The following is a 143,066-nucleotide window of genomic DNA, read 5'->3' on the forward strand; positions in this document are numbered from 1 at the left end:
CGTTCCATTGATGGCCCTGAAGGCCAGTGTCATCGTCTTAAATTGGATGCGTGCTGCAACAGGGAGCCAGTGGAGGTCACGGAGGAGGGGGGTCACATGGGAGAATTTGGGTAGATTGAAGATAAGACGTGCTGCAGCGTTCTGGATACGCTGCAATGGTTTAATAGCAGAGGCCGGGAGTCCGGCCAGGAGAGAGTTGCAGTAGTCAACGCGGGAGATGACCAGTGCTTGGACCAAGAGTTGCGTTGCATCCTTTGTGAGGAGGGTCCGAATCCTGCGGATGACCAAAAGAAAAAATAAACTCCTACTAGGCGCTTTAAAACTCACTAATGAATTAATATCTCTTTTGTTTAATCCGCACATTAAACTAAGTGTAAAACCGACAGCTCACAATTTCAGGGTATGTTATCTGGTGGATTATTTCTTGGTTGGGACCAGTCATGCATTTTTTAAGAAAACTCTGAGATTAGCATGACAAATTAATGAAAAAAAACTAAACTGTGGCGAACCCAGACTTGGATAAGAGATGAGAATGGACGGATGAACGGAGAGTCTGCTGTACTATAATGCATTCAGCACTCTCACTTTAGAGCAGTATTTATCAGCGGCATCTGTGATGTGATGAGGTTGATGCAACCTTGCGGGGTGAACCCATGTAGTTATATTTTTCATTTCCACAGTTTTGCACTCCACTATTTTTTCAAGATTTACTCTCAAACTAATTTGTGATAAAACTTTCATGAGATCCACAGTTCCTGTCAATTAAAAGTGCCAAAGTGCAAGGTGACGCTGGTCCATTTGGCATGGTTATTTGTCAAATTAGTGACTAACAGGAAACCTTCCCCCTCTGCAGTTTGATCCATCTGCCACCGGTCTGACGCTGTTACCACTAATTACTAACGCCTACACAGGCACCAGGCCAGAATATTGATTCCTCATCCTCACATCGCAAACATGCTGAGTGACAGTGAGAAACCAGTGGTGATAGACCGGCGCTTTATGGGGCATCAAGTTGGAGGAGGGTAATTTACTGGGACTGTGTACACAGCCTACATGCACATACTGCTGCGTTCACAATCGAAAACACCGCTGTTCCACGAGGACAGGTGACAGGAAGACATGTGCACACTTAGACAAAAAAAACACAACGTCCACAGACATGATTAAATCTCAGGTATTAAAAAGCAAAGATTAAATGTGTTTGGTAGATCAATAAGGATGGACAGACAAAGAAGATTAATAGAGAAAATAGAGCACTTAGGCAAGCAATTACTATGTCAGGGAAGCCTCACAGGGACAAAAATCCGTTAAAAGAAATGTAAGGCTTCAAGGACAATTAATTAGGATTATCATCATTGATTTTGTCTAGATCTGTCTGAGTGTAATGTTAATATCTCTATTGACTTCCCAGTTTTGAGCAGCTTTTGATAGACACCACTCACATGTTAGCATCTCATAAAACTATCAGTTAAAGATATCAGGTCTGGAACGTTCCCTCATTCCTCAAGGAGGGTGATGGGCATCGATTGGCTGCGGATAGAAAGCATAAATTCAGCACAAGCTTTGCTGAAATGTGTCTCAACTTTTATTTTTGTTATTATTATTAGTCCAATACAGTAGCGCATCAAAAACAACTGGGACTAAGAGCCCCTGAGTCAATATGGCTGCCGGCCAGGACAAGCTAATTTCTTTGGCTTTGTTTCAGACATTTTGCATAACATGTCTGACTGGCAAAACACAGCAGGGGGAAAAAAACAGATAGCAACAGAAATGGAAGTAGAGCTTACTATGAGTAATAATCCCCACGGATCACCAAACGGGAACTGATACATGCTGTATATTGCTGGATGCACAGCGCTGTGTATTATTCTGTGGTGCACTTACAGCAACCACTATGACCTAACGATGACAGCTATCGCTAACGAGCACAAAGTAAAGGGTTTTTCCATTTTGATTATGGTTATTGTTGTTTACTGTGGTTTTATACGCTGGACACACAGGATTTGCAGGCTCAATCTTCTGCAGCCTGGTTTGTTTCTGGCTCTATTGAAGCAGAAACGACGGACTCTTAGTGGATTTCTCTGGGCTTTTGTCCTCATGATGGCCTATTCAATTTCATTACACTTACTGACACACTTGTATCGATTATCTGACCGATATTAACTGCATTATATCAGGAAATCAGGCATGAATGCTATCTAAGACCGTTTCTCTGCTCTCCACTCTAGCTGTATATTACAATCTAGCTATTATATCATAGATCATTTCTACAGATTAGAGGATTGCATCCTTCTTCCTGTGAACATGAAACACAAGCTCTAAATGATCATGCCTTACAAAAGTCTAGAGCCTGGGATCACCACTGCATGTATCTTGGAACAGCTTTAAATGTAACACGTTCTCTACTCGTATCAGCATGCTGTCACTCTCTAAGTATTAACAGTACCCCCCCCTAGAAAAAGCTCTTTCCTTTTATAAAGGCATGCCACCACTTAAAAGAAAAATGATGGAGTATCTGTCAACCTTGTGCCCCTTTGCCTGTCATGATGATGCATGCAGTTGCAAGTGCAACATTGGTGCAAAAGGAGTGGAGCTGAAATGCTCGGCTGCTCAATCAATTAGTTGATCAGCAGAAAATCATTCAGCAACTATTTAAACTCAATACAATCAATGTACGTTATTTTCAAGTAACAATGCCATACATTTGATTGTCCCAGCTTCTCAAAATGTTAGGATTTGCTGCTTTCTGTCATTTAAATTATAATTAGATAAATATATTGAGGTTCTGGACTGTTGAGGACATAACCTCGCTTTCTGGAGTGTATGTTTATATACAGCTAGTTTGCAACAGCGTAATACATGAAGGAAACGTACAATACACTGACAACATATTTATATTGTTGTGCATATCTAATATGCAACACAATATCCACTCCTAGTGACTGCTGCATTATTTAACTATTTTAAGGAACTGACAACAGGTTATGGTCAGGTAAAGGTCTGGGTCTGGTTTAGTAGAAATAAAGGTTCACACTGGCTGTTTATTAATATTTAACCAAAAATATTTCCCAAACAACTAACTACACACAGGAAAAACCGGAGTCTGGTATCAAATTCTGGTGCTTTATACACCTGCCATACAACCTTATATAAATGTAGCGCCTCATTCACTCAAAAAAACAATTTATTAACTATAAAAAAAACAATTCTGGGTATGTATGCAGGGGTCTTTTTACACTATTTTCTGATCACTCTTTCATAGGCCAAAGAGTTAAAGATGCGTCTATAATGAGAGAGATTGTAACTGCAGCCCTAAATGAGAGGCACATTTCATCTCTCACAGGAACCCCTAGTGCTTTATTTGGCCTCTGTCGTATAAGGTCCTGGCGCGGCATGTGCAAGAGTCTAACTGAATCCGACACAAATCACCAGATAACGTGAGTCTCGCAAACTAACTGCACCTCCCAGGCATTCAAAACACCAATAAATTACTCAGTTGGCTAAATCCTGGTAGAGACTCTACCTGTTACAGTACTTGGCCAAGCACATGCATGCTGGGTATTGATTGTCAGCCAGACTCAGTAGATTTATAACCTGTGCCAGAGAGAGAAGATCCTACACGTGAGAAAATGATTGGGATAATGAGGCGGACTTAACAGTGGAGGTTGAATGTAACAGTTAAGAGCCAATTGTCTGACATAGTTTCCCGTTCCATTTCCTAAAGTGACTGTTATGCGTCTAGTTAAGATGTTTGTGTGCATTTTGAATTGCTGGTAGATAGGTCGTTTGGGTCAGGTTACTACTCTTTAGTTGATGTACACCTGCTGTTTTATTTGTGTGTTAATGCAGTTCTCAATTAGCTATTGAAAAGCTGAGGCTCTGTAAACTCACGTAATTAGTCTCCCCAGATGTAAGTACTGTTAAGACAATTTGATGTTTTTTAGAGCCATGAATTATTATGTCAAACTACTCTTTAAATGGTTTGGGCTGGCCGGCCCTTTGGCATTCTGTGTCCACTCGATACTGGAAAGCTTATGCTGCCTTCACGTGGTATTGGAATTATGGTAAATACGAGTACATCATTTTAATCTGTAATCTATGTACACTTCATTTGATATAGACCAATGCTATTTATCATTATATTGATAACACATGGACTAACGATCTGGTGCAAAGTTATTACATTAGCTGACATTACCTTGTCCACAGTTGCATTCCTACTGTAACAACATGTCATTTTTATCATAATGGAATCAAAATTTTGCAGGTAGCCTGACAGAGAACCGAATGTCCGCCATTTTTTCCAATTTGTCCCGACAAAGAAGCACTTGAACGTGACATTCTCGAAAATTCCACATCAGGAGTGAGAAGTAGGATCTTATCACTAGCACGTGAAGGCAGCATAAAACACTCTACAAATAGTCATTACACACCTTGGTAAATAAATAGGTAAACCCTTACATATATAATTTCCTGCATGAGCAGTGACATTATAAACCAATTTTAACATTTTAATTAACGTTAATGTGCTATTTCACAGCTTACACGGTGTATCAGGTGGTAATCATACTGGCCACGTACCTGTTCTCCTCCACTGGCTGTTATGACGTCACTGCTGGTACCCTCGTTCATAGCCTACTTCTGTCAGTTTGGGTGTCTGTGTCCAATGTTACCACGTCGTCCATGTTTGATCCTGAAAAGTTGTTCTCGACGAAGAATCACCGTCTCCGAATAACGCAAACGGAAAAAAAGCTCCCTTACAAGCTAGCCGTTAGCTAGCAGTTAGCTAGCAGTTAGCCATTCTTTCCTGGAGAGCCACTCCACGTCAAAAGTAGTTATTTTTACCCGCGGTTCACCGAGGAGTTTATTCACAAGTTATAATAAAAGGCAGACTTTAAAATGTGTGGCGCAGAAGATAATGCACGTCGTTCACGGTGGCCGGTTACTATTTTACAAAAAGAAACTAACCTCTATTAGCGACAACGAGCAAATGACGTAGTTGTGGCAAACAGCCTATCAAATTCTGGCAATTAGCTCTGAGCATGCGCAGTTTTTACCCACACGGTTTTAAAACTATTATACCGTATCCAGCCTCTGATCTTTGTTTTTCTGCTGCCAGCAGGTGGAGCCACAAGCACACATTGTTAATTCATATTTTTCATACATATTATTCTTTATCAATGAGGCATCTGTAATTGGTGTGCATGAATAGGGGATGAATGATTGAAAACACATTCATATTTCACGATATAAATATCCTTACGATGTGTTATAAAAGCTTTATTAATGCTGGAAATTCTTCACCCCAGTCTCGTCTCTAACTCAAGGACTGGGTGCTTCTGGAGGTTTCAACTGCCCTTCGCTGTGGATTTCTCAGTTGGCATCAAAAACTATCTCTTGATATATTGTCGATCCCTCATTATCTGTATATCCATCACTTACAGATGCTTCAACAGGGGAGAAATGCACTTAAACATGTCGATAAATACTCTAAAGACTAAAATATGGTGCATTACATTGTGTTATTAACTCACTTATTCACTGTTTGTACATAAAGGAGGTTATCAAAATAATGAAATGCTTTCTATGAAAAATAAATAATAGTAGGATGTAATATAATCTCTTTCATTTGAAGAAGTCATTTATTGTTATCAACATACAAGTCTCAAGTAATGTCTCCTTGCATACCTTTGAAATAAAACGATTGAGAGCTGTTAAGATACTCGATTTGTTGTAACTAATCTAAATAACATGTTGATTAACTTATTTATACTTCCACTGTATAAGACCATATCAAATTAGCCAACACAATGCATGAGATACTAATGAGGAAAACACTGATATTTTCAAGTAAATATGCTAAATTGACTTTTATGAACTTGTATATGCTCCTCTGACCTCTTTGGCATTTACAATAATGTCCTACAAGGTAGATTTCAGCCATCTGGTACTCAAGTTGAAGCAAATGTTAAGATGTACTGTATGTGCAACTATTACCTGGCCCTGTTCTCAATACATAATTTCACCCCCTTCCCCTTATATGATAATACAAAAATAAAAAAGAGCCCCATATTTCACATCTGATGCTCAAAGTGCTGTGGAATTAGATGTTTGCCATTTGAAAGGCAGACAAACAACATCTCTATTAAAGCATCACATATATCATCACACACCACAGCAGTGGCAGATGTATAGAAGCATAATTATACAACGAAATTGCAGTTATTTATGTTTCAAAGGCACCAGTTCAAAAACTCCTCATCCCCCAACCTCCTGCTGTTATTGCTGCTGCTGCTGCTGTTGTTGTTCCTGCTGTTTGCGTTGCCGCTGCTCCATTCGCCGTCGCTGTTAGCATTCGCTCTCAGCTTGCTCCTCCACCTTTTCATACTTCATGTGCGACCGAACGCGGCTGTTAATTTACAGATCGGGGAGGAGAAAAGAACACAATTGGAAAAAAGGACCTCATCTCTTGGGTAGGATCATGTTTTTTCTTTCCTCATTGTGAGGTGAGAAAAGGTGTTGATGATCCATGAAGAGACCTCAGAGCATGCTCAATCTCTATTAAAGCACAATCCGCGATGCAAACTTATAATAATTACAACAAATACTAAGTTCAGCCTGCAAGGTAAAATCATGAGCATCTTGAAGATGCCATCTGATTGTTGATGCATTACTGGCCTCTAGTGGTGAGCTGTAGTATGAGTGTAATGAACTGAGTAAACAGCACTGCCGCTGAAATAGAGGCTCTCGGGCAATATGGTGATGCTCAAGTAAATCATATGACACTTGACAGTGTTTATAAAGTCACTTCAACACTGACTTAACTCAGTGGTAAAGACTCTTGCCTCTAATGGGAGTAATCACCTCGGCAGAATTCAACTCATTTCCATCAGATAATTACACATTAGAGTCAAATGACACTGAGGGAGGAGGGATGAATCCAGTCGAAGGAACCATCAGTCTCACAACAGCTTCTGCTGCGATACGGCGAGGTCTGATTGTGTAACAATTAAACCCAAACAAATGTCTGGATGTGGGTCTAAAAACATGTATAATGATTTCTACTGTAAGATCATATCGACTGCCGTTTCCGAATGAAAGACATGCATGCAAATAACACGCTGGTGTACAAAAGTGGTTCCCGCCTCGATCAATATTCGTGATCACAGAAGATTAATCAAATGTAACCTGGAGGTCACTTGAATGGATTTACTTAAGTGGAGAAAAAAAGAAAAAAAAGCCAATGAAACACACCCAGTTTGTAAATACGTTAAAGGACAATTGGTAGCGATACAGCATAGTAACTTTATTCATGACATACAACATTAGACTAGACTTTTTCCTCTTTGTACTCATTTGAAAAATGTGTTTGTATATTCTCATTTCTCCGGGACCGGAGCGTCGTCCCTCACCGCTGGGAATATCTCAATTTCCTTGATGATCCGATCAGCAATAACCTTGTTGTTTGCTGAAATCATCCTTCGAGACATCAGATCGAACGGTCCCCCTAAATGACAAAACAAAGCCTTTATTGAGAGGCGTTCAACAAAACCAAAGCTGCTTTCAGAATTTGTTCTTTCATTTATTTTAGTTTGTAAGACTCTAGTTTAATGCCAGGTAATCACTCGATGCTCTGTGATCAGATTATAAAGCATACACACCATTGACATCCAGCACTATTCCTCCAGCTTCTTTGACTATGACCACTCCAGCAGCGATGTCCCAGCAGTGGATCCCGATCTCAAAGAAGGCCTCCGTCGCCCCGGACGCCACCAGACACATGTTAGTGGCGGCTGTGCCTGAACCACGGAGCCTGTCGGGACACACGGGTTGGAGATGAATGAACACACGGAGGATGCGCTACAAAGGCAGCAGACGGTTACTACAGATGCAGCGAGTCGGAGGGAAAAGGGTTTAAAATGTCAAGGCTGGAATAGTCCTGGATGGATAATCCTGAAGCAAAGCTTGCAAAAATGCAGCCCTGACCCATATTCATATTTAATCATTATAATGAATTAATTTGCAATTTGATACTTGGAAATTGTGATTTTAAGGTAACTTAACCAAACCAAACTGCATGAATTCTGTAGTTACGGCTACTCTGCTAAGCTAGCGAGATAGTGTTTTTCTCTCTAGCTACAGTAAGCCACTTCTTCATGAACCAAGCTCTGATTGGCTAGTTTGACGTTGCTTTCATTGGATTGGATGACGTGAAATTGGTTTCATTCATTATTCAAACTAAATGACCAAGAATTAGTTGTTTTTTCTTAAGAATATGAACGTAATTTGGATTATTTACATTTAAATCCTCATCATAGGACGTTTGGTTAGTTGTCTGTCTGTCATTATATAGTATATTTTTTTTTACTTAAATCAATATAATAAATAAAGAGTCCGGTTTTAATTCAATAAAAAAAAGCAATCTTGATGAGTCAGCGTATGCATGTGAAGAGCACTCACCCATGCACTGGGATGCACAGGATCTTCTTCATGGTGGAGAAGATCTTGGTCACTTTATCTACACTCCGGTCTGTTCCATGCTCAGAGATGATGATGGACTTTTTGATGTCTGCAAAGTCAGCACGGCAAACGGGTTATTATCATGTGTAATTACAGGTGTATAATCACTGTAAAGGAGGCACACACACACACACACACACACACACACACACACACACACACACACACACACCGGCCCTCCAAATTGAATGTGTGCAATCTCTCTTTAAAGATTCTTTATTATGTCCTCAGAAATATGTGTAACCTTGAGGCCGTTGATGTGAAAGTGATGATTGTGTGTGGGTTCCCGGATGTTGCATTTGCAAAGGATGACATGTTGAAAAAAGCTTGATTTGTGTTACTTCCTACATTCTCCCATTTTCAAACATGCAAACATAGAACGACCAAGCTATTGACCAATGAGTAGAGAGCGTTACCTTGTACATCGGACACCTGAATTGGCTCGTTGTCGCAGAACGCTCCCTTTCCCTTTCTTGCTTTGTACATCTTGTCTTCCAGGCAGCTGTACACCACGCCAAACTCCAGCTGCAAAGGCACTCATATGTCAGCTTTCACAAGTATGGACGGAGTACTTTTATTGACTGTTGTATTGTTGACATACCTCCTTTTTGACAGCGAAGGCAATAGACACAGCCACGAACGGGAACCTGTGAAGAAGTAGTTGCATGTGTGTCAGATTGTGTGTGATGACATAGTCTACAAAAGGTACTTTTAGGTACACTAAGTACTCTATCTATGTGTGTGTGTGAATGTCAGTCATTACTGTAAAGTGCTTTGGACAAAAGCCCTATATAAATGAGGCCATTTACCATTTACCATTTAGTGCAGCCATGTTTAATAGCACTTTGTAATGATGTATGTATACAATGCTAAGCCATTTTAATAATAATTGTTGATAGATTCATATTTTAATTCTTTTTTGGTATTTCTACGTCACAATTTCACAATATAAGATTAAACAGGAAGATTTATAATTGGTTGTATTCATGTTAAGGTGTATTTTTGGACATATTTACATTTTTGGATGAAACAAGTTTGGGATCAAATCATTTCGGGGAAACAGATGGCGGCTGGCGGTACCACAGCTTTGAACATAGTTATGAATACCATATTCCGTTTCTGCTGATACATCTCCTTTAATCCTGCCAGCTGTGCCTTGAACAAACAACATTGACATCTTACCCATGAACAAAGTTGGTGGTGCCGTCCACTGGGTCAATGATCCATGTAGGTTTATCAGTCAAGATACACGACTCCCCCTTTGAGACGGACTCTTCTCCGATGAAACTGCAGCACAAAAGAACCAACATCGATATCGATACATGAGACAAACAGTACGTATGCAGAGGTGTGTGTGTGTGTGTGTCTCACCAGTGTGTGCCTTCTCCAAATTCTTCTTTTAGAGACCCGATGATGATTTTCTCCACCCTCTCGTCAGTCTGAGTGACGAGGTCTACAGTGGAGCTCTTTGTGTTGACCTTCACTTCTTCCTCCCCGGCTTTCCTAATTACCTAAACAAATGGCAGGTCACTGTGTTAGCACATGCTTAGGGATCATGGCACGTTTCATCGCTTGATCATCACAATATCTTCCCAAATATTCGAGACACCAGAGAAGAAAGATGGCGTACCGCTCCAGCTGCTCTTGCCACTTGAACAGCAAAGTCGTATGCGTTCTGCCACGGGTCTTCCATTATGTTTGTGCAGGGGTGCTTAAAGATGAGAGCCTGTAAAAAGGAAGAAAGCTTGTAAAAAAAAAAAGTGCAGCGTGAACTTCAATGAATACAAAAGAATTAGAAACTGATTTTGAAAGTTGGCAGCGTGTTGTAAAAGGTGTCGCCCCGTCTCTGAGGCCTTGCAACACAATGCTTGTAATCCTACATGCTTAGCACATTCCTCTTACAACACTTCAAGAGTTAGTTGCCAGCTGCCTGTCCTGCGTTACATTAAATGACCACCAGGGGCTGCAGGTTTAAGACTTTATAATGTTGGCAAAGACAGGTTTAGTGGGGTGGGGCACATAAAGTCAAGGTTCTCCAGCGAACAAATCCAAATGAAATGCATGTGAATGCATCTTATGTTTAAAAGAAATGTGTCATATCATGCTTTATTTGTAGTCTCAGCGGTGGAAGACATATTCTCAGATCCTTCGCTTGAGTAAAATTACCAACACCACACTGTGAAAATACTACACTATCATGCATTTAAAACCTCAGTTTTACTTTGCAAGTATTATCAGCAGTAAAATGATCTGCTATTATAAATGATGTTTCTTGGTCTGTTGTGGTGGAGAAGTATAAAGTTGCATAGGAGGGAACATACTGTACTGTACTTAAGTACACATTTGTGGTACTTTGTACTTGTCAGTACTTGAGTATTTCCCTTCTATGCAACTTTATATTTCCACTCCAGTACACATCTCAAGAGGCAAATAGTGTGCTTTTTTACTCCACTACATTTTTCTGACAGCTTCAGTTACTTTTCAGGTTCAAATTCCCATCAATGGGCAGTTTAATAGAAATTTAAAAGATGCACTAAATTTGTTACTTTAGACTCAGTTCATCATATGCATCACATCACAAATTGCATGTCAGAGTAGTTGTTACTTTATGAAAAAAATCGCCCTCAATTGCACAATAGTGACAAAAAGTACACACACACGAATCATCCACCGTTAGAACATGAAAGTTAACCTTACCTTGAGAGGTCAGGTGGGCAGACTGTCAAAGGTAAGCTTCAAGATACCAGTGCACCGTCTTCTGCAAAAACTTAACGTTAAGTTCCCTCTTTGGAGAGATTAAGCAACTTTAAAAAAAACAAAAAACAAAAAAAAAAAGCTGACATGATGGGAGTGGGAAAAGTACTAGCACCGCCCTTGTGTTTCAAAACACTGAAAGCAGACCTGAGATAACATGATGTGTCTAGTGTGCATGGAGGGCATCAGTGGAAAGTTTTTAAGTGTCGTCATATATCTGGAAGGTACACCCTGTCACATTTTTGCATACAGTATAGCTGGCCTGCTGGGTAATTAAGAGCTCAACGGTGCAGTTTAGAAAATCCCATCCTAACTTGGAAGTCAGTTCATAAACCCAAATCAGAGTCGCTAAAATCACTTTTTTTTAAAAGAAATATGTTAAAATGTATTTGTATTGCAGCATGCCAAAGAAGAGCGCTTTACATAAAAACAATGAGGGTACATTCCAGACCCTGACTTAGTTTCAACATGGGATTTGGCATGACAAACAAAAGAACCAGTTTTTATATTTCCTGGCTGTTTCATGAGCTTTCCTACTGGAGAGGGCGGGGTGGCACTAAGGCAGGAATATTCAGGGGGATGCCAAACAACGCCACCTGGGGACTTTCAACCCCAAGAAATCTTTGACAGCTCATGGATCGTGTTCCTTACTAACAGTAAGCAATGTTAAATTACAAAAAAAATAACAAAAATGTATTAATTTATTACAAATATTGCTAAAAAGGCCTTCATATAAAATGTTAAAGGAAAACACCACCGCATTTCCATACTGAACTATGTTCTGCTCTGATCTTAGACGAGGTGATACATACCTCCCTCTCCTCTGTGCGTGCACTCAATGGCTCTTGCGCGCACTCCGCGCAGCGCTAATTTGCTAGCATGTAGCTTGTCCTTAGGATCCAAAGGGGGGTGAAGTTAGAAGCGACCAAGCACTTCCACGTTGTCCCTATTTAAATACGGTTACGTGAGTAGTTACACGACCCAAGTTTGGTTACACAAAATGAAACATGCCAATTTTTCTAAGCGGATAACAAGGATAACTATATAGTATGGCGGAATAACAACTGGAAGCACTTCGACGTCGGCGCAGTAATATCATCACTCCGCTCCCCCTCTTACTTCCGTCAATAGAACCTACGTGACCTGCACGCCGTCGCCTGCACTACCTGTAGTAGTTTGTGCACAGTTGAGGAAGCATCAGGTTGTAGTAAGATAGTTTGTGAACAATCAAACATCGTGGTTATAACGTGGATCGTACAGGGTTGTGAAAACAAGCAGAAGGTATATAGTCCCGTCATGTTTTGAGTGATGATATTACTGCGCCGACGTCGAAGTGCTTCCAGTTGTTATTCCGCCATACTATATAGTTATCCTTGTTATCCGCTTAGAAAAATTGGCATGTTTCATTTTGTGTAACCAAACTTGGGTCGTGTAACTACTCACGTAACCGTATTTAAATAGGGACAACGTGGAAGTGCTTGGTCGCTTCTAAATTCACCCCCCTTTGGATCCTAAGGACAAGCTACATGCTAGCAAATTAGCGCTGCGCGGAGTGCGCGCAAGAGCCATTGAGTGCACGTACAGAGGAGAGGGAGGTATGTATCACCTCGTCTAACATCAGAGCAGAACATAGTTCAGTATGGAAATGCGGTGGTGTTTTCCTTTAAGATCCATGAATTGTTAATAAACTTCAACCCAACCACAACCAAAAGGAAAACTAACTAACATATGTGGAGCAAAAGACTCCACAGAGGAAATGTCCAGGGGTGCCACCACTACTCACCTTCAGTGCAGCACAGCCCAAACAATATGGCACTCTGCTTATAAAAGGTAACAAAATGGTCAAAAAACATAAGCAAATGACGACAAATACAACAAGTATAACAACAAAATAAAGTAAAGGAACGTAACGTAGCCCAGTTGGTCTTAGACACAAAACTAAAGAAAACACTTTTAGTAAACTAAATGTGGAAAGTGCGATGTGGACAAAACAGCAGTGTAATGGTGCAGGGGAACCTGGAAAAGGGGAAACTAAAAACAAGACTCACTGCACATGAACACACCTTTTAAAACAGCCTAGTCACCCCTCTTGCATCTAAACACATGCTCCAGTAAGAGCAAACAGCCATCTCAGCCTCTGGGACACCAACACGCCAGCCACAGCAGAGAGCAGGAAGCAGAACAATAAGGTGCCTTATATCTGGGTGCTGATTGAGTTGTGGGACGAGTTGGGCCATTCACCAGCACTACTGAGGGGGATCTATCCCACCACACCTTCATGGCCCTTCATTGTGCTCCACTAGTGGAAAATCCTTTGAAAGGTCCCCTGGTGGAGGCGGCGGACGTGTGCATGCATGCCCGTTTCTGCACAGATCTAGACGTGTCTGTATCTACATGTAAACGCCACATAAAAGCGTGCGGCTATCACATCTCACCGTGAGGTTACGTAAATGTTAATTCATTCTCCTCCGTCAGAGAATCGGGTGCGTCTGCAGGGTCGTGGTTACAAGTTGCAGCACCGAGGAGGTGTAGAATACGTCTACTTCTCATAAAACACCCAAAAAGTTGCGTTGCAGGAAGTGATGCCTTGCTGCAAGACGGATGGTTCAATTACTGGTAAATGCTGCATGGCTCAAGAGAATTACATGATGCCCCTCTTTACTTGTTTACAACCTGAGATGTGACAATACTCATTTCAGACAGACACTTGACCACAGTGATGTCATACGTACATTGATCTAGATTTGTGTATCAATTCAGTGATCAGCAATCTAATTATTATAATTATTTCTAATTCCCCCTGGAACGTCCAACATGTCCTTGCAAGCACACACCCTTCTTACAGAGCAAAGAATTTTTTTTTTTTTTGTGAGGATATAAATCTAAGTGGTCGAACCTTTCTGAGAATCCTAAACAGAAAAATATAAAGAAACAATAGCAAATGTTTTAAAATAGTTTCACTGCAAGAAATTCACTGATTCTAGACCAGAACCTAAATACGTTTTCTATCAATTAACTACACAACAAACGTTTGACATCACAGTAGTTTCTACATTTAACATCAATTAATTAAATACTTCTAAAAATAAGTGCACGGCCTTATTACTTAAAATACTGTAAAAACAGGAAGAAATGGCCAAATATTGGTTTCTGTCTTGGTGTTCTTAAAAGATTATCATGCAAATGTAAATGTGTGTAATATTAAGATGTAACAGAACAGGTAAAATATTGTTTTTGGTGCGCAGATAAAGAAAGTCACATTAAATTTAGTGTTTAAACTAGGAAGTGCAATGTACGGTGCTCAAGCCATATTAGTTTAAATTAAAAGCAATTGGTCGGCAGGTCGTAGTTTGGCCCCTCCAGATGTACCCGATTGTGTTAAAGGGGCAGATATCATCTCATATCGAACGCAGGCTGAATTTATGTAAAATCATATCAGCAAATATGGTATCTTTGTCCCAAGGATCGATAAAATCTATAATATTTTGGTTTGCACTCCTATATGACGACCTGTAAGTGATTAAGACATACAGAATACACACTCAGTTTGCATCGTCTGAAACGCCTACTTAAGTTATTAAAAAACGTGAGGAAACAGGTTGGGTTTTTTTCCCCGGGACTCGTTCAGACACGATTCATCACCGCCACACCTTGCACAACTGCTATCTGGTGAAAACACATGAACTGTTTGCTGTTGCACCATTAAAGACAGAATGAGTGCTCAAGCATATGTTGAATTATCATAGTTGGAGACAAGTTAGCGATCTGATATTGATTATCCTTTGATTTTTGTTCAGCAATGGTGGAAAACTAGAAATCCAGATTCCAGAGCTGGAGTAAACAACTGCCGAACTTGTGTGTGTTTGGCGGGGAGCAGCAGGAGGGCAGTTGTCACCCTTTTGTCCCTGTAGTGCACTAAATATAAGGTGCTCTCTAAAATGTTGGGAGACAGGCCGAGGGAAGTAATAGGACCAGCAAAACAAATACATCAGTCCTGCTGTCTCCCTGGCAGGTCCGTTATGAATAATTTATCCGGGATGACGGATGCTCTGGAAGTTTGGTGCCCTGGAATCACAGCTGTAGCTGAGGCCTGCCATGATGCTGAAGTTGCTGAAGTTCAATGGTGCACCTTGAAAGATGAGCAGGGGGGGTTCCTGTCTAGAGTCCGTTACAGGTTCCTTTTACATTTCTAATTCAAATAATGGACAAACTGATATTTTGACCAAATGAAAAGTCGGGGTATCACCAGAGTTATTCCAATTCCCCCACTCTAGGGAACATGAATGTCTGTGCAACATTGTATTTGAATCAATCAATAGCTGTTGAGACATTTCACTCAAAAGCAGAAATGTCATCAGGGATGATATTTGAGGCGAGTGTGTGTTTCTGCATGCTTTGCTCGTTGCCATGAATGGTGAATCTTGGGATAGGTTGGGCGGTGAAGGACCGGTCAGTTGGATCCTTGCATCCATAAAAACAGGCAGCAATTCTCGGCTATTTGAGGGAGTCTTTAAAATGGGACGGCCTTGTTGCAGCCGCTGTGACGTGTGTGGTCTTCAATCGAGCCTCCTACGGATGCAGCTTATCCATCTAGAAAGATGGCAGATGGAGCCAAATTCAGAGGACAATAAGATGTATCGGGGTAAAGAAACAAAAGTGTAAAACAGTTCTCCAGACTTGGCTCTTATATCTCCAGGGGAAAATCTTTTGGACGCTACAGGAAAGCAGGCTTTTCAAAGAACAATGGTTGGTACTTCCTAACTGCAACAAGGACAAAAACAGCATAAGAGCTTGTTTTTATGACTCCGTTAAAGAAGTTGAGAAAGATTAAAAATCCAAAGACGCGGAACCAACATGAGCAGGTGTTGGTGTAAAGGTGGAGTTGACGGAGGAGGACTTAACTTTAGGCTGGCTGAGTGTGGAAGCCATTCCCAACACTGGCGATTAGGTCTGCACCCCCCTGCTGCCGCCTAACATGGCCCATTGATTGCTGAGGAGGGGGGCCGCAGCAGTAGAGGGCCTGGGTTTGCTCAAGTAAAGGGTTTTAAGACCATTTGTTAGTCATCAGCGAACACAAGCTGGAAAAAAGAGACAACAGTCCGTGGAGGGCAAAAAAACGCAGAGCTATTTCATAGAGCACATCCGCCCGGTCGGGGAGGGGGGGGGGGCTGCTCTGCATGTGCAGTATCTGCAGCCCAGACTGAAAGGGCAGCAGAGAGTTTTACATGGTGTAATGGCTGTAAATGCTTTTATCTCTCTACTAAATCATAACGGTAGCAGTGAGTGTGTTTTTTTTTCTTCCCCTGGGTTTTATAGAAGTCAGAGGCCTGTTTTCTATTCATTTGCTTTGCCATTTGCCAAAAGAGGCACTTTCTTTCCTTCATATTTTATAGTTTTTATAAAGAGAAAGGACAGTTTATCAGTTTTTCTAGGTCAGAGCACATAAGGACGTCTATTTATGTGCTGAACACACGGCTGATACAGGCCACTGTCAGGCGTTTAGGAGCCTTGCTGCCGAGTAAATGCAGAGGAATTGTCCAACCTCCCATCCAGCTCTCGATAATATCGGATTACAAAAGAAATGGGCTGGAGCAGCGGCTTTTTGTAAATTGGAGCATGGGAGCAGTCTTGACAGATTTGATTGTGTATTGTCCCCCGATCTTTTCTTTGATGGTTTATTTACATATTTCAGAGGAAACGACACCGAACGCCCATATTTAGTTGAAGAAATTCAGCATCTCTCTGCACAAGCGTTCATATTTTCGGTTGCCAATGGTAGTCTTCTGTTTAGGAGAACATGTGAATGCATGCTGACACCTGTCTCTGCAGGGCTTTGATGGCATGCATTCTTCCATCTGTGTTGTCTCAGAAAGAGGCTGATCAGGCACAGGAGATATTTTAAGTGCTCTTCCCTCGCTGCCTTTATTACATCCATTCAGTACATTTCAGTCTGGACTTGAAGAGGAAGTTACACAGTACGGTAGTTATGTGTTAACAGTGTCTGGTTTACATTATTCTTGCATTAACTACAGAGGGAACAAGCGATGGCACTTTATTTATACAGCGTGTGGTTCCATTGTTATTATTATTATTTATTTATCTTTAGGTTTTTACAGTCTTCACATTTTTTTTATTTTTTATGTTTTAGCATTAAAATGCTCGTCACTTTTCCCCACGTGGCCTGACATAGGTTTCTGCATTTTTACATATATATACACATATATCCCCATCCAGTCAGTGTTCATTACCTACAGTACGTTAGATGATTGGAGTTGGTTTTTTACATTATGACAAAAGTCCCACAATAACACAACCAACTGACTGAGCCTGGTGAAAACAAATTGTGGACACTTAAACTGATATTGATTTGTTTTTGATGGCGTAGCCGCTTTACCTCGTCAGACAGCCCTTTTCGATGGAACTGAACCCGTTGCATCGCTCTCTTCAAGCTTAGCTTACTTAACAGGTTTTGCTAATAAAATGGAAAAAAATGTAAAGACTGCAGGTGGACCCGCCTTTTAAATAAATACAATCACCTTATATAACATCTGACATGGAAAAGTAATATTATCGGGAAAAATGTCAACACGTTACACGTACTTTATCGATGACATCGCTTTGGATAAAAGTGTCTGCTAAATGCCCTAAATGTAAATGTAAATGACATGCCTTTGTTCTGACTGTAACCACAAAAAAATGTAAATAATACCTAATAAAAAATACTAATACGAGGACACCTTCACTGCCCGCCGACTCATTACCGTCCAAATAAGTTACAACAGAATACAAAGTCACAATCAGTGAATAAAAGCACGAACGCAACGACTTATAAAGAAGGCTGAAAGTCATAAGCGCCGACTAACTAACTTCAGAGGATATTTCTTCAGAGGTAAGTTTATCGTTTTGGTTCTTAAGGCGAAGACGGAATCATGACTTTTTAAATACCAAACAGTCGGGCGATTAAATAACTGTTAAGCTGGTGGACGTGGTGGTGGGAATTTACTAGCCATCTGTGTCGTCCCTGCCGACATGGAACTCCGTTATCTCCTTGGCGATGCGCTCGGCTATTGCTCTGCTGCTGGCGATGATCAGCCTCCGAGACATCAGATCAAACGGTCCACCTGGATGAAAGAGAGGAGAAAAAGTGAGTATTGCTGTAATAAAGTTGAACTTCACATTTTGTTGGTACAAGACAAGTACAAATTAACGTTTGAAGTGTTTCTTGTGTTAACCTGTACCCAGGCTGATTAATTTTCAGATGCTCGTGTTTAGAGGCACCATAAGCACCTCACAAGGTTATAAATCAGATGGCGAAGACGTGGGAGACACATTTCTGAGATCGTGATCCCACTCATTTTAAAATGAGCAGGGAAATATTTTAGGCAGGAGAGCTGATCAGTGAGTCAGTTATCGTCTTAAGAGGAAAGGCGACGCCTTTCTTTACTTTGTAAATATATAGATATATGTAAGTGTGTTGGCAAGACATCAAGAATGTGCTGCCATTGTCAACTGAGCATGTCTGACTTGTCCAGCAGCTTCCACGTCACCTTGAACCTCACATGTCAGGTCAGTGGCAGCGTTGCCCAAATTTCACACCAAATTTCTCAAAGCCTGTCTCTTCCTGTTGCAAGTACAAAGCCAGCAGCTTCCCTGCTCCCCATCTATCACTGTGTCAGGCATGTGTGAGCAGAAAGACCGATAAAAACCAATAACAACTAGAATAACTTGCAATAAATAATTCATAAAAAAGGAATAACTTCTGTTGTGTTCGCGCTGAAAGAGAGCAGCAGTTATTTCTCACGGCTTCCTTCTCTAAGCTGCTTTTCCACGAGTCAATCACCTTACTGCTCGCTTTCCTTCAGTACATCCAGTGACTCAGCAGCCTCTTAAAAAAAAGTTTCGCAAAAAGAGCTCAAGTCTCCTCGGTGACTCACCTGAAATGTCCATGATAACTCCTCCAGCTTCAGTAACAACTGCTGCCCCTCCAGCCATGTCCCAGCAGTGGATGCCCATGTGGTAGTAAGCATCAGCCGATCCACACGCTACCAGACACATGTTGACAGCTGCACTGCCCGGGGAGCGGATACTGTGGATGGAAATGGGATGCCTGCTCTGCATTTGATGGCATGTGACACACGGTTAACCTTCCAGATGGTTTCGTCAAAGTTTAGCGTGTGATTTTTAAAAGTTTTAATCCTTAAGATTCTCATGGAATCAAACGCCGGTGGTGATGCTATTAACGGCTGGCATTGTTTTTTATAGCATTTGGTATTTACGTTCTATCATTACCTCTCTCAGTTTGATAGGTTTTCCAATTTCTTTTAGTATTTAAGTTAAAGAGATGGGAGAAAAAAATGCTGATAGCTGCAGATGATGTGGTTTCCACCTTAACCATCAGGCTGCTCTTTATAGTACTTTGACATTCCCTCACTTGATCAAGCTGCTGTCACAAGCACACAGGAAACAATGCGTGCATGTAATCTATTTCTGCTTGTATCTCATTGACGGTGACACAACTCCAACCCCATCCTACAGCGTTTGCTGCTGTTGTGTGGAAAACTACTTCCACCGTGTGCAACATAAAATCAGATTGGAAGTTGCAATTACTGTTTTCTTATGAAAAAAATAAATAAAAAAACACACAGCTTTGTTTGGCCGTGCTATAAACTATGACACACCAGTTACTCTTCCGCTATATTTGCTCAAGTGTTTGCCGAAACTGACACGTGAAGGATTACAACATGTGCACAAGTGTATATTTACCCATGCACGGGGATGCTGAGGATGGTCTTGATGTTGGCCAACATTACTTTGAAATGCTCAGGATCCTTCTTGATGCCCATTTCTGTCAGTACCAGAGATTGGGTAATATCTTGGATGGAAACACCAAACAAAAAAAACAAAAAAAGACATATCAGTCAACAAATGACAGCCTGTTCGCTCCTCTGAAAACACAGATGGTAATGTATGGTTAGTGGCTCACTGTGTAGAGCTGTTGGGCCAAGCAGAAAATCTGGCTGTGACATTGCCTCCACCTGGTGGATTTGTTGAAGATTACATCATCAATATTTACCTTCTTGTCCAGACACTTTGATCGGGTCTCCATTGCAGAATGCCCCTTTCCCTTTGCGTGCTGTGTACATTTTGTCCTCGATGCAGCTGTAGACAATCCCAAACTCTATCTGGGAAAACAGCAGTGATGAATGTGGTTTGGTGAGGAGGGCTATGAATAGAACAACAGCCGTATAAAACAAGAAAACTACTGCACTACTCGTCAGAAATTCACTGGGTTAATGGGGCAATCGCTATCTCATTGTTTCTTTTAATTAAGATGTCAAAAAGCATGTAACAAAAAATAAAATATACCTCTTTCTTCACTGTGAAGCCAATTGATACGGACACAAATGGGAATCTGCACAAAAGAAATTCACAATATAAAAAAAAAACAAAAAAAACATTCCTTTAATGAACTTCCTTTAGCTTTAAAGCTCGGAGGATTCAAATCCTATTATCAGTTCAGTTTCATCTATGTCGTCTAATTATCCCTGACAGAGAGGACGATCCAAGAAAGAACCTAATTAAAAGATAAAAATAGATAAGAAGGGGACAAAGATAAAACAAATCCACTGCCGTATCAGGTTTCACAATGGTTTCTTTAAGGGATAATGTACAGTGAAAGTGCAGATAGGGGGAGCCGGACCCTGTGAAATCAATAATAACAACAATAAGTATTGATTTAAAAAGGACTTTTTGTTGCTTCAGTTATAAAAAATGTATATTAAGTGTCCAAAGATCAGAACAGCGCCCATAACAACGGTTTGTTACTCATATATAATGCTGTAATTGTCCAATCGGAGCATTGAACAAAGCTGTGTAATTAATGGTATTAAAGCGCGGGCAGTACCTGTGAACAAAGTTGGTGGTGCCATCAATAGGGTCGATGATCCAAGTGGGATCGTCAGTTAGAACGCTGGGAGCTCCTGCTGCTACCGACTCCTCACCTATGAAGCTTTCAAATCAGATGGAAAAAAAACAACACGTTTTATGAGTCATACGGGTGTTACCTCACCTTTAAATACCAACGATGCTATTACACTTACTATTATCTACCTGCTTCTTTCACTTTTCTACTAGAGTAATATGTGATATGAGGTATGGTTTTCCTTGTAATCTCAGCTCCCACTGAGGTCATGTTCAATGTGCGTTTTCTTTGATTTCAGGATATTTTAACATCTTGGAGGAAGCTAACATTTTGCAATTATTCTTAGTGGATTTAGCAGGCCAATTTCCAGTATTTTAAGACACTAAGTATATTTACTTTTTACTATTTTTAGTCCAATGAATATGAATAAATCAACAAATAAATAAAGGATGGATTATTTCCCATCAGAATGTTTTTCAGGCAGTATGGAAAATGCTTTGCAACCACATTAAGATTGTTATATTTAAAGTTAACTGAATAAATAATTGGACCCTAATCAATTGTTTTTTTCTGGCTCATTACACCACTACTTCCAAATATTAGAAATATTATCCACATTACAAACAAAATAAGCAAAGTAAAGAAGTATTTTAATGCAACATTTAATACCAATAGACATCCCAATCCCTGCAGTCCTTTCATACAGCTCATATCCCACCATTGTCTCTTCTGTGAAATACCTGTGAGTGGGGTACTTCTCCTTGATGGAGGATATAATGAGCTGTTCCACTTTCTGGTCCGTCTCGGTCACCAGGTCAACCGGTGAGCTCTTCTGCATGACGGCGATTTCCTTCTGGAGCGCCTCGCGAATCATCTGGCAGAAACCCAACAATGACAAACTCAGCAAGGGGGATTTTTGTTGGATGACTGACTACATCGGCTACTTTGATAAAGCTTAAAGGGCTGCTGCCAATGATAGGCCAGAGATGATTAGGTGTGAGCACCAAAGCCTTTGTGTTTATTACTCATTACTGTAACGTTACGAAAAGGTATTACTGTTAAAACCACAGATGGAGGTGAAGCAGGTGAATATAATACAGCTTGGTTTAAGAAATGCTTTCTCTTTGCAGCAAGAACAAGTTGTTTAGGATTCTTGATCCCGTCCATCCATAATAAACTCAATAAACTCGCTTATTATTTGGTCCTAATTGAAAATACACAAGTAGTTTAATTTATATCATCTCATCTATACAAGACATTTTGGTAAATCTCCCGTTTTCCTCTTGAATAGCTTTCTCCTGTTTCTAACAGCTGTCTGGGCAGGTTATTATTAAAATATTAAAATTGACCATCGTCTTCGTTCCGAGCATGCAGACCTCAATTCATGTTTCATGAGGAAAGCAACTGGTTTTAATAGTCAAACAGTCCCCTTTCTGCATTCCAGGCACTTTGTTATTGTGCTTTATGTGAATGTTGTACATCATTTTCTGTGTTATCAACATCAGATGTCTCTGACTGATTGTGGATCACATTGTCTTTATTATTGTATCATGCACCTTTGAGTCACAGCTGCTGAGATACAGACAAAAGTGGGTGGGGAAACTTAAATAGTGATTTTGGGACCAAAACCAGTGGTATTTACTCACCTTGCCAGCCTTTTTGGTGACCTCCACACAGTGATCCATACACTCTTGCCAAGGATCACTCATGTTGATTCGGGATGAGGACTGGACACAGTTATATACCCAGATAGTTAACGAACGTAACGTTCCTGTTGAGAAAAGGCGACACCCAAGATCAGCTCACGTTTAACGTTAAGCTAATTTACCGGTTAAAAAAATAATGAAAACACCAGTAAATCAGTTAGAACGATGTCAAGTTAGCGTTTATGCTAGTTAGCTTTTACACGAACAAACTGACGCCGAGCATAATAACAGCAACGTCTACATATACATATATGAACGGTTTAGCCAGGCAGCTATATACCGTCTGAATTTACGTTTTAATAATGATAAAACATGTAGGAAGCGTTTCAATGTGCTAAAGCAAACTCAACTCACCCCCAGAAGTAATGCTTTTGAGCTGACTTTAGCTAGTTTAAAAGAGGGTGGGACTAAAGGGAAATCTCCCTCTCATTGGTCAATAAATGCCACTGGGTCTCAAGTCACCGTCCTCATTGGCTAGAAGGCTCCTACGTAGCAGGAACTGTCATGACAACGTTCCCTGTCAGAAAGTGGCAAGAAGAGAGAGCAACAATGGCACATTTCCGCAAGTGTGAGTTTTTATATCTCGTACATTTTATATCTTGCCGTGCAATAACATCTGATTATCGATACTCTATTTCGCATTCTACACATTTACACTCTTTCTACTTCCTGCTGGAACTGCTACGAACTATTTTCCCTCGGTAAAAATACATTATTTAGTTTTTATATAATAATAATAATAATAATAATAATAATAATAATAATAATAATAATAATAATAATAATAATAATAAATATGTGGGAGTATATTTCACAGCCCGTCCGTCACATTCAGGAGTTCTAGCTCCACCTTTCATAAAGTGGACTAAACCCTTTGTTTTAATACAATACATGTTCAATTAACAGTGTGTTATTCTTAGAAACACACACATAAAGTGAACATTGCCTTTTGTGGCAACAACACACACACACACACACACACACACACACACACACACACACACATGCACACACACACACACACACACACACACACAAAACAAAAATAAAACAGTGAAACAAGACTAATACAGCAGTGTCTCAGTACATATCTGACTGTAACAAACACAAAACAACAGGATGTACCAATCATATTGTATAATCTGATAACTGCAGGAGGTGTGTGTGTGTGTGTGTGTGTGTGTGTGTGTGTGTGTGTGTGTGCGTGTGTGTGCGTGTGTGTGTGTGTATGTGTGTGTGTGTGCATGCCTGCGAGCGTAGATGACGAAATAATGAAAATAGGGTGTTGTGTGTGAAATTCTGCTTTTTGCATTAGACTGGAAAGATCTCACTCTGGATCCAGACACTGCCCACCCTGAGCTCGGCCTCTCTAAGGACTGCACTGAAGCCACATACCTCCACCACCCTCTGTCAGTCCCCGACCACCCGGAGAGATTTGACCACTGGGAGGAGGTGCTGTGCAGCCAGGGCCTGGAAGGACGTTGCTACTGGGAGTTGGGGTGGAGAGGGCAGCAGGTTTGCATAGCAGCGGCGTACAAAAGTGTTGGTAGGAAAGGTGGGAGTAACCACAGTCGGTTCGGAATGAATTCGCTCTCCTGGAGTCTGGACTGTTCCAACTACGGTTTTTCTTTCTGGCACAACAATGAACGTACTGACATAAAAGCACCCCCGTCTTCCAGGGTAGGAGTGTTCCTGGACCACGAAGCAGGGACGCTGTCCTTTTACAAAACCTCCGACTCAGTAGTTCTCATCCACAGAGTCCACACCACATTCACAGAGCCTCTTTATCCAGGCTTTGAGCTGTATTACTATGGAGACAATGTTAAACTTTGTCATCGGAAAAATTCATAGATTATGAATGCCTTCAATCAACTTCATCAGAACAGAATTTGTTTTCACTTTTCAATTTTAATGTTTCATCACATTGGAAAAAACAGTTCCACATTTAGATTGACTGTATTTTATGGTTGGAAACATAAAATCCAGTTGCCGGTTGTTATAACAACATCAAATGTTGTAGTGACTTTTCAAGGTGTACAGCAGTCAGGAATACTGACTGTGGAAGGATTTATCGTTATAGAGCTCAAATAAATGATAGATCTCAACTTTTGAACAAAACAAATACAACAACTATTTACCATACTTGTTTTTTTATTCATTGTCTACTTGAAAGCACACATTATGCTAATTTCCAGGTTCAACCTTGCGTTTAGGGTTTTTACCAGAACATTGTTACGTGTGAATGTTAAAAAAAAAATTCCCCACGCTGTCTGTCTAAATGATACCTGTATTCACTCCATCTGAAACGCGCCGCTGTAGTGCGTTTCAACAGAATTGCGTTGCCTGGCAACAGCTTGAGTTCACTTCCTGGCAGCTGATGTCACTCGCATACACTGCAGCAAGAAATAACCTGTGACACATTATCATAAAGTTTACGGTAAAAACTGTGAAACAGTCTAAATATATTGCAAAGTTGTGACGTGATGACTATACAGAAATCCCGACGGCTCATTTAAAGGCACAGTTTCTGAATACGATACTTTCACAGTATTTATACACCTCTTAGACCCGCTGCAAAATATTTACAAAGGCATGAAAAACACACTATTTAAAATATGGGCCATATAGCTTAACACTGCTCGTTTCATTACTTACATTTTTTTCTAGGGTGTTTAAAATGAATCCTGAAAATAGGTATTTATGGTTTTCATTTTAGCATGGGGGAAATCACATGCATTGCTTTGACCTTATAGATATAATAAACATAAAAACCATATGCAGCAACGTTGTGGGAGATCAAACGCAGAAATATAGTGGCTGCCTTGTGTAGAGACCTTTATTGCTGCAGGGAGGGTGTTTTCTTTTTAATCCAAAAATCCATGTCAAAATGTGTTCCATGAAGTAGCAGTGTATGTTGTGGTGTGCTTGTTGTTCCTTCACCCTCAGGCATATCCAAGCATACATACACATATATATCATTTAGTAAAGATAGCCTACATGGTTCATAGAATAGCTCAGATCAGGGAATAAACACGATTAAAAATGTTTTTTTAATGGGAATAAGTTAGTCTAGCTTTGATGTGTATCAACTTGAATAAGATGTTAGCATTCTAATATTAATTATGTGTCTGGCCATATTGACATACAGGCTGAATTGCAGCTGGAGAGCTAGCGGTTTCTTGACCTGCAGCTGTATTCAAACATACACTTCCTTTGTTCTACATTCTACTCCATATAAAGTAGCACTGCACAAATAAACATTATTTAATTTGACTTACTTATGTTTATTTGAAATAAGGTGTAACTGTGCATTCAACCATAATGACAATATAGGAGTGTATTATCAATTACACAGAGACCACACATAATTGGCAGAGCTTCCATGCTTCAGAGTGGTGAATTTAATTCTGAAATCATTTGAGCGAATGTCCTTCAAACTGAGAGCATCAAACGGGAGCCTACCCATAATCCACCACACCCAGCAGTTTATTCCACTTCATGTTGTCAACTTGTCACATTTCAATGGGCACAAAATGCTTATTATTGTTTGAAGCATATGTTTTGTTGATAATGTTGTTACTGTAACCATAATTAATGCAATAATAGTTGCATATTTTTATATATATTCTATTCTACACATCATAAAATAAAATAAAAATAATGAAACACCACAAGAGGGCGCCCCCTGATATTCTGCACTGATTTTATCTGTATTTATTAGAGCTCTGCACAGCCTGTAGGTTTCTGGGTCTGATTTTGAGACTAATGGTTAGATTGGCAGGCAGGGTGATAGTTACAGGAGGAATGCGGTAATATTACAACATGCCTCCGTCAGTCAATCTGCAACTACGACTCTGCACAGAGCTGGAGAAGGTCTGAGCTAATCTTTGGAACCATCAAATCAACCCCCCCTTCTTATGTGCCATCCCTCTATCCTGTTTCACTCAGAAATACGTCACCATACAGAAGATAGATACTCTGCTATATATATATATTTTGATGAATACTGAACATTATGCCCTCTGAATTCGGTTAATAGTAATTATGAGAGTCTAATAATGAGGACATGTGTTTCCTCCTCCAGCCCATCACCCTACGATTCAGAGAACAGCCAACACTGTGTTGGGAGTTATTGGTACCATAATGTAAGTCATGTGGATCCAACTCTTTGCGACAGCAGGCTGAAAAAACAACAACCCAAACAACATTCGTCCTGAAAGCACGTCTCTGTGGGCTGTGTCTGTCGAACCTATAAGACGAGGCCTCTCTGGCTTGTCAGCCATTAGCCCCGAGAGGAGGGTCCGCATCAGATCTCAGCACAGCGGGACTCAAGTCCGACCCAAGTGAAGTATTTAACATTACAACCCACGAAGCCATTTGTTGCAATTTGACCTTCCGGATGGAAACCGGTGAGCATTTGACTTTTTCCCTCGTTGGATTCTAAAACTGGGAACGTGTACCTACATGTTTATTGACTTGCTATTTCATGATTGCATGTGCTAACCACTATCATTTTACAACAACAAAAAAAGGCTTCTTTGGAATGACATGGGAGGAAGTTTATTGTTTTCTAAATGTCAATCATCATCGCGTGTTAACTTGTCCTGGAGAGGATTTGATATACAGTATATGTATATATAAACGTGGGAAGAAGTGTTGTACGTGCCACGAGAAATCTGGATCTCAATCACGTGGCCGCAAACACACACCTTGTGGGTTCCTGCTGGCATGGAGTCAAAGCAGAAACCGATGTTTTTCTACAGAAAGGCTCCTGAAGGCGTGTGCAAACACAAGGCTGAATCAGTCCACACGATCCGTGTCCTTTGTAATGTTCAGCGTGAAAATATGTAAGTCACTTTCCCACGTTTCTTTTATCTCTTTCGTCCTTTTGATGCGCCCCTCCTAAATGTGAAAGATAATGAACCCTTTCTCCCATTTTTATTGTGTCCATTTTCAAAAGGGTTTCTTACGCTCCTGTTCTGCCCCGGTCAGCCGAGGCCACAGCTGGGGACGACCCCCAACATTAAACACATTGTGGTCGGGAGGTGCTACAATTACATCACGCTAGTCGACCCCAGCTTGAAGTAACATACTGCACGAGGACGCACACTCATGTTATAACGTTTCCAATGACCTTTGTCTTTATCATCTTTCCGACTTGAGCCTCACAACTCGAAAGACTTGATTTCCTCCTGAAGCAGAAGAATCTGCACATATGACTAATCCAGCATCAAAGCTGGCGTGAAAAGCAACAACACTTGTTTTGATGTTATGCTGAAGGACGTCTATAAAAAGAAACGCACAAGTCTGAGGTGGTTACTATGGAACGAGGGCATGATGCTACGCTTTATGTATAAATATATATATATATGGACAAAAGTACAGTGATGTTTGACCTCGTTTCATGTGTAGTTACAGTCAGTTTATCATCACTTTAGTCGGATGATTGAGAGTCTTTATTTGGGAATCATGTATATTTACATTACAATTACTTTCCCCAACCCTGGAATACATGCTTAAAAAATATTTGGGCTGCAAAGAATAAATATTTTTATAATTGCTTAACAGACAGCTATGCAGATTAATGACTTTGTCTGTAACATGTCATCGTGTCTTGTTTTGTCTGACCAACAGTCCACAACCAAAAGTTAATCTCACTTTACAAAAGTTAAGTTTTAAACCAGCAAATACAAACATTTGAGGAGATGAAACTTGAGAATTTTGACACTTTCACTCTTAATGTTTTAATCAAAAGAAGAATATGAATCCAAGGTGATATCTGCAAATGTCTTCTTTTGTCTGACCAACACTCAAAAACTTGAATATATTCTGTTTCCTGTAACATAAAGCATTTAAAACCAGAGTCTGAGTGGCTGCAACCACAAAAAAATCAGCCCTTTTTTCCCGTTCGGTTTAGCATAACTATTAACCGATCATCAAAAAAGTTGCGGATTCACTTTCTGTCAGATTACCAATCAATTGATTGACAAATCTTTATGTGTAGGTTCGACTGTGAGGACATCTGGAGGCAGTTTGAGGAGGCGGTCGTCCGTCAGTCCTCATGCAATGTGACGTCGAAGGATTATCATCAGATGTTTCACGCGATGCCACAAACGTGGCCTTGTGACAGGGTGAGGAAGAGCTCCGAGATGAGACTCATGTTCATCGTTCTTCACCGATGCTGGTAAGATGTGTGTGAGTTAAGTTCCCTTCCGCCTCTGTTTAGTTTCTCTTCTGGAGTAAAACCAGGACGCTGATGCAGAGCTATGCAGCTGTCGGACGTCACTTCTGGACCTTGGAGGACACGCTGGTGGGCTACATGTTCAACGACCTCATCTGGTGCGGACAAAAGGAAGACTCCGGTACAGCTTTTCTACACAGAGACAACAGAAACACAACAAAAGAGGAATTGTGGTTCCAAAAACATTCACAAGGAGAACAAAGAAGATTAAATAGCAGTAGCGAAACATTCATTTCCTGGTTTTCTGTCCAATGAATACACAAACCTTCCGATTTATCCAGCATCGGGGTTGTGCATTTTAGGCTCTTTTGAGATTTTACTGACAAATCATACTAAGTGATCATAAATATGTTTATATTTTCTTGCATTTAATGTTTGAGTTAACATAAAAAAAGGTATCAGCACCGCCCTTTCAGTATTTAACAACTGGGTCTTTCCCCTGCTGCCTGCTCGACAAAACTGCAAATATTTCCCCCAGGACTTGGAGGAGACCAAAAAAGAGCAAAAAGAGAGTGAATATTGGATTTGCAATCGTCAGTTTGACAGAAATGCGAATCCAGACAAAAAATAATGCTGCACCATGTCTTTAAAAGTTGACATATATCAATGCTGCATTTTCAGCTTCTTTCATTTCCCCTAATTGGCCAAAAACATGTCATTTTTTGGGATTACAATATTAGTGCTGAGTGAGTAACTGCAAGTCAACAGCTAAACTTGTTTTTCTCATTTTTCATTCATGTCTTATATTAAATATTTGAGTTAATATACAATTGGACACATAGGTTTCGATTTTGGTTCTTGTCCGGAGTGGTCGGCGTGTCGGAATCATCCCGTGTATTCCTTGTGGAGGCAAGCCTCACAAGATGTGAGTTCACTTGTTGTTTAGCATTCATTTGCAAAGCACTGCTCACAAAACCAGCAGTGGAATGATTGCTCTCGTGCCATTTTCTTCACGTGTGTGTTAGTTTGCAGAAATGGCATGTGGCAACATCACCGTATTGCTGAATGGGTCTGTCGTCAACGCCTTCAACAGGAAAAGGTGACATTAACAACTGTTTTAATGGTGTTTGTTAAATATATTTAGTATAATTATTTCTTTCTTCTTTTTTTTTACTCGCAGCATGTTTGGGAGTGTTGAGCTGGATGGTCTGAACCCGTGCAGGGTGCATTATGTCAACATAAAGGTGGTGACCAATCCAGACGGACCTTTTATGTGAGGGGAAAAACATATTGATGATATTTTCTATTATATTACAAACGTTTAATTTATTAATTAATACTTACGACCACAAACTTTATGGCTTATTAAAAAGTTTAAAGCCTTTCAAATATCTGTGAATAGATTACCAACATTTATGACTTTTCTGTCTTGGAATAACTATGATTCCTGGTATGACAACAAAAAAGAAGTTAATATTTGTATTTATATTCTTTGTTTTTCTGCTTTTCCTCCTCTACAGAGAATCATGTAGTCAAGGATCCATTGCAGAACTGATCCAGATCCTCCAGTCCAGAGGTTTCCACTGGACTTGCACAGACAACGATGAGTAAGTGACGCTCCACAAATTCAAAGTCAAAATACGTTGTTTGCCCTCTAGAATGATAGCTAGACAGCAGATGAAGTGTGATACAGATTCAGATGTTGTTTCCAGTTTATGAGCTTCCTGATGAAAGGACCCTGAAATGAAAATCACATTTGTCCACAGGACTCTGATGTTCCTTCAGTGTGTCCAGAACCCCAAACAGTCCTCCAGCCAAACATGTGGGAACAACCCGTCGCACAGAAAGAGCCTCACGTTTAACTGAATCACCCACACATTCATATTTGATATTTGAAGATGGATGAAAACGAACCGGCTGCTCAATTGATGTGTGGTGGGGGTTTTTTTACACCCTGTTAGCAGATTGGGTCAGACAAGCTCTTTGAGGGCAAATTAATTGGTGTTCTGCAGCCAAGAGATCCTGCTGGTTTGTGCTAGATGACGTTTTGGGAGTGAAATGCACCGTGATACAAGTTACAAGTTTTATCCTCATCATTTTGAAGTTGATGCATTCTCCTAAATCAGTGCTTTTGATCAAATCACAGCAAATCTGAAGGATGAACGGAGGTTAATTGGGGCCACGCCAATGCTGCAGTGCTTTCAACTTGCATTCTCTCTGCTGGCCAGCAGGGGGCGACTCCTCTGGTTTCCCCCTGAATTATCCTAGTTCTCTTGATTTATAATATAAACATTGGTCTCAATCCCTAGTGTCAAGTCTTCTTCAATCCATCCAAATGCCCGGTATGCCAGATGGCCAGACCGCCCCTGCTACCAATGCAAATAGCTACTAAGATGACTTAAGATGCAAAGTTTACCTCGAACTATGGAATAACTTTGTTAACAGCTTCACACCAGAAGCCAGATGGAGCCAGATCCAGTACGGTTGCTCTGCCATTCGTGTTCGTCAGATCCACCCGTCGCTCCTCCGCAGACCAAATAAGTTCACTTCCGTTTACCGGTTGCTAAAGTTCCAAGATATATTATATGGTTTAATTATAATTATCAAAGCATTAATGTTAACATCACTTTCATTTTGTGGCTGGTGAATGTGGGAATCATTGTAATTACATACTGCCAGCTTGAGATTTTTCCCCTTGGTTTCAAACTTATATCAAAAAGTCTTCTCTTGACTCAGAATGGTACTTAAGTAGATACTAATCTATTTATTACGTTCCACCATTGATCACCATGCATGTCATTTATTTATTTATTATATATGATAAGGCTGTATCAATGTTTCATGCAGTCGTTGATCATCCTGCAAAAGCAGAGAAGAAAACTGGAGTGGTTAACCTTTCGTTATGCTTTTAAAAATGTCCGTGACATTCCTCAACATGTTTACTCAAGCTCTAGCTATTCCACGACCTTTGGGTTCTTTCAGCAGTTGATTAGCATGCTTACTTCAACTGTCTGTTATTAACCTCCTTGCACGCTGGATTAAAAAAAGGTGAAAGAGGAAGAGACGCCAAGGTGAAAACCCCGGAGTCTGGAGAGAGGCAGGTACAATGGTACAAACGTGTTCATTCTTGCACCACTAATCTTTTGTGGTTTTCTAAATGATGCAGAGCCAGAATTTACCGTAGGCAGATTCCATATTTTTTGTTACATATCATATGTAAATGTGGGTCCAAAATATAAACAATGTTGTATATATTATATTCCTTTGTGAAAATAAACCGTATTTAGACCTTTCATTTTTCTTTCTTTTTTTTTTTTTTTTACAGAAAATGCAATTGAACAGATATATTTTTTGAAAATACACTGCATTTTTTTTTTTATTAAAATGTATCATCATTACTACAGTATTGTTAATAGATTTCAGTATTTATAAAATCCTGGATATGGTCCGGCTCACAGTCCAAATAATTGAAACTCATTAGAATACAATAGTTAAACATTATTTATTTTTGTTTGAGATTTCTAACTTCAGAAAAGTAACAGTACCACACTCTACAAATACTCCGTAACAAGGCATACAAGTAGAAGTATGTCCAGTCGTAACACATCATAATGTATTTATTGGCAATATTTTGTACTATTAACGGTAGATATTTTGACTTTGAAGGCATTGCCCAACCGAAAAAATCCTGCCCCCTTTACAGTCCTGGCCACAGATGACTTTTTTTTTTTTTTGGTCAGAGCATTTAATTTAATAATTTCTATCGGTATGTTATAAGAATTTCAATTAATATAACCAAAAGTGTTTCTGAATAGAATGACCTACTCAACCATTAATCTGAAAAATAACTAACTAAAGGCACAGTAGAGTAGAAGTATACCAGTCAACTAAAAAACATAGTGAAATACAGTACAGAGGAAATATTACTCCGTTATTTCCAACCACCACATAACTGTCCCTTTGTGGCCCTCGGGCCTCACTTTGGGCCGCTCCGCCTCTACATATCCTCCCGATTGGTGGCGAGCACTGCATTGGCCACGAGCCAGCGCACGTGCGCGCACACACCGGCGAGTGCGCTGCTCCATAAATAGACGTCCGAGAGCGAGCGACGTTATCGTCAACAAACAGCACAACGTTGACACCCGTAAACTTGACACTTGGACATTTGAAGGGTTTCCATGGAGCAGAGTCCGCCCGAGAAGAGACGCGGAAGACGGCGTGTCCTGCTGAGTGGCGTCGCTGTCCTGCTGCTGCTTCTGGTCGTCGCCGTCGTGTTGGGACTGGCGCTCCGGCGGAAGCCCGACGAATTTAAGACAATGTTTATTGCAAGGTGTGAGCTGTTCAAAGGGTAAGCTTTTTTAATTATATTTACAGAATACCATACATAAAAGTTATAAATTAGACTGAATAATTAAATTTGGAATGGACCTGCATTTATACAATACAATTACATTTATGCATTTAGTAAACACATACACTTAGATGATTATGAGCAAAACTTATGCTGGTCATTTTGAAATTAATTGCATTATACTGACAGGTGTTTTTTTTTTTTTTTTTGTCCAACCCATACGCTAAATCTACAAATAATAAGAAATACACATACCTGTTTTGACATTTGACAGCAGTAAAAACACCCCAAATGTCATTGTTTTAGCCTGAAATGTGATGACTTTTCCTAAAGTGACACCTAATATAAAAAAATGAAAATATTTAAAATGTTATACCTTTGTTTAGGTGCTACACATGTTTGTACCTTGAGGCTGTTCGGGTCAGATTTGACCCGTATTGAAATGTATTTTATATCCACCTGTGGGTCAATCTTTATGGTAATCTTGAAACTGAAACTGAATATGCTGTTTTAAGAACTGCCTGTGTTGGTTCCCACAGAGACAGACACCTGCTGGCCTTTGAATGGTCATGGGGGAATGTGGACACAGTGAAAGAGTAAAACAGCATATAGGATCATGGTGCACATAAGGACCAGAAGTCATACAGAGGTCAGAGGGTGTCCTGACACAGACACCAGATCTGCACCTTCAAGCACAAACACCTGCAATATAACATTATGGGAGCAAGACTGACTGCCACCTGTTCTGATTACAAGGGCAGAGAGGCCTTTTCTTCCGGGTTTGCTGTCATCCATACACCACCGTTTTCTCATATATCCCAAAGAATAACAAGAATGTCACCTGGCCCTGATCAACAAGTCACATAAGAAGCCAACACAGTAAAATCAGGACATGATGATATACGAGATGTTTTTCCTTGAAAAACAAGTATTGAATAACCTAAAAAAAATACACTTCCTGCTCTCTGAAACATTAATTAGGATGAATCATCCATGTATTAATACATTCTAAATAGATCTGTCGTACACAATTTGGTGTAGACACTTATTATTACTATAAGGAGATTCTTGGCCTGAGTCAAAATTGACCCGCAAAATATACTGTGAAGGCATGAAATATGAACAGTATGCTTCATGAAGAGAGGATTTATTGTCGTAGGAGACTACTAGGTAAACTCAGTGAATGTAAACAGACAACCTCTTTTTTTTTTCGAACAAATTCAAATTCAGAAATCGGAATTTCATTAGGTGAGAGTGTGGGCGTTACTTGTAAGCTTGGGCAATCTTGGCAAGTACCAATGACTCACATAATAAAAGACGGAAGGGTGTCATATACAAATAATACGTGACCAAAGAAAGAAAGTAAAAAGAAAGAATGCTTAAGGTGGAGTTCAGAGTTTTGATCTGTTTGGTCAAGTGAATTACTTGACTGTTGGCTTTAAAAATGCATTTAGACACATTCAACATGATACAGATTCTTTATAATGATAATCACTTTATTTATGCAGCACTTTTCAAAAACAAGTGACAAAGCGCTTCACCGAACACGTCGACCCAGCAGCTGTAGAGTGAAATAAAACAAATAATTACCATGCAAACGAGGGAGGAACTGCTGATTAACTTCCACAATATCTGTCTGCATATTGACTGATAACATGGACTGTTTCTCAACCACTTTATTCTTACTGACTTTATGTGTTTATGGTTCCTTAATGAGATTTAATCTAATAAATAAACTGTAAAATCATGCACAGCATTTTCCATCAGAATGAGGCTAAGCAGCGCCGTCACTGTCATTTGTTTTTCAGATACAACTGTCCAAAGATATGGGGTGTGTTTGAAGGAGCCTATGTAGGACGGGACCCGTGTGAGGTTCCCATGGAAGCCTACGACCCTTTAATCGCAGCCGTTCCTTTCGAGGCTTCATGCAACAGAGTAAAATGCCGTGCATCTCCAGACTGTCTGTCCGTTGTGCACATTAAACGCTCTGTTATAATGCAAGCAATGCATTTGATAACTGTGTTGGCTGGTTGGGGTGTTAGATGATGTTCTGGAGCAAAACGAAGGATGTGGTCCATGACTTCACTGAGAAGGGGAATTGTTATCTCACTGTGGAGGACACTCTGTTGGGAAATGTGCTGGACGGTCTGACCTGGTGTGGAAAGGAGGGCAAGAGTGGTAAGAGCTGCAGAATTTTAAAAAAGAATATATATACAGGTAAAAGCCAGTAAATTAGAATATTTTGAAAAACTTGATTTATTTCAGTAATTGCATTCAAAAGGTGTAACTTGTACATTATATTTATTCATTGCACACAGACTGATGCATTCAAATGTTTATTTCATTTAATTTTGATGATTTGAAGTGGCAACAAATGAAAATCCAAAATTCCGTGTGTCACAAAATTAGAATATTACTTAAGGCTAATACAAAAAAGGGATTTTTAGAAATGTTGGCCAACTGAAAAGTATGAAAATGAAAAATATGAGCATGTACAATACTCAATACTTGGTTGGAGCTCCTTTTGCCTCAATTACTGCGTTAATGCGGCGTGGCATGGAGTCGATGAGTTTCTGGCACTGCTCAGGTGTTATGAGAGCCCAGGTTGCTCTGATAGTGGCCTTCAACTCTTCTGCGTTTTTGGGTCTGGCATTCTGCATCTTCCTTTTCACAATACCCCACAGATTTTCTATGGGGCTAAGGTCAGGGGAGTTGGCTGGCCAATTTAGAACAGAAATACCATGGTCCGTAAACCAGGCACGGGTAGATTTTGCGCTGTGTGCAGGCGCCAAGTCCTGTTGGAACTTGAAATCTCCATCTCCATAGAGCAGGTCAGCAGCAGGAAGCATGAAGTGCTCTAAAACTTGCTGGTATACGGCTGCGTTGACCCTGGATCTCAGGAAACAGAGTGGACCGACACCAGCAGATGACATGGCACCCCAAACCATCACTGATGGTGGAAACTTTACACTAGACTTCAGGCAACGTGGATCCTGTGCCTCTCCTGTCCTCCAGACTCTGGGACCTCGATTTCCAAAGGAAATGCAAAATTTGCTTTCGTCAGAAAACATGACTTTGGACCACTCAGCAGCAGTCCAGCTCTTTTTTTCCTTAGCCCAGGTGAGACGCTTTTCGCGCTGTTTCTTGGTCAACAGTGGCTTGACACGAGGTATGCGGCAGTTGAAACCCATGTCTTTCAAGCGTCTCTTGGTGGTGGATCTTGAAGCACTGACTCCAGCAGCTGTCCACTCCTTGTGAATCTCCCCCACATTTTTGAATGGGTTTTTTTTCACAATCTTGACCAGGGCGCGGTGATCCCTATTGCTTGTACACTTTTTCTGACCACAGTTTTCCCTTCCCTTTGCCTCTCCATTAATGTGTTTGGACACAGAGCTCTGAGAACAGCCAGCCTCTTCAGCAATAACCTTTTGTGTCTTTCCCTCCTTGTGCAATGTGTCGATGGTCGCCTTTTGGACAGCTGTCAAATCTGAAGTCTTCCCCATGTTTGTGTAGGCTTCAGAACTGGACTGAGAGACCATTTAAAGCCCTTTGCAGGTGTTTTGAGTTAATCAGCTGATTAGTTTGTGGCACCAGGTATCTTCAAAATTTAACCCTAACACAATATTCTAATTTTGTGACACACGGAATTTTGGATTTTCATTTGTTGCCACTTCAAATCATCAAAATTAAATGAAATAAACATTTGAATGCATCAGTCTGTGTGCAATGAATAAATATAATGTACAAGTTACACCTTTTGAATGCAATTACTGAAATAAATCAAGTTTTTCAAAATATTCTAATTTACTGGCTTTTACCTGTATGTATATATATATATATATATATATATATATATAGCATAATATTTTGATGAATTGAACACAATATTTACACACATGAGCACATAGAAAGTGAACTCCACATGTCTACACAGATGCACATAAAATATGTCATAATCAACCTGTAAATATGTGAAATATTTCCCATTGGCTCCTACAACATGAGCAGCTACCGAAGATGTGGTTTTCTTTCGAGATTGAAATACTTTTTTTCCTGATGCCATGAAAAGGAAATTTCTTTAAGCCACATGGAGACATGGTTGGGCTCTCCACATTTCCATAAAAAAAGAAAAGCTAAATTAACAGCAATTATGGCCAGGATAACAGCAACAGTGGTGTTAGATACCACATAAATAGTAAATGCTTATCTTCTGTCTCATTGGGTTTGTGTTTCCGTTTCTGTTTTGTTTAATTGAAATACAAATAGTATTGACTGTTTGTTTGTTGTTCTAGAAACGTTCACGACCGGCTGCCCTGGATGGAATGACTGCGAGAACAACCCCGTTCAGTCGTTTTGGAAAAGAGTCTCAACGGCTGTAAGATAACGAGTATTCACAAGTTTTGCCAAATGAACCCGACCATCGGTCGGTCAGGCAGTGGTTAAAATAATACACATGTGGAGCACGAGGTGAAATCTCTCCTGTGCATAAGTGATCGTGAAGGAGAGGAGACAAAAAGATAGTAATCAATGAGGCTTTGTGTCGGTCTCCATGGAGCCACATTGCCTAGCTCCCTCCTGAGGGAGCGGTGGCCACCCACACAGTCAGAGCAGCCCTGGTCACCAGAAACAAACACACAGATTCAATCCAACATGGAACTCAGAAACACAAATCAAACCACAAACGGCATGTAAAACAAAACAAAAAGCACAAAATCGAGGCACGACAGAATAAAAACACGAAAAGTTCAAATTCAAATAGCTGCTTTTGGGATATTTAAGAAAGTACAGCAGCTCCGAAGTTGATGTGATGTGAGGCAAATCCAGCCTTACGTCACCTTAGAAAATATAAAGTGCAGCAATTGTTAAATCTCCGATTTTTTCTTTTTCTCCTCAGACATTTGCGGCTACAACCAATATTTTATGGTCCTAACGACGTGAAAGGGTTCGCTTGTTGTACACCTTGTGTGAAAATCATCACCTGAATTTGCGGCCCCCCCTTAGCTTTACAGAGCTTTGTTTTGACTTTCAGATACAACTTAACGCTCTCATAGGGTTGTTTTCAGCTGCAGCAGTTTTCATAGAAAAAGCTCTCAAACCCCAAAGAGCCAAATATTTCCTCCAGGAGTTGGTAGAGACCAAAAACGGAGGTAAAAGAGAGCAGATATGGGCCTTAAGGTGGACCCAAACACAACTCCAATGGGATGATAATGTTGCTCCATCACTGCTAGATGTGTAAATAAGTGTTCATGTCAACTAAAAAAGGTGATGATATGTCAGTGTGGGGTTCACAACTTGTTTCTGCTGCCCCCAGGTGGCCAAAAAAACAAACAAAGAGTTGATTGTGGTTTCATGGCTTTTACAATTAAAGACACAGTCAGCATAAGCTGCATGCTTGCGTGAGTTCATTGTGAAACTGATATATTTTAAAGGGTAGTTTGAGGTTGAAAAATGTTGTTTCTGGGAGTTTGTTTGAACTTCAACCACTGGAGGTCAGCAAAAACAAGGTTTTCAGCATTAACTGGGACAATACTGTAGTAGCCTACAACAACATTAGAAAGAAAGATTTGCTTTAGAAACACATATAGTCAAGACCATATTTTAAAAAAATATTATGGTGTCAACTACCAACGAGCCTAGTGGGTGTGTCTAAAGGGCATTTGTTTGTAGTTTGCAGATGTTGCCTGTGGCAACGTCACGGCCATGCTCAACGGATCCATTGTCACGCCATTCAGTCCTACGAGGTGAGTTGCTCTTCACCCCTTATGTTGACAGTTTTAGGAGTTTTAGCTTCATATCTCTCTTTCAGAAAACAGTCAAATGTATTTGCATTCACTTGGAGTTCTCTAATATTGATGTTGTGGATTATTCACAATATGATATCAGTGCCTTTTTAGCGAGAACATTCTTATTATTTGAAGAATCCTAAGTGAATGTCGTCAGTTGGGAATAATGTACAAGAAATATCTTGAATATTAAGTGTTTTTCTATCCCACTGCTGAGTAAATTGAGCTCTTTAATTCTTGTTGTCGTTAGTACTTTTGCGAGCATCGAGGTGAAGAGGTTCGAATCCCCCCGGGTGAGAAGCCTGACTGTTGTTCTGGTCACACAGAAGAACACTGTGTAAGATGTTCACCTACTACACAACACTTTTTCAACATTATTGTCCTTTTTTTTGGTTGTTTATTAAATTTTTTTCTATCCTTCTTAGGACAAACTGCACAAATGCATCATTAAAGGATTTACAGAAGGAGCTGGGTAGTGGAATTAAATATAGCTGCAAGGAAGTGGCTGAGTAAGTCCAGCATGTTTGTGTGAGAGGACGCCACCACATATACCTGTATGTCATGTATGTTGTTTGTGTCTCTCTCTGCAGAGCTCACCTCCAGAACTGCAGCTCCCATCCAGAGGAACCCTGTGGAACCTGCTGGTGAAGAACTAAATGTCCGATTATACGAGACACTAACCAGCCATAAAGTTGTAAAGGCTTTGTAAATTAAATAATGTGCTATTATACAGTATGATTTTGTACCTGTTGCCAGCTCGGCTTAATGTGAAACATATCATTTTTATATAAATGTCACTGATACTTTTTTATATTAGAAAAATGCACCGTTGTATCTTTAGGTTTGAATGAAATCTAAAGTGCCATGTACTGTTGAGTAAAATAACGCTGCTGCTCTCTAAATCAGCTGACAATCTCACGTCCACCTGGTGGCAGATTTTGAAATGTTTTTAAATAAAATGTGAAAGTACAACAACGTCTTTGGATTCTTAAATGTGGGGTGTGATCGCTTTTTTACGTGAATGACCCAAAACGATATAATCAAACTTGAACAGAGACAGTTGTTTGACAGTAAAGAAATTAATATAAAATAAATCATTAAAGCAGAATTGTTTGGTTTGTCTGGTTTGATTTAAGCAAGAAAAAGAGGGAGTAATGTGTTTTTCCATAACAAATGAACACAAACCTCGAAAGTTTGTCCAAAATGATAATAAATGCAACGTTGTTTTGTTGGTTCTATGTGGTTTGAGAGAAGAAACGCTTCACTTTCCAACCTTTAACACGTGTGTTCTTTAACTTTGCTGAGTTTCCATTTTTAATGTTAAACATCCTCTTCTTTCTTTTTTGATTCACATGAAAGTGGAACCTAAAAAGGTGTATGCAAATATCCCTGACCGCTAAACCACAGAAGAGAATAGAAAGTGCTCAGAAAAATGTCACCTGCTTTTGTGTTTCGTTTGTAGGTGTAGGCCACAAGATGTCTTATCTGTCGAGTGTGTGAACCGAAGGCGTGCTCACGGCGATGCAGACAGGAACTTGACAGCGTGAATCTTTTTTAGAGTGAGATTGTTGTGGCAGGAAGCAGAAGTAATAACCTCCTCTTTCCTTTCTAGTGACTTGCTGCTGTGTCACACGTACCGTAAACGGGCGGTTGTCGGTGCTGGGAACACGCTGCACAGGTGTTGCATGAAGAAAGGCCCCTTCTTCAAAACCACAACATGGCACAAGAACTATAATGTCGGTTATCGTCGTCACAGTTTAAGATGCTGCCGCCAACACTACGCCAGGTTACCACTCATAATCTTTATATAGCACTTTTATGACAATGATCGAGGGTGATCTTGAGCTGAACTTTGAATTAGAGTGAATTTATATTATTATGCCACTTTAACCTTTTGATACTCATCATTTGATAAAAAGTCTCATAGCTTGTTAGTTAAGGTAACGCAACAAGGTGTCATAACAAGGTAACGTAACAAAGTAACGTAACAAAGTAACGTAACAAAGTAACGTAACAAGGTAACGTAACAAGGTAACATAACAAGGTGTCGTAACAAGGTAACGTAACAAGGTAACAACAAGGTAACGTAACAAGGTAACGTAACAAGGTAACGTAACAAGGTAACGTAACAAAGTAACATGACATGGTAACGTAACAAGGTAACGTAACAAGGCAACCTAACAAGGTAACGTAACAAGGTAACATAACAAGGTGTCGTAACAAGGTAACGTAACAAGGTAACATAACAAGGTAACATAACAAGGTAACATAACAAGGTAACGTAACAAGGTAACGTAACAAGGTAACGTAACAAGGTAACGTAACAAGGTAACGTAACAAAGTAACATGACATGGTAACGTAACAAGGTATGGTAACAAGGTAATGTATCAAGGTAAGGTAACAGGGTAACGTAACAAGGTAACATAACAAGGTAATGTAACAAGGCATGGTAACAAGGTAATGTACCAAGGTATGGTAGCAAGGTAACATAACCAATAAACAACAACTGTCCATAACTGATTTACTTATGAAGCATTACACAACAAACGTAAATACCTTCTTCCTTCACAGCAGTCTCCTGGGTGAAAGTCCTGTGTTTGTTTGACCCACCTGCCACCTGAGATCCGCTGGTTATACCAGTCTTGGACTTAACACCACTTTTTTTACATTTTGTCCTGGAATCGACAGCCTCAGACAAAAACGACTCAGGTTTTTACTTTAATGCCATGTGCATTGCAAATGTGCTTCGTCTGATTTATTTGTTAACATCATTACTGTGATTGCTCATCGAAAATGACGGACAAATTGCCTCTTCATTATTTAGGCATTTCTCATGGTGCATTTTTCATACACACAAATACAGTATTAAAGGAGGTGAATGAAAAGGGATCTTTATGTGTTTTCTGTGGGTGTTTTGGGATGTGGATGTTTCAGATCACTTTAAGGAGTACGTTTGGTTAGCAAGTTCCACATATGGAACTCCTCAAAGTCTCGGTCCTGTATCGATACACTCTGCTCTTGGTCACGAGTTTACAGCGTTTTTAATGTTTGTCTTTAAAATATGGTCTAAATCCATACTACATGTAACTATTGGTCTATATGAGAGCTAAAGCAGAGGAGAAGTTCTCTCAGTGAAACCACATCACAAAATGAAGAGTATGTCTATTTTGCTTACTTAGCCTACTTTCTCAGTCAACAGCCTTGGTTTTCACCGTCTCTATTTTTTTTAAATAAGTTTTTTGGTGAAGTGGGATATCCCACAGTACTCCATCGAAACCTCCCCAACATCTGCTAAAATTAATGGAAGTGGAAGCTCCCACTTCAACTCAAGAAAATCCACAAAACAAAAACAATGTAAAAAGTACTCAAAATTTGAGTACTTTTTACATTGTTTTTGTTCTGTGTTGTTTAAACATTACAAGCATCTATAGGGGAATTATTTTCATTTGGGCATCAGGTCGTGTGATAGTCTTATTTATTAGAATCAGTGTGCCTTAAAGGAAATCAAAGGTGGTCTTACAGCTCTGTGTGAATAGATGTCTAAAATAGGCTTCAGCAACATGTTTCTAGAAAGAATAAGAGCAGCCCACTCTGCACTGGGTAGCAGTTACTGGATGAGGCGTGTTTTCCCCTCTCCTTCTTCCCTGAAACAAGTGTGCTCTGAGTCAACGCATTGAGTAACATGATAAACCTGCGAGATGTGTGATTTTCCCACAACCCGCAGCACGTTAGTTTTCTGATGTGGTTTCTTTGTGGGACAGTTTCAGTTCGACATTAGTGTCTTTGAAACGTTTTGTGAGTGTGAACAGTTCAACCATCCAGGAAGAAAACGAGCTGACAAGTACACAGGGCGTTGAGCTGCAGGGGGCCCACTGTAAAAAATGACGAACTGCTCCCTTTACTGGTATTTTATTTTCCTAAATCTTATTATTTTTTTGTTTTGTTTTCCAGAAACAATCATTTAAATCTTAGGATGCCCTTCTAGTGGAGAACATGTGATAAATAGCCCTTTAAGAAGACCCTTTTTAGGGTAGTTATGTGCTTTTTTGCAGTTATTATTATTATTAAACTATACAATAAAGTAAAGAAAAGTAAATTATTACGATTAAGACAAGAAAACCAGCCATATTTCCATACAAAAAATGAAATGCTGAAAAAAAAAAATCGCCCTGTATTTTTTTCTTGTAGTGTGGAATCAAACACTCCTCTTAGTCATCGATGCATACCATAAACACGTGGTTAATTACCGCTCGTGCTGCTGATCAACTACTTGTACTTTCCTTTCCTTCCCCTGTCACTGAACCGGTGAGGGAATCCCGGCAGGTGATTGGACAACGCTGGTTTTACGACGTCACGTGGGATCCTCAGTATAACCCAACGAGCGGAGCAACTGTGCTTCAAACCTCAGCTGTTGTGGGATCTGCGCATGTCGAGGAACAGACTAAATCAAATGGTACGATTTTGATTTTATTTCAATATTACTTGTTTCAAATGTGTTTCTGCATATTTAAGAGAGCGAAAGATTGTTTATTATGAAGTCATTTTTTTCAGAGAAACCCTCTCTCTCAGGAGCAGTGTTCAATACTTTATCAATAACAGATATCGACCCGTGTTCGACCGTTTATTGTGTGAAATGATGCGATCTGAAGATCGTTCAGGGCTCCACGTGCGGGTTTATATATAATAATAATATATTATATAAGCAACAATCAATCAACTGATAGATTTTTCTGTTTCAGCCGAATGGAATATACTTTTTTTTTTTTGGGGACATTTTTGGGACATTGCGTGCCTGTATTAGAACTATTGGATTAATTAGATATTGACAGTAGAGAAATGAATGAGGTTCCTGTGTAGAAGACCTGACCACCACGTCTTTATAGACTGTACGAATCAGAAACAAATGACACTTTTATAAAAATATATATAAATAAGGATTTTTCAAATAATTATAATATATGTACAATGTATCTTTTGACAGTCCCTACAGGAACTTATTACATTTTTTAAATATAATTTATTTTTATTCATTGTCATTTATCGGGCAATTCTTGATTCCCATTTATTTCAAATATACTCTTATATTAATAATATTATTGTTAAAATGATATGTGTCTCTTTTTTTAGTTTTGTTCATTCTGGGGGATTATGTCTTTTTTGTATATATATATTTTATATTTGTTTGGGAATTGAAATGAATATTTCTGAATCTATTGTTTTATTATTGGCAGGTGAAATGTCAGTTTAGCTTGAAAAAAAATAAGTTGAACTTAAGAAAAGCTATCAGGAAACAACTAAGAAGCATCCGTCAGCCTATTAAAAACGTAAAATAAACATTCTGGATTTAAAACAAATCCTTAATATCAATAAAACATTAAATCCCGGCATGCAGATTTTCTCTTATCTTTAAGCACCACGTGAAAGTTCGATATACGGATTTAGAAATGGCCATTATGAATAATGTCTCTCCCCTGCGTTTTGACAGGCACAACATGAAAACTCAATGAACAGACCGGCTGTGGAGAAATCACAGACCGGAGACGACAGACAGACACACAGACTGTATCCTTCCCTGCCGAACACAGACAGGTGAGGCTCATCACCTTGGTTTCATCACACATTAGTGCTGCATGCAGAGAACGTGCTATGATAACCGGCTTCCAGAGGTGGAAGAAGTACTGTCGTCCATTACTCAAGTAAAAGTAGAAATATGACTGAATTCAAAATTACAGAAGTATTATTAACACTTAAAATATCAGAAGTTAAAGTACTTATTCTGCACTATGAAATATATTTGGTTTTGTACACGTAAGCACATTTTAATGTTGTTTCTCAATGTGGAGCCATGTTTAGATACTTTGCATATTAACACATAGTTGTGCATCATGTCAATATGTTTTTTCATGTAAAAAGTAACCAGAAAGTATAAGTTTTAATTAAATGTAGTGAAGTAAAATGTACAAGATTTGCCTATCAAATGCAGCAGAGTGGAAGTATGAAGCTGCATTGAATGGAAATACTAAAGTAACGTACAAATATGTACAGTACAGACGATAACAGTGCTGATTTTTATTGATGTGATCAAATGTTTTTCAGGTATGAGGTTTGTGTGGCGAACTCCTCCACCGGAGAGAAGAGCCAAACGGCTGCAGGTCATCACCCCGACAGCCTGCTAGGAGACACTCAGGTAAAATCAGCAGTTGCAACCTTGGAAGATCGCATATGTCTGGATAATATTCACTCTCACGCCGTCACCATCTGATTTCCTGACCGCAAAGGAATGACTATGTTCTGTGTGTTACTGGAAACCCATCTAAGTAAAACTTCCAAAAATGTGCAAAAGGAAGTCAGTGGATGACAGTCACATTGCATAATTGCCTTTGCAGTTACAATTGGACATTACGTGTGCCACATTTTAATAGTTCCTCTTTTTTTTTTCATTTTTATTTCCTGCAGTCAGAGGCGTCGGTTGCCAGCGGTGACGTCCGGATGAAAGCACAGATACTCATCTTGGAGGAGCAACGGCAGGAGGTGAGCACATTTCAGAAGTGAGATTTAAACACACACACATGTGCCTTCCGGTACTCAACATGTTCTTTTTTTACTCAGCTTCTTTCTATTAATGAGAAGTGGGCGAAGGAGTACCACACCATGGTACAGTACTACAAAGAGAAGGTAAATCCACAGTCCTGGGTTGATTCAGCACGTGTCAGCTCGTTTGATGACTTCACTGCCTTCATGCGTCCTTTTCTCTACCTAACGCTCAGGTCCAGGGTTTAACAGCGTTGCTGCAACATGATAACGCTGATGAGGAGATGTGTGAAGGAGACACGTTATACAAGAAGGTCAAAGATAAAGAGACCGCCTGGGTAAGTGCAACATGTATTTTTATAACAGATTATATTTAAGGCATTTTAAAGGATTAAAAAAAGAAAAAAACCTGGGTAATAATTTCATCCCTTATGGTAAAATCCACAGACTGGACACAAACTGCAAAAAGCAGAGAAAGAGGCGGAAGAGCTTCGGACACTAAACAGCACTTTGACCCGAAAAGGGAAGCATCAGCATGAGGAGATCAGACGACTGAACAAGGTGAGTCCTGACGTGGTACCTGCTTGTTTGTTTGTTTGTTTGTTTGTTCCCTGAAACAACAGCAGCATCATAGTTGGCCTTATTATGTCTTTACAGGCTCTAAAGGAGGCGCTCCAGACGACTCAACCTCTCGGTGTGAGCGGTGAAACACTACAGGTTGTCTGGAAACATCAGGTGAGCTTTGTTCACATATCATAGATGTGCAGATTTACACACACACACACACACACACACACACACACACACACTTATTTCCTTGTCGAGTTACTGAGGAGATTGATCCCAGTCTCGTGTTTGTGTGTAAAATGTGGAGCTGCAGAGGCAGGAGGTTAGCTTAGCTTAGCATGAAGGCTAGAAACGGGGGGAAACAGCTAGCCTGGCCAAATCCACCTACAAGCAGCTCTAAAGCTCCTTAATTCTAAATAATAATAAATAATATTAATAATGAATTTCTAAAGCACACTTTAAAATACTTTCCGGTGCTTCACATACAGAGTAAAAACAACTATAGTACAACATCCAAACTAAACAATTTACTATTTTCAGTCTCTTTCTTTCTTTGTGCTAAGCTAAGCTAACTAGCTGCTTCATATGTAGCATACAAACATGCGATTGGTATCAATCCCCTCTTCTACCTCTCTGCAAGAAACCAAATAGGGGGATTTCCCAAAATGTCAGACTGTTCCTTTAACACACTTACGTGTACCCTTATATCATGTCTTGTTGTCGTCCACTTTCAGGCCGAAGTCTACAAGGAAGACTTTCTGAAGGAGCGCAAGGACCGGGAGAAGCTCAAGGAGAAGTGTCTGGAACACGAGAAGAAGTTTAGAAAAGTTCACACTGAGCTACGCCTCCTTAAATCTCAGGTACAACACACGGTTTGGAACTTGCGTGCTTGTTTTATGAAATGCCAAATATGAAATGAAGACTTTAACGCAGCGTCTCGGTTTTCTACAGGTGCCTTGGACTCCGCCCACCCAGCCCGTACTCGAATGCACCTGCAGACATGGAGCCACGTTCCCGCACTGGGAGGTCCGCCAGGTTGACGAGCGCCACCTCCAGATACAAAGACGTCGCACGCTCGACGACAAGCCGTGACCTTGGACTACCTCCTCGCTTATTGTGTGATAATGTGCGTTGCCCGGCTCAGATCGCTCGTTAGCAGGCTGAGACTTTTCTGTTTATCGAGGAAGTGTTCCGTCTCAGTCCTCGATCCGCTGACCGCCTGCTGCAGGTTCAGCTTCGTCGTGGGCGTAATGAGGCCGATCCAACAGGTCGACATAGGAAGCAAACATATAAATAGACACACAAACAGCCTGTGGAATAGACATGTGACCCTCTGGTACAACAACGTCCCAAGAGGAGAAAAGCAGCAGAGTGAAATACCCACAAGCCATTGCAAGCTTGCTCAGTTCCTCCTCTTCTTGTGACACAGGTCCTTGAGGGAGGTATCGATTATTAGCACTGACAAAACTAATAACTTTAAGACATGAATGAGGGCTCCTCCTGTATCTACAGTGTTCCCAGTACAAAAGGAGGAGTATCTGAGTGCTGCAGGGATTCATTCAGCATTTGTTCATTTGCACCTGAAGTCTGTCAGAGGAAGACAGCGGCTATAGGAGAAGAAGAAAACATATATAGGAGCATTCATTTTTGACAGTATATTAATGAGTGATTGAAGGACTTTCTTTTCCTTGTTTATTTATCATGAAAATAAAGTATTGAATGTGCTCGTGTGTTGCGTGGCTGTCACTCACATCTCCATCTAATCCAGAAAGAGCAATTAGTCAGTCACACTGCCCTCTACTGGCAGTCAGCAGGAAGTACAAGACGCACAATTCTGTGGTATTTCCACCTGAATTTAACACTTCAGTTTGTTTGTCATTACATAGTATTATGACGTTCCACTGTATATATAATAGAAAGTATTATGACGGTCCGCATGAATGTATATATAACTCAGAGAAAAGTACATATATGTGGACGACATTTGTGGTAGACAGACAGGTGCATGTTCTAAACAATTTGAATTGAGCCAATGGCCTGAAAGCAGAAACTGTGCTCTTTGATTCCTAACTTTGAATCCTTAAAACATCGATATATGGTAGTCATTGATATTCCAGTTCACCTTAATGTCTCCCAAAGCTAAAATCCACTCAGAACATAATGAGGATGCGAGTAAACACACTCACAGTTGCGGGGGTGGCTTTTGAAGAAGTTTATTGGCACAGTTATAGCAGCAATGTGTTCATTGTTTTGTTAATCTCGACTGTTTGTTTCTATTTGGCTGGAAAACGTTCTCTGGCTAATAGTTTCGTTTACAGAATATGAAAAAAAAAAAAGACACTTTGAGCTCAGTTGAAGTGATTGTCAGCACAATTTGCATAAAGTGCATATGCAACAAGAAGGGGTTCTGTTTTGGTTGCTGCTTCGTAGCTACATTCTTAGTGGTTTAGTCTGAAGATACTTGCCGTTTATAAATAGATGCAGTAATGTACGATTATGGTTATGTTTCAGGGCCGTAAGGTGTTGAAATAAAATACATCACAATGCCGTCACATGGTAAAACTACTGTGCTCAGTGTTGTAGCATGTTGCAGCATTGTAAAGTGTGACGTTGAAAGACGCGATATATTGAAATGCTGCACTTCTCTGCCTTTTTTTGTTGTTTTTTTGTTGTTTTTTTACAGATAAATAGGTTAAATACAGTCTATGGAAGTATTTTCAGCACTAACAGCCACCAGGGAGATTTCATTCTGGCCAGTATTGCACACCAGTCTTCAACCAGTTCTGACACATCGGCCGCTGAACTCCGCCAACTCCGTAGCAGGAATATTAGAACATCCACTTGTCAAGAACTCCCCGTCTCAGTAGAAAGCGGGGTTTGTGTGCTCGATGACGCAGCGCCGGCAGTGGCGTCTAACAAACCGCAGGGCCTCTGGCGACACCTCGCAGTCCTGCACGTTGAGAAGCTGCAGCTCACAGCAGTTGGCTGCCAGAGCTTTGAGTCCTCTGCCCGTCACGCTCTCGCAGGCTCGGAGACTCACTCGCCTCAGGCCTTGGCAGTACATAGCCAGCTGCTCCAGCCCGCTGTCGGACACAAGGGGGCACTTACCCACGTCCAGGGACTTGAGTTTGGGGCAGCTCCTGGCCAAGTGGCTCAGGCCGTGGTCCGTCAGCCCCTCGCAACCTCTCGCGTTCAAGTAGCGCAGTCTCGGGCAGTAGCGGGCCACGTAGCGCATGCCCACGTCGGTGATGCGGGTGCAGTGGGCCACGCTCAGGTAGCGCAGGCAGCCCTCCAGGCGGGCCACTTCCCGCAGACCGAAATCCCCCACCAAGCGGCAGTCACTGAGACTCAGCTCCCTTATCGAAGGGCAGTGGAGGGCGAGGTGGCGCAGGGCTTCGTCCGTCAGCCTGGTGCAGCGGCGCAGGTACAGGTGTGTCAGGCGGGGGCAGTGGGAGGCGATAGTTCGCAAGCCCTCGTCCTCGAGGGAAAAACAATCGGTCATGTCCAGGTAGTGAATGGAGATCTGCTGGCCGTGCAGGGGGGACAGCTGGAGCGAGGCCTCCTGGGTAAGGCTGATGCATGTGACCTTGGAGCAGCCTGGGGGGAGAGGAAGCAGAGTTTATCAGCTCAAAAACAATCAATTTCTCCAAAGTAGATCCTTTTTTTTTTTCATTTAAAGGATACGTCCACAATTTGAAAAGTCTGTCATTTAGACAGTTTGTAGACTGTAAACCACTAAATAGGTAAGGGATCTCTTAGGAGCCAGTATTCACAAGTGGAATGATTACATCCAGCAAAAACTGTTTCAATGCACATTTGGACAGTTTTAGAACTGACTTGAAAAAATGTGCACCTTTCCTTTGGGACAAGTTCCCTTTTGAAGCTAAATCATAAGTAGCCACTTGAGGGCGCCCGAGTAAAACCTGCTGCTTTTGGCTACACGCCTGCAACAAGAAGCATGAAAATGTTTGACTGCAAACAACTCCACGAAGACTGAAATTGTGGTTGAAAAAAAAAAAAAAAAATGGCTGATGTCCTTACCAGTTAAAATAATACACTTGATATCATTATTTTGTGCCTTTCAAATTAAAGCCACAAGTGGGCTATTTTTACAACAAAGGGCTTACTTCCTGGTGCTAATGGTGCAGACGCCGCTCTGCCACCATCGTCCTGTCCAAGTCAATGTTATTTGTGTCACTTCCTTAATGAAAGCAGCAGACCACTCTCCGTGCTCACGTCGAGGTAAGTTCTGCTCTCAGCTAAAGAAAGCCTTTCTTCTCCCACATGGGAGCTTAAGGTTGGCAGAGCTTCTCCTGCTCCTCTAATGAGTTCACCAGCTTTGGTAGAAACGACTGAGAGGGACTGAGGAGAGGAATTGTTTTAGGTAACTCCACATATGTGCGTGATGCAGGGTTAATAAAACCGAGAGCCTTCCTTTACGGTAAGGTGTTATAGAATTACATTTCTTTTTACCTGAGAGGTTTAGGTGTTCCAGGCTGGGGCAGCGGGACACCACCTCAAACACCGCCTCATTAGAGATGTTATAACAGCCGGCGACCTCCAGGCGGCGTAGCTCCGGGCAGCACTGAGCCACCACGTGCAGCCCCCGGTCCGTGAGCCTCTTGCAGCCGTTCACCACCACCGTCTCCAGGGTCAGACACACGTTGGGGGTGTCCTGGCACAGCCGGTGGGTCAGCACCCTGATGGCGCGGTCGGCGTGAAGCAGCTCCCCGGTCAGCCGGACGGTGCTCCACAGCCTCGGGTCCCACGCCAGGTTGTACCAGCGGCGGCAGGCGCGCGCGCAGCGGCACAGCTGATTGGTGGGGAGGTGGGAGAAGATCTGCAGGAGGGCGTGGTCGGGGAGGAGGTCGATGGGGGCGTGGTGGTGGCTTTTGGACTGGCGGGAGCGGGTGTGAGTGCCGGGTTGGGAGTGGACCACGGCGACGGTCTCGGCGTGGGCGGAGGAGGAGGATGAGGAGTTGGTCTCATGGCCGTTACTGGAGAGGGCAGGTGAGGAGAGAGAGGAGGACTTGGATGGCAGGATAAGACCGGGGCTGGGGGTGCTCAAGGTCCGAGTGCTGGAGTCTAAACCTGAATAAGAGGAGGACAAGATAGACGAGATGAAGACAAAGAAAAGTTTGATTTTTGTCTCATTTTCAAATTACGTAGACGCAGGTTTGGTTTGGAGATTAAAATCTCATCCTCAAACTTCTTCACACCAGTAAAGTTCTTGTTTTCACAAAAAGGATCAAAGTTTCACACATCTGAACTGTGTTTAAAAGCTGTGGAGTCAGCTTCTCTCTCTCAATCTCTGAGCGAGACCTCAAGTGATCTGGATGGAGGAAAGTGAAATCATGAATAACATAAAGCTTTCACAAATCTGACAGAGTTGACGCAGCTTTTTTTTAAAAGGCCTTCACTGCTAAATCTAACACTTCTTTCACACCAGTATAAGCCATTAGCGGCTACGAATTGGAAGCCAACTTCAACACCATCCGTCAACGTGCAGCAGACTATCGACTTCAGAAACACTTCCTTTCATATCATCAATGATGTTGAACGCATTCCAGGAATAACTTTGCAACGAAACCCTGTCATTTACCGTTTTCCTGTACTTTCCGAAAGATTTGACTCATGCACTTTTAATTTCCCCGTTTCCCAGAATGCCTTTTGACAACTAAAATCACAATGACTGTCCTGTCATCTGTGGGTTTTTAGAGAGGTGGAGAGAGCAGCTAATGGGGATCCTGCTATTAAGACCGAGACGGAAAGAGTTTCTATGCAAGAAAAGAAAGTAGCATCTTAAAGGGGGACTCCAGCAATTTAATATTGCACTTACATAAAGGTGGTGGACTTGAATGAGATTTAAAAAAATGCTCAATGTGCTTAACATTAAAGTGCATAAAGCAACAAGTGACATGAGGTTTGAATAATAAAAATTGACCAACCTTAGAGGGCCACATTGCAAAACCTTAGGATCCTACACTTCCCATAATGCAACATGCAGCATCCTTTCATTAAATCCTCCCTGACCAACATCTTTGGAACTCCATGCACTCAGTTTGCAATGCAGGCTTGTAGACTCCAAGACCAAACTGAGGTTATTTTCTCAAGACTCGTCAAATCTCCCTTCAGAGCCTCAGAAGACATTACAGCTGTTGTAGTTGTAGTCCCCTTAGAGTACATTCAGCAGAGTAGATTCAGCATTGCTTTAATATCAGTTTGATGGACTCTCAAAGGACAGTTTAAAAAGGAAAACAAGACCATAACTGATACAGATTAACTAGAGATATTGTCTTTTTTTAAATTCCAGGTCAAAACCAATGCAATTTGACCACTGTGATTCTTGTGTGTTATGCTAGCTGCTTACATAGCCTCAGGTTGGACTACAGAGGTCTTGAAAGCTAATTTCTTTCTAACTCCACACCCCCAAATTAGTTTTATTTCTTGTCTTCAGCGTCAACCCATGCTGACTCAAATGACATCACATGAGTCAGCCAATCGGATTTCACAAAACTCCCTGATACACCCTTTTTTAAACGCATAAGCAGTCGCACTCAACCAGACCTGTCAGGAGACTTTGACGTATAAAAACAGTGGATCCCCTTGACCTAGTTATATTAGTGGAATGCCCCTTTAAAAGATATATTGTGGCTGCATTGCATTCTAGACCTTTGAGGTCTGTGGAGACACTGATTTCCCTTCTTCTACTATGATGAATTTCTTGCTGTGTGACTCATCGGTGTTTCATTCTGAAGGACTAACACCAGATCTTTACCGCTGCTGGTTTGCATCCATTCATTCCATGTATCTTCTCTGTCGCTATGCTGCAAAAGACATTATGTGACATTATATTTGCTAGTAATTTGTGGGAATATGAAACAGGAAACTGGTCCAAAAGCCCAGGGTTCACCATGAAGGTGCCACACCAGCTTTAACCATCAAATATCAGTTTCCATGGATTTTGCGATCATGTTTTTGGATGTTTGGGCCAAAACGTGTCACGGGGCCTCTTCAGCAGATGAACTCTGTGGCTTCAAAGCCACCAGATGAGGGGTTTGGTGCCGGGGCCGACACTGTACGGTAAACACTGAGGCCCCCCTGACAGATGTGCCCTGATTGCCGCCACGCAGCTGTGAGAAGCGGCGGCTGGATCCCATCGCCGTTGCGTGAGACGGCGGAGTGCCCCCGCCTCGTAAGATAGGTTCGTCGGGATCTGGCTCCCGAGGATCCATCACACTGGGACACTGAGTGCTCTTTTCTGATGCTATCTGCGTTTCCTCATCACGCCTCCAACTCTCCCCGTCGTATCTCAAGAGCTCAGTTGGATTGATAGTCATCACTCAGAGCATTTCTAGTAGCCGCAGAGTGTGATGTCACCTACAGCTGTCCAACTACGAGTCTGCAGGCTTCATGGGCAAAAGAGATGAGGTGTTGTCATTGTTCATCTCTGGATTTCTCTACTTTTTTTTTTACATTTTCTCCAATGAGTTGCCTTCAGGACTTTAGGACTTCAGGATTTTACCATTTTAAGACAGGAACCTTTTTAGGAACTCTATAAATGCACATCTTTCGGTCTTTCTTCACTGAGTCTTAAATTATGGCGTAAAAGTCACTGAGGTAAGACTGGTGTTCCAAAATGCAAGGTCAAATCAGTAAATGTTGACTTGGTTCCACACAGGACATGAACAGCGGTCTACTGGGTGAAAGTCTGCGCTTGATTAACCCCAAAAAAAACCACTTCCCAAAGCGAACTCTCTCAATCTCTTGGACAGACATGGTTCAGTCAACACTCTACAGTTGTATTTGAATAAAACATATTGTTAGGTGTAGCTTTACTTTATCTCCCTGTCCCTGATATCTGATCAACAGCTGATTAACACACTTCTAGCCCCCGTCACGTACACTGAATCACGATCACGGATGCTTCAGGACCGACTTCCAGCTGGTTCTACACAGCATATGTCAGCATTTTCATGACAAATGGACCGCATCCTGCCTGTCATGTGGATTTGTGTGCAGGGACAGACAGCTGGGCAGTGACACCGCCCATACGACTGTCCTGCGGATCTGTATTCCAGACCTCGGCTCCGTCCGCCTCCCGCCTCGCCTCTGATGACATCCACAGGCTCGTCCTCTGGGGAACATGTCCACCGATTCACTTTAAAACCCCTCGCCTTAAACTTCTCACTCGCATCCAGATACGAGGGACGGCGTCCAAAATGCGTTGCGTGTTAAAAGTCGGTTTAAATCGAATGCATCACATACTTGGGTGGTCCGCTTATGAGTCGTTCAACTTTAAATTTGTGGGATTATTTCCTTGAGGTCATGTAGCTTATCTTGTATTTTTATCATAATATAAAAGATTTAATACTCTGAGGTCATTATAAACACCTCGTCTATTTCCAATTTCACACACCTGTCCAAATATGTCAGGACAATAGCGGTGCCGGGGCTTTTCATGTTTATTCAAGTACACTACAAATATTGCAAGATTCCTGAGTTAATACCAAGTGATTGTGGATTTATCCAACAGGGCTGGAAACCACACACTATGCAGCACGGAGCTTTTTGTCAAACAAGTGGAAATCAGTATATTTCCCCCTGAAATTCAATATTTTCATTAAATAATAAGAACATTAATCATAAGCTCGTACATTTATGGTTAAAACGCTCAATTTACGAATGAATCCCGTGGCAAAGGTCTACAGAAGCTTCAACACGCAGGAGGAGGTCAGATTTTCCACAGACGGCGTGACACGAACACATTGCCTGTAGCCGTGATGGATGAACTCTCTTTGTTGTCCAAGTCCGCGCTAATGGGATGGATTCCGCACGCAGGAGATGAACTCATCTGCCACTGGCTAAGGAGCAACTTCCCCAATTGCGTAATTACATGTGTCACTGATCAGAAGAGCGCTCCGAGGGGAGAAACGCAGCGCTGCTAATTAGACTACATCCACCCCCTTCCCTTCGCTCAGTCACACTTTCACACAGCCGGTGGGAGAAGTTAAATGAAGACAGCTTTGCAGTTGCGTGGTTGCGCTGGATTTTTGGATAGGTAGCACCTGGGTCTCCTTAAAGACGCCCAGGTGTTATCTATCTCCGTTTTCTGGCGGTGTAAAGCATCTGTTTATCTACCCACCATTGACTTTTGAGGCTGTAAATGATGTTATGATTTAATTATTCCCCTTTCTTTACACAATTTCCATACTTTATTACTTCTGGATACGAGATAAGTGCATCCTGTTTGCATCTGAAGAACCTCTAGTAGTCTTTCAGTAGCGTGCCAGTCTTATTTCTATATGATGATGTTGCACTATGATGCCTTTACAATCAGCAGACATTTTCTAGGATGTCCAACCTTAGCACTTTATTCTATTCTCTATAGTAAGACAAACACATTGTTCCAAAAACAATCCAGATGAAGCATCTGATGCTACACAAATAAGAACCAAAGGCATTTCATCAAGTGCAGAAAGGATATTATCCTTTCAGAGAAAGTATGGAAATACAATCAGCGACCTGCATACCTTCTTAACGTAATGTCCTTAGTATAAAGTCATGCCGTCTATGATATAACTCAAGGTCCACTTAATGTATTAGCTTTTTCCAGAGCTTTCTACTCCATCACGCGTAAGTGTCCCTTGAGTTGGGATCGTTAAGTCCCTGATCAGACCGAGCACTTTTTAACAGCCTGGGGCGGCTTTTTGAAATTGTTTTCAATGGGAGCGAAGTGTTGCCGAGCACCTTGCAGTTTTCCGCTCTGTGCGCCTGACGTTTTCGCAGGATCGCCCTGAACACCTTGAGCTGAAAAAACCCCCAGCTCCGAGTGGAAAAGCACCTGATGTCATTCGGGATTTTCTCATGTGGTGACTTTTGACGGAGCTATACGGTTATCAGGAGGCAAATGAGTGCTGTACTCTTGCTTTTGATTTGATTATATTAGCTTATATTAGCTTATATTATACCATCTTATATTAGCACTCATCTGTTGGTTACCTAGCAACAATTAAAAAAGGATACAGCAGTCTGATCATGCCCCAAGTCTTCAACAATTTCCAAGCTCACAAATTAACTTTGTGCTTAAACCAACAGACATGAGAGATCCTAGAAGTGCTGTGGACAACATCTCCATCTCCATGACAACCGAGCAAACTCCCTGCACTAATAAAGACCATCTGATACAATCGAAAGCTCCAGAAAAAAAAAAAAGGCTAGGAAGTGGGCAGTGAGTTGGGTTCATATACCTGCAGCTCCAAGCTCTAAGCATGAAAGAGTGTGTAAGTTAACCAGTGCGGTGTCGTGTTTTATATCTCCGTGTCACTGCAAACCTATCATTAACAGAACAGATACCACGCAGCTGTTGAAATGCTCTTGAAGGGGACCGTGAGTGCAGATGGTGGAAGATTCAAGTTTGGTTTAGGAAGATCAGAGGAGCAACAGTGGAACATCTGGTCGTTACCCTGGACAAAGAACAACGGAACAGTGGTGAAATGAAAGAGAAACTCATGCATATTGAATGTGCGTATAGCCACAGAAAGGCATACTTGGCTTAAATCATTTGCCACTAATACCCAAATCTAAGCTGATCCACAGCAGTGGCGCAGCAGGATCCCATTAACATCCGCGTACTTCTGAGACACATCTGGATCATGCTTTGATACCAGAAGTTCAGTGTAAATCAATGGAAGTGATCGCCGAAAAAAAGACAAGATGCTTGTATGATGAGAAGGATGCAGCTGCGTGTTCGGAGTGATGTCGCCTTAATGACAAAAAGATGATTTTTTTTTTAAAGGAACGCACAAAAACAGATTTAAAGGGAGTCGTTTCAAGGGCCTCGGAGAGAAAATAGGGGCGAGAGGAAAAGACGGAGAGGGAAGATAAATTGGCAAAGGAGTCTGCAGACTTTAGCAGAGACGGAGACAAGTGCACAGGCAGGGTCAATACAGACGTTGACGCAGTGGTCATAAACTAAAAGCTGTAGGGATTCTTTTCGGGATCTCGCAGTGCTGTGAAGCTCTGCTAAGACCCTGTCTGGAGCTCGCAGGATTATTACTGCTGCATCTGGCAGAACAGACCAATCCATTACCTCAATGCCATTAGCCCCTGTGACATGTTTCACCGGGCCCCCCCCACCGTACCACCAAGACCCTGACAGGGTGGTGCGACGCATGTGAGGGAATCAGGAAATCAAATTCAAAATCAGCACATAAGGGGTAAAAGAATAAGTGAAAAAACAACCGGGCAGGAGGGATTTGACTGAAAGAGGATTGATTTATCAGCACTAAACGGTAACGTGCTCCAGTTTTTTAAAGGGAAACATCCGACTGAGAGAGAACTCCTGGGATAAAAAAAACCCATCTGGGTCCGTCTTGGGTTTTTATTGAATACATGGAAGTTGATATTACTGTACAGCGTGGCGGCCGGGCTATCAGCGAAGCCTTCACTACAGGAAGGCCTTACGTCACTGGTCAACCTGAAAGACAATAGGGCCTGCTGGTTCCTTTACAATGTGCACACTTGGACAGGAAACAGACTCCTTAGCTCCGCACAACCCCCATAACTCCACTACTCCTGGACTGCAGCTATTCTCACACTCACTCAGTCTCAGGATTCAGTTTTTGAAGCTCGTGCAGCAGCAGATTCGGCTTCACGTGCGCCAGGAACTATTACGCTCTTTCCCCATGCAACACGACTAATTTCCTTGAGGGAGTTTTCCCCCCTCTTAAAGTCCGTCTGTCAGTTCAAAAGACACAAACGTCTCCACACGCTGGCATCGCCACTTTATAAACCCTCGGCTGAGGAGGACAGCAGACGCACGGATATCTTAAATTTGAAGGCGTGCTCGGCTCAAAGTCTAAAAAAACTAAAAATGAGCGTCCATTCGTCACAGCACATATTTTTCCAGAATAGAGATGACAGTTCAGACTCCAAAAGCAATTTGGCATCATGCTAAACTGATCTGGCCTTTGGCAAACCCATTCCAAAATCGAGATGATGTCATTTGTTTTACAGGTTGTTAAATCAGGATGTCAAAGATTTTTTGCAGAGAATCATGTGCATGAAATGCCTTTTCCGTTGAGGCTTTTTGGCGACGGCGTGCGAGGCGGTGTAGCGAGTTCGCAGCGTCAGTCACGTTAAATGACAGAGGTGTGTAACGTTGGCTACACACTGCAAAACTACAAGGAGGACTGCACATCAGACAGGACGGGAAAAGCGAGCGCTGGCCTCAACGGTTGATTTGGTTGTGATGAGGAGCAAATGTAATGATCTCATGTGGTTGAAGCAACAGAGCAAAGGAAGTGCTGGAACATCCTGGTTATAAACCCGAGATGGTTCACTTTAACTCCAGTGAGAGGTTGTTTGTCTCAAAGAAGTGCCTTTAGGGAAAGTTCAGGAAAGTGCTTTATAAAATACTGTAATACGTTTATCAGCTACATTTTTTAATAGCATGCACCGTTTTGGTTGGTCTTTCACTGTAAACATTTATATTATCCTCAATATTTGTCACAGGAAGAATGTTAGCAATGTCAGCAACTTTTAATGTGGATAAAAAAAACACGTCAGGCAAAGATACAACAGCAAAACGTGATTAATAGACGATCAGCCACTGAAATATCAAGTATTTGGTGGCTCACTAGGACCGGACACTGATGGTCCAGCTCCTTGACAACCAAAATAAATGTTTTCTCCATCCAAAGAGTGAGTAAGAGGTGTTAGATGCCACCACAAAACGTTATTAAAATGAAAAAAAAATAAAAGTAATTTAGTTCTGATTCAATTTATCCAACCACGGCCACCTTCGTGAACGCTGCTTGGGGAGAAGTTTTCCCCTCATTTTTGAACCATTGCAGCTTCGGCCACAACTGACACTTTAGCCGCTTACGTAATGAAACAAACCACAGAAAGAAAAAAGGAGGGGAAGGGGAAGTCCGATGTGTCAGTTCAGCTGGTCCACAACTGTGGTCATGCTGCCACATGAAAAGCCCAAAGACCCAGGTGTATCGCAGTAAAAACATCAACTCGCGGGCCAAAATCTGACAGGAAGCCGAGGGTGTGTTTCGGGGCCAAGTGGCGTCTTTCCCAACTGCTGTCAAACACGCTGCTGTAGTAGAACTGAAATAATGTGACCCTGTCGAGGAAAATGGCATTCAAAACAACAGGGCCGGCGCTTCCTCCCCGAGACGGAGAATGAGAAGAGCGAGCGGTAATCAGAGAGGAGTTGAGAGATCTGCTCGCTGAACTGCCTTCCCCCCCTCCTCCTCCTCCTCCTCCTCCTCCTCCATCTCCTCTGCAAAACTGCCTTTGCTTGTTTTCTTTTTTCTTTCGCCGCCTTGTTCTGTGCTTTTTCGCTCAGATTTCCTGGCTCTATAAGAGCGGCAGAAAGGAAGGGGGAGGAGCGAGGACAGCTGATGGAGAAAATCTGGGGGGGAAAAAAGCATTGGCATTCTTTGCCTCTCTGTGTTCTCTTTTTACGTAGACAATTTCCAGTGAGGATTAGAGGTGAATGCACTGATATCTTCATGAAAAAGCCTTAAAATATCTGCAGGTTGCTGCTTCGTCTTTGAAGAAAGAAAAACAATACTGCCTGCATTTAACAAGTACAAACATCTCGGGGCTGTGAATTCCTTTGCATAAAGAGTACAATCAACAATGCAACTTCCTCTAATCCTCCATAACATACTCAATCACCTGCCAAACGTTTCCCTGCAAAAAGAACAGATGCTTCTTTATCTAAATAAACTTCTCTTCCCTGTGTGAGAACGTCCAACACTGCAACGCAGCAGAACAAATGCAGCATTGAGTTTCACCAAAAGATACATTTGTCACACCAGCTCCAAGTTTGCACGTTTGGCTTAGAAGATATACTGCACTAATGACTACTGACGAATGATAAAAAGTTACGCGTGCAACTCAAACGGAAGATAGCAACTTAAATCTCCGCTCTGCAGCGAGGACGAAAAAAGCCTCGCTGCAGCCTCTTTTCATACTTGGCACGGTGAAAATCAACAGTGAAACACTATACATCTGCTTGGGTAAACACGGGTAAAGGGGTCATCAACGCGTGAGGTTAGTTTGCGGATGAAGTTGCGAGGGATTTGTTGCCTTTGGGAGGGCAAGAATATTAACATGTTGGAGACGGGAGCTCTGTGGCGGGGCTGTTTAGACTGCACAGCTAAACATACCTCGAGTGGGAACGCTGTGGGAACTAAAACTGATCAATATTAAGGCGGTGTCTAGCTGTAATTATTAAATAGGAGTTTGTGATTCAGCCAAATAAAACGTTTTTTATTAGCCAGAGTAATTAAAAACACCTGTGTGCCGAGCAAAGTAGGTTTAAGTTACAAGTAACTACTCACTGGTTATGAAATGTCTCAGTTTAATGCCTCTATATGACCTCTATAAGAAAATCAGCCAAAAAGGGCCAGGCCGTATTGCTGGGTACGCTGGAGGGAAGGGAGGCACGGGAGAACCAGAACCAGAACTGATCGGGGGGGATTATCAGACCATGCTGCTCTAAAATGAGAGGTTTTCTAAAGGGACTCTGGTGCTCAGAAACACTACCGCTATTGTTCACAGGGACCGCCAGTATAAACACAGAACTCCCCGCAGTATCTTTAAAATTATTATTTCGCTTAGGGTTAGAGGAACGTCATCGTCATGGTTACAATAATAAAAGTGTGATTATGGTGAGGGAACAATCGTTGTTGTGCTTTTAAAGCAAACAGGACACAAACAGTGGTCTCCCATGTCCCAAGCCCATCTCTCTAGACCACCTAGCCATGCAAACACTGCTCTTCTACAACAATGACATCATCAAGTAACAAGTTTCAGATTCCAGGTTTCAGAAAACAAAACGCAGAGGACAGGAAGCAAAGGCAGGAAGCAGAGTGAGGGGAAAGGGGGTGGTTAAATAGCTGCAGGGCTGATGAGGGAAAGTGGGAACAGGTGAGTTTGTGGGCGGGGTCAGTCAGGTGACTGGGACTGGAGGGAAAAGGGTTGACTGCAGTGCAGGAGGGAGTGCTGTGGCTGATGGAAAATAAATCAGAGGACATCTGGTGGACAGGTAGGGAATGACAACCAATGGAAGCATGCTGATTTTATTTGAACGGAAATATAATGTATGCCATATTATGATGTCATAGTTTACTTCCTGCAACTTGCTTTAAACCCTGACTAATAATTGCAGGAAGTCCTTCACAACCAGCTTGACATACAAAGTGTTTTTCAGTGTTGTTTAAACTTTTTTTACTTATGTTTTTGTACTTTTTTGTCAGTATCTTGTATTATTTCATATGCACTCAGATCTCCCATGAAAATTACACATACCTGGTTTTCTCCAGCTATGATAAAAAGACAAATTGATGTCTTATTTAGCCTTATTTGGTACTGATACTGTGTGGTCTGATCCTGGAAGCGACATTATGCAGGAATCAGGAGTGTTCTACTGCTTTGGGAGAATTGCCTATAAATCACGAGATGGTTACAGTGTAATCTTCCAGTGTTGTCTGGTGTGGAAGGACAGAGTCAGCTTTTCCCCGTCACTGTTATCACCGTTTCTGTGGTCCTTGGCGGACGTGGAGGAAGTCGGCATGTTCATTGTTCCCACCGTTCCCCTGTGTCTCAGCTGCCTTCCTGGTGCCATTATAGACGGGTGAAGGAGCTGACCCGACCCTGTAGCATGGCTGCTTTGACTTCATCAACGCCCCTGTGGGTCTGCATTGCATCTGAGGCTCGACACAGCTGATACCATAGGATGAAAACGGCGAGTTGGAGAGTTTCAGCACACAGGCCGGACTTGTCAGTGTGCTGTCGGTTTATCTGAGCCATATTCCTGAGGTACCCTGAGTTAAGCTGTGCCAAAGCAAACCCTTGAGGCCCAGACAGGGTCACAGCGTAACCCCTGCTGAGAGACACTCAGATTCATCCCACAGGAAGGATTTACTGTCCAGGACTGTGCCTTTCTGTCTGCGGCTAATAAGCAAGTGGGTCAGGCCACCACAAGCTCCTGCTAAATAATAAATGAAAACAGAGACACGTTGCAAAAACCTGCCAGACGGCCGCCCCGACTCGGTTTGTTTTCGGGAGCAGAACGAGTGTAACTTCCAAATGTTGATTTTAGGAGGAATAGACGTTACAGACAATGACCTACTTTCCGTCTGCGTGCTGATATTAGGGCCGGACGGTGATTCAATATTATGGTTCATTGAGTTTAGAGCCCGGTATGCAAAGAGTTTTTGAGATGATTATCGCATCTTTCAGCTTCATCTGGTGACGTTTTTATTTGTAGGAAAATAGAAGAATTCTGTTTGGATTCCATTCCCAGCAGCTCGTCTGGTTTGGATTTTTAACAAAGGGAGATAATGTGTCTTTTAAAAGAGGAAATTAACAATCTTTTCTTACAAATGAAAATGTGATTCCATGAGCATTAAAGCACACTCTTTCTCAACTCAGTACACTCCGTAGAGACAACCTTACTGGGTCTGATATGACCAGCAGCTGCTGGGTGAGGTTAGTTCACTAGCTGTGTAACAGACAGGACGGAGACTCTTCTCTACTTTTACATCGGCCATTATCTCATAATTGTCACATAGCCACTTTGGCTGCCGTTCAGCAAAAGTTATATAGCAGCTTTAAGTGGAATTGTATGGTTCAGTTGTCCCAAAATATCATTTCAAGCAAGCTGTAGTTAAACATCAGTGTGTTAAACGTCAGTTTGACTACCTTACCTGATTTTGTATTTATTTTTCATATCCAGACATGTGTGGAATATTAGTCTGGATGAAGAAGGGTGGATTTCCCCTGACCCTTTTACTGGGAACCAAACATTATGGTGTTTTTCAGGACATAAAAAATGAAAAAAAAAAAAAAAAAAGTTGGCTACTCAAGTATCCGAAACAGCTACGTAATAGATGAGGGGAGAAAAGTCCATCATGGGGATAAACCTTTGCCTCATGGCATTTCTTTTTCTTTCTTCCGCACAATTTATTTGAACCTTAGCATAAAAACGTGTTACCTTAAAGTCTTTGGATGTATCTATAATGGCATTACTGTTTTACTAACTAACTAACTAAATGAATGCAACAGTGGCATTACTGTGTACGGCCCTATACTCCCAGCGTGTGGTGGGGAAACAGACCAGACTGCTTCCTGATTAGTTTAGTGGACCACAGGACGAGGTGGGCAAGACTGTGTATCTGCCACTGTGTGTGTGTGAGTGTGTGTGTGTGTGTGTTTGTATGCATAAGTGTGTGTCATTTTAAGGAGGGGGGATTTGACTGTGGCCGTGGCGGTTCCAGACCATGTAATTACTCCCACTTAGCATGGAGGAAAAAAATAACAATTTCGGTCATAACACAGGAGGGAAATTATGGTCGGAAAGCCGCTGGTCATGGTCTATACTATGTCTATATATTTGTATCTGCACAGGTTGTTCTCCGTGTAGATACATCGAGGACAATTATCAACTTCCCCAAAATACTCCGGGTGCACTTCCAGCAGCTCCTCGAGTGAGTCAGCATTTCCAAATCAAATGCGTCATGTGCCTCGTCCTAATGCGCGCCCACAGGAGGACGGTTCGCCTCGCTTTGTATCTAAAGAGGTTAAACAATGAATTAACCTCGCCGAAACAAATGATCCACATCTTGCTTGAAACCAAAAGCCCATCTGATCGTGCCGTGAGAGGTTAACCCCGGCGCTTTGTTCTCTCGGAGAAACAACGGGGAAATCTCCGGCTGACTGACAGCTACAAACACAGGCTGGAGCTGCTATTTGTTTTCCTCCGGGCAGCTCCAACACCACAAGAACACTACATTCACCATGCCAGAGCAAATTTAAGATTGGTGATGACAATGCACGAGAGGAACAGGGCTGAGTGTATATGCGTACAAGTGGTGAGTCACTGGTCAACTCGGAGAAAGAGGCAACAGCACAGACGCCATAATGTGTCCGGCTTAAGGTTGATAACGTTAAAAATCTGAGATGTCATGTTCACTGTCTGATCTTAGTCATGAAACCACAGTGAATGATCCAAAACTGCAGTTTATCTCAGCTTCACAGTTTCAGGGTCTTAGTTTTCCAGGCGTACCGTTATCGTTTTGATTCACTCTCAAGGCTCTCATAAGACCTCGCCTCCAGCAGGCCGGCTGTTTTCAGCAAAGAAGCTCTAATAAGCCAACTTTACACCAACAGCTCAGCAACAAACAGCACACAGACAATATAGCTGATGAGCACCGTGGAGCAGATATATGGTGGAGAACAAAACAGAGCCAAAAAGCACAAAAACACGTGGTTATGTCTTGGCAACATAAGTACTTGACATGAACAGCGGTCTCCTGGGTGAAAGTTTCTTGACCCACAAACCATCCTGGCCTCTAACGTCTGCAGAATTTGTTTGCAAATAATTTCCTATAATTCAAAAGTAATGTACTACAAAATAGTATAAATATTTTTATTGAAGATTGAATGTTTTTACAAATTATGTGTTTGTCTCAAATAATTATGGAAACTGCCATCAAGGTTTAAAGTTGCCCCGTGGAGTTTTCTTTTATACAATCCAACCAAAACAAACGAGGGCCCATTCCTTATGAATTTGCTCCATCAGATTTTTTTTGGGAGTCGACATTATATCAAATGATTTCGGTTAAGATTTGGGATAAAACAGCTTGGGGATATTTTGCTCAGGATTTTGCTTGGCAAGCAAGTTGATTATAATAACAAGTGCTGTCAATAAGAAATATTTTTGGTTGAGACCATGTGGGCTGAAGTATTAAACGAATGAATGAAATGTGTTTCATAACAAACTGATTTCTCAGGGAGCTTAGATTTTAATTCAAGCTTTTTTTTTACAAGACAGTGCAGGATATTGCGGTATAATTTAAGCTTTGGAGATATTTGTTTTCTGTTCTTTTAAAATGAAAATAAAAGTTGACTGACAGATTGTTAAAAATGTATCGCACCTGCTGACAGGAGGCTTCAAAAGGCATCTGTCAGCTACAACATATTTTTGTACCACGGTACGTAACACATGCACTCCCGACAAAGAGGAGCGGTTCCCTACAGTCGGTGTGCGGTTGGTTGGAAGATTGCCTGGGCGAGGAGAAAAGTGGGAGCCAGAGAACTGCACAGATAGGAGTTACAACAGAAGGTGAAGCTCCCTTTTTACTCCCCACACCTTCTCCAGCAAAATCCCTCTCCGGAGCTAGCGTACCTCCCTCCCTGGCAACGCTTTGAGCCTGATACGACCACAGTTTAGATAAACATTCTTTCACAATGAGAAGCCAGAAGTGTTTTTCCCCCCTTCTTCTTCTTCTTCTTCTTCTTCTTCTTCTTCTTCTTCTTCTTCTTCTTCTTCTTCTTCTTCTTCTTCTTCTCAAATGCCTTTGGTTTTTGATGGGAGTTTGTTTTCAGTTTAGGATTATGCCAGGAACGCGCAGGTTTCTCTCCAAAAATAGGCAGCGCAGAAAGTGGATGAGGAGGAGGAGGAGGAGAAGAAGAAAGGGAGGGGAGTTTGGTTAATGAGCACCAGATGCCTTACCTTCGGTGGTAGCCACATTCTTTGGAGCTTTGGTTGGTGTGTGATCTGTGCTCGAACTTATGTCAGAAGAGATGCTTGAGCTCCCTTTACCTGCAGGGGGAAATGGGAAGAAAAACAAAACTGCTGGGACACAGGATAGCAACTTTAGGATGACAAACTGCAGTTAGGATTTACTGGGTTTTTTTTTTACTCGCACACGCTTTTGAAAACACTTTTTTTATGCGTAATTCCTGTCCGTCAGAGATAAGGTGTTTCGTGACGTATTTAATACGGTAAGGAAGTATGAAGTGTAGGGAAATATAACGCCCATTACTCTCTGTTTTCGTGACTTTTATGCTCCTCGCGTTTGAATGAATGGCTAGCCTTGGCACGTGCACAAAGTCTCTTGCTGGTTTGTTTGAGTGAGTGTCCGTTTTTTGATGTTTGGAAGGAGAATAAAGTCTCCAGAAATCCTCCCTCAGCCTTCACTTCCACAGATGACGCGCGAGGAAACACTCAAGATACGAGCGAGCACTCGCTTTCAAGATTCTATGAGGAATTCCTAACTGGTTATGAAACCATTTTGATTTAATACTTTAATACGGCAGCTTGGTCAGCGCTCCGAAGCTTCAAACTAGCCTCTAGCGTCGCTTTTGCACGTGTCAGTCACGGCGTGTCACGATACCCTCATTACATGCATAGAGCATTTTCAAAATGAACTTCCAACTTCACAGAAAGCTAAGTTAAGACATCAATATAACCTATTTTAGGTTTAGGAAAAGATCGTGTTTGACATTTTGATGACTTTCGACACTAATGCGATTCACGTAACTAACAAAATGTCATTGTTTTACAGTCTCAGTGAAAGTCCTGTGTTTTTTGACCCATCAACCTCCCGTACCAACCACTCTGCATGGACTATCTCCGTCTTTATACAACGTGCCTTGCCCTGCCCGTTCTGCAGCGGGTGGGTGCCTCAGAAACCCGTTAGCAGTGAGAACGGTTTGGATCTACAAAACTAAACGAGACCATCAGCGAGAAGGTTGGCTTATTTTCATATTGCTCGTCATCAGTGCTACCGGGCAGGGATCCACACAAAATAATCATGCAGGTTCACCAGAAACCTTCAGTTCAGGCTCCAGCAGAGCCGCTAGCAGCCCACCGCAGACAGAGAGATCTGGCTTCAATGCTGCCTTCGACCTATAGCTGGGAACCCTCGTGGGAGGTGGAGAGCTCCTCCTACAACCAGGAGTGGAGCTTCGCCTCACTGCCCTGCCGGTCCCTGCTAGGAGCCAACACCGACACCAAGCTGCTGGAGGCCCAGGCCATACTGCTGGGCCTGCTGGAGGGAAGGGGGGCACGGGAGAAGCAGAACCAGGACTGTGCGGGGCAGACTGTCAGACCCTGCTGCAGTAAAATCAGAGGTTTTCTAAAGAGATTCTGGTGCTCGGAAATGTCAACAGGGACTGCCAAAATCAACCCAAAATTTAAGGTTCCTCGTAGTGTAGTAGCTTTAATGAAGGATAACAATAAAATGTATCATCGGCGGCGTACTTCTTAGGTCGTACGGTCTGTACAGCTGCCACATGAAAGGGCTTTTATTACGTTTACGCAAATTTACAACTCTTTAACTTTATGAGCTATCCTTGTGTTGTTGGATTTAGATTTCTGTACAGTCACACAAGAGTGCTAAATTTCAAAGAGATATTCTTTGAATGTGTGCCTCGGCTGCCACAGTGACTGCAGGCTGCCTGCGGAGTAGTTGTTTATGGCATTTCATTCCTCCGTCAGATCATAAATGCAGCTTTGTGGCTTTCCTGAGACTAAGTATGCGCCTTTCACCCAGCACGAAGAGGTATTCCCAAACAGTCACGCCCACATTCACATCAAGTGCAGCCACCTAAACAGACGAGACAGTTCCCGAAATAGGCAGTAAATGCAAATGCTTGTGTAGGGAGAAGAAGAAAGAAAAAAATGCAAACCTGTGACTCCATATTCAGCCACACGAAAGACACATGATCACACCAGCACATATGAAATCATTTTAAACCAACGCAGCTCATGTGGTATGACATTTTGTGGTGACATCACTGAGCCGGTACATCTGCTATGGCTCCTTCAGTCCCCAGAAAATGAGTCAGAAATTCGCGAGGAGCTTGCAGATGTCCACTTTTCTGCAGAGCAGAAAGCAATGAGGTAAAAAAAATGAGCAAATCTTAATATTTAGCAGGTTACGGGATTATTTTCCTCTGCATGTGCGGATCTGTGCGAGGCCGATTGTTTTCTGTCTTTCTTGGAAAAACAACTTTCAGAAAAGCTCCTGTTTCCTGTCTTATGCTTATATAATGTCTTGGTGGAGGGTTGCTGCATAGTTGTGACCAGTGTGTAATTAATTGTGGAATCACACTTGAAAACAGATGTGGACCGACAGACTGCAGTTTGCTGCACTTGTAACCGAGATGCTGGCCTTAGACACAATGAAAGATGCTGGTACCATAAATACTACGTCATGTTTTTCTTATGTGAAATTACTTAACTTTGAGTTAACATGAAATGATTTGAAAATTAAGGATTTTCATGAAATCAAATTTTATACATTTAATGGTCAGCATTTTTATTCGCAGCATTAGGTCATATTTACATTCTGCGATGACCTCATTATGAAGTCGTTTTCTGTGTGCATCATGAAATCAGATCACGGTTCACAACAGAAAATACTTAATTGTCAACTATTTTGATGATTAACTGTTTTGAGTGCAAATATTCTGTCATCAATTATGATTGTTAACTAAATATCTTGGGTTATGGCCTGTTGATTGGACAAAACGGGACATTCAAAGATGTCACATTGGGTTATGATGGACATTTTTCTCTATTTTATTACTTTTTATAGGAAAAAAGGAGTAATCAATTATTTGGCTGACACCACAAGTTTGGATTTTGATTGGCTGTTTACAGTGAAGCATCACCAAATCATCCAGGATTGAAAACTTAAAGGTGGAATGATTTTGTTGTTGTTCTGTTTGGTGTGACATCATAAAATGTGTATTAACTGCTGTCTAACCCTAAAAAAACCTGCAAAATGATTCATAAGAATATGAATTAAAGCAATGAATGGTACTTTTCTTCCTATGGGCTTCAAAATCTTTTCATACATCCCTCCACTTAACTGAGTTTGGAGTTTAATGCCTGTGTTTAATGTTGCAATGAAAGGGAGAATTAAGACCTTGTGATTCACTAGAGGAGAATGCAAACTGCAGAGCCTCATCACATATTCCCCACATGACTAATGCCTGCTAACCTAAAGAGAATTTTTCTTTTCAAATCGTTGGTATGTTGCAATCTCAGCTCAAGAAAGATTCAAATCTGTGACGGGGGTCTGTTCATGCACCTGAACAGGCTGGATTCCTGGGTGGAGCCGGTCCACTTGTTATTTTTAACATCAGGACTTCCAATCTTTTCTCTGCAGTTATTGACTTAGAAAGAGAGCACACTGGAATGTTATTTATACAAACATCGCTGCTCTAATGTGCTCAGTGGAGTCGGACCACGGTGTGTTTTTTTCGGAATAAGTAATCTTGAAGATTAGATGAAAAAGACTGCAGGGCGGAGAGGAGGTTATGGGGTAATATGAAGGCTAAACATATAGCAATAGAGGTGAGTTTGACTGTCCTGCTGAGCTCATTAATGCCATGTTTGGAGATTTTATCAATATTGTGCTATATGTGAGTTACTAGATATCAATCTTTGTTATTATATTATCAAAAAAATATTGTTTCCTAGCAAGATTTAAGCTGCATTCCAGTTGAGTGAACCAATTTCTGATTATATCTGATAGCTGAGTGAGAAAGACAATCAGCTTTACATTAATGACTTTTTTTGTCTTCTTCATGATTCATACTTGAAGTAATGAGCTAGATTGGTATTTGTTTATCCAATATTACTTGTCTTTGGACAGGAAATCTGTGCCACATTGACAATATTTATATTTTTATTACAACCATAATAACTTATTGATCTAAAATATTAGGCTCCAGTTAAGTTTGTAGACATTTTTTATACATGTTCACCATCACAAAGCATCGAAGGAGGGCTTACACATTTTTCATATCTATTTTGTGTCTTTTCAGGGTGTCTTCTACCCATTATTGTTTACATAAAGATCATATGGCATCGACTAATATGCACAAAATGGCTGCCAAATAAAACAACACATGGGTCAAGGGATTGTGGACAAAAATCTCTGGAATTGGCTCTTATCAAGATAAGACTGACTAAGTGCCCACATGCCAAAACACTGGTGTCCTTTGACCCACCTCCACTAAACCTCCAGGAATACGCCCTTTAAAAACCCCCAAACATTAGCCTACCTGTTGCCCTGCCAAATTGCCTGTCTTTGACTGATTAAGTGATTATGGAGTTGTCAAATAATACCTATGCAACTCATAGAGCACGTTACCTCCAATATTTTAATTTTATAAAGATGTAAAATGTACAAAACTGAAGCTGGACACACAATTAAAGTGTATTTTTTTGAAGAGTGTTTTTGTTTAAACCTCAAATGTTGTACTTTAGTGTTATAAATATGGCCACTAGGTGTCACTGTGTCTTATATGAAGAATATAAACGTAGCACATCCTTTTTATTTTTAATTAACCTATAAGAAGTTGGTAATTTAAAGTTACTTGCAGCCCCACATGATACATTTAACGTTTTTTTTTAAAATGTGGCTCACGTTCATCTCTACGCAAACAGAAAACTGTTACACAGTGTGGAAATGAAAGATATAGAGGGGGGGCAGAGGTAGTTTAAGCTAGCTCACTGCTGTCTAGGGACAAACTCAAGGAAGCTACAGAGCTAAGAAACCGCACGTTGCTGTCTGTTTTAGCGCACGAGAGACATTGTAGCAGATGGCGGCAACATAGTAGCCTCTGTGGAGGTTAGTTTGATTAAAAAAATAAATAAATAAACTTCCCTCTATGTGTAATTCAAACAGAATGCGTCAAAGTTGCAATTAGAGCACTTACCCTCGCTTCCATACTGTTTTCCATTGTTCGCACCCATTTTAAAGAATACATAATCTATGCGCAAAGACGTCGGCGTGTCAAAAGGGCGTTTAAATTCCAGAGAAAAGGAGCCGTCTTTCAGATAGGCGAGACAGTCGGAGCTCCGTGTAGGGCCGCTAGCCCCGACTCCAAATAGTTAATCCAGATGTTGAGCGGAGGACGCCTCGGCATTACGCAAAACCCTAAAGTCCAGACTCGAGCCTCCAGCGGTGCAGACTTTCTATATCTGCACGTCCACAAAACAAAGAGATGTGTAGCGAGAGAGAGGGAGGGGGGAGAGAGGGAGTCCTGGTTCGAGGAGTTGGGAGAAAACTTGAGTGAAGTGGCCTAAATGGTAAGCAGCTGTTTATCAGGCTGAGTGCGGGCAATCACGGCGGCCAGACAAGTTTGTGAGGACTCGCGCAGCTCTCCTCCTCTGGATGTGGATTTAAAGAGACCGCAGACCAGGGAGGGAGATGTGGATATCTAAAGAAAGATACACCGACGACACACTGTGACTCAGACCTTTGACTTCATATAGCAATATTGATGTCTGGTACAAGTAAAAATAAAAAGTCTTCAGTTATGAAAAAATAATTAAAAAAAGATTTGCCTTTGACGTGTAAAGTGGCAGATATACTCAATAAAGTACCTAAAGGTAAATGGAGTTCCTGTCCACCACTGGAATGACACAACCACAGCCCATAGCTGACATAATGGAAGTAATCCCTTCAAGTGCACTCATTCATATTTAAGTGTTATGTCATCACAGGTGTGATTCAGCCAATCAGAACAAAGGACACCTAATCTAGAAGTATTCTGAGGATATAGGCCCGCTGACAGAGGAGAATGGTTTAACCACACTTGTGGGAATGTGTCTATGAATAGCAGTCGTGCAGGTCATTGGATATCTGGAAGTAAAGTCGCGGGACAAAGCCAGTTGTCTGCTGTTGACAGGTGACTTAATATTCGGGATACATGTTGAAATTCCTTTCTAAATGCACAGAGCCCGCAGATCTGCTGAGGACAAAAGGGCTATTTTGGTCTATGCAGAGTCTTAATTAGAGAGGTTCATAAAGCTGTGCTGGTTTTTATTTCAGATTTATTTATGAATGTGGAAAAGACCTTTAACTGAAGGTAGAGAGAGGATTAAAGTAATTTTTTAAGAGAAAACATGGTTGTCTGTAGTGTTTAAAATATGACCACCAGATGTCACTCTCTCAATTTATACAGAAATGATAAATGTTGCACAAAACTTAAAAAAAAAGGGGGAAATTTAAAGTCGAAAGTTGAGCTCCGTGTCAACACATCCTCACAATATGTTTGAATGGTGTAACACATAAGTTGAAGAGAGAGAAAAACTTTCTGTAAGAAAATTAAAGCTCTGATGGGAATGGTTTACGGTTTAAAACGAGCTCTCTAATCTCCAGGGACAAACTCAAGGAAGTTACAGGCTCAACAAACTGCAGTTTTTTCTTTAAAAGTGCAAACAGCTATTTTTGCATGATGGAGCTTTATAATTCCTGTTGTCGTTACATGGTCAAATATGTTCGGTATATTGCTGGCTGGCAGGAAGAAGATATTTCAGACTGTAGTTTCCATTCCACAAAAGGAAATGAACTCTTACACTTTGACACCAACTGGGATTTCTTTAATTTGACTAACCATGCAAAAAAACCAACTTGTGTTCTGTGATATTTTTATTCTGACAAGTCTCACTCCCAACCAAGCCCTAATCTTGGGATTATTTATCCATCCAAAAGAGCCGTTTCTTATTTTAACGTGTCGATCTCTAGACTTTTGCCCTTATGAGTCATCAAGAATGCACTTTAACAATGTTTGATTGGCTCGCATGGCACCAATCAACTGGGCTCTTGGCTGTCTGAGAGAGGTCAAATGCCAAACCACGAACCTTTACAGGCAGCAATCTCAGCCTCACAGGAATGCATAGTAAGAAAACGCTGCAGCTTTGGGAGATGGACATGATTACACACTAACTGATGCAGTTCCACAGCATCTCTATCCAACAGAGAATTATAGAGGACATGTTTCATCCTGAAGGAACGTTTATTCACATAACAAAAAAGGGCTTGCATTACGTCACCGCGTGGAAACAGCTTTCAGATCAGCTCCGACAGTTGGCCGCCATTGGTCATCCAGTGTGAAAACACACCCGCGGGAGCGATTGGGTCATGGTGGACAGCGGGACTCGTGTTTATTTCAGGAAGGAGCTCCGATTTGGCAACAGACGCGGCATCGCAGGCCGAACCAGAGACACTGACGCCGTCCTCTGGCACAGCTGCACTCTGGGATGCCGCGGTCAAGGCGCCGTTTGTGTCGGTCACAGTGGTGCTCGGGGGAGCCGGGCGGTCATCTGCTGCCTCTGTGGTGGCCGGGCGGCTGGGAGAAAGTGGAGCAGAGGTGATCTCCGCTAGCTTGCTGTATAATGTCCTCAAGGTCACGGGAATGGACATGAACCTGAGACATTGTGTTTAAAAAAGGTCAGAATGAGGCCAGGATGCAAAAAAACACAGGAAATGTTTGGTACATTTTTATACTATGTTAAATGTCAATTATATACTGCTGCAAAAACAATGTGAGATTGTCATCATTATGCAAGTTGTGGCTCCTACTGAGGACGGAGACCGGGAGCCTCCTTCTTCTTAAACTGTAGGGAAAGAGAGGAAGCCATACCTCTTCAGGACAGTAGAGAGGTATTCATCCATAGAAGGATCCTCTAGTCCTGCTCCGAATAAAGTGCAGGTAATCCCACGAGAATCCGATACGTTCACCAGCACTGTGTCCAAAAAAAACAAAAAACAAGTCAGATTTCTATGTCATTATTATCACCATATTATTAACAGCCACAAGAGAAATAATGGTATATTCTGTAATGCTCACAAACACCGAGCGACTCGGTGTCAGGTTGGTGGAAGGTCACAGAAAAGCTGGTCTCAGACTCCGGAAGGACTTCGAAGTGCAGGTCACAAACCGAACCTGGCGGCAGAATCCATCCATAAACCACCACCACACAACTCGCTAACTTCATTTTTCGGATGTCTATTTTATCCGATTTAAGACATCTCCTACCCGTTTTGGCACACTGAGAAGTGATACAGCTCCTCAGCAGGGTGTTGATGGCACACTGATGCCGGAGCAGCTCCAGTATGGTTACGACGTGGGCAGGATGGGTGAAGGGAATGCTGTCCACTAGAGTCCCTCTCTGGGCAGGAACCTCCCATGCAGGTCCAGGGAGGATATAAGTGTGCGTCGCACCACCAGGAAGAGGCTGGGCAGAAAAACTCCTTTCATGTCGTACACTTTGTCTAAAGCTTGCATAAGGATTTAGCTTTACATCACATACATACCACTGTAAAGATAGCATCCTGCTCATCTAATGTCCCCCCAGGGCTGTTAGTGCTCAGTGAACGTCTCATCAGAAGCTTGGGTATTGGTGCCCCCTGCAGGTCAACATCGGGTATGGCCACATCTATGAAATATCACAGAGGTACTGCTGTTTGTTCAAATAGAGAACCTTTAAAAAGTGTAATCTTTACTCTGACCTGTAGTCTGGCTGAGCTTGTTGACAAAAGACAACATCATTGGGATTGCTGGCTGCAGTTTGAGGAGGAAGCAGGCGGGCAGCGACTCATGCGGCGCCTCGCTCAACGGCAGGAACACAGGATGACTACTACAGGAAAGAGTTTCAGCACATCAACACCAGCAGCACTGGCATTCACATCCACCGCACGATGTCAGAACTAAAGTATCCTGTAGAGTGCGAGAATAAACACGTCACCCCTGGGGATCCAGCTGTGGAGGCTGCGGGATCACAGATGCCATCTGAAGTTTGTGGATTACATCACTGGCACCTACAAACACCTGAGCTGCCAGAATGACTGTCTCTGTGTCGGCTGTTTTTTCCATAACAATACATTTAAAAAAGGAAAAGGAAGGAGTTACATGCAAGAATGAGGCCAGGTCTATAAAGTAAATCAAATTGCTCAGCAGGAGCTTTGACATCTTACGTAAATCTGAGGTCTTCATTCCATCAGAAGGAGGGATATAATACTGGATAGTCAGGGGACAATCTAAAGTGATTAGTTAAAAATTAATTAAAGAAAACAAAATATGTGCATAACTTATGTTTTCACTTATGCACCTTCTTTTCCAGCTATTAGAAACCCAACCAGGCCATTGTTAATCATGTCCACATGAGGGTCAGAGTCCTTTAGTACCCTGAAAACACATTAAAAAACTGTGCTGTTTAGAGCTGCAACCAGCAATTCATTCATTATCGCTTAATCTGCAGATTTTCTTAATCAATCGTTTATGAAATGTCAAAAAGTAGTGACATTACAACTTCCACAGGGTGAAGCCCATAATTTGCTTGAGGTTTGCCATTTTGGAGCAACTATTTATGTACATTTAAGTTTAATTTAAGTGTATTTCCTGTTCTTGTATGACGACTTCAAGTATACTTAGTACACTTAAGAACATGGCCGTGTATGGGGATGTTAGACATACTTTCATTATTTCCAGATTCTTTGTTAGTATATTTGCAATATCCTATTAAAAATGTAAATATATTTAAAATACACTAAAGTATATTTATTTGTTCCATGAGGAAAACAAGCAGGAGGTTTGCATGTTTGAGAAGCTGGAGGAGACAAATTAATTAATTGCATAATCGTCGCAGCTCTTAGTTGTACAACCACTTTTGGGGCATTTATGTCATTATGTCACTTACCTTGGCAAATGTGACATTTGCTCCAAGTCTTTCCCGAGGCATTGCAGTGATGCGAACAGTTTTAATTTAGTTTCACTGAAATAAAAAAAAAAAGGCAAATTTCTAAGTTACTGCAAGTGGCCCAAAGCTTTTATAGGTTTAATAATATTTAAAGAGTAGGTACTTGTCTCCAGGGATGTTGTACTGGACGTAGAGGTCTGCCAACTTTGTGGAGAACTCAGCAAATTGTTTTGACCTGCTCCATAAAAACAGCACCATCAGCCTCTAAGACTATTTATTGTTTAGGTAATCATTTAAACGGCACTTGTCCTCCAACAATTAAATCCATCATCGCTCAAACGCTTACCTCAGCAGCTGTAGAAAGGACTCGCTGGGCTGCAAGACAATTTAATTTTATCATCACGCCGAGTGATGTGAATGTCAGCGTATAGTCCACTTACAACAGGGGATCCTCCGTGCGGGGCCACTTTCACCTCGCTGACCGCGCCGCGCGGCAGCAGCACCGCCTCCAGGTAGAACAGATCGGCTGTCAGGTAGCATGTGGCCTCAGTGAAGTGGAAGCCCATTCTAGGGAGACGGAGCGTGAAGATGGGAGGACAGTCGTGACCATCACGTTATATTACAAGAGAGCTCGAACAAAACAGGAGATTGATAAGAAGTCATGAAGGGATTTGAAGGCAACTCTGTACCCTTGTTGTCCGGCAATCACCTCCAGACGCGACCTCATGGTATTCATAGAGGACACTGGAACATACAGAGACCGACTCACTCTCAGGGAAGGTGACACACATGCATTTAAATACGCACATAAATCATTGGCATGTTGTTTGTTTACCATTAAACACTTCTTGGAGCCGTTCCAGTGATCTAACCAGCGGCTTACAGGGTTTGGATTCATCTTTGGGTTTGTCCTATTGAGGGAGGGGAAGAAAAACAAACAATGGGACCAGTTGTGTGGCACAGTCATCCTTGTGTAAACGGCCCTTGGTCTTCCCAGCCCACGCCATGACATCATTGCACCGCAGAAGAAATATTGACAGTTGGATGCTTTGCTCTTTGGGGTTTGTCAATGCTTAGGTTTTGAGATGCCTGCTCCTATAAAAGTCCACTTCAGCATCACTGCTGGCAGGAAACTGCATGTAGAGCCTCAGCCGGCTTATCCCGTCGGACCATACATCATACAGACTAATCACGTTCCTTTACAAAACTCAAAACTGCTACGCTCCACTTTGTATTAATCCTAAAGTATTATCTATCCTGCTCCTTCATCCATGGCAAACCTAAAGAAAACGGAACACGCCCTCTCATAGCCTCAGAGCATACACATCAGTATAGCAGAGCTAAATACACGTAAGAGCACTTTGCCGCCTTTTATTTGAGTGTGAAAGACATCAGAATGTGTGACACGTTGCGTGTTTGGCACTTGTGGTCAGATGATTCACATCTGCAAGTGGAGCGTCTTCCAAAAGAACAAATAGCGCTCATCTTGCCAAACATGAAAATGTTGAACATATCCGAAAACAAAGCCGTGCCCACGAAGCTTAAAACAACTCGATTTCGCTTCCAAAACTATACTCCATGTGGTTGAAGTGTATCCAAGTCACCATCAATGCACAAACGGATCCAACAACAAAGAGTGGTGTGTTCCCGGACAGATGATCTCATTCCCGATGCATTACCACACCAGTTCCTGATTTGCAGCACATCATCATCCTATTAGAGAAGCCGTGCTGCAGTAACAAGTCTGCAAACTTTTATTTAAGCATCACATTTCACTGCACGGACCTAAATAGAAAGGGGCATACCTTCAATTAACCATGCCAATGGGAATTTTATGGAATCTGCATGATTTGCACTGTGGTATGTTTTAAAAAAAAAAATGTGTGTGGGGGTGTAAAACTAGCATGCTGGTGTGTTTCTTGGAAATTGTCCTACCATGCATCTTCGCACAAGCTGAAAGGTCTCATTCCATGTCTTCTCTGCAAATTTTAGGTGCAGCTTAGAGATTATGGACGTCATGGCTAAAGCCCACATATGAGAAAAAGGGTTTAAATATTTAAAAAATTAAGTTTCCACAAGCATATATTTGTAATTTCTTCAATAAAGGCTATTTTAAAGTTATTAATAAACAATTAATTTAGCTATTAACAACTTTAAACCAACATTACCTTGCTCCTAAAAGTCTACGTCACTCTTGCTGACATGACGAAGGGTTTCCACCTGGACTAACGTGACAATATTTATGCGGATCATCCAATTAGTCAATTATCTTGCATGTTAAATCCATTTAGCCCTTAATCTGTCTCTCATGTTCCAAACACGAAGCAGAAATAACTAAACGTATTGCAATTTCTAATTGTTATGCAATGTTTTAATTAGCTGGGAACTGATGTGACATTCCCACAAGAAGTAAAAAGCTTGTCTGGTTCTCTCGGACGGGCGGGCGTTGTCAGACGGAGCCAAGCCCACAGGACGTGCAGCAGTCAGCCCGTTGCTAAGTCTCTGGAGTTAGCTAGGGAGCTAGCCATGAGCTAACAAGCAGCTAGCTGACTCTTCTCTTCATTTTGCCACCGTAATTCAACCTCCGTCAAACGTCGCGCCAGGGTGAACACTGTTTAATTCACCGGTAGGTGTTATTCACATAAATGCGGCTGTTTTAACGCTGCTCATGTTTGCTCTCTGTCATTTTTTTATTTTTTTTACGTTGCATCATTTAGTTGTGATTAGCTGCTCGTTATCGCTTGCTAGCCTTTTTTTTTTCGCCTGTGCGGCTACCTTAGCAGAGGCTAGCGAGGGTCGAGCAAACATCTGTTGCTGGGTAACCGATTTTAAGGATTTAGTATTTTAATGGCTCATCTGTGCCGCTAACATGTTGAACCACCCCCTTCAAACGGGAATTGACGCCCAGGTGGCGTTAACGTGCTCGGGGTTGGTTAGTTAGCTTGTTAGCCTGCATCGCCCCTAATGCAGTCAACCTGCTAGCTCGTTCACCTGCTGTTGACATGACACCAGCTAACTTGCTGTTAAGTGAGGATGATTTAAAGAGCGTTGTTATTCGTGACTTCAGTCAATGTCGCTGTGTTATTTCCGTGGAATTGCCTGCTCAGCTAACAGTATAAACCATCGTATTGTGTTCTTGACGTGTCTGTGTTATTAAGCAAATTGTCATGATTCGCTATACACATTTGTTTTGCGTTATGGTCACACACACACAGTTACACCCAATGAGGTCATCATTGAAACTAGATAGGTTGTTGTTGTTGCTGTAAACGTTTCCAAACGTTACTGTAAATATTACGTGTGGATAGATATGCTTTAACAGACTGCAAGCCACTTTTAAGAGATTTCCTTATTGTACCACGATAAGGGGGTTTAAACGGTTAAACCAAGAGGACAGTGCCTCCCTGTATTTAATTGTAATATTGACTTTTGGTGCATACACCCCTTTTGTTAATTTGTATAATGACCCGTTGGCTGCATTCCCAACTGTCTGTGTGGACCTGTGATAGGGAAAGAGCATTAACACACACTTCATGGTGTTCCCATAGTCTTCTTGGACTGTCCAGTGTGAGGAAATTCACCACTAAATGTATGTGGCGTATGCCAGATTTCAGCCAGTCCTCTCAAAGTTTGGGAACTACTGCCAGATGTTACTCCGAAGCTCTAAAAAATAAAACTGTATTGCTTTCCCAAATGGCTTTTCCTCTTAGGTTAGTGGAATTTGCCTACTGTTTGTCATGATGTGCAGTCGTTAAGTTTACTTATCCATAAGTCATAAACGTCAGGTTTTCTCAAAGGATGCCACAAGCAATACTTCACCGCATGTTTGCATATTTATGATTTCATCACGTTGCAAACATTTCTGGCAAAATAGCGTTGCGTTCACAAGGTAGCATCTTATTTTGGCATGTTTGCTGATCTGCAAGTTTGACCGTGAATGCACCTTTCTGGCAGACCCCTTTTCAAACTTTTGTGTTCATGCAAATATCGTTTTTGTTTATCTGACCCAAATAATTTCTCCATATTGTATGGGAAAACACAGTGAAATATTATTTCTCCAGTAATGAAATCTTTTTTTATGATTATTTTTTTTGTCTCTCGAGGGACATATAAGCTTTCTGTAGACGCATAGCTTCAGGAAGGAACGATAATGAAAAATACCAGATTGGAAAGCAATTTCTAATGCATCAATGTGGGGCTGGCGGTAATTTCCACTAGTCAGCTCGCCGTAGTCCTAACAAGGTACAGAGAAAAATCCTCTGCACTACCATTACATTTATATTGTAATGGTAGTCCATCTGGCTTTTATTTTATTGCAGTGAGACACGGGGACAGCTTTGCAATCTGACTGTGCAAATGGAATTTAGTGCCTTGGAAATGATGATGAAACATTCTTCTCTCTTTTCTTTCTTGCTTTTTTCTCCACAGGAATCATCATTCAGCACTTTGTTGCAGCTAGATTTTGAACTTTCCACCTTTCCTACTTGGATCCCTTGGTACACGGAGCCATGGCAGCTGCTAAGCCAAAAGGGCAGAACTCTCTAGCCCTTCACAAAGTCATAATGGTGGGCAGTGGAGGTGTAGGGAAATCAGCCCTCACCCTCCAGTTCATGTATGATGAGGTGAGCAGGATCAAAAACAGTCAAATCAAATTCATAAATTGTGTGAAAATTTCTCGTTTGCATAACACATGACCAAATTCACCCATTTTATTGTCTCCCCCTTGTAGTTTGTTGAAGACTATGAGCCCACCAAAGCAGACAGTTACAGGAAGAAAGTGGTGCTGGACGGAGAGGAGGTACAGATTGACATCCTTGACACAGCTGGACAGGAGGACTATGCAGCCATCCGAGATAACTACTTCCGCAGCGGGGAGGGTTTCCTCTGTGTATTCTCCATTACAGAACTGGAATCGTTTGCAGCAACAGTCGACTTCAGGTCAAGATTTTTACAAGACTGTTTTCCATACATAAGAATTTAATGACAGTGACCATTAGGCATCTTCCCCCTGCTAAAATGCATAAACAACGTATGCTGTTTTGACATTTTGGAACCATTGATGGCAACTGTGTTCTCTACACTTCTTCCTCATTCACTTTGGCCAACTTATTTACATAATGGCTGAATGACTTTTCTTCTTTTTTCTTTTTTTGTTGTTGCAGAGAGCAGATTCTGCGAGTGAAAGAGGACGAGAACGTGCCCTTCCTCTTAGTTGGTAACAAGTCAGATTTGGACGATCGACGGCAGGTCAGCGCAGACGAGGCGAAGGCACGCGCTGAGCAGTGGGGCGTGTGCTATGTGGAGACTTCGGCCAAAACCCGTGCCAATGTTGACAAGGTATGTTTGACTAGGAACTCTCTGCGGCGCTTATTTAACACGTCACACTACCGCCGTTGTGTTACACGTCACGCTCCCTGGTTCCACAATGTTGGAATGCTTGTGTTAAAGAAGACACCATTGCAGCACAAACTAAATTTCAGTATAAACAGTGCGATTGCAGTATACTGAGGGGTCTTCTTTCTGTGATTATGGTGGGGTCTTTGTGTGAAAACGCCAAACATCTTTTGATTTAAGAAAATGGGGAAACATGAACTTACTTTTTGCCTTTTTTAGGTGTTCTTTGACCTGATGAGAGAGATCCGGGCGAGGAAAATGGAGGACAGCAAAGAGAAGAATGGGAAGAAGAAAAGTAAAAGTTTGGCCAAGAGAATTAGAGAAAGATGCTGTATTTTATAGTGGTAAAAGTGAGCAGGCTTGCTGCTTATGTAAATATACATTTCTCAGACATTTGCATTTATTTTGTGCCCATACCTGACCATGACTCTTCTCCTGGCTAACAGGACATCTGACCGTGTGTCGGTGAGTAGTAAGGTGGCACTCCATACACCATTTATAGCTCTAACTTTTTATGTGCTGACACTCCAAATAATTTATGTACTCTCTCTTACTCTGACCACATAACAGAGTGTAATAAATGGATGGTGTTTGATTTGGGGATAAGCTCAACAAGAGGCTAAATGTTACAAAACCTTTCATTGTAAAGTTTGATGTGTATAATATATTCGGACAACCGTGCAGTTCAGAAGAAAAGATAGAAATGAAACTGTCAGAGCCAGGGTTTAAATGGGGAAGTCGTAGCTGGAGCTTGGGTTGTAAACGTTAGGGAACAGACTCGGCAGTGTTGAGTCAACACAGAATTAATCAAGTGCCAGCAAGGAAATGTACGTTGCACTGGTGGATCAATGAAGCATTTTAAATAGAAAGATCCTTACTTGGAGCCACAATTTGATGCCATTCCTATTTGTTGTTTTGCGCCTCAATTGTAAGACATAGTAAGGTTATGAACACCTCTGTGAAGTCAAACTTTTTCTTGTCCTATCATATCAACCAGAGTAAGATATAAGCGCACTGATGTTTCTGTTTTCCCCCCCTTTGCGTCATTTTGTTGAGTCCTCTCAAATGCACAAACAACATTGATAATTACCCTTAAATCTGTGAGGGATTTTAAAACACTTGAACTTTTTTTTCACTAATAACATTTCAGAAGTTTACCTCACTTGGCCAATGACTTTAATTGCCTTTTTTTAAGGAATCCCTGGTGCTCCTGATAAAAGGCGATTCCATAACACTACATCCTTTACATGCTGTTTTAAACGCATCTTAAAGTTGATCAAATAATTTGCTTAAAGTCATGGAAGATTTATTTTGCTAATTTTATTATCCTGGGTCAGACTTTTAATCATCAACCTTGTAGTCCCCTCTTATTTCTATTTTTTAAATGTATTTATTCGTAGGGACTAGTGGGAATAAATCTGGATAGATGAATTTTAAGGCGTATAATATCAAAAACGAATGCAAGCTTAATAGAAGTAAGATGGTAAAAGTTTCTCTCAGTCACCAAAGAAAAATGCTAGCTAGTACAAACAAGTGCCCACTTATTACTGGAAGTGAAAGACAACTTGCGTTAGTGGGCATCACAAGGAAGCACTGCAGTGTTTGTGTACAAAATATCTTTGTTTAACTTGGAGGCAAAAGTTGAGGAACTGAAAGAGTTTAATAGTGAACGGCCTGAGAAAGAAATGCGAGATTAGGAGTGATTTTTAGTAATTTGTGTACAGTGCATCACTGTTGCCTCTCTGTCCATTGTGAATGTGAATCCCCCCCCGCCCATACCCATCCTGTTTGCCTGTAATCTTAGCCTGCCAGTGATGTGCAGAGTTTAGAGGTCATTGACTTTCTACTTTGTTTACCTATGTTCCATTTTGTGCAAAGCTTCCCGGCGTTTTAAAGCTGTAGTGACCACTTAAATGAAACACCTGGCGTTCATTTCCTCTTGCTCTTCACGGAGTAGTAACTTTACAGGCAAGTGAGGATTGAAAATGTTAAAGAAATTGGCAAAATAAGAATGTTATACGTGATTAACGGCTAAATTGCATAGACCAAAACACACTGTGAAATCGACCCCTCCATGTTTTTGGGACTCAGCCACTTTTAACTTATTTTAAATAACTTATTTTTATTATTTCAGAGTCTGACCACCATTCAGATGTTATTGCGACATTTCAATCTGATCCAGTTTAAATGTGTGCGTTGCTAACGGCAACGGCCCACTATTTGCATAAAATGATTTCCTCAACAAATAGGATGGCCAACACTGGAGTCTATGCAAAAAAAATAATGCTAGTTGTAAATGCTAAGAGGAAGAGAATAGGAAACCATTCAAGATGCTGTCAGAGAGTGCACTTGAAGCATTTAAGCTTGAATACCGTTTAGAGATCTGACCACAGCTCAGAGAACTCCATTATCAGTCAAACATTGTGACCTGTTTATTTTATATTGGAAAACGCTGAAGATTGTCTTATTGATTATCTGAGTTAATACATGAACACTATGTAACTCCTGGCTTTGGTTACAGGCTTTGCTCATCATATATTTATGTGTGTTAATTGTACAAAGAAACGCATTAATGCAAAAGAATGTCCGCGGTGTTTCGTGTTAACTGAAAAGCACACAGTAGAGAGAGTTTAAAGATATGAAAAATGTTGGGAAACCCTGGCATCAGAATGTTTAGAAAGTAGTTTGGGTTAATATGTATTAAGGGCTAACCTCCAGTGCACCACACCAGGATTGACACACACCTGAAAGTTAAAGCGACAGGCACAGAAACTCACATAGTGTAGAGAATTGCAGTGTGTTATGGCATACCTTCCTTAGCTTACGGCCATTACGTAAACTGCTGCGTGTCTTCCTCGTCGAGGCTTGCAGAAGCTACTATACTTAAAGTGACCACCGTAGTGCTTGCTTACTCTTAACATTGGCTTAACACAGTCTAATTCTTGTTTCAGTGCTTTCAGACGCATACATTCATAAACCTTTGTCATCACGTTAACAGACTTGACGGCCCTTTCCAGCGGGATTTAAGGGGTGATGCTAAAACCGATATTTGTGTGAAAGCTATGAGCAAACTGTCCCACTGGGTATTCATGTTTTGCCTTTTTATATAAATACCCTTGGAATGAAGAGTAGATATCTATGTCTTTGATTGGATGGTTGTATGTATGCCATCGATTCAATGTTCCCTTCATGTTTACTTATTTTGAACATAACCACTAATGTAGCCTATTTGTGAATGCAAGAGGTGACGCTTACATTTCATTTCATTTTTTTTGTGTGTGTGAGTAATTTGGAAATGGCAAATAAAATGGATATTACTAATAACCTTTTCCAAATGTATTCAGTTTTTGTGTGAATATTTCTGTTGAGATATTACACAGAGCAGGCAGAGGTCTCCCCCTGGGACTTTGCACCTTTCTCATATTTCTGTGAACACGCTGAAGAGCTCAGATTTCTTTTCTATTGGTGAAGGTGAATTTAAAGACTTTTAGACCATACGTTACACTACTATATACTAGTGAATTTTAATATATGTTTTACTCCATTTTATATATATATTTTTTATGACTATCTTGAATTTGTCGTGTTTCTAGGTAGTGTTGAGGGCAAAATTTGACTGCAGCTAATTTGTTCTTGTTGCACTATATAATGTATAGCACATGCAATCACACTGCTTGGTTCAGTCCATGCATTTACACAGTCACACTGGTTCTTTGTGCTGCATATATGGTCCTCATAAAGCTCCATTACAGCAATGTCATTGGAGGACAAAGGGACGCATTGATTTACCATAGTACAGATATGGATATGTTCAGTAGTTTGTGTAGACCTTTGCTGTTTTTAAAACAGTGGAACTTGGGGGTTTAAAATAGTATTTAGTGCACAATGCAGACTATTGGAAAAACGTGTATTAAAGTCAAATATATTTGGTTATGTACGCAGATTAAATATATCATATTTCCAGATAATGTGGGAATCTATAAAGTTTTTTTAAACCAGGTGTCAAAACGTTTTTGTGCATTACCAGTAATATTTTCAGCATTTCAATCCAACTCTATATCTTTAATTTTAGCCTGTAATATTGTAGCAGTATTTCTGTTTTCTGTTTCATGTGTATGAAATAATTAAATCAAATATTTAGCTAAATTAATGTCTGTAAATCCAGTTTTCAAATGATCTACGATCATGAAATATAAAACAAGGCAATACAGTGTGTTTTAATTGATACATTGATTTGGAAATGTTTACTTTGTTTTATATTTTGAAAGTAGGGGTTTCCCTTGGCGGTGACGTAACCGCTGATCTGGATTACGCATACGGGTATCATTGGTTCACGCCGACGCACAAGGCCTGTAGTTTGAAAGCTGTCTGGGCCCTGGCGACTTGTACCGTTAGCCACATTGCGAACAAAGTTACAATATTTTGAAAGAAATTCAAGGAATTGCGGAGCCATTTTGCCCGGAAACACGTTTGCTACTTTTGGACCATGTGGCGGTAAGAGGTAGCAACAACCCGGCGGGATACGTGGAAGCAGGCGTGTTTTTAATACCATTGTTATATCGCATCTTGACTGAGTTGCATTGAACTCCACGCAAGGAGAAAAGAAAGCTAGCTGGCTAACGTGCTAGCTGGCTAGCTGGCTAGCGGCGGCTATCCAGCCAGCTCGCGTGCTATTCACTTCCTTGTTGCACATTGGAGTGTGATGGAAGCCGAGAAGAAGTTTGTGAGAAGGAGACGGAGTTTCTTTACCTCCATTTCAACACTATCTGGTTAATGGATTCACATGCTTGCAGGAGCTGTAACGTTACAGAAGAACTGGATTTTAAATTTAGAGGGGCTCTGGGCCTGTGCTTTGACCATGAAATGGAATGCGACTGTCTAGCTGGACACAGTTAGCTATTCGAGGCTAGCTGGCTAAACCGACTACCGTTAGCTCGCAAATCTAGGAGATTTCCGTCCTGGAGCACAATGGTTGAGTACCGACTGTCTCTATAACAAAGCACAATATTGTGGATTGTATGTGGCGGAATCTGCAGACACCGAGTGTCATGAATTAACTACCGTCGACGGTAACTCACTTTTTTATTGAACCTCAAACGAGCTAGTATTGTAATGCTAATGTTAAGCTTGTGATTTAGCTAGCTAGCTAGCTGGCTGTCCTAATTGTGAATGTGCTGTAACGTTAGCTACATAGCCTGTTAACGTTACGCAGCTAGCCCAATGTTTTGTTCCACGACACAACAAGGAACATAGTTTAGGAAAAGTATATAATATAACGATTATTCTCAACGTGGGTTTAGGCTTTATTTGGTAGATAAATGCCTAATTCAGAGGTGCTTCGCGAGGGTCGGGGACGGAGCCCTTCTGCTCAGAGAAATGCTAACAGGCAGGACAGGCGTAGTAAACCAGGGAGCGGCGCTGCTCAGCGAGACCGACACCGTGAGAAGAGGCGGCCGTCGGCTTCGAGTAGAAAGAAACGCAGACAGGCCAAGCCAAAAGACTTGTGGTGTACCGGTACAACAGGAGACCCCGGCCTCAACCGAAAAGGCACTTTTGATAAAGACGCTGAACTTCGGACATTGGTAGAGTATGATGACGTGAGCTCCCAGTCGGAGCGATTTTCTGGCAGCCCCTCTCCTAAACTCGACCCTCATGTAGACAGGCTCTCGGTGGACCGACTTAGCGATGTTGACTTTGGTGACTATAATGGACCAGCATCCCCTGACAGAAGTCGCCCGAGAGACCGGGAGGCAGTGTGCATTAGCAAAGACGAACAAACAAGAGGACCATCTGAGAGGAGCAAGCCAGAGAAGGAGCCAGGCAGGAAAAAGGACCACCAGAGCCGTGAGAGGGACTCCTCGAAAGCTAGGAGTGGAGGTAGCCTTAGTGGCTCTAAAAATCACAGGGACACTACAAGGAGCAATGACAGAAATGGTAAAAGGACATCCACAGTCTCTCAGTCCTCACAATCTGCAGACAAAAAGGATTCAAAAAGGCCCAAAAGTAAAACAAGATCTGATAAAGAGACCCCATCTGCATACAGGGATACTCCACAATCTTACAGAGATGACCGTGAAGAACCCAGGGCATACAAGAGAAGTCCTGGTTTTAAATCAGAAAGTCCCTATGGGACGTCATTTCCATATAGCTACCAGTCTCCTGCTGGTTATAACCAGCATATATCTCGAAGAAGTCCAACTTACGGGAGCAAAAGACTCTCTCCCAGTTCTGCATATTACAGCCGGGATGCAGATGGGTATGGGGCATATGGTGCGTCAAAGTCACCGAGTACATACTCCAGCAACAAAAGAAAGCGATCCCCGACGAGCCCGGCAAACTGGCGCCGGTCCCCAAGTTATGGCCGCCACAGTCCGTATGAACAAGGAGAGTTTGGTTCAAGTCCTTATGGAAACCGCAGGAGATCACGAAGTCCGTACAGAAAGTCCATGAGTCCAAGTCCAGATGTCAGGTGAGTTCTTGTAAAGCAGCTGGTGCGTGTTCCCTTTTTTGTCTGTGGTGTTTTTGTTTAGTGTGTGTTTATATTGAGCAAGCCCTGCAGCAGATTTGTTTTTTTTGACTTGCCTGACATTGATTCCCCGCAACAGCGGTTGTAGATTTAACAGTTTGAAAAAACGCTGCAACCAAAACAATGACACGGACGTAACATTTATTTTCAAATGGCTTTACGTTTTCTGCCAAAATTTTCTGGCATGCCTTACAAAAACCTTTTGGCCAGAGTGTTTATTATTTGAGAGAAGAAGTCCTGCATGTGACATTGGTGTAATAACTTGCTCTATATGTTATGTTTTCATGTCCAAATTACCACGAGATTTCTATCTCATGCAAAAAAAAAACGGTCACATGAAGTTCATAATGTTGACCCAAAATCTAAATGTGTCCATGTCATTTTCTTTCCAGGCGATCTGCTAGGTCACGTAGCAGAAGTCCATACACAACCTCAAGGCATTCACGCTCTCGTAGCCGTCACCGCCACTCTCGCTCCCGCAGTCGCCCCCGCAGTCGCCCTTCCAGCCTCTCGCCAAGCACGCTCACCTTCAAAACCAGTCTCGCTGCTGAACTCAGTAAGCAGAAAAAGGCGAAAGCTGCAGAGGCAGCAGCCAAGGCCAAGATCTCCAGCAACGCATCTACTCCAACCAAGGGATCCTCATCTGCTCATCAACCGAGCCCTAAGTCCAATCACACATCCAGAAAGGGCCGCCCTCCCTCTCCACCACAACCAGAGAAAGGTCCCAGAACGCCCACATCCACCCAGCCCCAGTCCCCCTCTGACAGGCTGTCCAAGAAGACCGCCGAGCAACAGATCAGCAGGGACAGAGATGGAAAGGGGAAAGAAGACGCTGTACATCGGGACAAAAGGAAAGCACCAGCATCTGGGCAGAGCAAAGACAAGGAACGAGCCACTGGTCCACTCATCTCTACTCTATCTGCCCTACCATTGCCCCTTATGGTTCTTGAGCACATGGATAAAGAAAGGTATGCATGGGTTTTCACGCCGAACAACCAAGAATCTTTATGCAACATTTATTCTTGATTGTTGAGCTCTCTGTCTCCTGCATTTTCCTATCAGCTTGAAGGACAGCTTGCTCTTGGGAAAGAAAAAGTTGGAGAAAAAGGCCCGTCAGCTTCTCTCTGACTTGCCTCTACCCCCTGAACTTCCTGGAGGCACGTCTTCCCCGCGCAGCCCACCGGACGACAAAAAGTCCCAAACCATTCGCCGAAGACCGAAGTATGTTATGGTGTATTTATTGCCATGTCATTTTTTTCTTCTACTGTTATTTGCTGCATGATTACTTTACTACCACTGAAATATTTTGTTGTAATTTCCAGAATTTGTGGCCCAAGATACGGCGAGATTAAGGAAACTGAGATAGATTGGGGCAAACGCTGTGTGGACAAGTTTGAGATCATTGGAATCACAGGGGAAGGCACCTACGGTCAGGTGTACAAAGCTAAAGACAAAGACACCGGTGAGTGTTTTTAAACATGTAGGCTCGTTTATTACTCGTCATTAACATGTTCCTTTTAGAGGTGGAATTAAGGTTGGCGATGATACTTATCTCCTGTTTTAAATGTTCTAGTAGTAGTCTTCTTGACACCCTGTTCATTCTTCTGTTTCATAGCTGAAATGGTGGCTTTGAAGAAAGTTCGGCTGGACAATGAAAAGGAGGGCTTCCCTATCACAGCCATCAGAGAGATCAAGATTTTGCGGCAACTCAACCACAAGAGCATCATAAACATGAAGGAGATCGTCACAGACAAGGAAGATGCTCTAGATTTCAAGAATGATAAAGGTGCATTATGCTTTTAGTCGTCGTGGCGCCATGATCCTGCCACGCAGTGTCGGTTTGTTTAATACGTCGCCTTTTTTTTGACGACCATATCTTTCTTCTCTCATCTCAGGTGCTTTCTATCTTGTATTTGAATACATGGACCACGACCTGATGGGTTTGCTCGAGTCTGGCCTGGTCCATTTCAACGAGAGCCACATCAAGTCTTTCATGCGACAGTTGCTGGAGGGCCTCGATTACTGCCACAAGAAGAACTTTCTGCACAGAGACATCAAGTGCTCTAATATTCTGCTCAATAACAAGTGAGTCCTCAGTATTTTTTTCACTCAGACAGAATGAACCGTTTTTGCATTTTATTACATAGTCACACATATTTCCCTTGACTAAATTCAAATTGTTTCCCCCCCTCAGAGGTCAAATAAAGCTTGCAGACTTTGGTCTTGCTCGGCTTTATAACTCTGAAGAGAGGTGAGTTTCCCATGTTTTTAGTAGATACACATCACACCTGTTAAGCCTTGCCTTTACAATTATTTTCACTCATGTCTGATAATTCTAATAAATACTTTCGTTGTCATTTTCAGTCGTCCATACACAAATAAAGTGATTACACTATGGTACCGGCCCCCAGAGTTACTTCTGGGAGAAGAGAGGTACACGCCGGCTATTGATGTGTGGAGCTGCGGGTAAGAGCGGATGTTTTGAACTTTATTTGTTGTTAATACTTCTGCTTCGGTGATATTATTTTTTTTTGTGTCATTTATTGTGGTGAATTGTATCTTGTTTTTTTCTCCCACAGATGCATTCTTGGAGAACTTTTCACAAAGAAACCAATCTTTCAAGCAAACCAGGAGCTAGCTCAGTTAGAGCTTATCAGGTGAGATTGATGTAAATCACGTTAATGTTAATGTAATTTAGATCCAGGTGAGAACTCTCGTCTGGTTCATACATAGTGGTGCACCCACTTGTGTCAGAGAGAGACTGAACATGGCTTTTAGCTGCGTAAAACAGGAAGAGAAAGCAGTTATCATTGTTTTTCCACTGATCGCCTCCGTCGAACAAAAAGCTATGAGCAACCACAAGATGTGTTTTGAGTAGCAGGCGTCACTTGTTGTGTTTTGACTGCCCTTGTAGAGGAAAGGTGAAGGTGGTTATTAATCTAGTGGAGACAATCTGTTTTGTTTTTAATTGTTTTCTTCCCTCACTTTATTTATCCTTTTGCACGGTACGGTACAGTGGTGAGGAAGGAGAGAAAATATGCTCCAGTGGAATCAAATGTGACTTAAAGAAACTAGTCTGGCTGGTTCTCTGGGTGTAGTCATGAAGTTATTTAACGACTTATGTAGGAGTCATGATCATTTGATCCAAACATTGCCGCGTTCTGCTTTAACAAATGCATTTGTCTTTTAGCCGAATATGTGGCAGCCCCTGCCCCGCTGTGTGGCCAGATGTAATAAAACTTCCCTTCTTCAACACCATGAAACCAAAGAAACAGTACAGGAGGCGGTTACGAGAGGAGTTTGCTTTGTAAGTTAATGTTTATGATGTTTAATTGAATATTTGGAGATTGAGCCATCTAGCAGTGCATTATACTGATATCTTGTGTCTCTGTTGTTCAGCATCCCTCCGTCCGCCTTGGACCTGTTTGACCACATGTTGAACCTGGACCCAAGCAAACGCTGTACAGCCGAGCAAGCGTTGGGGAGCGAGTTCCTCAAGGACGTGGACCCAGACAAGATGCCCCCACCAGAGTACGTTCACGGTGCATCAAAATATTTATCCTACGCTTTATTAGCAGGATTACAACGTTAACGTTTTCCATCTCTCCAGTCTTCCACTGTGGCAGGACTGTCACGAGCTGTGGAGTAAGAAGCGTCGGCGACAGAAGCAGATGCCAGACGAAGCGGCGGCCCCTAAGGCGCCCCGCAAAGAGCTGGGACTGGATGACAGCCGTAGCAACACTCCCCAGGGCTTCCCTGCTCCTGGAGGTATTAAGGCTCAGAATACAGCCGCTTCTACGCTGCTGGGTAGGTTTAACTACCGTTTGTATTTGTTCTTAATATTAGCTTAGTCAATAGCTTTTAAATTACTGGTATGAAAGGTGCTGTGCTAATGACACGATGATTTGAGTATGATGCAATCTGTTCAAAACGCGTACTTCATACTGCTTTGCAGAATAATTTTTCTTTTTCTTTTATACTCCTTTATTCCCTTATTTAATCTGTCTTTTTACAATACTGGTGTCATTATTTCCACGTATGACACTTCTGGTCCTTGTTCTAGTCAGGTGGACCTATAATCTTCCGTCTTTTTGCAGATCCAAAGGGTCCAAACTCCCAGTTAACCCAGGAGCAGCTAGCTGTCCTCCTGAACTTCCTCGGCCAGCCCAAGAGTTCAGCCAACACGGCCCAGTTTGTCCAGTCCATGGGCACGAAGGTCAATCAGGAAACATTACAGCAGCTCTCAAAAGCCCTAGCTCCCACTGACGCAGCTGAGCCTCCTCCACAGCCTACGCCTGCAAAACCTCCCCCGCCCGCTGCACCTGCAGGTGTGCCCCGTACACCCCCAATGCCCAAGCCTCCTTCGCCCCCCATGTCTGCACCGTCGGGTATTCCTGAAGGAGAGGCCGCAGCCGCCACGCAGACAGCCATGACGATGCTGCTGGCCCAGCTCCTCCAGGCTCAGCAGGCTCAGAGGCAGGAACCAGGGGATGGTGGAGAAGGGGCGGAGAGTACTAATCCTGCAGGAGCAGCACCGGGTGGGCAGCCTCTACCTCCAGAAGTCAAACAGCCTCCAGAGCCCAGCCCAGTCACCCCAGGTAACCCTTCTGTTTAATCCAGTGAGACAGCCTCTTTGAGGGCCCTGCCACTCCTTTTGTTTTAACATATTTTAACCATGCGTCAGTGGCCGTTAACAAAGATGGGTTGACCAGATGAGTCATGTATAATGAAACGCCGAAGAGAAAAGTGGATCACAAGGGAAATGGTCATGGTGGAATACCAGTGAAGTATATTAGGATCAAGGCCTTGTGTAGAATAAAAAAAGAAAAAGAAGAATTTAAAATGTGATAAGATGTAGGGAATTCACATTACCCCTGGAAAACAAACACAATGCTGAATAATAAATCCAATCCATAATATAATGTTGTAATTTCTGTCTTTCAGTGTCTGAAGCAGGTGGCATGTCCATCCTGCCCCCAGACCAGAGGCCACCTGAGCCTCCAGAGCCTCCTCCACATTCTGACCTGGACTACAGGCAGCCTCCACCTGAACCCAAGACTGGCCACGCTCCACCTATTACATCTGCAGGTGGAGGTGATGGAGGGAGACCCCCAGAGCCAGACTACCCACCTCTCCCTACTGCGGAGGGGCCTGGATACGGTGTAGACTACATCCATCCTCCTCCGCCCCCCTTCACTCCTGCAGGGTATGCGGACGGTTACATGGGTCACATGTTAGGTGCAGGCCTGCCCCCTCACGCTCTGAGAGAAGTGTTTAGCGGACCTGGCCAGGCTGCTAGCTCCTCGTCTGCCGCGGGCGTTCATGCCGCGGCCCACCCAGACCCCTTCCCCCCAGGAGCCACTGGACCCAGCAGCATGGTGTTCACTGGAGACAAGGACCACCGTTTTACATACAATCACAGCCCCTTACCTGTGGAGGGACAGCCCAACCCCAGTGCTATGCACTTGTACAACCATGCCATGGGTAGAAAGGATGGTGTACCTCCTCCCCCACCCATCCCAGTGCCAGGACAACCCTGGGGCTCCCCTTCCCAAGTGGGGGCTCCACCACTACCCATCGGCTTTGTCCCACATGTGAACTCAGCAGCAACAATCAGGGGACGAGGCCTGCCTTTCTGAAAGACTGGAAATAGGAAATGACAGTGGACAAAGGGCTAGAGGACTCATTTTGAGCCTGAAGCCTCTCAGGCCAGACCAGTGGGATCTCAAGATGCACACTCTGTTTGTAATAACTTAAAACTGTGCAAGGCATCGTATTCCTCGTCTGTCTGGAATGTGTAGTACGTTGCAGAAAGACAGCCGAATAACACCAGAGGAGCTTTTCTTGCTCATACCATTTTCCTATTTTTTGTAATCTATTCTGCTGTCTTTTAAATTAAAATTTACCTTTTTTTGAGTGTACATTTATCTGGCCGGGTAAATTTTAAATCTCATACTTTTCTGTATTACCCTTCTGTAATTGCTCCAGGGCGGACTAGTATTAATGTTTTGCACTACTGACTGAAGTAGGTGGAAACTATTTTAGCTATGAAAGGAAACTGGTGGTGTGCTTTATCTGCACAATTAGGGATGTGACAAGTAATGTAGATTCCTCCTTTTTATTATGGCCATTATTATGTTGAAACAACGACGGCTCAGTTGATTGGGTTCATGGCATATCTTATCAGCACAGGGAGCTGTTTGAGGAATAAGGACTGTTGGTTCCAGACAGAGTGGTAGCACTTGGACGACTGCAGCAAATCCGATCTGACGTCCCGGAGAAAGGCTGTTTTCACTATAGTTTCCACATGCCTTTTCACCAGTAGGTGTTGTAAAATCATGAACAAAACACAACCCAAGTTCAAAAATAATGTCTTTTTTTTTTGTATTAAACTGATTTTGTCCCCCCACCCTCCTCCTTTGGCAAATGTTTATTAAAGAAATGCCAACGATGTATCATTGTCTGTTTAATTACTCCTCAGTTAACGTATATAAATGACCGGTGGATGTGGTGACTTCATAGATCGCACCACTGGATGGCAGTCTCACGTCAAATACCACCACTCACTCACCATACTGGATGAACATGGTTCCTGTGGTGCTGATTGACTTTCAGGGCTGCGACTGTGAGGCCGATGCACTCACTTTAAGTGTCATTCAAAAGCAACAGACCTGAGCTGACAGCAACTATTTCACTGCAGCCAAATCATGACACTTTATACACCACTCATAAAAGGACAAGCACCCTAGAGTGAGTCAATATAATGCAATTTCCAGCTGTATTTATGACATGAAAGCTACCATTTTTAGAAAAGAAACTGCCGCGTTGGCGCTTTTATCAAGGGAGATATGGCTACGGAGACACACGTTTCAGACAACTAATGCACGACTCAAACACCGACCCGGAGCAGTGCAGCTGTCGGGATGAAAGAAAATGTTCTTCGAGCACGTTCACTCACGTCTTTGAACTTAATGGAAAACAGTTTCTCAGATCACAAACCAGACCTCCTGAATGCTCCCTCATAATGCCAACTTTGATAGGAATTCTTCTGGATGACGGTAGACCCTTTTTGCCACTTTCACCTTTCTCAAATAAGGTGTTGCTTTCAACTAAAATCAGCTTGCACATCACATTCAAATCCATTGATTTTCCCAATGTTTCTCACTGAAGAGAATATTACAGGTTGATGAAGCATCACAATTAAGGGCGAACTTACGATACAGTAACCTAGATACAAATATATCTCGCTATTACAGATTATTATCAAGGTAAAATAAAGAAAAACAACTTTAATATGAAAATGTGAGTCCTTTTTCTGCAAGATTCAATGGAAGCACTATTTAAAAGCTCCATTTAATAGAAATGATAAGCCACTTGACCTTAAATGCTTTAAAATAAAACCTATAGGCAGTTTCTGGAGCATCAAATGGCAGAAGCATCGTTCACTGAAGGATATTCTACATGCAGCCGAACAAAGACACACTTTGTCCTTTGTTTTCCTCATCATATCCACATCGGAATTTGCCACACGTCACATTGCTGCTGATGAAAAAGTGATTATCTCAGAGGGGTTCCTTTCTGCAAAGCTAATTCGGAACGAGGATGGCAGCTAGTCTGTGATTAATACGGCGTGGATGATGGATTGCTGAAAATCTACGCCAGCTTCAGTAGAGACTGGCAGCATCCATATTTGATTTATTTAGCTTTTTGAAACAACAGTGGGTGTAATTAAGGGAGAAGATGAGCTGAAGGGACTGAGATGGCAGAGGTATGTTAGACCATGGCTTGTTTTCTGCTAAATGTGTATTTAAATATATAATTAATTATGTTGCATTTAGGAAAAACAACATTTTTCTTTCGTGTTATCAACTAAAAATAAGAATCGTGGAGTTTTTATTACTTTCACATTTTTGAGGCATTCACTGTCACAGTAGGTTCCTCCACGCTTGGCACAGGTTTGTTTTTTGCAATCTGCAACCTCACCACTAGATGACGCCAAATCCCACACACTGGAACTTGAAGCGGAAACGACATTCAACATGGGAATGAAGTCAGTATGAATTTTTCAGCCTTTTGTTTTTCTGCTTCTTTAATAGAAGATGAAGAAATGTCAGACAGGATTAAAATAACAAATGCACATGGGAGGATTATATTTTCGAGCTGGATGGTAAAACATGGTGCACACAACAACAACAGAGCTGGTAGGAAGATTGGCATCCACAGGGTAAACAACAAAAAAGTCTCACACACACACACACACACACACACACACACACACACACACACACACACACACACACACACACACACACACGTATCAATTTGTATCAGTCTACTTGTTTAAATGCAATCACTAATGTGCCTCACCTTAAAATGTGAGAATCAGCAAAATGCCACAGACACTTACATTTAAACACACACACACACACACACACACATGCACACACACACATGCACACGCACACACACACACACACACACACACACACACACACACACACACACACACACACACAGTGTACTGCCCAGCTGAGGCACAGTGTGGTGCTAAAAGGACAGCAAAAAAAGAAATCAGAAGCATCTCAATCCATCAACTACGATTTCATAAAACTTGCAAAAAAAACTGAAAGTTATGACTAAGATACACGTTTTCATCCTTGAACCAAAGCCCATAAATATGGACACACGTCCATAAATAGTGATGTCTGACAGGTAGATTAATTCTTCCTCGAGTTGGATGAGGCCTGAACACTTCCTTCCATCTTCAGCTGCTGGATGCCGTTGAAAAATGGACCGCAGCCAAATAAAATCGAGTTCCACCAGTTTATCGCATTTGGCTAATCAGACTTATCTTGGACCGGAGCTTGTTAACGCATTACTGTCCCGAGGTGGCGTGAGGACAGGAAGTGGCGCCCACTGTACTAACGGTTGACAGTGTGAAGAGAAGGGGAAACATAATTAGGAGTTAAGGATGATTTATTGACGGACTAATGTGCTGACTTTGAATTAACCTTTGAGACTTTGCAGTAACTGAACCACGATGTGACCCACAGTGCATCACTGTGCCTTGGGCCACGCTGCTCCTTGAAGAGGTGAGTCAGCTGAACTAATGGCGGTTTAATAGCCACTGGTCAAACCTTGTTTCCTCTCTCTCTCTCTCTCTCTCTCTCTGTGTGTTTGTGTTTAAAGAGAGCGGGAGGAAAAGCAGCTGACATTTTTAGATAATGTTTTGTTTACATTTTTTTTTTTTTTTACATTTTCTTTCTGAGTGATTTCCTCCCGGGGGCTGTGTTCAAAGTAGTTTTTAATTAGATTATGAAATCTAAAAATGGTTGCAGTGAAAGAAACAAATAGTTGTGCAGTCTTCCACATGCAGGCACAGCAAAAAACAAACGTCCACGCCGTCGGTGATATACGCCCGCTGCATATCATTAAAGCTCAGGTAGCGACGGTCGGCGTGACGACATTACAGGGGTGTTAATCTCTCTAAATGAGCGGTTTCTTTTTTAAAGACTCTGCATTAACTGAGTCATTCCAGAGATAGCAATTCACCTAATATTCTCCCAATGAGGAGAGTAAAGCCTTCAGAGCCGATCAATCATGATGGAGTGTTAAAGGGCAGCTTTTACATCCTGCTGCTGTGTGTCGACTCCGTGTGTTCAGCGGCAAGGTGACGCCGTCTAAAAAGGTCACCGCTCCTCTGACCTTTTGTGGCGCCACTGTCAGTTTGTCGCATGCGGCGCCCGAGACGGCCAATCGGATTAGAGAAATGTCACATATTCCGTCCGTCAATATGGCCGCTTGCAAACTGCTGATTTCCTCTCCAGACATCCCAAAAGTTACACGCATGCCGATGTTTCACCGAACGTTTGCACGTCATGCTCGTCTGCGGTCTCCCCTCCTCCGCTGAGAGACGTGGCCTCACCTTCTCCCTGACATCCCCATTAACTCCAACCATGTAGACAAAGGGCACTCCAATCATTTACAGCAGAGATGACCCGTAAATGTCACGCTCGGCTTCACTTCACACCTTACCTTTGACATGTCAGGTCAGGCTCTAGTAAGTCATAATGAAAGTGGATGCAGGCTCCGCCAACGGGCGGCCGTCTTCACCTCCAGACTTGTTTAAGGAGCGAGGTCTTGCCCTCGGTCTCTCTGACCCGGAAGGAGGAAAAAGACAAAATAGCAAAACAAAAATAGGTTTAATGATTAGGAATGCTGCCCCTAGCCTACCTGTGTTTGACATGTACCTTAAAAATAGTCACATCAGGCTGTTTTTGCCTCTTTTTTAGGTGGCAGGAGTGAAATTAGTCAGACCGGCCTATTCAACTGGCCAGCTCTGCTTACAAATACATAAAACACTGGACATTTTGCCACAAAAAAAATCATTTATTTTCTTTGTAACGGATGAAGTCGCAGAGTAATCTCAGTGAGCGTCTCTACCTCTCCTCCCACACCGCGCACAGGCGTGCAGGAGTGAGAGGGAGTTACCATGGTTACCTGCACGCTCAGAAACCTTCTGTCAATAAACCATTCGCCTGGTTTTCCTCGCAGCCTCCATCTTAACTCATCAAGACTAGTGCAGGTGGCAGTTTAATCCAGAAGTTCAGGTGATGGAGGATTTCAGGGAAATAGATTTTTTAGTATCCCTCATATTTTGGCCCTCCTTCCTTTTTAAATCATAACCAGGCGCGAAGGAGCAAAGATCTCTTATTCCCTATGTATATATGTGTAATATCTGGAGTTTATCTCAGAAATGGTACCCAATTAGCACAAATTAGCAAAAAGAGGTTTATTTTTGAGGCCAGAAAGGGGTCGAGTAGGTCAGGGAATATGTCTGAACCCCATTCCCTTGGGTCTCTGAAATGTGGCCCCCTGAACAAAATCCCTGTGACAGGATGTATGCTCGTCATGGATCATTTTCTGTTCTCCTTGCTTTGATGTCCAGATATTTAAGTCATTCCATTGTCAAATGGCTTGTAAAATAGTGCATATAGCTGCTGTAAATGTCCCTGGACACCTGTAGGTTTGGACCGAGCCCCGAATGTTTACCACATCGGGCTCCACCCCTGGCTGAGCTGCCTCCCGTTGGGTATACGATAAGGAGTGTGTAGGCGTTGATGCACCGCTGTAGGGACAAACACATCCGACATATAAAGCGTATTCGAATCAACAGCGTCACCCAGATGTGGCGATCACCAGGACAAACCAGACTCCAACTCCTCATCCCTGCTGCTTTAGACACAAAGAAGAATGGAATGAAACAATCTTGGCACAGAGCCGAGGTCAAACTAATTGAGACGCTCGTCCTGATCCACACGTTTCATTCTGTGTTGTCCTATTTAAGTACTATTTCCAATTTCATAGCATTGCATTTTATGGCCTATTGTGACTTGTTTCCTGTTGGGAAAGGGTTTGTGTAGTACAGTGTGATACGATAGTGTTTGAAATGTTTCTTGTTTTTATAATGGAAATCAGTTCCCCAAAGTTGCCAGAGAGCAAAACGTCTTTGTCAGTTTAGAGCAACGGCCATAAAACCTCGGTGCACATCCCTGTTTAGAAGGGCAAGGATGCTCTGTGGAGCTGTTAGAGAGGATTCATTCAAAAAGTTTGCCTGCGTGACGCTGCAACACAAACACTACTGCAGCTCGGACGCAGCCGCTTTGCACTGAGAGGAAAAGGGTTTCATTAAATTAGGAGATTATGTGCAGCCACCCATTTACTCCTCTGTTTCCATCTATAAACATAGACGTGTTTCAAAATCAATACATGGGAGAGAGTTTGCAAATTGTTTCAATGTAACACAAGCAGCTGAATCCTAAACTGTTTTATAGAATTAATAACATTCTCTTCATGTTTGCTTTGTGTTGAGATGTTTTTTGTCTCAAATTCAGTTTGAATAAATATTTAAAGGGATGCTATGTAACTTTTACTAAACAGCGACCCCTGTGGCCACAAGTGATAATTACAGGCTAATAATATTTTCCCACATTTCCCAAGAAACTCTTGTCTGTTCCTTTAAAGAGAGATTAAGTTATCTGAACTAAGTCAGATATAGTAAGTGAACTGAAGTGAACAACGGTGTGATTTATATCTTCTGAATTTAACGTCGTTTTTTTCATTTATATAAGGAAGATTGCATTTGCTTTTTTTCAGTTACATATTCCAGCTTTAAAAACACAGAATTAATCAAAGTCATCAGCTCAAGGACAGATTTGTCATGATTTATCACAGTCTCAAAATGTTCAAAATGTCATTTATGTCTTAATAACTTTTCTGCACAGCTTTTTCATTCTCTCCGTCACCACCCCATCCTCTCCCTTAAACAAAAAAAAATCACTGAATTATATTTGTGCTACAGTAGCTGTCAGGGAGCTGGAGCTCTGGCTGCAGCAGTGATTGGTTAAGATATTGGTGATCTGCTACTGTAGTTATTGTATGATGCTACCGATCAATACTTCTCGGCTCCGCATGGAAAGAAGCGGTGAGGGCAGCAGTGTTTGCAGAGTCTGTGTGTTTATTAAATCATATATTTGCAGAGTGGACAGTGTGATGGCGTCATGTTCGTAAATCCCGTTGCTTTAGGTCATTTATCTCCAAGGTGAAACAAAGCCAGATGATCTGTGACAAAGGGTACATCTGTGTTTTTTTTTTTTTTTTTATAAAGCAACTTCCCACACATTATCGCTATCTAAGCCGTGGCAAAAACAATCTCCAGAGCCATTAAGTCAAACTGCGTAAGCAAACTGCTTTTCCATAAATGTGAAGAGAAATATGAAATCAAGCGTGAAATGTACGATTTCGCAATCCGGAGAATTATTGAGGCTCAAATTGAAATGGTGTGGCAGGAGTGTGTGTGTGTGTGTTTGTGTGTGTGTGTGTGTGTGTGTGGGGGGGGGGGGTACAAAACAGGCAACCACTTTGACGTGTGTAAAGGTCGATAAGTCAATAAGACATCTTGTTTATGATTCACCGCTCGGCTCTGTAGATTAAGCCCTGCCCAAATGCTGCACAGTCTGCTCAGCAGTTCTGTGTGCACTACTGTAAAAACCTGCCTCTGGAAGACGTAGCAGGTACTCACGGATTTACAGTACATCTTGTTCTGCGGCTTGTTTCTCCCCTGGCTTCTGCAGGAACACGCCAACCCCCCCCCCCCCCCCCCATGCTTTAAGTGTTATTTCAAAGTGAATGTTCTGCAGATGAACCGCTGACATCTTCCCCAAACAAACAACCTGTCAGAGAAAAAAAAACATACCACCTCACACCCGGGAGGCGTATTTACCTGGAGGGAAAACTCCCCCTCGCAGACTCTGCAACCCACGAAGAAATTAAAACTTTCTTCTTATGGAATTATCAAATACACCAACGATTGTTGACAATGTTTGGGGAATATTCCATCATGCTGTAGGGAGGAATTTTAATACTGGCTTTAAAAAAATAACATACAGTTCATACATGAAACCAAACAGGGAAACAAGCAATGTAGAAAATAAAAGTGTTTATTCATCTTCTTTGAGGTCTGCCATGGACCTTGAGGGCATTTTTTAAATAACATTGTGTATGTATGTCAATTTTCTTCCATACAATATGGTCGCCTTTCTATTTGGTCTTCTTTGACATTTGCTCTGAATTACGTTTGTATTTCAGGAATTATCATTATCTGCGGGTATATTTTTTGTCATTGTTTTGATTGATTTTGTGACTGAAATTCTTTTATCTACACAGTTTGTGAGGAGCTTCTGATCTTGTGATTTATTTCGAGTGACAAGCGAGATGAAGCATTTATGCAGAACATCTTAATCTTCCGCTGCAGAATGTCATTAATTAACACCAACAACAAGTTGGTCGAGGTTGTTATCATTCACACGCCAAAGAGGTGCTGCAATGAAGGACTTCTGAACTTTTATTCAGTTCTTTTTAAAGCAATTATTCAAATCATTGCAGCAAAAGGATAAAATATTTGGACTTTTAGGTCCAAAAAGACATGGAGCCTACACTTCCCATAATGCAATATTGTCTTTTGTTATTAGACCAACAAAAAAACGGTCACATTCAGTCGGTGACCCGTTTCGTTCAGAAGGGCAGGACTCGGAGACAAAGTCGCGATTACAAATCCATCTGCTGCTTCAGCACCACGGACAGCGCCAAGGATTCATCGATACACAGCTCAGTTAGTTCACTGATGTCTGGGGACCATGGATTCTAACTAGCACACACCTCGGCCAGATCAAGGATCAATGAGTCGGACGGACATTCAACTGAACAACCCTTCTGCCCCTGCACTCTCGCTGCTATAGGGGATGGAGAGTGGCAAACCCGACACCCCCAGCAGCTTTTCTCAGACTGAAGATATTGTACAAAGGTTTTAACGCACTGCAGTAACCTGCATCACTAGGAAATTGAGTATCTATAAGGGGCAGAATTCCTTGATGTCTCAATGGAAATGAGTCTCCAAGACTGATCAAATTGAGCCTCACACCTGCGCTTCTTGTAATAGGTACGTTCATTTAGCCAAACGGTCATTGGTTTTGGACCCGTTCCATTTGCTTCACATTCGTCATCTGATGCTAAAAATGCAAAACAATCCCGATTCTCAAACTTAGCTGGTAAATCCTTGGACAGAAAATAACATCTAAAAGAAAGAGTGCATCAGGCAGCAATAATGGCTCATGGGTTTAGCATACGGGTAAATGATTGCCTTTATTGTGGTCTAGAGTTTTGATGTTTTGATGCGGGTTGGCAGCCTGTTGACTGTTGAACGTTCTCTTATGAATCACAAATATCCTCCGCTGTCTTTAAAACTGAGAAAAAGTCAGGCAAGTGGGGTCAACGCTGCCTGTCCTTTTCACTGAAGCTGCTATTTTTCACGAAAAAGAACAATTTTACTCATTTTTATCCTTTGTCACCTGTGGCTTTCGAAAAGTTCAGTTATGGCACTCAAGTTTGAACTTCAGTGCGTTGATGCAGGCGAAGTTTCCGTTAGCTCTTCTCAAAAGACACGATAAAAACACAATAAAGTAGTGGCTTCTATCTTTTGGAATGAACTCAAATACAAGTTGGTCAGACTTTCTTGAACATCTGCCAACTCACAACAATTTACATATTTCTTAAAAACAAGAAACATATAGCAACGCTCTATATATTATGTTCATTCCAGGTTTAGGAGTTGGTTCGCCCTTCTAGGCCAGCCTTGTAATGTAATGGCAAATGTACACAGAATACATGTGCAGGAACAACTAGTTCTTAGTTTTTAATGAGAGTCAGATTTTACATAAACGCCTTGGAGTATCGGTGGGGTTACAATAACGAGCGCCAGACAACCCGTAGCCCTGCTTATGAGTCATTTATGACCCGGTGTGGTTTTCTGCTGTAATAGCACTTTGTGTAGAGTGCTGAGATGAGGACAAACTGTATATTTAGTGTTCGGCCTGCAGTCTCTCGCTGTGTGATTAATGAGCGAGCAGACAGACAACCAGGGTGCATTCTAATCACCCACAAGGACAAGGAGTGATAGAGAGACACAGAGGGTGTGAAAGAAGCCTCCTTGCTAATAGCTCCGACAGCCTGCAATCTGCAGGACATTTTAACCGAATCTGTACAGGAAGGGAAAAAAAATTCCTCACCCTAATGATCATAGAACATGCACATCCGTCTCGCTTTCTTAAAACAGAATAATGGGCAAGAATAAGTCACGACGTGAAATCGTTACGAGATAATATTCTGTTCCAAACATGATAACAAGTTTACTTCATTTTCACCAAAACACGCTTTTATTTATCCGTCAGCTTACAGTGATGGCGCCTTTCTTCTCGTTAATTTATTACCGTTATTTACATCCTCCTTCTGCAGTGTTTTCAAGTCAGTTTTGCCATGATAGTCCAGGGTCGCTTTTCAGGCTCATTCACTCCCAGTGAATCCAGTAAACAACAACAACAACAACAACGACGACTGCCATCAATCATATTTTGCAGAGCTGCATCAGGGGGCCAATATCAGACTATACATTTGAACATTTTGAAAAAAGTTCAGTTTCAAATTAATGTGCACATTTGGGAACGCAGCGAGAGCCAGAGGCATCTTACTTCCACTTTCTGCCTCCCTGACTTCCCACATTTTTTTGGGCTCCGAGAAAAAAACATTCAACCGCCAGTCACAACCCGCCGGTGAAGCCAACCGAAAAATCAAGAGCAAGATGCTCTCATTAGCTGCAATCTGCAGGAGAAACATGTAAAATAAAAGCATGATGGTGTACAATTGCTGTCCTTTTTATTGTGATGAAGTCTAAGTGCCGGTAAACAGCACAGATCAGTGGAGCTCAAACCTTTAAATTATGTGGCCTCGCTTTGAAATATGTTTTCAGGTAAATACTCTCTGACCACTGCAAAACATTTTGGTTGAAAAGCCTTTCTAAAGAGTTACAATACAGCCCTCCGCCATCAGTGACTGAGTTACTAAACAACCTTCTAACAACCACAAATCCATATTCATGACCTTCGTCTGTCATTCAATATTGAAACAGGCTTCCGGACACACAGAACAACGTGAAAACCTGCATTTGTTTCACAGTTTACGGCAGTTAATGATTGTGTTGAAAATCGGAATATTGAATATGAAACGTGTCTAGGAAGGTTCTCGGTCATCCAGGTCAAGGTAATCCTTGAAAGCTTCGGCCCCTGGACTTGCTTTTCATACTATCATGAAAGCAATACAATAAAGCTTTCAGGGAATATAAATTGTGGTTTGTCGAACCCGTTGAGAATGCAGGAGATGTCCAACAAGGACAGGGATACACAGTATGGACACTATAGGATCCTTAGTGTCTATATTTGCAACTGGGAAAAGGAGCAAAAGCTCAAATACAAAAGTGTTGCTCGAGAAAATGTCCCAACCAAATTCACAATTCCTGAGCCATTATGAAATGCATGACATCAGTTTTTAAATGTGCAAAACGAGTACCAATAAAAGGCCAAACACATTAAGTTGTTTTTGTGTTGGAATCTTTTGTTAAAAAACAACAATCACAAATCAAAACCCTTTCAAGCCCGGAGGAGACTTCTCCTCTCTCTCATCCCTCCCGTTTCCTCCCGATGAGAAGCATGTGTGGGATATATTGCCAAAAGTCGCCATAGATTAAGGTGATGTATCTACTGTCACTTTGTGCATTAACGCTCTGACCTTTTTCTTCCTATATCAGAAGCAATGTGGCCCGAGCTGGTAAGAAAGATGGATACGCGGAGGATGAAATCTGTCATGAGGAGAGGAATTGAGCAGGCGGCCGGTAGCACGTACAACCCGCCTGCAAAAAGAACTCTGGAATGTGAAACTATCACACACACGCACACACACACACACACACACACACACACACACACACGCACACACACACACGCACACACACACACACACACACACACACACACACGCACACACACACACACACGCACACACACACACACACACACACACACACACACACACACACACACACACACACACACACACACACACACACAAAAGTGTAATATGAGTGTAAAATGGACTGGAGGTGATCTGTAGGTAGAAGGGAAAGAGGTGGATAACGTTAAAAATGAGTGCAGACAGACAGAATGAGTTAAAAGGAAGACAGGTTTTTTCCGCGGAGGAGAGATCGACTTCTTTCTTCATTTGTGTTCTTTTGTCTGAGCTGTTGCATAATAGGTCAGGCCAAAATGTGGATTGATTGCGCTGTCACTGCCAGTGTTATCCCCCCTTTTGAATGAATTTAATATTCGATTCAGTTTGTTATTCATGCACCCGATTCTTTGGCGATGCAATTTGGCTCCACTGTCACTGTCAATTCATCTTGTACGGTCCTCGATGTCATTAGCTGAATGCATTATTGAAGGCTTTTAGGAATGGCGGCCGCAATTATTCAGTTTTATTATGTTTTAATATTTTTCTTTGTTGCCTTACTTTGTTTTATAAAAAAATAATAATTAAATAAAACTCTGGGCTTTTTTCTGTTTCCCAGCAGTGGAAAGTAAGTATATGTACTTAAGTACTAGACTGTATATAAAATAGTTAAAACTAGCTCCGCTGAGCTGCAACTTAATTCTATGTATGCATGGAGGCACCAGCATTAATCTTAAGATGTCATATAATAATCATAATCAGTTGTATTAATTATTAAATGTGGTGATTACAAGTCCAAAGAATGCCCATAAAAACTGAATAAAAATTGGAATATGCAGCAAAAAAAACCTATATCAAATTTGGAATATTGTCATATTTTGGATAATAATGGAAAATGCAAATATGAGACTGAAATCAACATTTCTCTCGTTCACTTGAACAGTCCAATCAATCATTAAGATGATCATGAAAATGTGCGTACGAGGTGATCTATCTGGAAATAGAAGAAACAAATCCAAATAAAAAGATCTAGCGTCTAGTTTCATATCTTGTGATCATGGATTTGACGATAAATGGAAAGTTTGATGTTTTAAAAACCTGAGAAAATCCAAGCACGGGCGAAATCAAACCACAAACAGATAAATCCTTAAAAGTTTGGCAGCACCTTTGTGGACTTTGTAGGAATCAAGGCAAGAAACCAAATCTTCAAACGCCCTGTTGATGCGCACACATCAGAGATATGGAATCTTTACTTTATTGTGATGAATAATTAATGTGTTTGGATCATTTGATGCTGTGGGCTACTTGCCAAGAGAGGGGGGGGGGGGGGGGTGAACTCATTCTTTGCAGCAGCTCCTTGTGTTTTGTTTGTTCCCTCTCTGGTGGATTCCTGTGCCGAGCTGGAGGGACTTGGATGTGTAAAGCCCTGAGGACTTGGATGTGAAAAAGACGCGAGCACATGCTGCGCTATTCTCCTGGCACCTGAATTCATGAGCATATGTACGTTGGAACGGCTGTGTGGCTTCAGCCCGCTGAGAGGTGAACTGCATGCTGGGATGGCTGTGGGCTAAGAGAGTGTGCCCGGCCTCGCAGAGCAGCGGCGGCGACGGCGAGAGGTAAGGCCGCCGTCTCTTCGGATGACCTCCATTTGCCGCGGTGCAAAGCGCCGGTGACAGCCGTCGTCATGGTATCCGGCGGGAAACTTTCCCAGTCAGTTAACAGCCGGAGGGGGAGGAAACCGTTCGACAACACGAGCTGCGACGAGAGGCTGAGAAGTAGCTGTGAACCCTCCACCAAAGCACACGCTGCATCAGGCTGCTTAAACAAGATATGACACATGCCTCATTCCCTTATGCCAGCCCACGACAAGTGATCAGGCTGCGCCACACTGGCTGATGCACACATGTACCACCATGGCTCCGCTTCATTATTCCAGCATTTAAAAAAAAAAAAAAACTGTGACAGCTTTCTTTGTCACGGCCCACACCTTTTTTACCTTTTCGTGACGTGAAGAAACGCGTTTGTAAAATACTTCTACCAGCTATGCTCCAGGAATAAACCCGAGTAATGTTACTAAAAGTATTTGGGAGTGCACGAGCTCTGACACGGAATTTCAAATGTGATCTTATAAACTGTGATTCATATTTGATGGGAAATAGAACATGAATTTTTGAGAGCTGTGTGGTCTGTATTCGCTTCACTCTGCATTTGCCAATTGGATTTCGAGGCATGTTTGGCATGCAGACTCACAGGTATGCACACACACACACACACACACACACACACACACACACACACACACACACACACACACACACAGCTGGTGACTATCTGGGTGTTCGAAGTTTCTTCATTAAAAAGGGAATAGTTTGACATTTGAGGACATGCTTATTCGCTGTCTTGCTCGAATTTTAATGAGAATATTAATAACACAAATGCGCGGTAAACATGTAGCTGGTGCAGCTGGCACCAGCACCTGGCTAGCTTAGCTTAGCTTAGCTTAGCATAATGACTATGCAAACCATCCAAAAACTGAAGTGTAAAAACAGCATTCTCGGTTTTTACCAGGGATATATTGCACATTGTAACTTCCAGGGGCCTTATCTAATATTGAATTGCCTTTTTTATCGCCTGTTTTAGTGATCCAAATATTGGCTGTAAAGTAGTGTGCTCTAAATGCGTAGGCTGCCTTTGTTACGTGGTATCGATCTGCTCATTAAACTCAGTGAATGAGTTGCTACCATCTCTCGGGTGCCAGACAATACCACATAGTGACCATATGAATCCTAGTCCAGCTGTACCGTTTCTTCCCCTTCCTGCAGCGATGCATCTTTAAGAAGCATAGGTTACTGAGGATAGCGCATTTGTTTTCAGACACAGGCCCACGAAGGGAAAATAGCCAGAGATTGTCTTCTATGAGGAAGCTGTGCCGAAGTGGGTTCATGAAAAGAAATATTTATACCCTGGCTGCTTATCACCCAGCAAATGTCGAGAAGTATTAATATGTAACATCCTGCAGGGCTCTCCAGGACACTTGCCATTGCTCCAAAGAGGGAGCGAGCCCGGCGTTATCGAGGCTCGGCAGTGTGGCTCGGTGATGGTATCGGCCATGCTGACTGGATTCCATTAGGCAATGCCCACATCTATGTCTACTGAACATATTGGCCTCGCACTGCAGGGGGAAGCGCGGCGAGTGATAGGCCTGCAGTCGTGACACATGAGCTATCATCCACCATCCAGGGAGGCATATCGCGCGTACACGTTAGTTTACTGCAGACCTGATGCTGAGCTGCACAGATTACAGGAAGTCTCTCTCTCCCTCATACAAATACAAAGCCGCATTTAGGAAGATGGGAATATTCCCCCCCTTACACCCCGACTACTTCCCCAAGTGCCCGGATTCCTCAACACTAATAGGATGAGTCCCCCCCCCCCCCCCCCCCTCTTGCCTTTGTATACACAGAGCTGCTGATTTAAGCAGAAGATTTGCATTGCAAAGACAGTAATAGAAAAATTCAAAAAACAGAACACGGGCATAATGAGACAGCAGATAAAGGATAAGTAATGAGAGGCAGTTCCCTGTTAAATGCAGCGGCCCTTGGAGGTCACAGATGCAGAGTTTGACGGCACTAAGCTCTGAATCTGCATCGCGCTGTTGTTTTAATGAGCCCCAGACGCACAGTCATCAGCTATTAAATGGAAATCAATGGGTTCACCTACTAAGTATGTCCAGCTCAAACCTGTTAGCCTACATAGGCGAGGCTTTTTAAGAAATTGCAGAGGCATTAATTTAACATTTATTTTTGTATGAAGTCAAACTTTTAAACATAATAGTGTAATTTAAAATATATATATAATTTGCTATATATGATAATATATGATAATTTGAGTCTGAGAAGATATACATATCTGTCGGTTGAGTATGATGTTAGCCATGAGGCGGTTAGCTTAGCAACGGAGGAAACAGCTAGCTGTCCAAAGATACACACATAAACCAGCAACACACACATTTACATGCTACATAAATATAATTAGTTATTTGTACCAAAATGAAATGCAAAAACAACAAACTGTGCAGCAGGAAGTTGCTGCTACTCTAGGAATAGTCCAGCATGTAACACCTCATAAAACAACACCTTTTTTTTGTCTGTGTAACAGATTACATAAATTTACAGATTTAAGATTGAACAAAAAAAAGTGACATTTATTTTATCTGTTGCCGAAATAATGAAAACGTCTTCACAGAAAACCAGTTTCTAAAGGTGAGATATAAATTGCATTTATCCCGAGGGAAGGTGTTGCGCAGCAGTTGCAGCACAAAGTAGGAATGAGTGGAAATAATTAGAGTGCAAAAACAAAACTAAATATAAAATAGAATAAAAGGTGCAAATCCAAAATAAACACATGGTAAAAAATGGAAACAGTCACAGTAAAAGGTCATAAAATGAACTACAACTGCTGGGCAAATGCAGGGCTGACTTAACACACAGGAGTTTACACACAACGTCCAAAGTAATTTCTCTGCTGCAGAAAGCAGCTATGCTGTGTGTCATCACTTGAACAGCCACCTCTCTGCCTTGGTTCCCCTCCTTCCTGCCTCTCTCTTAAATTCTGCTTTGTTGTGAATGTGGGTGTTCATTCATTTTCTTCTGTGGCAGCTTACAGGCTCAGGCTTGAGTTCACAGTTCTCCCATAGCTCAGACAAACACATTGTGTCGCCTTTAAGGATTATCTACAGAGGCAACAAGCTTCGGAGACACTGCCAAACAAAATCCTAATTACGCCGAATGCACTGTGCTATTCTAACAACACGGTGTCTCCAAAATGTTCCTACATGAGCTACTGGGCTCAGTGGAGTGTTGTAACAACAGATACGAATCTTAGTTGATCTTTGTCCAAGATTAAGGTTTGAAAATGGAACAGTTTACATGAAACAAATAAATAGGAAAACAAATTGTGTGTATATTTGACCATACCATAAAAACAAAAACATGGAGACTTTTTAACACCTCCAGAATCCCAAGAAAAGCCTCTGTCACACAGTCTGGGCCGGTTGTGGCTTTTGCAAATTCCATCCTTTAATTGTGCAGTGAACTGTTTATTTTTCTTTTTGAAGCTTCGCCAGTTTAAATATTTGATACAGGGAAGCATGAAAGTACTGTAGTAACAGCAATACAGCAAAGGAATGGAGCACATCTGATACCGAAAAGGATAAAATGGTAGAAGTTTAAATGCAATAATCATACATTAAAAGCTGAGTAAAAGCATTTCCATGGACCATCATTTACTAATTGAACATAATGCTGTATTGAAGAAGACTTGAAACTAGCAATTGAGACCATAAAGTCATGTTTACAATGTTTACTGAGATAAAAATCAAGAGAGATGGAGGGTTTTTTCATAGCCAGACTTCTTTTTACAACCAGAGGAGTCCCCCCCTGTTGGCCAGTGGAGAGAATACAAATTTAAGGCACTTCAGTGTTGGCTGCACTTTTCAGAACAGGTGGTTGCTGCCTGACGTAAACCCAACAGCGTCATCATTACATGCTCAGAGAAACTGTATAAAGTAGTATAAAGAGCATATAGTCCACAGAGGGTGGACGGGTCAAACAAACCAGTAGGCTGGTGTTCGTGTCCCTTATGAAACTAAAAGTAGAATTTGGTCTTGTGAGTTGTTGACTCGCTTATCAGTCATGTATGCAGAAGTTTTGCTAGACTCATTTATTCATAAATTAAATGGAACTTTCATTACACAAAGCAGAACTTTAAAGCAATGCATGATGTGGAGGTCTCTGGCTGGTTTGGTAAAATGAAACACATTACTGCAGAGCGCAGAGCTGTAATGTGCTTTAAAAAAAAAAGAAGGTATAATTGCACTAATATAGAGAGGAGGCAGACTGCAGGTTTGCTAAAAATAAAATACCATTAAAAACCCTCTTTGCAAATGTTTTTTTTTAGATATGAAAAGCATTCTAAGTGTTTGCTAGGCCGGATGCACACTGTGTGCTGCGGAGAGAGACAACATAAACAAAACCCTGTTTGCTTACAATGATTAAGTGGTTTAAATATAATGCATCTTGAGAATACCTTTCCTGAATACATAAAAAGTACCCTTTTAAAGGCGGCGTGGTACCTCCCAGCGTGAGCTCTCTGCACCTGGGTGTTCCCGCACAGAGACAAGCCTCGTCCCTTTTCTTATCTCTCATTAGGACGGTCTCACTCGTGTCCTCAGACAGTCAGGCAGCCGAGCAGCCAGTGACAGGCCTGGGAGAGCCAGGTAGCCTGATGGTCCGATACTGTCGAGGAGGTAGGCTCTTCAAGGAGGAGCGGGGGGCTGCTGTCGGACACGTTATCCCACAGCATGTCTGCCACAAGACATGGTGTGTCTCGCATTTCAAGTCGTGTTTGCCTTGTAGACTGTCAGTAAACATGGCGTCTCTGAAATCAGCCACTGGGTTGTAAAGAGGTTGAAGAGTCTGACTCTGCATTTAAAGAGTTTGAGCCTTTCCCAAAACAAAAAAAACACAAAAGTAAGTAATGGAATAAACGTATGGTTAACTGCAACCATTAGCATTTCTTCCAAACTAGCTTACTACTACTACAGTGGTAACCAAACATTACTTCCAAGGATTACAGCAGGCATTGACTGGATGCTAGGCGCTAACGTTAGCAGTACCGTTGTGCTCTTTAGATTTGGGAGAAGTGTACACTCTAGCCAATGTCACCTGAGTTATTTAATGTTATTACACCAAACAAGTGTAATAACATAACAAAAAAACTGAAATACCATACTAAAACAGTATGAAAATGTAGCATTTCAATAAAACTCATCGGGCTAATATTAGCTTAATTGGCTAGCTAGAGCTGATCAAATCTGACGGCAGTTGATATTTCAGACGGTATAAATCAACAATAACTGGCTAGAAATGAGACACCTGCTTTTGGCAATCAAGGACCCATTTTAATCTTATCATTGTAAACTTTATGTATTGAGAGAGAACGGAAAGCTTCACAGGGTTAGCAACAATAAAGAAGTGGAACGGGGCTCAGAAAAAAAGCTGAGCTAGCCATCTTAAAATAGTCCCCACATAAAAATATGTTACTGTATTGAGATACTATAAAAAGGAATATTCACTCTGGAAAATAAACATGAAGGAATATAGTTGGTTAAACCCATTAAAAGTTCCATTTCAAAAGCAGAAAGCAAGCAAGTGTAGAAATGCCATTATGTCCTATTCATTCTCAAAGCCGCATAAGATGCACCGATGTGGCTGTGAGCAGGAACAAAATAAATCCATAAAGCATAAATGTGAGTCACCATTGACTGACTGGTGAAGGTTCCCTTTCAGAAGTTGCTTGTTTTGTACATGGCAGAGGGGAGAAACTGTCCAGTCATCCAGGAAATAAGAGAGTAGCCATGTGATTTAGAGAGGAGAGCCTCTGTCAGGCATTCAGTCCACCTGAGACTCAGATCATTCTGGGTGTTCAGCAGCGCGTTGATGGATAGACACACTTCTTTTATTGCTTTTTCTGGCCTTTGATCATCCCATTGTGGACGCACTATTTCATGTTTTATCTGCGCTGCAACGGTATTGGCTATATATTACATTGTATACCAAGAGTGGTTTCAGAAGGTAACTTCAAGGAGAGTTTGGTCTTTTCGGTTTGTATTTGTGTGTTGTGGGTGAGATCAGGCCTCTGGTTGATTAAATCTCTCCAACTCAAACTACCTCACGGCCTTGGTGTTTATTGACAGGCACTTCAGAAAAATGCGCTCACAGGTGCAACACACACACACACACACACACACACACACACACACACACACACACACACACACACACACACACACACACACACACACACACACACACACACACACACACACGCCAAATCTATTGAGCTTTGCTTTGTAATGAGCATCTAACAGTAATTTAAGGCCATAGCACTGACACCCATATTGATCTGGGTCGACACGGCATGAAGAACAGCCACAAATCAGCGCAGAAGTGTTAAATTGCTTCTCTCATCAGATAAATCAGCAAAGCCAAAAGTCCATGTCTTCTCCATCTCAACAGTTTTCAATTTCTTGTCATGTTTTAATACTGTGCTTTAAAGTCACCCCACAACCCACCCCGGTTCCTGACAGTTACTGTTACATTTATTTACACCTCTGCATAAAACGGCATGGGCCATTTTGAAATAAAGGTCTGGCAGAATGATAAAAGGACGCTATAATTGATTTTTTACAGTCTCTCAAACTCACAGGTGCCATTGCTATTCAACATGACATACTGATTTGAGTTGGCAGATTTTCCTCGTGCACAATGTATGTAATTATGCAGGTAAAGATGGTTTTGGGTGAGCTGTAATCATTGGTATCTTTGGACATCACAAGGCACTAAGTTTAATAGACAATTACTGATAATTATCTGAAAGCCAGGAAAAAAAGACAACTAGCAGGAATGGATAAAAACAAATTAAATTTAAAATCACCTATACAAAACAATTTTAAATGACTGCTTCCATGGCCATTACATTACTTTTATCTCCACAGGGTACCATAAAATATTTGATTAAAATTAGTCTTTTTGGAATCATTGGTATTCACTCCTCTCCTTAAAGAAAAAGAAAAGTATAAATTGTATTTTCCCTTTACCTGAGAACTGTGACATCAAACCTTTCGCCTCCGTTGTACCATTATGCGAGGCGTCACGGGCTAATTTGTACATATCAGTATGCGGTGTGGGTTTCCAACAGGTTACATCAATTCTGCATATTCACATTTTGTAAACATCTTACCTCCTGCTACCATCTGGAGCTGCCAGTGTTCTGGGTGCTTTGTGCAGATTTACAGGTAGTACATGAGTGGTGGACTGGGAAACTGTCAACAGAATTATCAGAAAAGGTGGCTGCAGGTGAACCACCAAATATAATGAATGCTGCAGTGGAGGAAAACGACTTTTTAAAGAGCGTTGGGAGGTTCATGCCCGTCTGCTAATTACGATATTTTTCATAGTTCTTGAATTGACTTCATGTATAATCTTCTACTATGGCATGCTGCTTTACTACATCTGTCACTTTGCCCTCATTACTGCTAGGGCAGCCTGCCAGGGAAGCAGGCAGGGAGACTGAGGAAACCTTTTAACAGAATGCCAAGGTGGCTAAACTCACTTCTAAAGAAATGTTTTTAAAAAAGAAAGAAAGAATGCCAAATGGTAGATAACAAAGTTGCAGACAGCAATGCACACAGTCCTTTATTTTAAAGACTTGTGCAGTGTCCGTTCACACCATCCCCCTTTGGAACAGCCCTATTGCTTGGCTCGGTATTCCTGGGGGGTGGCTTGGCTCCCAGTCGCAGACGTGCTGTAGGGAAGGGAAGTTTGGCTGAAACGTTGTATAACCAGTATCCAGCAGCAAAAGTGAACTGCAGCCAATGAGCTGCGGCCTGAAAAGCTGTAAATTGCTCCAAATTCGGCAAAGCACCCCCTTGGTCCCCAGCAATACACCCACCAATTAAGATTCCTCGCTTCATAGTGAGATACGAGCATGCAACATGCTAGCAACTTTAAAATGTATAGTTTACAATGATAAGTTATCAGTCCTCCACCTGTAAAAAGCATGCCCATAATAGACCTTGGCACGTCTTAGGTCTATTTTACCAATATGTAAAGCATAGTCCCAGTGTTTCAGTGTTACAAATACAATGAAGACCGCTTGTGGAGTTTATGAACACTAGTGGTGCTATAGAGCAGTGTTTTTGTGAGTGAGATGAGAAGATGATGAAGGTTTCAAAATTGGCTTTGCAGATGATTTAGGGATGGTGAAAATGCATTTAACACGATTTATATCTCAGGGATTCACACAATGTGTTTTGTTGGGAAATAAAAATGTGTTTCTTTACAAAAACACTCAACAGGGTCACCAATATACCTTTGAATATTCATTTATGATATAAGACAATACGGATGCATTCAAACTGCACTGTTATCTAAAATTGATGCATACATCATACAAGTGTCCTCCAGCACATAAAATCTCCTATTCTGACGTAATTAATTTGCTGCATTGTGACATAAAACACGCCGTATAGAGCTCTGTGCCCCGTCTTGTGGTGCACTGAATATAAATTTGGTGACACATTGCTGTGTTTGGTAGCAGAAAATCTCCCAACACAGAGCTTCTCCCTTTCTCTGCAGGAGTTCTCTCTTCACCTGGAGCAAAGCTCATTTCACTGGAAAATTGGCTCTACCACTCAGCTCCCCGCTCCCTCGTTCTCTCCGCCTGCCTCTCTAAATTCAGCCGTTATTGTAGTGCCTTAAGCACTAATCCAATTAGCTATATGAAGCAAATGGAGCTATCTCTCATTTTAGCTTGTCACCTGCACGTGGGGGCAAGGGAAGAGGAAGCAGGGTTTTTTTATGGGGGATTGGGACTTGAGGGAAGAGATGATATAGCATGCAAATTTGTCAAGCCTGCAGACAAGGAGTTTTTGACATTAAAGTGAACCATCATCAGTAAATTATTTGGCAGTTGTATTAGGGAAGGGAAGTGTAGTGGAAAAAAGGGGGGGGGGGGGGGGGGGAAATCACAAACATGGCTCCATCACCTCATTTTCCACCCCCTTCAACACAGCAAATATATTTTTCTCATGACTTGGATTTTCTGGTCGCCCTTTAAGACTCCCCTGCTCGGTGATCAAACCTCAAAATCACTCTGCTGACTTGTTTAACCCACGTCTGTGGCCTCAGGTGAACGGTCGGATTCTTGGCCCTCTGCCGACCTATTAGACACTGTAAACATGTCTTCAGCCACAAAGCACTTGCCCCAGGTCGCCCTTGGCAGTCAGACATCCACGCAGAAGCCCCATTTCTCAAAGTGCTTCACTTAATACCAGATGGTGTCAGTGCTCACAATGCCTGAAACCGGCATGGGTGGCGAATTCAGAAAATACCTGCAGCGATGATTTAGAAAAAAATAAATAGATAAAAAAAAAATGAGTAAATGGATGGGCTGACTACCACTTTACAGTTTGGAAGCACACTGGAAAACAACTTTTTTAGATCAGTAAAAAGTGATAGAATGTGTTTGGGTTTATTGCGGCATAAATTGTCTTCTCCTATGAAAACCATGTCACTTTGATGAAGAAGGTCATAAACTACATAAAGTCATGGCTAGTGTGATTTGAGTGGATCCCATCAAGTATCTATCAATCAATCTATAAAAGTAATTAACTGACTCTACATTCGAGTATTTGAATCTATGTTAAGGCCTTTACGCACGTGTGAAGAATAAACACCATGAAGTGAAATATTGCCTGTGAATATTAGGCTATATATGCAGGGCTTTTATTGTGAAAGGTAAGGAGTGGATCTTGTCAGCCCTACTTTTGTCAAGGTTGAAAGGACTAACAAAGTTTGTCATGTGATGCCAGGGCAAAAGATCGTTAAAAGAAAGTAGCTTTATCATGATAAGAAGAAACGTTTGAAAAGATATGACATGCTGATTAATCATATGGTGGGGTCTGTAGACTTAGAATAACTGAGTTTTGAGCCAGGACAAACATTGAAAAACACATTAAAAACAAAGCCAGCTAACTCCAGGTCAGACCAAAGAGGTCCTGAATTTCAGTCACATATGACCACGCAAAATAGTGTGCATCTTTGAGGTTTAATGGTTCTGATACAGTTTGGTAAAATGGTAAATGGACCTGCATTTATAGCGCCTTTCTAGCTAACTAGCTACTCAAGGTGCTTCACTGCAGTCACTTTAACCCGTTCACACACATTTGCATACGCTCATGATTGACTGACGGACTGACTGACTGATTGAGTCGCCTGCACATCAGGATCTATTTAACTCATTCATACACATTCGCGCGCCGATGGCGCAGCATCTCGGGCAATTCGGGGTTCAGTATCTTGCCCAAGGATACCTCGGCATGCAGACTGGAGGAGCCGGGATTTGAACCGCCAATCTTCTGATTGGAGGACGACTCGCTCTACCAACCAGCTCTACCTTAGGCCACAGCAGTTGGCCAGTTGGTAGGCAGGACACTGCAACAACAGCTTCTTCCCGACTGCAGCTCCTCATCAACAAAGCCCTGGACCCCCGCTGACACCGACTCTCATCCCACCACCAATGGACGCCACACATTACATTCACATCAAGTCTTCACATCTAACTCAATGTGTTTCATTACCATTTGTTATCACTGACTTTTTGGGGGGTAGTTTTCCATTAGTTTATTGATCAAGATACCGAGGCAAACTCGGATGGTGCAAAGGTTGCATGTCAGAGGGGCCTAAATGTGCCTCACCTCCATGAGCGATCCACTGATTACATTCATTCCACTGAAGAGGAAAATTGAATTGATTTTAGTCCAACTTTTTTGGTAAAAACACTAACGGAGGAGCCGTGCTCAGAACCACTTTTCATTTTTACTTTAGCGAATACATAATTACTGCCACACATTGCCAAACGAAGCAAAGTATAGCCTTCACTTTGACACCCGAATTGGCACACAATATGCTTACTAAACTGCAAAATGAAAATACAAAAACATGTTTGAATTTTAGTTTATGTCACATGAAAATAAAATGGACTGTTTGCATCTTAATGCATAATGGTTTTTTCCGAAATAGAAAAACCACAAACATCATAAGCGGTTTGTCATCTAAAAAGCCTCTGACCGAGGCTGCATGTCTTCTTTGGAAAAGTGGCCCTTTTTCCCTGCTTGCAACACATAAAAACACCTCAACTCTGCAGGGAGAATGGACAGAGCACCATTGTGGGTGACAAAAGGGATGTATTTCTGTGTCAAAACCTTCCCTAATGCATTTTGCCTGCTGCACATACCCTCTCTTCAGTGGTATTTTTGCATGAAGGGTGGGTGAAACATTTTGTAAGGGCTTCCGTCTCTGCCTAGCTGCAGTGTGTGTGTGTGTCTGTGTGTGTGTGTCTCCCTCTCTCCCCCTCACAGGAGTGGAGTCAGGTGTTCAAGAGTCAGGCCACCAGCAGCCAGTCATCATCATCATCATCATCATCATCATCATCATCCCGCTCAGCTACAAATACCCTGTTCCTCCCTCAACACTGCCAGATCATAGACTCCGTTTGCTCCATCAGTCGCGTATCCAGCATTCCAGCCAGGATATTGATCCTTGCTTTTGCCAGTTTGTAATTCTGTTTCCCCCCCCTTTGTACCTGCTGTTCCTCGGTCTGATTCCTGACACCAGCCACTGCCCCCCCCCGCCTCGTTTCAGGAATCCAGCCATTACACTGAACTCTTCAATTCCCTACTTCGCTTTGGATCAGACTTAAACTCAGCCTCGTCCTCACCCAACCAAGTCCACCTGATCTCCTCTGCTCTGGATCCTCCCTCAGTCTCCAAGTTGACCTGAAGTTTTTCTAGTTATAATAAATGCTGTTTACCCATCACTATCCTGACTCTGCATGCTGCTTTGGGGTAACACATTTGTAGCTTTGTGCTGCTCTGACTGTTGCCAACACCCTCATATACTGTAGCAGTGGCAGACCTTGCCGGTGGTGCTGCCTGCCTGTCTGACACCCCAGTGTCATAGTAGCAGTTCTGCCTTCTGCCGTGCGAGCTTTCATAACCGCATATAGTGTGCTGTGGACTGGATGTTGAAATGGACGCACAGAGAGAAAAGACCTCCTGGTGATTCAGTCGGTTTTAAAATGGACTGTAAGGTGGAGGTCAGGTAAGGCTACGTCTTGACTTCCTGATAGCATTTTTTTTTCTAGTTGACAATACTCAGACAAATACTATGAAACCTTCCATTTATTAGAAAGTGATTTCGGTGTCCTATCATGGCAGATAGAAAGGCCATTCCAATACACTTGGGAGCAAAACACCTGTTTTTATAACATATGGCCACAAAGCTAAGCATCGGCTTATGGCTTTCCCCAGATGGAGCATTAATAGGAGCAGCAGAATAAACACAGACAAAAAGACAAATTGTCATAAGAGACTTATGAAAAGCTGTCAGAGACTGCTTTCACAGAAGGCAGCAGACGTTTGCTGCAGAGTTCCTTCATCAGAAAGGCTGCAATTTGTTTTTCAAGTGTAGTGCAATGTCAAGATTTCAGAAGCAATGCTTTCTCTTCAAAAGAAAGTGTTTCCTGTAATATTCTGTGATATTTTTCTGTCGTGTCAAGAAAAGGTTGGGCACCAACAGCTGCGAGCAGGACAAATGCCCATCTCCATGATGTCTCTGGAGAGAGCGAGAGAGAGGGGGGTGAAACAGAGGAGACTAATTGAGACTAAGCCAACCCCTGCCTGTGCGAGCTGCCATTCTCTTGGCTGAAGCCACTTACTTTCTGTAATTACACTACTGAAGAGCACCAGTCTCTCAAGCTAATGTGCGATCACGGGTTGGAGCCTGACATTAAAGATAATCTGACCATATTTGGTTCACGTAAGCATCCTTGACGATACAACTACCTGCAATCATTCATTTGTGGCCCTCTTGGGAAAATCTAAACCACTTTCACACCACACAATTACTCCACAACCAAGTCTGCAAAACGCTACATATTTCTCAAAGCAGACATATTGTGTAACATATTTATCGTTATTTGGCACCAGCATGAAGGATTCTGTGTACACGGGACATGGCTCTCAATATTTGATAGCTGTCTCACAACGTATGAATCTTGCAGGAGGTATACCGTCCACATCAGCAGGCGCTAAATAATTCAGAATGAGTTGAATGGTAGTGAGACGAAGATTTTAACAGATGGCTAAAAATCAGGCTGGATAAACCTGCTCTGTCATGCAGTCATTTTGCACCATTTCCTTTTTAAGTCTTTATGGGAGCTTTTAAGCCAATTATTTCCCTTATCCATAATGAAACAGGATTAACGGTCTATACAGCAACCACATGTGAAATACTCGGAGCTGTGACCATCAATGGAGCAGCCTTACACGACTAACAGCCTCAAATTCTTCTCTAGTTTTGTATGCAGCAAGGCACAGCTCAGTGGGGGATATGGATCCCCTGAGTTCTCTAAACTGTCACTTGTGCTTTGTATAAAGCATATTATTCTGGGATTTTCACTGATGCTTGTCCTCTGTAAAATGCAAGCTTGGTAACAGTACAGTCAATACAAATCCCACAGTCTAAATGTTTTCTTAAATTTAGTGTTATTGTTTCCTCATATCACAAAAAAAGAAAACCACATATTTTTCCTTGCATTTATAACATTAGGGAAAGTCTTAACACAAAACCCATGAATGGCGAGGAATCTTGCATTATGGTATCCATTTCTTTTAATACATCTGTGTGTTTTAGAAATATGTAGATTTAAAAATCTAAAGTTTAGTACTGAAATTTAACAGCATTGTGGCACAATACTAAGGGACCTAGATATGAGCCTTGAGGTACACCAAAATAAGTGAAGGAAAGACTATGGTCACGAGCAAAAAAGCAAATCATTTTAAATTGGCAGGTTGCGTGAGGACTATTTCAGGTCAACCCTCTGCTTAAGTGTGACTATGATAATTGTCAGTGATCACAAGCCGTCAAGAGTAGCGCATGTGTTCAACATCAACCTTGGAAATAGAAGTACACTCCCGTCCATATAATTTCAAAAGATCCCAAAGAATTTCCACAAGCATAAGTTGTTTTAAAAACCCCTTTAAAATCGTTGGCTCAAATGAAACTTTGTTCTGTAATTATTTGGGATGTTTGAATTTCTTTGATCAGTTTTCAGTCTGGCTTTGTTCATGTGGGCTCAGCACACAAGTCAAAAAGCAAGTCAAAAGTAAAACATTTTGCAGATGTTGTAAACTATGAAGGCTAACACTGATTGAACTCTCTAGTCCAACACAGAAACATGTTGGTGATTGTGAATGTAGATCAGGCGGTGGACAGTTGTTTGAGTTTGTGCACACCAGAGGGAAAATGGTTTTGAATGGATTTTGGATAAATTAATCGCTTCAGTGAGCAGCCCAACACTGGCTACATTAAAAAGTAACACTGACAGATGGGTAGCCATAATGACTGGTTGAGCTTTTATAAGATGTAAGACAAGGGCTGCTAAGAGGTTTTTTCCCCTGTAAAGAAATAAGTAAACCAACAGGGGACTGTTCTTCTTTACTCTGGAAAAGTTTCATTTTCATTTCTAAGAGCTGAGCTAGTGATTACATTAGATAACAGTAATGGACCCTGGCAAAAAAAGATAAAAAGGAAGTGGTAGCAGAAGACCCTCTACATGCAGATACTGTAAAGTTTAACCTTCATCCTGTAGCATGAACACTGTGTAGACTGCTGGCACTGGCAACCAAGTTCCTCCTAAAACAAACACGCTTTCCGAGGTTTAAATCACTGCAGGCTCAGGGGCGACACACTGGGCTTCTATAGATATTAATAAATACATAGGCCTACAACTTTCTTGACAGCTTCACCAAATAAACAGCAACATAGCCAGTAGGCCATATTTAAGAGGCTGCTGTGCCAATCTATTGGTTTTATGTATTAACAGCAGCATATTGTTTGTGGTGATGGATTCAAAGTCTCACAATGGCTATGAAGTCCAAACACAGCTTGTATGATGATGAGGCGATCATTTGTAAAAAAGGAGGATGTGCATTTTGAACAAGCTGGTTCATGATTTTGCTGATAACTCTTCTCAAGTGTGCAACATTTTGAGGGAATGAAAAATGGAGGACCTTGTCACGTTGCAAAGCTTCAGTTTTTTTCGTAGATGCAGATTAATTGTATTGTTGTGTTCTTGGGAGGCAAGATTTGTACAAAGGACTGCAACTTTAGAAAAATGTTGCCAATTTAAAATTCACAAAGAGCAATGTGCCATTTGTTTTCCTTTGTTCATCACCAGGACTCGTAGAAATCTATAGAGTTCTTTCATCTTTGACTACATGCAACTGTGTCACCTTTCCATTTGTGAACACACAGAACTAGCTTTTAGAATTGATATGGTTCATGGAATTGGGACAAAGTTTCAGTAGGACATATTACAATCTGGCTGGGGGGCACGACAGAGACGGTTATGCTTTCTGGGAATCAAACTGTGAAAGGAGAGAGACGTTTAAATAGGCCAGACAGCAGGTGCATCAAATCATCAATAATTAGCTTCAATTACCAAAACTACCACACCTGCTGTGGGGGGAAAGGAACCAGAGCCTCCTGACACGACCCACCACATAATCATCATGTTTTATCAGTGTTTTTCTTTATCATGTGTGCTTTAAAAGGTGCTAAATAAATAGTTTAGAGTTGGCTGTGACCCGATGTAGCATTTGATGTGTATAATGGTCAAAGGAGATGAGACAATATGGTGTATTCTTCATAGTATGACTACAAAGCTGATGGGCAAATGTGTGTATATCTGACTGTTTCTCTCTAACACACACGCACAAAGAGAGAGTTTTAGCTGGAATACTTTTAGGCTGAGAGCTTTTAAATTAGAGCCGCTCCATCCCAGCTGTGATGACTAAGAAAATCAAATGCCCACAGGCTTGTAGATATGGCACATTGTATCAGCGTCTAGTGTTGGATGGCTTAACATGAGTAATTATCACGTTCAACATGACTAATTTAATTGAACATAAATCAGCGTAGTCCTTCCTCAGGCATCAAACTCCAGCTATGGTCATTCGCATTTGTTTTAAGCTCAATTCTCCAATGTTTTTAATAAATGAGATAGATAGAACAAGATAGTCAGGGGATTCATTTTACATCCAAGCCACTGTGATTCTTAAAAACATATTTTTGGCAGCAGACCTTTTGAGCTGACTACTGGCAGTAAAAAACACAGGTGGAACTAATAACATTAACGATGGCTCAGCCTTGGAATTCCTATCACCGCCTTATCATCCAGTATGGCACTTACCTTTTAGGCAAATCAGATAAAATAATACGACAGCAGCAGGTGTCACCATCTCTTTGTCCTTTGTTTAATAGATGTAGTAACTTTTAAGACTCTTGGTGCCTTTTTTTTTTTAAACCAACCTCCAAAAACTAACTAAACTTGTTGGGAGGAAATGTTCCACCTTGAAAATAAATATTAATATATTACGACGTGAGAAACCGAAAGGTTGAATTTCAAATCACTGCGGCAATAACCCCATCCAGGAAGTTATGGAGATTTGCAAAATGAAAAAAGTTATCCCTTGTACAGTAGACCTTGGCTGTGATCAAAATCCCTCACTCACTATGTTGTGCAGCATATTGTGTGCCATGTCAGTCTTGAAAGAGTGTGAAATCTATGTTCTATACAGTGCCCTCAAAAATTCCCCATAAAGTAACTGAAAAAAAGTACTTTCTTATAATCCTACCATTTAATGCATCTCATTTCACAGATGTAGAAATTACAGTCACACAGCACTACCTATGTAAGTGATGACACAACATACTGATAGGAATCTAAAACTTGAGTATTTATTGTGCAGGACAGGTAACCCCCACCCTTTTCAATCAGATAGAAGCCCCATCAGAGGAACACAAGTAAATTGGCCTATCAGATGCCATGTTGGATGATGACGTTTGCAACTGAAAAAAAAAAAGAAAATGCAGAAAATCCAACCTGTTCTGCAAACGTAATGACGTGTGAAAACTCCATTGAAATATTTATTTTTAACGTGCAACAATTTTGGACGAAAAATGATTAATACAATTAATACAAACTACTATGGTTTGCAAAAGGCTTTCCAATGTGTTTTTCATACAATGTCAATGTTGACTAAAGAGTGAAAGACGATGGTTTTAGACCCAGCCCTGTTTAATTAGCAGACATTTTGACTCGTTGAAACAGCTGAGCCAGGTTCAGGCCTAAGTCATCGTTAAGGTGATTAGCAACACATGTGCTTAACCCGCTCTTATGGTCAAAACACTGCAAAATTGTAGATCCTCAATAACTTAATAAAGAAAGCAGAATAATTTAAAACAATCTCCAACCTACATTTGAGAAAATAACTTTATATTTAGTCTTTATACTTATTCATAAGAAGACTTATTCTCACACAAATCATTTTTTCAGCTATCTTTCACATGGTTACGTATAGCATTTAGCAGCGGCGGTATCAGTAAACTGACTCAGTATCTCATTGAGGATACACTAGCAGAATGTTGCATTTTCACAATACAGTGCCGCTAACAACAATTCATTCCGAAGGCTTTATCACGCCATATCTGTCCTCCGCTGTGATGATTCGTCTATGAAAATCCATTCTGAAAGGAGATGAAGATGTGGGGTTGAAAGAGGTGAAATGAATGTCGGCCGCACCGTTGTATCAGCCATCTTAGTCCAAATGTCAGCCAGGCTTTTTTTTCCTGATAAAGAAATAGAGTTATCAAACCGCTTCTTACTGCCGCTGCCATGGTGACAGGACGGTATAGAAGAGGTGAATCAGAGGCGAGCGATAACGCTCGGAAAAAGATTTTGCTGCTGTACGATTTTGCCGTTTCTGTTTTGAAATGGTGTTTTTTTTGTTCGTTAGACAGGGAGAGAAAAAACATAACAGAAGAGACTACAACCTGAGCTTGTAATTTGTAAGGACACATTAGCCTTTTCTGCAGCCGGTGCTGTCCTGTCATGTTCAAAGGCTTTGCATTGTGTGTTACACCTTCAAAAGCAATGTTTGCCAAATTACATTTTTCAGTCTATCCAATGGGATTTGAGAGGATTTTACAATATCCAGGAATGGCAAAAATGTCTAAACCCACAGTAGAGCATTTAATCCTTTCAGTGGAAACAAATAAAAAATGAAACAATGCCTTAATTGTCAGGTTTAGAAAATCACCACTGCTTCTTAATTTAAAGGTTTAGTCTTGCAGGTTTGGAGGAAAGTATTTCTTTACCTCCAGCACACACTGATCATTATTCTGAAAATTGCTCTCTTCCCCCTCCTTATGCTCAGTGATTACAATATTCAATGACGTGCATTTAAAATTTGCATAAACTGAAATGATGCAATATTGGCAAATAATCCTCAGCGCTGCAATAACTGATGCAAATATTACACTATATGAGAGTATGACGCTGTTTTCTAACAAGACATCAAAAAGTTGCAAAAGTCCTTTCATTCTCAGTCCCGTCCTTCACCATTTTCCCGCAATTTACATAAGAATAAATCTCACGTTTATGACTCATGTCGTCAAAGGTTTTGCATTAACGTTGAGGTCTTTAAAATGTTCTGTAGGATGGAGATTGCATCAAGATTACCTCTCAAACAATGACAGTTTAATTAACTTTGCCAGACAAGAGGCAAGTTAAACACTGATGATACAATCACACATGGTTTTGCTGCAGTTTGGTGGATTGTTATGTGAAATATTCAACACAAACGCTTGACACTCCGCCGCTGTTCCCAAATCAATGATTGTGATTTCGAGAGGCAACAAAAGGCGTTAACATTACTGCTCTCTGCTCTCACCCTTCTTCCTACACTGTCATTACTATTGTTGTTAATGTTAACATTCCCATACTAGCACCAATGCTTCTCAATGCAAAATAACAAAGATTACAGTCGGTGCCTTCATTCCTTCCCCTTCAATAAGTTATCCCTACTGACAATTTACTTTAGCTTGAACCCACAACTTCAGCTGAGAAAATAAAGTGATAAACATGTGAACATAGGAGAGCATTGATATGATGTATAACACAGGGAAAACGTGTGCAGCCTGAGGAAATACAGATTCTTTACCCCTCCTGTTATCCTTGGGGTCAATTTGACCCCAGTCAATGTTTAACATCTCAAAAAGAGGGTTAACATATTTGTGTGTGTGTGTGTGTGTGTGTGTGTGTGTGTGTGTGTCTCAGCTACTGTACTCTGTATGTGTGATGTATGTGGTTTGAGTCTAGCCTGGGGCCATTGTCACACACTATCCACATCTTTTCTCTACCTTTTTTGTTTTTCCGTTAGGTCGGCTTACAGAAAACAGATTCTGTCACCCACCATTAGAGGTATCTCCATGGAGATAGTTCTGGTTTAAATGGTCCAGGTTTTAAAATGTGACCCTGAAATTGCTGCTTCTATTTTTGGTGCTCAGTGAACCAAAAAAAGAAAATGCAACAGAAACTATGTCCCAGCTAGAACAGTTCTCTATCAAATAAACTTTTGATTGTGTGTCCAGAGAAACCAAAACCGATAAAGCTATGGCTAATGTTCCTGCTACAGGATGTGTCTCCGGGTCCACATTTTTGACACACATACGACTCGCAAGGTGAAACCGGCATCGCTGTCGCGGCTGGTAATAAATGTGTGCATGAATTTTGCTGTGCCACTTTCTAGTCGGACCATGCATTAAGAATGTCACTTCTGCCTTTGATACCTCGACCTACAAATGACAGATGACGTGTTAGCAAGAGTAACTAGAGCATTGTTTCTGGGAGATGTTGCTGTTGAATTGTTAAAATGTCATTTTTTAAACTGAGAGATATTTAAAAACCTCTGCAAAATTTGTGACTTTATGTGGTTGGATGGATAGCACTCGAAATAAATAAAAAGTTTCTTGACAAAATGAGAGGTAAGTGATTCCAGTATGTAATTTTACTGAGATAAAAGTGTGCCCGGATGCTTTAACTGTTTCAGTTGCCTATAGACGGTCATAGAGTCCCTCAGCTGTAATACATTTTGGAATGGACCATGAGTTCAGTGAGTGAGTACATCTCTTATTCGTGTCATGTATTGATGCGCTGCCATACAGCCCATTGATCTGATACAGAGATCACATTAGCAAACAGCAAAAGTACATTAAACCCAGCTCACTCTCCAACAACCTTGGTCCAGAAGTCATTTTAAATGCTTTTGGTGTGTTGGGGGGAAAACAAAAAAAAGAAAGAAAACTAGGCCTATTGTCTGCACAGCGTTTTCTCTTATGAATGGCAATTAGATATCCTCAAAGGCTGTTTTCATCTAAAACAATAATGTGACCTTGAAGAAACCTCACATTTTCATAACAAAACACGAAGACGAGGTTTGTCAAGTTCCAGACGTGGCTGCGGGAAAAAAGGCAAAAAGGTCAGCCGTTCTTGTAGTTGATTTGTTCAACCATGTTAACAGGCTGCCTCTTCAGGGGTCAAAAGGTGTGCGACTCCTGTCTGCGCGAGGACATTTAGAACACAGCATCCGGCCAGACTAATCCAATTAAGTATGTTTTGTTCGGGTTTGTGATGCGCCCAAGCCAAAACTGCCGATGAAGGTTGCAACCGTCGCTCTGCAGCGGCGGGAGGAGCCATAGCCTGATTAGGCTGACGTGTCCTCGGTCCACGCGCGGTCAGCCAAAACTGAGCTTATGAGCATATTTACAGCAAGTGTGCTATGGCAACCAGCAGCTCAATTATTCAGCGTGCGGAAGAGATGTAATGACTTTCTCCTGTTATTAATGACCCACGCCTAGGCTTATTTACGAAAGGATACTTGTTAGGCAGAAAGATGAAGGCGCATGAGATTGAAGATGTTCGCCTTTAGTGTTTCAGGTTTAATTAAAAAGTTTTGTGAAGTCCAAACAAATAGATTGCCTCTTTACACTTCCTGCTACTTAAATAAAAGATATTTTAATTTCAATTTTAAATGCTAGATTGCCCAATTTCAATGATTTATGAAAGGCAAGACTCCCCCTTGGAGTTTTCTTTTGCCGCGAGCTAACATCTGATCCGTAGACGTCAACCTTCTACATTTGCCTGCATGCAGACCCAGCTAACTTTTAGTAGAGAAAAAAAAGCTTCAAAATTATGTAAAACAGCGACCTTCCTTTGAGTAACAGTCGGTGAGTCGGTTATAAGAAGCCATATGCAAAATTCCCAGTCCTCCTCAATAAAATAAGATGCAACCTTGAAACCGAAGCGTCCTTGCGTTAAAAACCGGGGCTGTTGAAAGGTAGCATGTTCCTGTTCAAAACTGCATTAATGAATAGAGAGGTCTGATGAAAGCAACGTTTTCCTCAAGAGCTCCGAATCCCAGAGTGACTATGAAAATATTATTTCATCACAGGAAATTGTCTGGTTTCATTTGAATAACTGAGAACCCACATTAGAGGCTGTTTATAATTCCTGTCGGCAACATAAACCTTTTCTCCTTTTTAATTTAGGTTGAAAGCATTCTAATGAAGTTGAAACGATGGTTCTCGCAGGACTTGTAGAGCAGGTTTGGATTCACTTTGACTCTTTTTTTAGACGGTCACCAGTGGAAATGTTAATTAGGGACTCGCATGGCTTTAGATATTGCAGCAACATATCCGCGCCCGCACTCGAATGCACGGACTGCTCTCGAGTAAATAATGTGCTGAATCAGAAGATATGGTGCTGTAAGCTGAGGGCAGTGAATAAGGCTGATTTATCAATACTTATTGAGCTGTGGCCAAAACGGGATACACTGCTGAATATCAGAAAGATGGGCTAAAGATCCACCGGCTTAAGCACACCATCCGCACATTCTCGATGGTGCTGCAACCAGTGTCTGCAAAGTAAAAGGGTAAGGGTTATGGGCTTTAATGTTATAGTTGCATTGATTGGTAGTGTACGCTACATGACTGTGAACCAGGAGGTATGAGTAGCGACAAACCCAGCGTAGGGAGGAGGTTGGGGTGAATATATGGGTCCAAAAACGTGGAACTTTCACCCAGGAGGCCGCTGTTCATGTCTCCTGTGAAACCAGAAGTCAACGTTGACGTATTTGTCACGTAACCTCCATGATTATTTTCAGTTGCGAGAAAGATTGTGGAGACTGAGTATATTTTTTGAAAAGACTGCATGAATGCAACGTAAGATGTCATTGTACGAGGATACTATGGTGCTGCCTTGGCCTGACTAAACAACAAAGCTCCTCTCAGTCTCCTCTCTGTTTCAGTAATATCACCCGAATAATCTCAGGAAAGGTTGTTGTGTCTCTGCTCAAATTCGATACATTAGACATTTCAATTCTCTCAGGTGCTGTCCTATACGTCCCATGGTGCACTCAATCATACACAAATTGGAGCAGGCCCACAGCTTGATGTGTGATTACCAGCACACGTGGGAGATTGCTGCAATCAAACATCTTGAAAGGACTCGCTGCAGCTGACCCACCAGGTAACCATTTTGGTCCGTGCATCAGACGGCCCGCTCACTCCTGCACCAATCATGTGTGCTCCATGGAGCGGACCGCACCAGGCTGAAGAATCAAACCCTGCAAAGTCAATTTCTCTCTGCTCATTAAATCACCCACGGCATAATCAGCACCCGGGTGTTGGAAAATAAACATCCCGCTGATAGTGTGTGATAGAAGGTGTTAGCAGGCTCCTGGGGTAAGGGATTTTCTGACTGAGGAAACACAAATGTTGGCTCTTTACTGTCAGAGGGACAGGGAGCTTGATTTTAGAAGTATTTAGGAAGGTTTTTGTCAGGGGCCATCAAGAAAATAACATCAAACCCTAATTCCTCATACAAGCATTATTAGATTATACTAATACAAAAAAAAAAAAAACATAGGCTAAGGCATAATGCCCGATAAGGTGTCTTAACACGTTTTCACAAGGCATTCACTCAATTTTCCTGATGACCCTGAGGGTTTGCTAATACCTGGAACAATCATTATCATCCTATAAGGTTAATATGCAATGGAAACGTTGTTGACTGTTCCAGTAAGTAGAATGGACCTTAGATACAACTTGACAACAGGAGATAAGTTCAATGAGCTCATAAACACTTTGGCTGAGCTACAAGCCAATAAGCTAACGTTATGCTAGCAAGATTCAAAGTCAATTAAGGCTAGATTATGCTTCCGCGTCGACACAACGCAAGGGGGCTTGCGGACCCCTTACGTCCTTGCGGACCCCCCTTACGTCAACGCAAGGGCCTGACGTGTGCCTCCCAAAAATCCTAGACGCGCGTCGAGGCGACGCAACAGCAACGCAACACCAACGCAGCGGCATCGGCTGTGATTGGTCCGCTAACTACATCCGCTGGAGACCGCTATCCGGTTTCCACTCATAAACACCGCCATTTAAACTTTTAAAAGGCTACTTTTATTGTTTGCACCTCGTTTTATTGTTTGCACCTTCTCGCTTTTGCACAAAGAAATAAAACACCAAGTTCTGAAACATTTTGGACGTTTAAAGCCGGAAAGTAAACAAATACGCTATAACGAAGCTTACGACGATATACGCCAAGAGTCTCGGTCGGTCGGTCAGTCTTTACAAAAACCACAGCGCCCTTTCCCGGTGTGGCATTGAATTGCATTTCGACACGTAAACCCAACGCAGAACCATCACGGTCTCCAAGCAACTGCGTGGCCGTTGCGTTGCCGTTGCGTTATCACTACGCGGAAGCATAATCAAGCCTTTACACTGCACACAGTTAAAAAGCAGTAAATATAATTTGACAGAATGTCTAACTACAAGGCTAGCTAGCTACCCAGCCATGTCATTGTTCCCAAATCAATGTCAATATGTTCATGAAATCTTGATTAGCATCACACTAGCATATGGCTAACATGAAGCTAGCAAGAGTAAAAGTCAACGTTGCGTACAGTTGACAAACATAAATATATAATATGACATTATGTTTAACAATAAGTCCAGCCATGTTATCAAGATGGCGTACTGTTGGCAGGGAGTTGAATAGTGAATGGGATGTGTTTCTTTTAATGTAGCCAGCGCTTATATTTAGAACAGTGAACAGACCGTAATTAGTATTTTACCATTATCAGTATTTAATGGATACCCTGAAACCAGTCAGAATCAAGTATTCACCCAGACCAGGGTAATATTTAATAAACCATAAAAAATATTTGATTTATTAGCGACACTCTAAGGGTGCATACATGCATATTTTGGAAAATAGTGAAGCATTTGATTAAACTGATTGGAAATAAAAGACATACTTTTTCAATCCATCTTGCTGCCACTTAAAATGTCTCTAAATGTTTTCTAATGAAGTCGCCTTGAGTTGCGTGATTCCCTTCAACCTTTCAAGCATAAAACTACTAATATTTCGGTGCTGGTTCTGTTATGGGTCCTTCCTTGAGCCGGAAACTCAATTAAGATGTGATTTTCACATCAATTTTCTCTCAGAATGCTTCCTCAAGAAAACGCCACAGGCAGCTAATCACGACGTAATAGCAATATATCTGTTTTCATGATTAATATGCATTAAAAAGAAGAGAAAAAAAACACATTTATTTTCCTTTCCCAGAGATTATGGTTTGATAGGTCAAATATCTAATAGGTTTTTTACAGGCAATCAAGCTGAAGGCTTCATTTGCTTTTTTCCGGCAATTTGTGTGAGAGGAGAAATTTAGAAACTCCAACACATATTAAGCAGAAGAGATTGGACACAACTCTGATCTAATGGAGCCAGAAAATTAATACATTGAAAAAGTATGCATGTTACTGCTTTCTTGAAATGAAGAGTTAGTTCAAAATAACTTGTATGTACAAATAACTCTAATCTGCACTACTTGTTAAATAACAGATAACTATTACATCTATTACAACTAATTTGGTAATAGATTTAGATAGCATCAGGATTAACAATGGGGGAAAGACAACTGCCAAACACAAGGATTATCTCATAAATTCCACTGCCAGTAAATGTACTGTGGAGTTGTTTGATTAGAAATGTGTGTATAAGATATGAAGACTGTCGGACTTTAATCCAGTAGTTTGTTTTTATTTGTTTTTGTATTTGTATTGACATTTTGTTTTATTTCAGCAGTTATAAATTACCTTCAATGAGCACTGGGTTCATTTGTTAATCGAATAAAACCTTGTTTGTGACATAATTGAAAGTGAAATCTTTCTGAGCTCAACTGCCTCTTACATAGAGACTACTAGAGACCTCAGACCAGTAATACTCCTACTCTGTTATACATCTACCTAGCCCTAATTTTCTGTTAAAATTAGTCCAAATAATTTAATTAAAAAGCCCTTTATTAATAAGTGATGTATCAAAGTTAAATTTGACAAGATCTTTTATAACATCTGTAGCCAATTTGCATTTCAAAAACCCATTGACAAACAGTGTATCTGTGCCATTTGGGGGTGCCTGGTATCATGTGGTGCTGGGGAGTTGCCCACTTGGTAATCCAGCAATGTTGATGACTGCACAGCTGCCAGTAGTCTCACACTAGTACAAGTCACAAGACCCAAATGCACAACCACACAGAGTCTGGATTGCAAAATGATTGGTACACTGGAAGGCAGTCAGCGGGGCAAACTAATCCAAAATGGGATGAGGCAAAAGAGCAAAGTCCAAAACAGAGTGAGGTCAAAAACACAAGGAATACAAGGGTACTGCTGGAAAGCTTTCTCACAAGAAACAACGATAATCTGGCAGGGAAGACACAGGCTGAATACAGCAGGAGGTGGGGAGACAAGGCCCAGGTGAGACACATTACGGCAGGTAGGTTATCAATCAGGCGGGAACACACACAAGGGCGGGGAAGTCCTGACACCTGAAACGGGAGGAGAGGTTAGAAATGAGTTGCCATGTTAAATTACATTTGAAAGCATATTAAGGTGGTTGAATTTACAGTCTTATAACCAAGGCGCAAAAGGGAACAGACTCTGGTCACAGTAACCGTAATAAATGGATCCACTACAGAACATGAATAGCATATCTGAGTAGTTTTGAGGGCGGACCATTATCATAGCAATTACTTTTAACTAGGCAATAATTGATGATGACTTATTATAGGGACTTGATTTTGCAGTTACTTCCATTAACAGACAAATGATTTAAAGGGTTACCCCATAAACCAATAATTAGATTAGAATTTTACCACTTTTATGATGGCCTAATAGTGTGCTTGCTCAAGAACACTTGGTGAGAAGAAGATCCTCCTACCCCTAATGTTGTATTCTGTGTCATTACACTGTGAATTAAAAAATGTGAAACCTTCACCTTTCTTCTCCCCCCGACTGTAATTTGTTGGCCGTGGTCCAGATCACTTTATCCCGGTTGAAGCCGTGTTGATTTGTTGCACTATGACCAACTCCACTTTCCCCCAGCGTCAAAACCTCATTATGGACGTCGGCTTCCTCTGTTTACAAAAAAAAAAAAGCATTTCTCTTGATGTGCTCCGTACACGGCATTAATCTCTGGGACGGACAAAGCAAGCCCCTGGCACAGATTGAAGTGAGTGAGCGGCGGAGCCGGTGGAGCAGCAGACGGTGGCTAAGCCTCGCTGCTGACTGAACAAAATAGTTTCATTTAGTTCCGGTTCACGTGAATGGGGAAAAGACGAAATAACACAATGACAAATTTGGAATCAAGCACTCGGTGTGTTGCATCGCAGCAGAGGAGCTTGCATTGTTTTTAATTTGCAGTAATGGTGTCGCCGTTAAAGGTGGGCTTTAATTTCCTGCCTCCAAATTGATGTCAAATTAAATGTAAATAAATCGGAAATCTCAACCTTTAGTGTTTTCTTTTTTTCAGACATTTCTATCTGATTTCTATTAATTTTTGTTTGACAGTCGGTTGGTATCAACAACTGTTGAATGGATTTCCAGGACATTTTGCACATACATTCATGATTATATCTGCTATATCAGTGTTTGACAAACTTTTTTTTAATTAGCAAATGTCATGTGCCTACAAACTAAGATGCCAAACATTTCACTTGCTGAACATCAGCATGCTAGCATTGCCATGTCAGTCTCACAGAGCTGCTAGTGTGACTGCTTAGTCTTCTTATTTTTTATTATATCTGTTATATTTTGCTATCCTGCAAGGATTCATAAAGGCAGCTTTGCAATAAAAAATGTGCATTTCCATCCTTTTACCGTAGCAGATGCACCCCGGAGCAAAATATTCACAAATCTACCACAAAACTATGCACCAAACCATATAAATATTAGAAAACACATTCTATCAGTATGAATTTAGAGCTCTCCTGTGCTTTTTGAATACTTAAGAGGGTCTTGAGGATGCGGCGGTGTGGATGTGAACGGAAAAGATTGCTGCACAGATGGGAGCAGCAGACTGACCTCGCCCCACATCCTCCCAAGTTCATTCTACCCCCAGTGTTAAATATGCAGGGAAAGGTTTGCTGAGCACACAAGCTTGTTCACAGCAAGGCTATGGTTTATCCGTGATCAGGTTACACATATTCGCACTGCCCAGTACAACCACAACTACTGCTTATTGCCCAGTAGAGCAGCTCAGAGCCAGTTGTCTTGAGGGCACTTTGCCTGTTACTCACTCAGCAAGCGGATTCTCCCGATTGGTCAGCAAACTGGTAGGATTTGAACTCCTGGCATTTCAGACGCAAGCCCACATCTCTTTGGGCTACTGCCCCTAATGTGCAGCGTTTTTGTGTGTGTAACTAAAGGGCTGGAAGAGAAGTTATGATTAGGGAGACCTCGTTCACCTCCTTCCACTCCTCGCCACGTTATCGTTAGCTAACCAAGAAGACATCACATGCAGTATGTTAGAGTGCTCATTAAACGCTAACAAGCGCACAGCCAGAGGGCAAAAGAACCACGGGAAGAATTCACACGCTGCATTTCTCGCTTTTCCAATGCTATTTTAATGTAATGTATGCAAGATGTGACCCCATTGCAAATATTCATCTGTCATAAGAGCAGAATTCCCAGATTAGTTGGGGAAAAAAAGCTTCCCATAATTTTTCCAATCAAGTTCATGGATAATCCACATTCCTACACCTTGGTTTGCTTTTTTAACATTCCTCAAAATCACGGCTGAGAAAATAATCTCACCACAAGGCCAATTTAGCAGTTGGAGAGATGTTCAGTGATCTCAAATAACCCTCATCCGCAGAATGATGTTCGCCTCAAAGTTTGTCCTTGATGTGCTCATGAAAAAAAGTGGGCTGTCACTTTGCTGCAGAGTTCAGGAAAGTGAGCAAGAACAGCTTCTTCCCCTCAGCTGTCACCTTGCACTTGACGGCTACATACATGATTAGGTGCTAAAAGACTGAGGCGAAAGCTTGAGCGTACTTTCCATCTGATGATCCGTGGAGAAAACATTGAAATAAAGAAGCAAGGAGTTAGATAACAATGTGCTACTTGACTTCTGAAGCAATGCACCATTATAATGTGGGTAGTTAGCAAGTGAGCTATGCTACTAAATGCAGTTGAAGTTCAATTCCTTTCTGACACTTTTTGTTTATTATTTGGTTTAAGTCTAAAAGTCCTCTTTAATTGCTGATTTTGCTCTTTTTCATCCTCATGTACACAACTTGATGAGGCGGTCTGCTCTAGCTGTCACCTAGCAACCAACTGCAGTTGACAAGAAAGAGCATAGTACAGGTAACTGACGTTATATGATTAGAATGATGAATTTTATATTATGATGGAGGATACGCTTCCCCGCAGGAACATTCGGTGCATGATACATTTCAGGCGAGGTCATATTTCTGCCAGATCTCCCGCTGTTGATCCACTCGCATCGCTCGTTGCCACGTTGATTAAAATCCCATCATCTGCGGGGCGCAATGAATCTTGGGATAAGTTGGGTCATGAAGCATCCATTAGTTGGATCCAGTTGAATCCAGGAAAAAGAAGGGCGCATTTTAAGTAGTCTTCGAAATGGGTCAGCCTTGTTGTCCTCCAAAGAAAATCTACAGCCTGCCTAGTAATGGGGATGCCAATCTATGATTGGACGACTGTATTTTGGGTGAGAGAGCTGTCACTTGAGGACTACAGTTCCTTAAGAACATTGACAATGACTTTCATGTGCTCTGATACCAAACAAAATGACTGGAAAGTAGAGTGGAGACTAAGAAAAAAAAAAAATAGACACCTAGGGAAAAAATGCAGAAGTTGGTTTTAGGTTTGTGTTATTCGTTGGATTTGCTGCTGTCTTAAATCTGAGCCACATGGACTGGATGACACCCTGGACTAAGAGAGAAAGATAGCGAAGAAATAGGGGTCAGAAAGCCAAATGGTCAGGTCTCCAGAATCGCTCCAATAATGGGATATAATTGGAGCAAGTCGGTTGGTGATGGAGAGAAGGTGAACGATGGGTTAGTGAAGCCGGGTAAAGCTGCCTTTGAAGAGACAATTGTCTCTTCAAAAGCAGCATTTCACCTCCCTTATGAAGGTTAGGGAGGTGAAATGGCAAAACGGTGCAATAGGTAGAATTCGTGTTTATTACGAGCCGTATGTGATTATGTGTCAGTACAGGAAAATATTTTTTTAGTTTAGGGAATATCAGCATGTGGTATCCTTGCTGTAATTTACAGATTTCCCCCTACACCTCATGCCCTGTTTAATTCAAAACATGACAAAATACAAGGCTTTTGTAAAGTAACCAGCAGCCATTAAACCTGCATCTCCCAGCAGAGACTTTAGCTTGAGAAAATGTGCACAGTCTTATTTCAAGATGTCATATTTGGGTTCATACAGAGAGTTTCCTGACTCCAAATCCATAGCGCAGCTTCAAACTGAGGTTTGTATTTCATTAGCTAGATGCTGTGTAGCTGCTGAGCAGCTTTTTATCTGACAATGTACAATTCACACATTACCCTTGAGACCATTTGAAAAATCACTTCTATTTCTGCACCACAGGAACGCCGCACGCGAGAAAAAGACTTGGGGTATTTTCTTCAGAGTAAACATGGTTCCAGGTAAGATGTTCCGCGTGATACGAGCGGCTTTTTGTAACTGGCAAGATGCTCACGGTCCCATGAGTCAAGCAGATAACATGAATATTTTTGGAGGAATGTTCTCGAAGAAATTGTTATTGTGTAGATTGATGATGTACTAAACTTTGAGGGAACTAACTTTGTCAGAAAACACCTGCATGCATTACATTCAAACAAGGGTTTAGGCGCTAGCAGCTCCCTAGCGCTTTTAGCTAAATGCTAATGTTTCATTGGTATGCTCATTCTTACTACACTGAGATGCATGTTTAGCAGGTAATGTGTACCATGTGGACCATCTTAGTATTGGATGGCATGATAATAGACCTTTTTATAGAGTCCTGTTTAACCAGAAACAGCAGCTATGTCGCTCTCAGCAGATACACCAAACTCCACTTACAGAAACAGTAATTTTTACTATGTCAAAAAACACACTTCATTCAGTCCAAAGACACAAAATAAAACTCACCTAACCCACCTTGGTTGTTCAAAAAATAAATCCTCAATTATTTTAGACTTATTTTAAAATATGTATTCACAGTTTTATCGATAGTTGGATATTTATACAAAAATAGGCTGTATTTCATGATTTATTGGAAAAATCCAAGCACTTCAATGTTAAATCAGACATTAATAACCTGAATGGAATGATCCTTTGTTTTAAGATTAGCAGTTAAATGAGTCTACTTAGATTGAATTGTCCGATGTCTACTATTCAGGGTGACCCCTACTACTAATTACAAGCAATATATAATGGAACCAACTTTAAATTATTAAAGATACAAATTAATGGCTGCATTAAAATACATTATTTAAAGATACATCTAAGTACATTAGGTGAGTTAAAGGAGTATACTGAAAACACAGTTTTACTGAAGAATCTGCAGCCCATCTAAAAACCATAAAGAAAAACTAATATATGCGTTGGCTGGTCTGCTATTTTATACCTTTTTACATGAAGGACTTCAAAGTGGGTATCGGAGGATGTGAGAGTTGAGAGACGGAGCGCTGATATAGAGAATGGGGAGCAGAAGGCAATTTAACTATGAACTCACCCTGAAAGAACCTTCAGTCTGTCAATCAGCCGACCCACCGCCTTCAGAGAGCCTCCGCTGGCAACACTGAAAGTGTAATGCTTAGCGTCCCCACTCCAGACCTGTAATAAGATCTCCGGGAAATCTGATTGAATTATTCTGATGGTTTTCAGTAGGTTTGTGCCTTGGGGCCCTGACACCCCTCACTGATAAAACCTGGCTATGAAAGAAAATAAGCTTATGTGATGGATGTACAAATACAATCTGAGGATGGTCTATTTACCCAGGATTGTGGGGGGGCCGTCAATGAATGGCCAGACCAGTGGGGTTTCCTATATAAGGATTAACCTTGCAGTGTGTTCTTTTCAACAGCTATTTTCTATACAGCACATTTCTTATGGATTTCTTTTATTTAAAATAAAACCCTGTAATATTCCTCATCTCTGCTGCCAGGTGTTCAACCTTTGAACTGCCTTTTATTACAGCGTCTAACTAGCATTGGAGATGGGTCTTTGAAGACCAGAGTGAAAGACATAAAAGTTAGTGTTGCTTGATGAACACTGAATAGCAGCCATCTGCTGGCTGCCTCTGGATGCTTTTTGGAGGCTGGAAATTGGTAAGGAGCTTTAAAAATGCAAATGAACAGAGGCTCACAAACAAACTTAATCAACAACTAATAACGCAGCTGTTTCAAAGACTGAGTATGCGAGCCAGAAATAGGTTTTTACCTCTTTAATTGGATCAAATTAATGATTTAGCTGAGCATTAGCTGACTCAAGGCGCTCATTGTGACTAATCTCTATCAAGCCATGCACTGATGGATGAGGAAATGGTAGTATGTGAGCGAATAGATGGAATATGTAGATTCGCATTTAGATGGGATGCATTTCCATGTTCTGTCTCGGCATGTTTTCTAGTTTATAATTCTATTTGATTCATGGCAGAGGCAATTTGCAGTTCCCTGGCTACTATATTAGGACCTCTGAGCTAATTGAAATAGCTGTGAATCATTATTTGCATATATAGCAGCAGTGGTGTCAGAGATGTCTGCCTGCTGCTATGGCAAACATAGCACAATGTATCCATGACAATCATAGACCTTATTTACAGCTTTCAGTTACACTTTGTAAATGCAGTATTCATAGTCCCTGGGTGATGATTTTTGGTAATTTTCTTGACATTTCTTGAACTTGTGTTGAGACCATCATGTCCACATTTCTATCTCAAATAGCAATTGGCACATTTTGATGAAATTTGCTGATAATATCCATGGTCCCCAGAGGGTGAACCCTCATATTATGGAGGCCCCTTTTCTTAATCATTACAAATAGGCCAACATTTCCACTTAAACAATCCCAAAGAACCATGTGCAGGACTGTTTACGCATGTTTTGTTAATCGAGGTAAGGTCATGGTTATTAATTGCCACATTTTCCCGGACCACATTCATGATCCCCACATGATCAACCAGATTTTGATGGGAAGGAAAGACTGCTTTCAAGTTTCAAACAATTAACTGTTAAAGGTACTGAAAATGGTGAACCTTAGACATTGCTTTTGGAGCCACTGCATTTAAATGTTTCATTTTAAAAGCTGGGATAAATGCATGTATGTACACAGTTTCCGCACTGTATTTGGGTAGAATTACAACTCAAAGCAGAATAGGAAAAAACCAAAACAACCTATGGCATTACTAGAGACAACTTGTGTCAATTGGGGAAAATGTTTTTCTGTATTATTTCGGGTTAATCCACCCTTTGCGATCACCGTGACATAGTTAACATTGAAGTAACAAACCAAAAGAAGTTATTAACAACTTGTGATGACCTTTTAAATTTGAATCTGACATCTATTAGTTTATCCATTACCGAGTAATTACTACGGCGTGATGTGTAAAGCATCACCCAGCCTTTCTCCATTGATTGCCTTACTACACGCTGCCCTTTATAAAAGAGTGCATGTGTGAGCCATTTCATTCACCTTCAACATCAGTCGCTCCATTTTCAACTCCTCTGGATTTCAGCCGGAGAAACTTCAGAGGCACAAATCCGGTGTTTGATCATATGCAGCCAGGGACCGTTACTGTGGCGATAATGGGATTGGATCAAGGGATTGGACACATTCCTACAGAATACAGTTCATTCAAGGATTGGTAGCTGTTAAATCCATGCATTCTCTGCTTAACCCGTGATGCTGGAATTGATTAAGTGTGGTGAAGTTAAAAAAAAGAGCCAACCTCCATTTTGGCGGGATTGATCAGAAGGATTTAGATATTTCCACGCGGTTATCAGTCGCTAACGAGCAGAGTGGAGACCATAATTGGTTTTCAAATTGCCTCTTTGAGTAGTGGCTGACCCAATTAGTTTTGGGATTGTGTTTGTTACACTATCACTGTCTAACTGTTGCAACTCATCTGTGTGAATATTTCAAACTCACATTGGCAGTCAATTACATCTGTATTTGTAATGTGTCAGCTGGCATGATTAGTTAATTATGTTTGCACTCTCTAACGATGACACTGCCAAGTCTCTCTCAGCTGATCCTCCAGCCTTTAAGTTATACTTCTGACCCGCCCCCTCCTTTGATTTCTTCTAATGTTGAAGCATGTTGGGGAAAACCAATAGTAATAATGATTTACATGTCAACATGTGGGCGTAATATGTGGTGCAATGACAAAAATCCATTAGAGGAGAATTAGTCCAAAGGAGAAGCCAAATTAAAGGAAATAAATGGTATATTTACATGGAATTCTTGTGGATACAACCCAATAAAACCATTTTTGCCTTTCAATAAACACATGTATGACATCATGTGGTACACCTACACTCCTAATGCAGGTCAGTAACTGTTGGGTTGAATTAAAAAAGCAGAAAAAAGGGGAAAAACCCATTAACCCACTGAATAAGGTTCGTCTGAATCGATTATTGGCCGTAATAAAGCCTAAAAGACTCATTATATTAAAAGTTTCATTGATATGCAAAATGACCACCATAAGCAATATCTATCAGTAATGTTCCAATTAGGTTAACAGTGTCGGAGATAGAGGGCTCACTGCATGAGTCAGAAATGAAATGGTTCCTATCAGCAGGCATTAACGCATACTCTCCTCTCTAATCAGTTGGTTTTTAGAAGGTCTGATCAGATCATTCTTAATCCTGCATATAAGTGCAGATACTCCTTGAGGAAGACGCACAGTTTGACATGAACATTTTAAATCTGTTTAGAGAAATGTATAGGCCTGAATGGATTTTTAAATTTGGTCCCTGGGATGTATCGCTTCCACACTTTTTTTAAAATTAATTTTGTATTCATGGAGATGCAAAGTAATTTGCCATTACTTACAGCAAAGTAAACTATGTTAAAATATGATCACTTTGTGTGCAATCAACATATTTCAAGTGACTCAAATTTAACGGAAATGAGCTCGTCAGAGTCTGAATGTTCCTTATTATCCAGCCAAGATGCTTCAAGCTGCTTAGAATGAGCGACACGACTGGTGTATTCAACTGCACGGTGCTCTAGCAAGAATAACACAAACACGGGAGCGTAGAGCCGGCTGCAACACTTGGCTGCCTCCGCGCTCACCTTGTGCTATGTCAACAGGAAACCAAGCAAGACGGCGCCAGCCACACAGTTTGACAGGCAACACGTGTCTAAAAGCTGCAGTCCGGAGACTTCACTGCCTAACCGATAACCCCGAGTCCAGCGTGTTAACCACGGAGTGCGTTATGTAAAGTATATTACAGGCATAACCATTCCTCTAAATGGATATGCGACATCTTTGAAATTAACATTTAATTTCCCTCCACATTAAGATGCTTTCAAACCTCTGTGTTTCAGGACAAATGAGACCTCAGACCATCAGGACGACAGTGGGAACAGCTGATCCCTGCAGAACCAGCTTGGAGCTGACCCAGATGAGACGCTCCACTGTAATCAGGCCCCGGAGGTAATCTAGGCAGGACATTATCTGCTTCGCTGCCTCTCTGCAGCATCTGGACGCCTCCGCCACCTGCTTAGGAAGGCCTCACGCCTCTCCTCTGCCTCTTTTTCCACATTGTTTGTTTTCCCTCTCGCCCTGATTTGCTAAACATTACACTTAGCCGTGTCAGATGTGTGTTCTCAGGACTCATGGATCAATTTTGTTGGTTATTTTTGGGCTTTTCTTTTTCTGGATTTATCCTCCATGCGGGGGGTTATTTCTTGGCTTGCAAATTGATTTCTTTCGAAAGGACCTTTTTGCCTTGACATCGTTTAGGGAATTTATTAAAGATATGTTTTACTTCGAGAACTACTTGTTGGTTAAGCAGCAAAAACATGAAAACAGGCATTTGCCACAACACAGACTACAAAAATGAGTAATGATGGCATTTTCCAAGATCTTTTATTAGCTTATCTACAAAATAATACTGTATGACATAAAGAAACTGCTCAGAAGAAAATAAAAAATAAAAACATGTAAAACTTGAGTACATCTTGCAATGGGATCACACCAGCATTGACACCAAATCTGGACAGACCCTATACTTGCCCACTCCCTGCCCTACATCCGTAAAGTTTCTTGACTGCATCTTGCACAGCTGTGCCGCTCGCAAACTCTGTCCGCATTCATACAGACAGATAAATAAACACCTGGCAAAGCACTCAAACGGCCTCCAGTTTGCCGCGATGACACACTCACAAGGTGACGACAAGACTCACAGGGTGAAAGCAATACATGCTGTCGCTGCTGGTAATGAGAGGTTCTTGAAAACGGTCCAACCAAACGTCAATCAAGTGTTCTGCCAAGGCATATTTTATATTTATTAACGCCAAGTTTAGCAAATGATTGCAATGACAGCAAAGTTAGAGACTATTGCTAATCGGCATCATTGGTCACGACACTGGAGTAATCAATGCTTTCTTCTAAATCAATCCTTGTTGGCCTGGTGCTAATTTTAGCTCACAGTTTCTGTTTGTGAAGGCAATTACACGATTATATATAATCATCAATATACAATCTAAAAAGCTGCTGAACTAATGAGTGAAGGGATTGTTTTCAAGTCTTGAATGAATGTTTTGAGAGTCCCTTTGCACCTCAGAAGATTTGGACCAGACACCATGAATAAATGTCTTAGTCATTAGGATTGGTCATGTTTTACAACTTCAGTTCATTTTTATTGACCTTTTTACGCTACACTGCTAAATGATTAGCACCACTTTTTTTATATAAAAATCACAAAATTTTTGCCATATGGTCCACATCTAGCTAACCGATGTATATCCTAAATGTACGACTTTAAACAATTAGCTCCACTTTCATAATGTTGCCCCCTTCAGTTAAACACTCAGTTTTTGTCTCTATATTTATCCATCTCTTATAAATACAAGGACGTAAAAAAAAATGCTGATTTATGAAAAGCGAAAGCCAGGCGTCGATCGTACAGCGTTCGCACTCGCAGCCCGTGTGCTTCCGATGGCAGACACGATGTCAGCGTGCACGCAGACAGGGAGCAGTCACTGTCAGCCCTGGAAATCTGTCA

The 143,066-nt window shown here is 41.5% G+C and overlaps 8 protein-coding genes across 9 annotated transcripts; 5 read left to right on the forward strand and 3 right to left on the reverse strand.

Moving 5' to 3' along the window:
• Window positions 1-7,285: 7,285 nt before the first annotated feature.
• On the reverse strand, window positions 7,286-22,981 carry impa2 (inositol monophosphatase 2). The gene is made up of 18 exons (XM_084033656.1): window positions 22,843-22,981; window positions 21,937-22,070; window positions 21,179-21,283; window positions 20,641-20,686; window positions 20,348-20,456; window positions 20,038-20,146; window positions 19,209-19,360; window positions 18,278-18,395; window positions 13,058-13,094; window positions 11,201-11,239; window positions 10,151-10,246; window positions 9,892-10,031; window positions 9,703-9,807; window positions 9,122-9,167; window positions 8,937-9,045; window positions 8,461-8,569; window positions 7,662-7,813; window positions 7,286-7,507 (listed from the first exon to the last, which is right to left on the reverse strand). The coding sequence occupies exons 1-18, from the start codon at window positions 22,903-22,905 to the stop codon at window positions 7,380-7,382; spliced, it is 1,797 nt and encodes a 598-aa protein (XP_083889782.1). The 5' UTR covers window positions 22,906-22,981; the 3' UTR covers window positions 7,286-7,379.
• Window positions 22,982-26,953: 3,972 nt separating this feature from the next.
• LOC311028911 (ADP-ribosyl cyclase/cyclic ADP-ribose hydrolase 1-like) lies at window positions 26,954-32,325 on the forward strand. The gene is made up of 10 exons (XM_084033712.1): window positions 26,954-27,311; window positions 27,666-27,749; window positions 27,863-27,986; window positions 28,907-29,033; window positions 29,129-29,264; window positions 29,926-30,008; window positions 30,109-30,182; window positions 30,264-30,356; window positions 30,604-30,690; window positions 30,850-32,325. The coding sequence occupies exons 1-10, from the start codon at window positions 27,302-27,304 to the stop codon at window positions 30,947-30,949; spliced, it is 918 nt and encodes a 305-aa protein (XP_083889838.1). The 5' UTR covers window positions 26,954-27,301; the 3' UTR covers window positions 30,950-32,325.
• Window positions 32,326-33,119: 794 nt separating this feature from the next.
• LOC311028898 (ADP-ribosyl cyclase/cyclic ADP-ribose hydrolase 1-like) lies at window positions 33,120-40,471 on the forward strand. 2 transcript variants are annotated; one of them, XM_084033697.1, is made up of 8 exons: window positions 33,120-33,431; window positions 35,243-35,369; window positions 35,477-35,612; window positions 37,727-37,809; window positions 39,102-39,175; window positions 39,468-39,510; window positions 39,643-39,726; window positions 39,808-40,471. In XM_084033697.1, exons 1-7 carry the CDS (start codon window positions 33,262-33,264, stop codon window positions 39,691-39,693), a joined length of 684 nt encoding a protein of 227 aa, XP_083889823.1. In that variant the 5' UTR covers window positions 33,120-33,261; the 3' UTR covers window positions 39,694-39,726; window positions 39,808-40,471. The 2 variants fall into 2 exon arrangements, with proteins under 2 accessions (XP_083889823.1, XP_083889822.1); XM_084033696.1 differs by having other exon boundaries at window positions 33,123-33,431; window positions 39,468-39,554; window positions 39,808-40,400.
• Window positions 40,472-43,312: 2,841 nt separating this feature from the next.
• On the forward strand, window positions 43,313-48,029 carry LOC311028563 (TNFAIP3-interacting protein 1-like). Its single transcript, XM_084033198.1, has 10 exons — window positions 43,313-43,671; window positions 44,704-44,807; window positions 45,315-45,405; window positions 45,675-45,749; window positions 45,828-45,893; window positions 45,986-46,087; window positions 46,197-46,310; window positions 46,407-46,484; window positions 47,051-47,176; window positions 47,268-48,029. The coding sequence occupies exons 1-10, from the start codon at window positions 43,645-43,647 to the stop codon at window positions 47,406-47,408; spliced, it is 924 nt and encodes a 307-aa protein (XP_083889324.1). The 5' UTR covers window positions 43,313-43,644; the 3' UTR covers window positions 47,409-48,029.
• Window positions 48,030-48,081: 52 nt separating this feature from the next.
• Window positions 48,082-71,261, reverse strand: LOC311028562 (F-box/LRR-repeat protein 7-like). The gene is made up of 4 exons (XM_084033197.1): window positions 70,863-71,261; window positions 65,857-65,946; window positions 50,790-51,407; window positions 48,082-49,913 (listed from the first exon to the last, which is right to left on the reverse strand). The coding sequence occupies exons 1-4, from the start codon at window positions 70,897-70,899 to the stop codon at window positions 49,177-49,179; spliced, it is 1,482 nt and encodes a 493-aa protein (XP_083889323.1). The 5' UTR covers window positions 70,900-71,261; the 3' UTR covers window positions 48,082-49,176.
• Window positions 71,262-72,558: 1,297 nt separating this feature from the next.
• med1l (mediator complex subunit 1-like) lies at window positions 72,559-77,936 on the reverse strand. The gene is made up of 17 exons (XM_084034279.1): window positions 77,799-77,936; window positions 77,566-77,651; window positions 76,466-76,541; window positions 76,320-76,374; window positions 76,071-76,197; window positions 75,977-76,005; window positions 75,794-75,865; window positions 75,631-75,705; window positions 75,043-75,119; window positions 74,909-74,971; window positions 74,680-74,794; window positions 74,444-74,571; window positions 74,249-74,370; window positions 73,971-74,169; window positions 73,782-73,877; window positions 73,575-73,677; window positions 72,559-73,358 (listed from the first exon to the last, which is right to left on the reverse strand). Exons 2-17 carry the CDS (start codon window positions 77,647-77,649, stop codon window positions 73,001-73,003), a joined length of 1,779 nt encoding a protein of 592 aa, XP_083890405.1. The 5' UTR covers window positions 77,650-77,651; window positions 77,799-77,936; the 3' UTR covers window positions 72,559-73,000.
• A 183-nt stretch (window positions 77,937-78,119) lies between these two features.
• Window positions 78,120-84,353, forward strand: ralaa (v-ral simian leukemia viral oncogene homolog Aa (ras related)). The gene is made up of 5 exons (XM_084034280.1): window positions 78,120-78,256; window positions 80,059-80,252; window positions 80,360-80,568; window positions 80,793-80,967; window positions 81,244-84,353. The coding sequence occupies exons 2-5, from the start codon at window positions 80,139-80,141 to the stop codon at window positions 81,364-81,366; spliced, it is 621 nt and encodes a 206-aa protein (XP_083890406.1). The 5' UTR covers window positions 78,120-78,256; window positions 80,059-80,138; the 3' UTR covers window positions 81,367-84,353.
• A 1,040-nt stretch (window positions 84,354-85,393) lies between these two features.
• On the forward strand, window positions 85,394-94,003 carry cdk13 (cyclin dependent kinase 13). The gene is made up of 14 exons (XM_084033500.1): window positions 85,394-87,493; window positions 87,943-88,518; window positions 88,613-88,771; window positions 88,873-89,012; window positions 89,166-89,336; window positions 89,446-89,635; window positions 89,745-89,801; window positions 89,915-90,016; window positions 90,130-90,207; window positions 90,741-90,857; window positions 90,950-91,081; window positions 91,161-91,357; window positions 91,648-92,148; window positions 92,495-94,003. The coding sequence occupies exons 1-14, from the start codon at window positions 86,343-86,345 to the stop codon at window positions 93,187-93,189; spliced, it is 4,266 nt and encodes a 1,421-aa protein (XP_083889626.1). The 5' UTR covers window positions 85,394-86,342; the 3' UTR covers window positions 93,190-94,003.
• The last annotated feature ends 49,063 nt before the right edge of the window (window positions 94,004-143,066 follow it).

Source organism: Eutrigla gurnardus, assembly GCF_963514095.1.
Source record: "Eutrigla gurnardus genome assembly, chromosome: 18".
Classification (NCBI taxonomy): Eukaryota; Metazoa; Chordata; class Actinopteri; order Perciformes; family Triglidae; genus Eutrigla; species Eutrigla gurnardus.

What these genes read in the sequence shown, in the direction of transcription:
- impa2 (XM_084033656.1), bottom strand. Translation starts at nt 22,905, where the DNA reads ATGAGTGATCCTTGGCAAGAGTGTATGGATCACTGTGTGGAGGTCACC. An exon ending in TTTGGAGAAGGCACACACTG is followed by an intron (nt 9,808 to 9,891) that starts GTGAGACACACA and finishes TTTGTGCTGCAG; the next exon opens with TTTCATCGGAGAAGAGTCCG. An exon ending in CTGTGCATCCCAGTGCATGG is followed by an intron (nt 7,814 to 8,460) that starts GTGAGTGCTCTT and finishes GTGTCCCGACAG; the next exon opens with GCTCCGTGGTTCAGGCACAG.
- LOC311028911 (XM_084033712.1), top strand. An exon ending in AAACGTGGCCTTGTGACAGG is followed by an intron (nt 29,034 to 29,128) that starts GTGAGGAAGAGC and finishes GCCTCTGTTTAG; the next exon opens with TTTCTCTTCTGGAGTAAAAC. An exon ending in ACTTGCACAGACAACGATGA is followed by an intron (nt 30,691 to 30,849) that starts GTAAGTGACGCT and finishes ATTTGTCCACAG; the next exon opens with GACTCTGATGTTCCTTCAGT.
- LOC311028898 (XM_084033696.1), top strand. Translation starts at nt 33,262, where the DNA reads ATGGAGCAGAGTCCGCCCGAGAAGAGACGCGGAAGACGGCGTGTCCTG. An exon ending in TGGAAAGGAGGGCAAGAGTG is followed by an intron (nt 35,613 to 37,726) that starts GTAAGAGCTGCA and finishes TTGTTGTTCTAG; the next exon opens with AAACGTTCACGACCGGCTGC. An exon ending in AGCTGCAAGGAAGTGGCTGA is followed by an intron (nt 39,727 to 39,807) that starts GTAAGTCCAGCA and finishes CTCTCTCTGCAG; the next exon opens with AGCTCACCTCCAGAACTGCA.
- LOC311028563 (XM_084033198.1), top strand. Translation starts at nt 43,645, where the DNA reads ATGTCGAGGAACAGACTAAATCAAATG. An exon ending in GGAACAGACTAAATCAAATG is followed by an intron (nt 43,672 to 44,703) that starts GTACGATTTTGA and finishes GCGTTTTGACAG; the next exon opens with GCACAACATGAAAACTCAAT. An exon ending in GCCTGCTAGGAGACACTCAG is followed by an intron (nt 45,406 to 45,674) that starts GTAAAATCAGCA and finishes TATTTCCTGCAG; the next exon opens with TCAGAGGCGTCGGTTGCCAG.
- LOC311028562 (XM_084033197.1), bottom strand. Translation starts at nt 70,899, where the DNA reads ATGGGTGCGAACAATGGAAAACAGTATGGAAGCGAGG. An exon ending in AAAACAGTATGGAAGCGAGG is followed by an intron (nt 65,947 to 70,862) that starts GTAAGTGCTCTA and finishes TTCCCCCTGCAG; the next exon opens with GTAAAGGGAGCTCAAGCATC. An exon ending in GGAACACCTAAACCTCTCAG is followed by an intron (nt 49,914 to 50,789) that starts GTAAAAAGAAAT and finishes CTCTCCCCCCAG; the next exon opens with GCTGCTCCAAGGTCACATGC.
- med1l (XM_084034279.1), bottom strand. Translation starts at nt 77,649, where the DNA reads ATGACGTCCATAATCTCTAAGCTGCACCTAAAATTTGCAGAGAAGACA. An exon ending in CAAATGTCACATTTGCCAAG is followed by an intron (nt 75,120 to 75,630) that starts GTAAGTGACATA and finishes ATGTGTTTTCAG; the next exon opens with GGTACTAAAGGACTCTGACC. An exon ending in TTCTCAGTGTGCCAAAACGG is followed by an intron (nt 73,878 to 73,970) that starts GTAGGAGATGTC and finishes TTCTGCCGCCAG; the next exon opens with GTTCGGTTTGTGACCTGCAC.
- ralaa (XM_084034280.1), top strand. Translation starts at nt 80,139, where the DNA reads ATGGCAGCTGCTAAGCCAAAAGGGCAGAACTCTCTAGCCCTTCACAAA. An exon ending in TCCAGTTCATGTATGATGAG is followed by an intron (nt 80,253 to 80,359) that starts GTGAGCAGGATC and finishes TCCCCCTTGTAG; the next exon opens with TTTGTTGAAGACTATGAGCC. An exon ending in GCAGCAACAGTCGACTTCAG is followed by an intron (nt 80,569 to 80,792) that starts GTCAAGATTTTT and finishes TTGTTGTTGCAG; the next exon opens with AGAGCAGATTCTGCGAGTGA.
- cdk13 (XM_084033500.1), top strand. Translation starts at nt 86,343, where the DNA reads ATGCCTAATTCAGAGGTGCTTCGCGAGGGTCGGGGACGGAGCCCTTCT. An exon ending in AGTCCAAGTCCAGATGTCAG is followed by an intron (nt 87,494 to 87,942) that starts GTGAGTTCTTGT and finishes TTTTCTTTCCAG; the next exon opens with GCGATCTGCTAGGTCACGTA. An exon ending in CTTTATAACTCTGAAGAGAG is followed by an intron (nt 89,802 to 89,914) that starts GTGAGTTTCCCA and finishes TGTCATTTTCAG; the next exon opens with TCGTCCATACACAAATAAAG.